We start from the raw sequence: 142,736 nt of genomic DNA, 5'->3' as shown, positions 1-142,736 counted from the left end.
ACCACACCAAAGTCAACAAGAGATACTACTTTGTAGACTCACTTAATGTCAGTTAGTGGGCTACGCTGTTGCAGTTCACAATTATTTCCATGTAACATTTCTCCTGGTAAAGAAATGGCTTCCAGGAATACAACTGCCACCCACTGTGCCAATTTACATTGTAATATTAAATCTATGGCTGGAGATCATGATATAAGAACTTGTCGGCATGTTAGAAATATGAGGCTAGTAGGAAAGAAAAAGATTTGAAATGTATGGAATCAGAAAATAGTCTATGGAATCCTACAACTCTTACAATTCAAAGAATGACAGAAATCTGAAAAGTTTTCCCAAATTGATTAACAATCCTAAAAAACTTTCACAAAAGTACTAATGAAGAGTTGTGCCAAGCATTTCGGTGGCTCATACCTATAATCCTAGCTTCTTAGGAGGCTGAGATCTGAGGATTGTGGTTCAAAGCTAGCCACATCAGACAAATTCTAAGACTCTTATCTCAAATCAACCAATAGAAAGCTGGAAGTGGTAGACACTGTGGAAAATGAGCTATGCAACTTGTGGGCAGTGATGGGAGGGTGACTGAAATCAAAGGGAAGAAGAGTTGTGAGATAGAAGGAGAGGAATGGAAATGCTTCTACACAATAAATAATATAAAGATAAACTGTAACCAAGGAAATGACAAGGCTAACCACCTCCTTATTCTTCCTATATAAAATGGTATAGGGGCTGGGAATATGCCCTAGTGGTAAAGTGCTCGCCTCCTACACATGAAACCCTGAGTTCAATTCCTCTGCACCATATATATTGAAAAAGCCGGAAGTGGCGCTGTGGCTCAAGTGGCAGAGTGCTAGCCTTTAGCAAAAAGAAGCCAGGGACAGTGCTCAGGCTCTGAGTTCAAAAAAAAAAATGTACCATCAGAGAATAGGAGAAATAAATCAGAGTTTCATCTAAGCTAATGAAAAGGAATACAAATGAATATTGATTAATAAGATTCTTGTTATTATTTGGATTTTGTGGTATGTATAGGTTTTATCATTCTTTTCGAAATCATTTGCTTTGAATCTAATTGGATATTCTTTTCCCTTCGGAGCGCCCAGGACTGTAGAGCCTGAGCCCCTCAGCCCATGACTCTGAGTGTTACACACAGTGTCCTCCCAATTGGCCAGCTGGCCCACCTGGTAGAGGCCTGCTCTCCCGGACTCCCCCCAGCAACTCCTCACTCTCCACACAAGCTGCTTGCTGTTCCTGGACCCAATGCAGCATTTTCCTACCACAGGTTTTCTGCACTGGCTCTTTCCTCTATGTAACGATCTCTCCCCTCCATACCACCAGAACACCACGACCTTTCTTGTATTCTCTTCAGATCTTTGCTAAAATCTACCCCGCAGGATGACCTTCCCTTATCACCTGTATCATAATCACCTCACTTGCATGGTTTCCTTAACAATTACCACTATTCAGTACTTGAAATCGTTCTTTGCTTACTATCAACTTTCCAAGTAGAACACAAGCTTCCACAATTTGGAAGAGACTCTGGTCCACTGAGGCACAGCCCTTACTCAAAAATTATTTGTTGAGTAAGTGAGTAAATGACAAAAGAATAAATGAGGGAGTGGAATGACTGACACCTAACTTATAAAGTGACTGGTAGCAAATAAGAGATACTGTAGATGTTATAGGTGTGCATAAAAATACATAAATACAGGGCTGGGAATGTGGCTTAGTGGCAGAGTTCTCATCAGTGACTGAACCCAGTGAGGATTCAACCTGTGGAGATGGAGAGAACCTAATGCTGTGGCTTTCAATAGCCAACTAATAGTACCTGCCAGAGCCCACAGCTTTGGTGACCTGACATCCACACACAGCCTTCTGCCTACACATGAGGGGCATCGTGCAAGTCATTTCTTCCTCAACAAAGGGAAAACACAAAGCTATACCCAACTACTACAAACAAGTCCTACTAACCTTGGAACTCTTGGTGATATTTAATCTTCTTTGTTTGGGCCAGAGATAATTTCTTACAAATCTAAAAGTTTCCTCAAAGAAATAAGTTATCTGTTTCCACTCTAATATACAAGAGTTGAAAAGGATAAAGCAAACAATTGCTGTTTGCTAGCACATTCTCCATCCTGTTAAAAAAGTAAGACTTTCAACAATCTGACAGTTTCTAGTTTTGTTTTTTTATGAAAATCTCCCCCATTATTCTTCCGTAGTCTCTAGTAAGAAATTCATTACTCATTATCTGAACATTATCAGACATACTGCCTGTATCCCAGATAAGCATTCAGAAGAAAGCTGTCTTCTAATTTTAGCAATCTCCTCATACTGATGCAAGTTTGACTATATGGGGATTGCCTTTGGATTCCATAACTGCTGAAGCTACTGGCAAGGCTTAGGGTATCTTTAGGGATAAAATTACTCTAAGAAACATCTTAGATTCAATGTAATTGCTTCTGGTGGATTCCTTGAATTAATAACCACAACTAAAGAACTTGTCTAAATGTAGTCTTTGAGGCTCAAAAATTCTTGTCACCCTGCTGCTGGAGCCTGCTCCGGTTCAAATCCTTGAGTATTCAATTTCACAATTAGGGACTTGTGCTGAGAATCTCTAGCTTTGTCTATCATCAGTCTTTTTTTTTTTTTCTTTTTTGCCAGTCCTGGGGCTTGGACTCAGGGCCTGAGCACTGTCCCTGGCTTCTTTTTGCTCAAGGCTTGCACTCTACCACGTGAGCCACAGCGCCACTTCTGGCCATTTTCTGTATATGTGGTGCTAGGGAATCAAACCCAGGGCTTCATGTATATGAGGCAAGCGCTCTTGCCACTGGGCCATATCCCCAGCCACTTCTATCATCAGTCTTAAGTGCCACTTTTCTACCTCTGCTGGTCCCAAACCTGCCAGACAACAGAAGGCCCTAAGCTTCTTTAAGTTTAAATAATTAAATGGATCTCCATAAAAAGTGTCTCTCTTTAAAAGTTATAAAAGAAAGCTGAAGAAAAAAATTCTGCAAAGTGGGAAATATTTTAAGATTTTTTAAAGCAAAACTTTTAAACAAACATTAAAAAGGACTTGGTAATTATGCCTAAGTCTGTGTCTGTTTTCCCAGTAGCTGGGATTATAGGCTTGTGGACCATACTGAGCCAATGAATCTTTATCCTGTAGGTATAATTTATACTACTTGGGTACAGAAAACACAAGACTCCCTCAAGTAAGAGTGTTGAAAGACATTCCTTTAAGGTTAAACAATCTCATGTGATTTGATTGACTGATCAATTGATTGACAACTTTTGGCAGCAGCAAACACCAGGTCTGTCTTAAGCCTTCCCAAGCCTCCCTGCAAGCTTACACCTATCTACAGAGACTCCAAACCTCAGAGAGACAAGCCACAAGCATAATGAAAATGCAACATATGATCCCCAGTTCCAGAGCTGTATTTCCAGAAGCATCTGGTGGCTGGCCACTCCCAGAATCTCTGAGGCTGGGGTGATGGGAAGCAGTAAAGAGAACTATGTGGCCAAGAAAAAATATATATATAGTTGTGGACCCGAACATCTTGCCCTTATTGAATTTCCCCAGTACATCAGCCTCTTCCAAGTTTGCCAGATTTTGCCTAAGCTCATCCACATTTAGAAGTCTGTGGAAAAGCAGGAGGGCCTTTCAGGGGGGAAATTCATTCATGTGTGGACTCAGGCAGACTTAGGAACCTTTAATAGCCCTGTCATTACCCTTCTGGGCACACCACAGAGCAGCCAGCAAACTCTCCTCAATGAGTACAAAATTTCCTCTGGAATTTACAGAGCAGAAACCTAAAACACATATCACCCTAAGAATCAGATTACATAATGTCTCCATCACCCTCCTGACAGCTACAATTATGAGTCAATCCTGGTTTAAATATGAAACCGGAAGCTCCATGTTTCCCCTCTGACTGACTATGTGGCAGGCTAAGTTGAGCTCTCCAGGCCTGTCCGTTTGGAGATGTGAGTTGCTCTCACAGTCACTAATTTAGCATGAGACCAAATGATGGGGTAATTAAAAGCAGCACTGCAGAGACCGGCTCCAGGACCAGATGTTCTTGTTTAACCACTGCCCACTTAAGGAACAGAAATAGCACATCCCCCTTCCCCTTTGATTTTTCCTTTTCTTTATCCTCTCCAGCTAATTTCCGGCTTCTGATCTTTCAATCCCACAAAATAAAATCAAAATAAAAGCCCCATTACAGCGAGATGACATGTTATTGAACACATGACTGTAAGTTGTAATGTGTTCTGGTAGTTTTCTCTTTGTACTCCTTGAAGCATTCCAGCTCAGAAGACATTAAGTTGCCCTGGCAAGATCACATGACTGACAGCTCCACAGAGCCCCGCCTAGCTGCGGGACTCGCTTCAGTCCACAAGGCCCACCCCAGCATGTGGTGGCCCAGAGACTGAATAGAGCATTGCCTTTTGGTTTTCAAGAGCCAAAGACTGGCAGCTGAATGAGGCAGCCCCTCCCCTTTTATTGCCCAAACACAGGACAAATAAAAATCTCCACCCTAACTTTTAGAGAACCCTGACTAAGAAGGCCATGGGTCACTTGGTAAATAAAAGAGAGGTCTTCCCAGCATTCTTTTGGAGAATGGACAAATCCATACCTTCTAAAAGCAGCAAAGCACTCCATGATATCGCTATTCTGATGACCTTAACCAGTCAGAAGTGGCTTTCATATGTCCCTTGGGGACCAGCTCCAGCTTCCCTGGAGCACGAGAGGCCAAAGACAGGGGGTCAAGAGACTGGAGACCAAGAACAAGCCCCGTGACCTGAGGAACGTGTACTCTACAATCCAGAGCTACAGTTCTGGCTTCCCCCTCTTCGGGCACAGTCTCTGCAAACTTTCCCATCACCAACCCACAGCCCTGTGGAGGTCCAGGACCTTGAGGCAGGGTGCACAAAATCACAATTTCTAGCTGCAGTTCTTCAAGACAGCAAACCTAAACTTAGAGAGCATGATTGTTACTTGGAATTTATTACTTTATAACTATGACTAGTGCATAGGATGTAACTCAGGCATAGTGCTCTGACCCGGTGTCTGCCAGGCCCGAAGTTCCATGCCCACTTATGCAAAAGACACAGTATAATTAGTTAATTAGTCAAGAGCCTTCCATCCCTCCCTGTAGTGATCCCAATCACTCACCATTTGCTCAAGTCAAATAATATATTAACCTGTCCATTAGTGACTAATCAGGAATGAAGGCAAAAGTGCCCCACAAAAACACAAGTCAGAAAGAAACAGAAATACCCACTGATTTCAAGGGGACTGGGTTAACACACTGGATCTGTCAGTGAGAGAAGCTGCTCTGCCCTGTTCCCACAGGGTCCACTAAGTTATTTCGCTAGAATGAAGCAAACTGAGAAGGAATTCCAGCCCTCATGATGTCTCTATTATGGGCAGTTTGCTGTTTATCAGGCTGCACTCTGACATAAGCCAGGACACATGGAGGTGCCATCTTTAACCTGGACTGTGTCACTCGCTGCCTGGTCAGGTTCGTGTGTGGGATGAGCAGGTAGAGTGAGAGAACAGGAGTGCGGCACACAGTCTCTCACTAGTGTTACTAAAGTGATTAGTCCTGCTGATGCCTAGACATCTTCTCTCTACCATCTCAGATTTAGGAGATTCCTGGTTGTTGGTTGTTTGTTTTTCAGTCACAGGGCTTGAACTTAGAGCCTTGGTGCTGTCCCAGAGCTTTTTCACTCAAGGCTAGCTCTCTACCACTTGGAGCCACAGCACCACTTATAATTTTATGGTGGTTAATTAGAGATGAGAGTCTCATAGCTTTCCTGCCCAGAACGTCCTTCAAACCTTTCAAACCACAATCCTCAGATCTTAGCCCCCTGAGTAGCTAGGGTTACAGGTGTGAGCCACTGGTGCCCAGACTGGCTGGGTTTTTTGAATGGGAAAAGGATTCAAATATTCCAATCCTCAGAGAAAAACAGCCAAACAGAAGTCTAATCCAAACACCCAAATACCAAGCACCACAGAGACACAGAGCAACACAGAAGAGACAATGATCCCCTCATGCAGAGCACCACCCTGCTTCCTTGGCATAACTGAAGAATAAATGCTGGGTGAGGCTTAGCCCTTACCAACTGGCCACACACTCTGAAATCAGATGGCTGCGCTGGTGTGGCTTCTCCTTGTCTCTTCTGGCTCACTTCAGGAGACATTTGAGGCACTCTTGAGAATGTTTCCCTATCCCTGCCAGCAAACTTCCCTAGCCAAGGATCCCAGGAGCTGTCTGGCACCCACTAGTTCTTGCTGGATCTATAAGGAACTGAACACAGTCATTTCTCAATCATTCACTCCCCATATTATGGAGCACTTATGACAGCGAAGGAGTGCTCTGGGCACATGGGACACGGGAACAAAAAGGGGACAGGAACACATCCTGAATGAAGTATTTATCTGTACTGGCAGAGAGAGAGAGCAATGTCAGGCAATTAGCCTTACTAAGAAGTGGCACCAAGTCAACAAAACAGAGAATGCAATAGGGCTTTTTTTATATGCAAGTTTACTGAGACTCCAGCCCAATGCACTCTCCACATGTTGACATATATCAAGTACCCCCTCCAGTGCAAATCATCCAGAGCTCAGGATGCCACTCTGTGGCCTATGACAGTCATCTTTCTCTTTTTCCTTTCTTTCTTATTGTGGGGTTTTTTGTTTGTTTTTAGTTTTTGTTTAGGCTGAGACTATGTAATCCAGGCTGACCTTAAACTACATCCGCCTGCCTACACTTGGCAGGTGCAGGCATTATGAGCATGTAACCACCACAAGGGCATGTATGGGCATGTACACTGGATTACAGGTATGTACCACACAGGCAATATTCATTAGACAGATTAAAAGCTATTCAACACAGAGAAACTTTGTTTCACATCCAGGGAGAACAGCTGTCTCAAGGGAGGAAGTTAAGGACATTAATTAGAGAGCCACTGAAGTCTCCAATACCCCATCCTAGTCTCTCTACAATGGCAGGCTACATCACTTTGCAGGTTTGGCTGTGACATCACTGTGGACCCAATCCACATCTGAGAAAATGGAAAATGCGGAGCGGCAACCTCAGAAACAACTTCCTCCTGCAAAGGCAACTTCGTGTCTGCCTACCCAGCATCAGGGCAGGTGGGTGGCTGTAAGAAGAACCAAAGAGCCTTTCAAAGCCGGCACTGGTCTGCAGGTCAGCCTGGCTCCTGGCTGGCTGGGGCTCCACCGTCCTGAGCAGTATGTTGATGGGTGGCTTTACCAGTGATGCAGCAAAGGGGAGTGTCCAGGTCACCCCCACCCGGCAGAGGTGCAGGTCCTGAGACAGGATGGCCAGCTTCCCGGGGCCAGCCAGGGGAGGAGGGCAGGGCTGGGTTCCTGGGGAGAGCCCTGGGCTCCTTTCCATGTCTCTGCACACTGCCTCTCTTGTGCAGCCTGCTGAGAGGGTCCCTGCGCTGGGCTGGTGAACAAAGCCCCATTCATCCCCGGGGACGGCTCCTCCCCACCGGCCTGGGTCTGCCAGCCTGCAGCCCGGGATCCTGGCCCAACTGGGCGCGGACAGGGCTCCTATTCAGGATGCCTGGCAGGGCCTGGACAACCCCGGCTGCATTTTGTACAATAGGGGCCTGCTGCACCTCACTGCCATTAATGGGCCTGACGGACAGATACTGAGTGTTCAGTGGAAGGAGCCTCCTGCCCACACTGAGAAGGTGGGTTTCCGCTGGCCTCCCGTGCGTGCCGCGGCCTCTCCCAGGTCCTAAGAGGGCTTGGTTCCCCTTCTGCGGCCCCCAGAAAGGGGTCATTTCCTGACTATTATCCCTTCATCCCAAGCTTTCAACTTCCTTCCCTTCTTGTTCTTAGTATATAACTGCATGTCTTAGCCACAGTGTTTTCCAGAACTTAAACATTCCTCCAGGTTAAATTCTAGGACTATGGCTTCACAACAAAGACCAGTTTTTCCTCCCCCACTTCACTCCTGGGGAAATGGAGGGAAAAGCAAAGAAAAGGCACTTGTTCTTCAGAAACTGTGTTCACAGACTTCTAGCACATTCCCCTGGCCCCATGGGTTAGAGCCCCAGCAGGCCAAAGAACTCTATCGTCAAACAGAAGGGCAGCCGTGTCTTTTCCTTCCCCCAGGGGCTGGATCCACAATCTAAAACGAGAACCAATTCCACATCCACATTCCTCCCCAAGAATTAAGCAGCACCATCAAAGAACACTAGACTAGGGGCTTAGCCCTAACCTATCATTTTTATAGATAAGACATAAGAGGGGAAATGACTTGTCCACTCTGATACAAGCTGCTTGTCTTTTTTTAAAAAACAACCACCAAAACTGCTCTCAAACAGAACATTTAAGCCTCCAAAGAAAATCACCAAGAGAAATCAGTGTTCGAACAGTGTTTTGTTCTCTCTCCATGATTCCAGTCAGGCCTCGCCTGGAGAGGGGGCAGGAAATGGACAGAAACCAGGTTTGAGGACATTAAGAAGTGAAGAGTCCTCAAGTGTCTTTCCAAAGAACGCTTCCTATGTTTCCTTCACTTCCTGTGTTCCAAACACTGCTGACGTGGCTCCTTAAAAGTGAAGTACCACATCCTCGATGAGGCTAAACTCAGAACAAAACACAACTGGCTACCCCTTACTTTAAGACTCCCTTCTTCTTACAGGAAAAAACTTCCTACTCTTGCAATGCACTGAGGGTAACCATGCTCTGGTTATTCAGAAGGGACAAATGAATGTGCTCACAGGGGAGGGGTGAGCCCTACCACACACTAGGTACTATTCTGAGCTCTTTGCAGGCCTGGCCTCATTTAATTCTCATGCTAGCTCTGAGCCAACTCCCGAGTAATTGTATCCAAAGCATCGCCACTGCCATTTGACACAAAAAGAAGCAAAGCTGAGAAAGGTTAGTGATGACTTGGTTAAGCGGCCAAGGCAGGCAGCCCGGCCAGGTCTGCACCAGGTGTTGCTGACGCTTTCCACAAATGCACAGCAGGGAACTGGGGAGCCTCCAGCCAGACACAGGCCTCTGTCTTCCAAAAGGAGTAGCCCCTCTGATGGCCAGGGCCTGATGGGCCTTCCTGCCCACCTGCAGAGAATGGAGCCGTCTGGGGCCTTACTAATTCAACCTGGAACCCTCCTTACACGGTGCAAACACAGTGAGTTAGTACTCACCACCAATTCTGAGCTGCCTACGGATTCTTAACTTCTAAACTCTGCTCTGTAAACAATAACATCATCTTGGTTTTATGTGTCAAAAAAAACTCGGGTTCAGACCTGCTGATGGAAGGAGAAGTATGGTTCCAGTGGTAGAATGCCAGCCTTGAGGGAAAAGGCCAAGCAAGAGTGTAAGGCCCTGAAATCAAACCCCAGTAGGAGACTTTGGAAGACTTATCCAGGTACTATAAATCTCAAGTGTCCTCAACCATTAGGGGAGAGAATTAATTGCTACCTCATTGGGTTCTGAGGATTAGACGAGATGTTCCATGTAAATGTTCACTAGAGTATTTGCTTAGTAATCATTTATATCAAGCTATGCAGACTAGGTTATGCTACCAGTTAAAAAAGCAAAAGCCTCGTGGTAGCAGCAAACATGACTGATTGCTCAATTCACTGCAACTGTCCATCCCCAGTGGGCTGGAGGTTCCTCTGTCTCACCGGTGCAGTGGTTATCAGCCTTGTCAGTTACCATGACAGAGGGACAAGAGAGCAGTGAAAGGAATTATACTGGTAAGGAAATACAGTACGTCCTATCCCAATCTGTACATTCCTGGTCAGGACATCACCTACAACAAAGCCAGGAAGTGCCATCCTTCTCTGGACCCAGGATGAGAGGCGCTAGAAGGGCTAGAACCGGGGCCAGTGTAGAACCTGTAATCCCAACTCTCCAGAAGAGGCACAGGTGGGAGGACTGCAGTCCAAGGCCAGCGGCCAGGCAAAGGACAAGACTTAGCCTGAAAAACAGATAAAGCAAAAGAGGGCTGGGGCAAGACTCAAGTGGTAGAGTGCCTAGAAAGCATGAAGCACTGGGTTTAAATCCCAGGACTGCTCCCAACTCCAGAAGAAGTCTGGAGTATTGATTCATGCAATCAATACTAATGAATATACACTTGATAAAACTATTCTTCTATGGAATAGAAAATGCCAGTCCTTCTTTTGTCACTTCTGAATTCACAGCTAGTCCTTGAGACTTGGGTTTAATGCAGAGGCTCTGTCACTTCAGGAGTCATGTGATGATAAAGTTTAATAATAGCTTCTGGCTATACCAACCTTTAAAACTGTTCTCCTGGGGCTGGGAATATAGCCTAGTGGCAAGAGTGCTTGCCTCCTACACATGAAGCCCTGAGTTCGATTCCCCAGCACCACATATGTAGAAAATGGCCAGAAGTGGTGCTGTGGCTCAAGTGTCAGAGTGCTAGCCTTGAGCAAAAAGAAGCCAGGGACAGTGCTCAGGCCCTGAGTCCAAGGCCCAGGACTGGCAAAATAAATAAATAAATGTTTGTGTTTTTTTTTAATGTTCTCCTGGAGCTGGGAATATGGCCTAGTGGTAGAGTGCTTACCTCATATCCATGAAGCCCTGGGTTTGATTCCTCAGCACCACATATATAGAAAAAGCCAGAAGTGGGGCTGTGGCTCAAGAGGTAGAGTGCTAGCTTTGAGCAAAAAGAAGCCACAGGCAGTGCTCAGACCCGGAGCTCAAGCCCCAGGCCTGGCAAAAACAAAGCAAAACAAAACTGTTCTCCTGCTTCTCAGGTATTGTACCTTCCCCCCAAAGGAAAATATTGAAGCAAAATTTCCCTTTTCTATACATGATGGTAAGAAACAGGGAGTGTGTACATCAGAGCAGAAGCAAGTCCGGATCATGGAATTAAGAAAGATGCTACAGGGAAAAAGCCCTGACATTCTCCTTTCCCACACCAAGTCACTTCAAATCAATTTTCCATTGTTCAGGTGTTTGCAGAACATCTCAGACTTCAGCTGCAGTTAACCTATTCATATATGACATGTGCTCTGCTTGATGAGCTTACACAGAAATACTGATTGGTCTCACTGGCTTCTGCTTCTCTCTATGCTCAAATCACCCTATCCTTATACTTGTCTATTCGCTTATGGCTGGCACCATGGTTCGCTTTCCCTAAAGATCCATGGGCTGACAGCTTGATCCTCAGGGTTGCAGTATTGAGGGGGTGGGGCCTTGTGAGAGGTAATTAGGCCATTTGGGCTTCTCATGAAAGGATTAACGCTGGCCTTCAGAAGTGAAGGAATCCTCAGGAGAGCAAACAGCTAGACAGCAAAGCCACCTTGCATGCTAGGTCTCACTTGCTCACCGTCCTACTTCCCCTTTTACCTTGTTGAGACACCGCAAATGGGAGCTTTGCCAGGACTAGTGCCATGATCTTTGGATCTGCTAGCCAATAAACTTCTTTTTTTAAATAAAATGCCTGACCTCAGGCAATACAAAATAAGATAGGTATTTCAGACTGTTACTATTTTAAAAATAAGTATTGTTACAGTACTAAAATCAACATCCTGAGACATAAAATCTCAACCTGAACAGGTAATTATCTCTTGAGGCACTCGGTAAAATTGTGTGAATTTTTGCTCCAGAGAAGCAAATTGGCCCATGTGGAAGGATTTCTTTTGTGGAAATATCACGTACAGAAGCCAGCTGCTACAGGGAAAAAGCCTAATTACCTGGTGCCCTAGAAGCTCCCTGGCCCATGTGTGTCAGGGACAAAAATTCTTTAAGAGCCTTTCTCAGGCCGGGTGCCCATGGCTCAAGTTTGTAACCCTAGCTACTCAAGAGGCTGAGCCATGGAGGATCACTGCTCAATGCTAGCCAGGAAAGAAAACTTCAAGAGATTCCATCTACAAAACAACCAATAAAGAGCAGGGTTGGAGGCATAGCGCACATGGTTGAGCACCATCCATGAGCAAGCCAGCCAAACAAAAGAGAACTTGAGTTTAAAAATGAGTATTAGAAATAAACAAACATAACCTTTCTCAGAATGACATAGATACCAAAATTTTCCCACTAGGCTAATTTCAAAATGATGACGGCTAGAGGTGTGGCTCAAGTGGTATAGCACTTGCCTAGCAAGTAGAGGGGTCTGGGTCCAAAACCCATACTGCCAAAACAAACAACTACAAGTTCTGTTGTAGAAAATAAGAAATAAAATAAAATGATGATTATAGGCCTACAAGGCAACAATGTAGGATCTGATAAATGTTAAAAAGCTGATACTGTAAGGAATTGCACCATTTCTTCTCCAGTGGGGCTAAGAAGACATGGACACCTTCTTAGGTTGTTCAGTCCAACAAAACCTGTTGGCTGGTGAGTTTCTTTCTGATCTTTTCTTTATTTATACTCCTGGTCCTCAAAATATTTCCTTATAGATGCTACGATGACAATCATATTTGTAAAAATTGCTCTCAAAATTGATTAGGAAGAACCACCTTAAAAGAATGGGTGGCTCACACCTGTAACCTAGATACTCAGGAGCCTGAGATCAAGGCTTGAAGCCAGAAGCTAGCCAGGGCAGAGTCATGAGACTTTTATCTCCAATTAATCACCTAAAATATGGAAGTGGAGGTGTGGCTCAAGTGGTAGAGTTCTAGCCTTGAGCAAAAAAAAAAAAAAAAAAAAAAAAAAAATCTCAGGAACAGTGCCCAGGTCCTAAGGTCCTTTCTTTCTTTCTTTTTTTTTTTTTTTTTTTTTTTTGCCAGTCCTGGGGCTTGGACTCAGGGCCTGAGCACTGTCCCTGGCTTCTTTTTGCTCAAGGCTAGCACTCTGCCACTTGAGCCACAGCGCCACTTCTGGCCATCTTCTGTATATGTGGTACTGGGGAATCGAACCCAGGGCCTCATGTATATGAGGCAGGCACTCTTGCCACTAGGCCATATCCCCAGCCCCCTAAGGTCCTAAGGATTGGTAGGCACATGCATGTGAGCATACACGCATATGCACGCACACACGCACACACAAGTGAGGAAATAGGAGATTTTTCCCCTTTAATCTTTGAACATCTTAGAATGCAGTTAGTTCTCCTGGCTCGCACTAAAGGCAGCACAGAGGCAGTGGCAAGGACGCAGCTGAGAGGATTCTGGCTGAGAGCGCGAGGGAGGGAGCAGCTGCCCTTGCAGAAGGCTGAGCCATACGGTGCGGGAGCCAGCCCGGCTGCCTGGATGTGGAGACCACACTCCCGCCCCCAGGGTTTTCTGGAGATGCTTCCTCTGCCTACAAGACAGTGAACCACCCAGGCAGCTAAGCAAACAATGCAAAGCCTTCTACCACCACCGGACCTGCCAGGGAGGCCCCCCTCAAGGTAGAGACCTCCTCTGGAGAGGGACAGAACTTGTAGCCTCCCCCCTCCCGCAAAGCAAAATGACTCCAGAGCAAGAAACTATTGAAAAGAAATAGGAAATGAGTCCCTGAGAGCCAAACCATGTGCAAAGGAAGGCCACATCATTTAAACAAAACAACAATAACACATTCTTGAAAATTACTGCAGTCCTATGGAGGATCAATCTACTTTTTTTAAACAAGTGTTTCTTAAGAACCTATGTAGGTCAGACACTGAAGTCATCTTAAGGTTTCAAATTAAATGTCATCTCAGCCCTTCTAGCATACTTCCCACTGAAACAGACAGGTATGCAAATAATGAACCAAGTCTGACAATGTGATAAAGTTAATATTAAAGGCAACACATGCCTCTATGCTAACAAAAGAGAAAACTAAAAGGATCCAGCAGATCCGGCCATTGCAGGAAAAAATCCCCAGGCTAGGGGAGGAAAGAAAATTGTAATGCACTGTGGAGATAAGGTCCTAGATACTAAGCAAAGACATTCTCTCCAGAAGCTTAGTTGAGAGAAGAAAACACAGATGGATAAGAGGACACAGGATTAAGGAAGCTATCTCAAGAGGGAGAGGACTGAGCCATCACTAGAGCAACACCACAAGTCATTTCATTTTACTTTTATTCTTGAGGCACAGTTTGTCTGCTTTATCTCCCTATGCTGGTCTGGCCAGCAGACTCATGATCTTCCTGCTTCTGTCTCCCAAGTAGCTGGCCTCGATCTGTCAGTTTGTTAAACAACAATAATCCTTTTAGAATATATAGATGCTGTCAGTTTATAGACTTGTCAATGTGAGCCATTTCAGATTTCCCTTTATTTTGCTTCTGTCCCCTGGGTCATGGTCCGGGTGTTGTGACCACACCTGGAATCTCAGCACTGGGGAGGATGAAGTAATAGAATCTGGATTTGGAAGGACAGCCTGGTCTACAGAGCCAGACCCTGTCTCAAGATAAACAAACAGATACAAACAATCTAAACAATATGATCTCAAAAGGGCAGGTTCCAGGAGAAAAAGATGGCCTGCAATCCATTGTGTTCAGGGAAACTCAGTTACCCATGAGCCAAAGGAAAAGCAGAAGCAGGTACCTGGAAAAACATTGAACTTATTTTTTTTTTCTTTCTGAAGTGTTTTAGTTTTTAGCTGGGCACATGGTTCGAGTGTTAGAGTACCTGCCTAGCAAACTCAAGTCCCTGAGTTTGAACCACAATACCACCAAGAAAAAGTCATTCCAGTGTTATACTTTTTGCTTACATTTCCTTTTAACCTATTTAAAATTATTTACTTTTTCAAAACTCATTGGTTTATCACTGATACACATCTAGACAACATGGATAAAATAAAAGGGATAAAAGTATTTTTAAAGGAAATAATATTTTTCCATTCATCTTTTTTTTCACTTAGTGAAAACTAATGCTGGCTTCTTAAAATTAAGTATTTGAGGGGGCTGGGAGTGTGGCTTAGCAGAAGAGTGCTTGCCTAGCATGCATGAAGCCCTAGGTTCAATTCCTCAGCACCACATAAACAGAAAAAGCCAGAAGTGGTGCTATGGCCCAAGTGGTAGAGAGCTAGCCTTGAGCAAAAGAAGCCAGGGGACTGTGCTCAGGCCCTGAGTCCAAACCCCAGGACTGGCAAAACAAACAAAATGTATTTGAGTAGGAAAGAGAAAAATGAAATGAAATAGTCCTTTGCAATAAAATTTCCAGTCTCCAAGTACAAAGCTTTCTACAGAATTCTAGCAGCCAAAGAAAATTAAAGGATTCAGGGTCTAATCTATTTGAATACCAAATCAGATTTTGTCCATCTTGTACAGATAATGTTAGGGTCTTAAAAGGAATGCTCCTTGCTTCTAAACAGCAGACTACCCAATACAGCTCACATAGGAAGATTTGTTTGCTTTCACATACAACAAGCAGCCAAACTGGCTTGGATATTCAGGGCTGTAGAAGTTGGACCAGAAAAACAGAGCTAGAAACACCAGTCTTTGGTCATACCATTACTTTGTTCCTGCAAGGTACAAGGAAAATAAATATTTTTCCTTTTAGTTGCCTTAATGCTTTACAGAGCCTTTATTAGGTTCATCTTCAATTAACAGATTTTTAGGATAACTTAACCAAATTTTCTCTACTCAGTGTCCTTTTCCATCATTTACTAACAAACTGTAGCAATGTATTTACTCAGGGCCCACACCTGAAACTCCAGCCACTCTGGAGGCAGAGACTGAGAAGATCACAATTCAAGGCCAGCTCAGCAAAAAGCTCATCAAACACCCCATCTCAACCAATGGAAAGCTGGGTGATGTGGTACGGGCCTGTCATCCCAGCTGCAGTAGGAAAAATGTAAATAGGAAGATCACTATGCGGACCAGCCCAGGAAAAAGACACAACAAAAGAACAAAAGGTAATAAGGAGACTAAAGGATGCGCAGTTCAAGAGTGGAGCACCTAGCTAGCAATCTTTGTAGCCTGTCACTTAAAGAACACTGATATGACCTGGTGGCTCACCCCTGTAATCCAAGCTGCTCAGGAAGCTGAAATCTGAGAATTGCACTTCAAAGCCAGCCCAGGCAGAAAAGTCCAGGAGACTCTTTACCACCTGAAAACCAGAAGTGGTGCTATGGCTCCAAGTGGTAGAGCACCAGCCTTAAGCAAAAACGCTCAGGAGCAGCACCCACGGCGAGTTCAAGCCCCACAAAGGACATACATACATACATACATACATACATACATACATACATACATACATACATAAATACTAATACCTTCCCTCCTCCACCCCCCAAAAAAGCAAGAGCCATTCAAGACTTAGTTAAATAAACATTTATTTCTAAAACTTTTAAACTGTCTGTTTGTGGCAGCTGTATAGAAGGAAGTGTGACTCTAAGATTTTTCTCCAGATCACTCTTTAAAAAGCATGTTGGCCTTCCCATACCACTTTAGAATTTTAAAAGCCTAATTTACTACTACATATGCATATTTTGATCCAAGCTGTTTCTTTTCCTTAGTGCTCAGTTCTATTTTTCAGCATTTCTCTTTCTATGTGCCGTTCTTCTCTGAACAAAAGACAATATCTCAGCCCACTTAGCTATTGTTTCTATCCTTGGGTTCCTTTCAGTACACTGGGGTTGGGGTTTTTCCTAGCATGTCTTTAGAAATGTGCTTTTCTAAATTTGTGCTACACGTGACAGTTCAGTGTGCTTCATTTTACTTCCTTCCTTAATAAACTATTTTGTTGGCAGTGTTTATTTTTTGCTCCCATCCCTTATCCTGTTGCAGTTATTTTTAAGGTGACACTGACTCCTTCACACTCAAAATGCAAGGCAGAACATGTCAGTTTTTCTCAAAGCATCGCACTAATCTCTGCTTCTTTTAAGATGATTCCCATAGCGGCTGTCATCTTCCCTGATAAACCTGTCATCTTGTTACAGGTCCTTTCTAACTGGACTCAAACCACAGGTTTTCCTGAACATCTATTTAGGTACACAAGTGTTATACAAGTATTGCTAGAGCAATAAAAATTCCTGTGGATGAAAGAAAAGCAGAAGCCCACTTTACACTAAATCACTTAACAGATGCCATTGATACAAAGTCAAAATAAAACTGCCATCTTTCTTTAAGATGGTGAATGTAGGCTGGATAATAATCCTCTCAAGTACATTCACAAGCAGTGAACAATTATGCCACAAGGATATCCATGTATTAGTTGATACTGACCTAAGGGTATCATTGCTACTGATAGATTGATTACAAGGTTCTAAATTAAAGTTGCCCCTGACTTAATGAAAATATCAGAGACCAGCTAGGAATACTGTATACTGATGATAAACTGACGAGTACCTAACATCATGCTGAAATAAACAAGGGGCCATTAGCAACAATCAGTACAAAATTCTATTTTTAAGTTAAAAAAAACCAAACAACTTTTTTGCATAGTCTGTCTTTTGTTTTTGTGTGTAGTACAGTATCTCACACCAAAAAAAGTCTTACCACAATGTAAATATATGAATCAAAATTTAACATGGTTTTAAAAGGTAATGAAATCTTAGACTACGTTCATAAAACTCAGATATTCATATTAAGATTAGATGTAATCTGTTTTAGAGATGGTCATAAAACCCCTACCCTCCAAAGAGAGGTGTTTTTCTGCCCTGTTGAATTCAGTCTTAGACATGTGATTTGACTAGGCACACAGTAGATGTAAGCAGAAGTAAGGTATGTCTTTCACTAATCCAAGGAGGACAAAGAGAAGGCAGAAGATCTAGGATAGCTTTGTCATGTATTTTTTTCTTTTGGGGGGCTGGGGCTTGAACTCAGGGTCTGTGCTCTATCATTGAGCTTTTTTGCTCAAGGCAGTGCTCTACCACTTGAGTCACAGCTCTCTACTTCTGGCTGTTTGGGCAGTTAGCTGGAGATAAAAGAGTCTCAGGGACTTTCCTGCCAAGGGTGTCTTCGAACCCCAATTCTCAGATCTCAGCCAATTGAGTATCTAGGATTACAGGTGTGAGTCACCAGTATATGGCCTGTGTGTTCTTTTTCTTCTACCACTGCAACCAGGGCAAGGCTCTCCTATTCACTTGAGTGCCAAAGTGAAGACAACAGTGGCAATGTGGAGTTCCTTAACAACCCATCATGACTGGATAGAATGAACCACAGAGATGCTTTATGTTTTTATACAAGAAATCCTAACCTTGGCTATTTCCTATAAGCACAATTTAAACCATTTCTACAGTATTGACATTCTTCTAAGCTATTACCTAAATAATTAGAAAAGTCCTTCAGGTAAAAGGAAATTAGGCTTATTACAAAATATCTCGGGTAGATGTGTGAGCACATGCCTGTAATACTTACTAGCACTTAGCACTGAGGAAAACTGAGCTTTGCACAAGGATTGAGAGTTCAAGGACCACCTGGGCTACAGTGCAAGTTAGAGGCCAGCCTAGGCTATAAAATGAGAATTTGTCTTAAACTCCTCCTCCCACAAAAAATAACACCAAAGAGCAGATGTAAGGGCTTAAATTTGTTAAGTAGACTAGATTTGCAACAACTAAGGCTGTCAGAAATATCCAGAATGGACCGTCTTATCAAGTGTTGACTTCCCTTTCAACGGAAGTGTTCAAAGAATGATGATCAGATATCTATGAAAGAAACTAAAGCCTGAGGAATGAGCGTTGGTGAGATAACTTCTACTGTTCTCCCAGCTCCGGAGAGTGAAAGTGAAACAGATCCAGCCGCACTCACGTCCCATGTCTCACGTCCTCACTTTTAAGGCTGTAAAAAGTGATCCCGTTATAACATACAGAGGATGGAAAGAATATATGATCATCTCTTCTCAATAACCACTGCCAAGGCCAATACTGCTCTCCCAGTGGGTTTCAGAAATTTTCCTTTCTCACACTTGGAAAAGACCCCAAATAGTGGTTTTCAAGACTAGATTGCTTCTATTGATCTACAAGTCCCTACAGGGGGATAGCTTTACACAGACTTCCATCTTCTCCACAGCTTTAGCAATGATGACTTCGGTTTTATCCCTCATAGCCTGGCATTTGAAATGAAATACTTCACGTATTTGCTAAAAATCTCTTAGGTAATGAAGTTCATATTTCAAAGATTAGTAATAATCTTAGAGAACAACTATGTGCCTGCCTGATAAGGAGGCCTATGAAATGTCCCCACACAGCCCTTGAAACAACGTCTTGGTTTTCAAAATAAAAATTCTTGTACTGATAGAATATCAACCCACCCCCAACGCATTTCAGAAAGATAAACAATCCCAGTTTCTCTACTTCCTCTAAAGTGCTGATAGTGAATAATGGTGCAGGAATGCATGCACTTTTTAGGCCATAATTTATGTTATAAAAAGGCACATTGGAAGCAATGACAGAAATATTTAATATTTTGCTCCACTGTGAGCTCTCATTTATATTAGCATAATTCCATTGACTTTATACTATTTGTCTATGATATTTAATAATACTCCCTAACAACAATAAAATACTGTAAACCTAAGAGACTAAGCTCTTTACACTCTTTCTGACAGCATCCTATAATCCAAGTGCTTTAAGGAAGCACGAGGTAAAAAACTTCACATGTGGTCACATGGAAAGGTTATCACAAAGGCAATATAGAATAATGGCTGAGAAGCAAACTCTAGAATCAGGCAGACTTGTTTTGCATCCTTGTTCACTCATTACCAGCTTGGCCAGCTTGAGCAGGTTATTTAATAATCTCAAGATAGAAATATTAAGAGTCATCTATGGCCATACCCACCCTGAATATGCTTAAACTTGTCTCATGTCAGAAGCTAATCAGATAGTACTTGGATGAGCGATAATAGCATATACCTTACAGAGTTTCCCTGTAAGTAAAGTAAGCTAATAAATACATTGATTATCTCAGTGTGTCATATTAACTGCAATTCATCTCTAAATGGCTGCAACAACCATTCATTCTGTAGACTGGCACTTTGGGTTGAGCTCATCTAGAAAGTATGTCTTCACGTGGGAACAGCTAGACATAGTGATGGACAGGATGGCTGGAGAGGCCAGTCTTGGACGGTTTCATTCACCCTTCTGGTGACTCAGGTGGGGTAGCTGACAAAAGCCCAAACGATGGGAATGACCGTCCACTTTCAAATGTTCTCCTTCTTTCCATTGCGATCTCATTCTAGAGAAGATTAGCCTGGACTTGTTCGCCAGAAATAGTTTCCAGAAAATAAGGCTCAATGCACAAAGTGGGGGGTTTTGTTTGTTTTTTGGTCAGTCGTGGGGCTTGAACTCAAGGCCTGTGCACTGTCCCTGAGCCCTCTTGCTCAAGGCTAGTAGTCTAGTCTCTGGAACTTTCCTGCCCAGGCTGGCTTTGAATCACGATTCTCAGATCTCAGACTCTTTAGTAGATAGGATTACAGACATGAGCCACCAGTGCCAGGCTCACAAAGTGTTTTATTGAGTATCTGTATGCATCATGTTTGCTGATGTCCTTTTGGACAAAGCAAGTCACACAGCCAAGCTCTGGTCTATTGGAATAGTATACTATACAAGGTCTAGATATCAAGGCTCACAACTTATAAAGAATTACTTCCTTTATGTTGGTGCCGGTGGCTCACACCTGTAATCCTAGCTACTCAAGAGGCTGAGACCTGTGGATTGTGGTTCAAAGCCAGCCTGGGCCGAAAAGTCCCTATGAGACTCTAATCTCCAATTAACCACACAAAAAGTGGTGCTGTGGCTCAAAGTGGTAGAGAACTAGCCTTGAGCAAAAGAGCTCAAAGACAGTGTCTAGACCCTGAGTTCAAGCCCCATGACTGACCAAAAAAACAACAACAAAAAACAACCCAAACTCCTTTTTTTTTTTTTTTTTTTTGCCAGTCCTGGGCCTTGAACTCAGGGCCTGGGCACTGTCCCTGGCTTCTTTTGCTCAAGGCTACCACTCTACCATTTGAGCCACAGCGCCACTTCTGGCTTTTTCTGTTTATGTGGTACTGAGGAATCAAACCCAGGGCTTCATGCATGCAAGGTGAGCACTCTGCTGCTAAGCCACATTCCCAGCCCAAAAGACTCCATTTTAACTGCTGTAATAAGTTTGCAAACTACGTTAACTAAAGAAATGCTATTTTATTATTGTTATCACCACCATCATGATCAACTATTTAGGACATCTGAATCTGAATTAAATTAAATTATCTTTGAAGGAACAAATGGTTTCAAATTTCCAAGTACAGCAATTTGGCGGGCAAGCACACTTGTGCTTATAGAACACCTGGGTGAATCCATTTCCTTCTAGATGTGGAACATGTTAGGTACATGTGAATCACACTCTGCTCTCAAGAAACTCACATTCCAGTGAACAAGGACAATAACTTCAAGCAGAATGATAGATAGATGAACCTTCTAGGAAGAACTGACAATCTTGGGAATTTTAAAGTGACCTTTTAGAACTAATGAGAAAATTTTATCAAACATGTCCTGGAAAAACCTGTCTTTATCAGTCAAGATTAAAGGGAATACGATTAGAAAACATAACATTGTATGACACATTATGTATATGCAGAAAGTGTTGAATATACAGGAGATTATTTGTTACTCATTTAAGTAGTTTTAGCCAGGCACAAGTAGCTCATGCCTATAATCCAGGTATTCAGGTGGCTGTGATCTGAAGATTGTGGTTCAAAGCCAGCCGAGGCAAGAAAGTCTGTGAGACACTTACCTCCAACTAACCACCAAAAATCTAGAAGTGGAGCTGTGGCACAAGTAACAGAACACTTGCCTTGAGCAAAGAACAAAAGATCAGGGACAGGACTTGGGCCCTGAGTTCAAGCCCCAGCACCAGCAAAAATAAAATAACATAAAAAGAAGAAGTTACATTCCTTTTACTCTGCCTGGGCCACCACCCTTCACATCAAGTAGATAGTCCCAGTTTAGAGAAGATTGAGGTACAGCAGGAAAACTTCCTGCTCTTGTTTGGAGTAATTTGAAGGGACTGGCTCTTAGAGTGATGTGACTGGTTTCAGCATTCCTTAAAACTGCATCTCAGCAATTGCTAACTACATAGGATTACAAGTACAAGGTCCTAGTTTAGGGTGCAAGAAGGTCCTAAAATATAGAGTGTCTTCTTTTACCATCCTGGTGAAGTAAATCAACAAATGATCTGACTCAGAAGTCATCTGAAGAGCCCTGAAGATGAAAGAATATTCTGAACTCTTTTGGCAGTTTAAGAGATAAACCCTCAAGCTCAGGGCAAAGAAGAGGATAACAGCCTCTGGCACTCAGGGTCATTGGTTACATACAAATCTAGCTAGAAATGGAGAGCCAACTCACTCTCCCCTCAAAAGAAAAAACAAATCTAATTTACTAATTTTCAGAGGACTAACAGACCAGAGGAAATGATCAGAAGCAGAAGTTGGGTCCAGGAAGCAAATGTAGGAAGCTGGATGGTGTCGCATCATCAAGTATTATGTTTTAACATGGCATAGAGTCAGCTCCTCTGGTCAAGCCTTCCTTGACCACAGGCAATTAGTCATGGCTTCCTCTATTTTTACGTCTCTCTGCTCTTTCCTCTGCTGTAGACCTTAGCCTACTCACCTCTTTTTGTCTACTTTTCCCAAGATTGTATCCCCATTCCTCGACACAAAGCCTGGAATATAGGTAGCACTTAATGGATGTCTCATAATAACAAGTTTGAGTCAGATATGGTGGCCCTTACCTTTAATACCATCACCCAGGAAATGGAGGCAGGAGGATCGTAAGTTCAAGGACAGCTTTGATAACACAAGAAATTCCAAGCCAGCCTAGAATACCCATACTCTGTTGCTCTCTTCTCTCTCTCTCTCTCTCTCGTGCACGTGCATGCATGCACACACACACATATACACACATACACATGAGAGCTTATCACAAAAGAAAAGAAAGAAAAAGAACCTGACCTGAATGCAAGAGGGAAGAAATCTGTCTTGTTTGAAGGTCTTTTCAGGGTCAAAAGCCTTGCTAACTCCTATGACAGGGAAAGTACAAGTCTGAGCTAGAATGAAACATACTCTACATTCTACTTAAAAACCTTCTTTCAAGCTCTTCAACAGGGAATAAAAGCAGAACTTTACAGTTATATTAGTGAATATTCCAATTTCACTAGTTTAATGATCAAGAAATGCTCATGAAATATAGCCTTTCCACTGCTGTAACCATTTGTTTATTGCATGCTTCCTAAGGGTAAAAATAAATCTTTTTAGCTAGGCGTGGGTGGCTCACACTTGTAATCCTAGCTACTCAGGAGGCTGAGATCTGAAGATTGCTGTTTAAAGCCAGCCTAAGCAGGAAAGTCTTTTTGAGACTCTTATCTCCAATTAACCACTAGCTCAAAGTGGTAAAGCACTAGCCTTGAGCTGAAGAGCTCAGTGACAGCGCCCAGGCCCAGAGTTCAAGCCCTATTATGGACCAAAAAAAAAAAGGAAATATTTATATTTAGCATAAAATAAGACATTTTAGAAAAACTGATGCACAGTAAACTTCATTTGTGTGATGTTTTGATATCCACTCCTAAGATGAGAGTTAGTTCTCACACATATGCTTTGTTTATTGAAGGCCTCATTAACAGGTGCCCGGGAGTGACTTCCTTTTTCTAAAAATGAGATGTGTTGACTCAGCAATTTGGCCAGAGGGAAATCTCTAAGCAATGGCTAGTAATAATGAAGACTTACCAGTGTTGGCCAAAACCATTTCCTCTTTAGAAGACAGAGCCAGCAAGCTACTGAAAGTTATAACTCATAAAGTCAAAGGCATGTAAGAAAAACTGCTGCTAGGCATCTTGGTTTAGTTAACTTTTGGACCTCTTATTGTAAGACATGTCCTAGAGTTCTTCTTTTTTTCCAAAGAAAAACTTTAACAAGGCATATCTGGACTCTCGCTTCTTAAAGGTCAAAGAAAAGCATCATATCTGTAAGTAAGGAAGAATACAAAGGAAACTGCATTTAAATGTTCTCTCAAAGGCCAGCTTGTGTGTATGTGTGTGTGTGCGCGCGCACCCGCACACGCCTGCTTGCACACCATACTGACTGGGGCTTGAACTCAGTACCTGGGCACTGTCCCTGAGCTTTTTTGATCAAGGCCAAGACTCTCTACCACAAACCCCAGTTCCATGTCCAGTTTTTTGGTGGTTAATTGGAGAGAAGATCTCATCACAGAGTTTCCTGCCCCACCTGGTTTCCAACCACGATTCTCAGCAGTCAGCCTCCACGCTCGCTGGGGTTGCAGGGGTGAACCCCCCAGCTAACTTCGGGGGGCTCCAGGCTCAGAGGCCTTGTGTCCCGAGGCCTCTGAATCCCCCAAAGGGGGCAGAGGCCCATCTCTATCCTCGCTGTCCTGGAGCCTTCTGTGTGGCCCCAAAGCCCCAAGACACTGCCTTCCTCCCCCTAATCCGCTTCCACATGGCATTCCACAGCCAGTGGAGGAAGAGGGCAGGCCTTGCCCACGACCGCCTTCTCCGGGGCTGTCCTGTCCCGAGGCCGCCGTCCCCTGAGGCCGCCCCGTCTGCAGGCCTCTCGTGCCGGGGACGACCGAGACAAGATGATGCCCTCCGAGGTCCTCCACCCCCGCTCGCCTAAACTGGTCGGCCTCCCCAGGCCTCCTCGGTTTCCTCCATGCCCCTTGGCCTCCTGCGGCCTTCCCCGGCCCCCTCGGCCTCCCCCGGCCCCCTCAGCCTCTCCCGGCCTGCCCCCGGCCTCCCCCTGCCTCCCCCGGCCCCCTCAGCCTCCCCCGGCCTCCCCCGGCCCCCTCGGCCTCCCCCGGCCCCCTCAGCCTCTCCCGGCCTCCCCCCGCCTCCCCCGGCCTCCCCCCGCCTCCCCCCCGCCTCCCCCGGCCTCCCCCGGCCCCCTCAGCCTCTCCCCGCCTCCCCCGGCCTCCCCCGGCCCCCTCAGACTCTCCCCGCCTCCCCCGGCTCCCTCAGCCTCTCCCGGCCTCCCCCCGCCTCCCCCGGCCTCCCCCCGCCTCCCCCAGGCCTCCCCCGGCCCCCTCAGACTCTCCCCGCCTCCCCCGGCTCCCTCAGCCTCTCCCGGCCTCCCCCCGCCTCCCCCCGCCTCCCCGGCCTCCCCCCACCTCCCCCGGCCCCCTCGGCCTCCCCCGGCCCCCTCAGCCTCTCCCCGCCTCCCCCGGCCTCCCCCGGCCCCCTCAGCCTCTCCCGGCCTCCCCCCGGCCTCCCCCCGCCTCCCCCCGGCCTCCCCCGGCCCCCTCAGCCTCTCCCCGCCTCCCCCGGCCTCCCCCCGCCTCCCCCGACCCCCTCGGCCTCCCCCGGCCCCCTCAGCCTCTCCCCGCCTCCCCCGGCCTCCCCCGGCCCCCTCGGCCTCCCCCGGCCCCCTCAGCCTCTCCCCGCCTCCCCCGGCCTCTCCCCGCCTCCCCCGGCCTCCCCCGGCCCCCTCAGCCTCTCCCGGCCTCCCCCCGGCCTCCCCCCGCCTCCCGCCGGCCTCCCCCGGCCCCCTCAGCCTCCCCCGGCCTCCCCCGGCCCCCTTCTGGAGCAGACGCTGCCAGCACCCCCAAACGGACCCTCATGTTTCCGAAGCGGTGAGCAGCCTGACACCTGGGCACCCAAGGCCTTCTTCGGGGCCTGAGCCCCCAGGAGAGCCCGCCGCTTCCGCCCCGCCCCTTCCGCTGAAGCCCCGCCCCTTCCGCTGAAGCCCCGCCCCTTCCGCTGCAGCCCCGCCCCTCCGCTTCCGCCCCTTCCGCTTCCGCCCCCGCCCGGGTGGCGGCCTCCTTAGCGTCCGCCTGCCCCAGGCCTCGGGGCTTCTCTGCCCCAGCCCCACGCCGGGTGCGGGGTGCGGGGTGCGGGGTGCGTGTGCCCGCGTGCACGGGCCGCGTGGCGGCGGGCGTGGACCGGCCACCCTGGGTGAGTTTCCCACCGCCTTCTGCTGGGCTGGGGCAGGACGCGCCCCGCGGCGGGTCCCCCGAGCCCAGGCTCCGGACCAGGCCTCCGGGGAAGACTGCAGCTGGTGGGGGGCGGGGGTCCACTTTTAGGGAGAAATGGGCTCAGTGGCCTTCAGGTGAAGAGAATTGCGGAGGATCCTAAATCAACTGTTAACAGAACTGGCTTTCTTTAGGAGGTGGAAACTGGAAAACCGGTAGGTCAACATCCCTACCTCCATTGCCTCTCTGTCTTTGCTCCCAGCTATGCTCTGTCCTGTCGCCTCGTAGCTACTTTGTAATCCAGGAAGGATCCCACTGACTGATAACATCTCCTAACAGCAGAGACACTAATTCCTCATCACCAGTGAACTTTCTTATTGTGACCTGACCCTACCGGGCCTAAAATAAAGACTCACCAGGCCATACCTGGGGCCATTAGACCACACTTTGTGACTAGACTGTTGCTTAATTGTATGTTTCCTTTTGTCCTGCCCCAGGGCGAAAGCTCCTGTCTGTACTTCAAAGGCTGGCTGAAATGCTTACTTTGCTGCTCCTACAAGTGTCCAGGCTGCCCATGCATTCTTCTCCATCCTTCATCACTATTGCTCTCTTTGTAGGTACTGAGGAGAGTGGCCAGACCTGACATGTGGAACCCCAGGAGCTGGGCCTCTGCCCTAGAACTCCACTCACCACTTCATGCTCTCTTCTGTCAAACTGTTTCCATGTGAAAGCTGGAACTGGGGAAATGTAGGTGAATTATGGATGCAGTCTCTGTTTGGAAGGTCTAGATTCCACAGAGTGCTTCTTGCAGGGGAGGGGTGGGGGAAATGAATCAATTTTCCCACATGTGCCAGAAATAGAATTCAGGATTTAGGACTGAATGTCAGACAACCTGCTATGTGTTTCCTGTTTCTGCTTACATTATAAGGTTCATCTCTGAACGACAGACATTTCAGCTATCTTGCTGACAACTTATTCTGACCCAAACGACCCCTCACATTCACTTGAAGTATCCACAGCGGCTCAGGGTGACCCAGTTCAGAGCAGTCCCACTTAAAGCTATTAAGTGTGGTTTCTTTCAGTGAGGTCATCTTGTTTAATCCCTCTGGACTGAAACAAACTATAAAACAGTCCTAATAGCCTCTCTCAGACCATTTCTTAGTGGACAGAAGGGCTCACTGAGGAAGAGGAGGAGGATCGGAGGAGGAGAGTGAAGAGGCAAACAGTGAAATGCTAATGTCGTGGAGAAACTCCTCAAGTGATTGCAAAACCTTACAGAAAGAGGTTGGAAACTCTGACCAGGGGGAAGTTGGGAGGATTCCCACCTACTTCCTCCCCTCTCAGTGGATCAAAGAGAAGATGACAGAAGTAACCCATTTCAGAGACCATGGTCCTCTGTTCCACCATGAGGAATGACCGGTCATGATTGCCCAACACAACTGCAACTTTTTATAGAGCATTAACAATGACTGCTTTCTGAAAATGTATTTTTTAAAAGTGTATATTCCTTATGAAAACCTCACCATTGAAGTTTCTAAATCAGAACCATTGTACTCAACAATCAAGGCCTCCAGGTAAAGTTAAAGAACCAATAGCTCATCCACCCTTAGTCTCTCCTAGCTTGAAATCACAGTCACAGCCAAGAAGCCTCCCTAATTCAGATTATGAGATAAAATGGATATATGTTCTGATAAATATAAGATAGAGAATAGTATGAATAGCATGCTATCACAGTAAAAATAAAAAAGTGCCTGTCTATACCATGTAGCATCAGGAAATTCCTAAAGGAAAGGTTAAGAGTCACCTCTGTGGATCAAGACAATTGATAGGAGAGAAGAGAGAGACTGACTTTTTATATTTACATCCTTTAATACGTTTGTGTGCCATAAACCTTCATCTTTGTAAAGCTCATGGTTGATTCTCATGATTAGCTAATTTAGAAATCACTGGAGAAAACTGGTTACATTTCCATTCATTCAGTCAAAATTTGTTCATTGAACCCGTGGATTCCCTCATGCTAACTGCTTTCTGTGGCCTCTTTGGAAGTCTTGTTCCTGAAAATATCTACATTCAAGATGGCACCATCCTTGCAGTAATGCCAGTCTTCCAAGAGCAATCATGGGATCTGTGTCCCAGGAGTTTCTCAGATGATTTCACTAATACACCCAAGAAGGAAGGAAGGAAAGAAGTCAGGAAGAAGATGCTGAGAAGTATAATATGGCTCACATGACTAAATCCAGTTAGTAGATCTTGAAACCAAGGATCAACATGCTCTATTAGTATCCAGGAAGGAAAACCACCTCCAATACTCGAGCAGGCAGCGCTTTCCTATTCATCTAGAAGCAGGAAGAGCCCCCAGGCAGAGTTCTTAAGTAGCCTACACTTATCTCCACATCTTTATAATATTCACTTTCTAAGCCTCTCCCTAGCTCCTGCTGCTGAATGTTATGCTGGAAACTGAACCCTCAGAAAACCACAAAAGGAACCCTCTACTCTGTCAAGGGCCTCAAGACTGGTAGTAATCAGCTCAGAGGAATTCTAGTGCAGTACCATTCACGCCTGCCCTTTTTGAACCACCTTCAGAACCGTTCCTTCAAAACTTCCTCTCAGTGTCAAGATTATCAGTCCTTTTCCCACCCTTAATGTTCTCACCTTATTTCACTCTTAACTGTAAAAAAGAATTCCAGGAAGTCATACTGTGGGTTACATCAGCAGCTGTCAACCTTACAACCCCTTCCCCATATACATGGAAGATAAAACACATGGAATAGTGGGGAAAGAGGACGTGGGAGAGGTACATCGGAGTTTTAAGGAGGAAGAAGCATGTGATTTGAAAAGGAACTCCAATTCTAATATTTAGACTTAGACTTCTTTTGACAGTGGCTGTGTTAGCTAGTTGTTAATTTTATAGTTAACTCCCAAGGGCTATTTATGTGTTAAGGGAGCAATTCTTTAAACCAAAATTGAATCACTAATTATGGAACTGCAGGTACATTGCTGGTAGGGAGGATATTTTGGGAAAAGGGAGTCTTCCTGGGTTTCCCCAAATACATGAAAGCAGTGAGTGACTAACTCACCTAAACTGAGTTTGCCCTCCTGCACAGGGCTTTGCTGAGGATTTGCAAAAGAGCTTGCAGCACCTCTGCAGTAGGTCACTTGGAATTCCACTAATTAGGTTGGTTTTGCCAGAGGAGGGCAAGACAGGAAAGCCATGCATTCCATCACCTCTTCATTCTTACTGGTATTGACTCTTGAATCCCAGAGGAATGTAGGCTTCCCTTCGTCTCTCTCCACAGACCGATATTTTAAGTTTGGAATGCTAAGAACTAACAACCTTCCTTTGCCCTGCGGACAGGATATTTGTGGCTGGTTTACCTGGCCTACAATAGGAAGCTCTGTTTTTCTCTTGGAAATTTTGTAAACTAATGTGGAAACTGTAATGACAGTAGCCTCTTAAAGAAATAAGCCACACACATTTTTTTTATTTATTATTTTAGCCCATAAGACAGCAAGTGCTTTACCTTCATTTTGAATCATCACTTTAGCTTCACTAGATCACTTTAAAAGTTCTCAATTTCTAGATCACCTGTAACTGAAAAATCTACTCAACACTCCACTCCCCACTACCAGGGGCCCCCTTCAAACATCTGGACCATCACAATTAGTTACAAAACCAAGCACCACTCCTGTAAATGAATTACAGCCAGGCTCAGTGGCCCACACTTGTGATCCTAGCTCCTCAGGAGGCTGACATTTGAGGATCAAAATACAAAGCCAACCAGAACAGTAAAGTCCATGAGACTCCAGTTAACAACCAAAAAGCCAAAAGTACTATAGCAGTATCAGTGACCTGAGAAGGTAACTCAAGCAAAGGAAACGCTCAGGCTCCATCACTAACAGCCATAACAACTTACCTGGCATGATTCTCCACTTTTCTTACTCTGAGTCAACCTCTAAGGCCCGTTCCATGTCTCATTGCAAGATTTTGACATCTATTCTTATAACCACTAGAGCAGAAAACAGGCCACTCTGATGTAGGGTGCCTTTGGAGAAGAACCCCCATGGAGTGAGACCAGTCATGTCTGCATCTTGTTTGGGTTTGCAACTTTGGAACTATAGAGATTCGGATTCATGGAAAAATTCCTTACATGTTGGTAGCTTTATTCATACTTACCCATTTGGGTACCAATTATGGAGATCTCTGAAGGAATTAAAATACCAAAAGGGAGTTGCCTTATATTTCCCCCACCCAACAAAATTAGCATTCACAGTCCTGATAAATTCAGCATTTTTAGTATCATTTAAGTTCTAACACACATTGAAAATAATAACTGGTATGACAAGGTCCTTGGCCTTATAATTCCCTGCACTGAGGATTCATGGGAGAGTGATAGTGAATGTTCATTAAGCATGGAAAGAGAGAACCTTGAAGCCTGTTAACCCATTTCCTCTGATGGAAATCAATAAGCTTGGGACCACCACTATTACTATCAAATAGCAGATGCTCAGCAGACCAGATCCATTAGAACTGCTTGAGGATGGCTTTTGAATCAGGCCGGATCAATCTGATATAATAGAAGGTATCTCTTGCCTTCTCTAGCACAAGTTTCTGCTGGGTTCCTATTCTGAAAGGTTTATAATCAGGGAAGTATTACATACACCATGCCAACCATACATTTCTTTTCTTGCATACATTTTACATTGCTATTGAAGACTCTTAAAAGAAGCAACTAAAGATTTTACCTAAGATGCTTTACAAATGGCCTCTCACCCACCGCCCCCCAAAAAAAATTAACTGTCAAGAAAAAGGAGTTTCAGTTCTATGCTCAGTTATAATGTATATAGCATACTGGGCACAAATGACCAAGGCAGGCAAGGTGAATAATGCATACACACACACACGTATAGATATACACATATATCTATACATATATTCCTTTAATTTCCTGAGCTGAATCCATTGTGTAAGAAAACATTTACATGTTCTTAGTTTTTGTTTTCATATTTCTCATTGTGGCAAGTGATTTTCTTTATCCTTTGTATATCTCATAGTATAATTCCTTTTGTCATTTTTCTGAGGCTAGTCCTTTCCTGAAATTTTCAACTTAACCCTGTTTCTTTGTTTGTTTCTCCTATGTGCGTTTAAGTAAGGAATCCACAAGCTGATGGAAAGTATTTTAGAAAACTCACACCTTGGGAAGGCTTTGATCGCTGGTGGTTCTACTGTATGATGAGGACTCCTTGCCAGTTTCCAAATAACAAAGCCTGTAGGTCTTTTACCCTAGGCCATTCACATTTATTATTCAGGAAATTAGCCTTCTATTCCTACCTGGAAGCAAGGGTTCTGTGTATCACACAAGAGAAGGAAACAGGTTCTCAGGATTCAGAGTCATCAACCCCCTGCTCTTAATGCTGCTGCTCGTACAGCCCCACATCTCCCGTGTGTGTCCTAATCTAAAGCTACATCACTGTCCTCTTTAAAGGATATGCTTTATTGGAACCTTCTGCCAGAGGAGACTGAAGAGCCACAACTAAACCAAGGTGAGCTGGAACCTAAGGATCCCACGCTTTTACAAGATTCAAGCTTGGGCTCCACTCAACCCCCTCCACAGCACCAAACCGCCAATTCCGGGCCCGCTTCCTTTTAGCCCGCCTCCTGCAGGCACACTTTCATGATTAGCATCCCTCCCCCTGGCCAAGCAATCATAGCCTAAGAGCTTTGGGTGCCATCCTTCTTTCACCCTCAGGTCTCTTTTGCTCAGAAGTAAACCTTTGTCATTCCTTTACTGTCATTCTCATGGAGTTTGGGGAGATGACTCCTTTGTTACAGCCACCACGTTGTCCATACTTAATCTTGCAACCACCATGCTTCAGGAATTTATTCAAGCAATATTCTACCAGCATGCAAATGCATATGTCCCTGTGAATAATAAGAGATACAGAATTAGGTGTTTGTATATACATACACATGCACACATAATACACATGTCCATCTAAATACATAGAGGCATGCATGTATATAATGTGTATATGCATAAAACCTATATAGGTATGCAAATGTATATATACATATATGTATATTCCATGTCTATTCCTAGGTCTATTGAAGCTTATATACAAGTTGAAAGTATAAGCATACATCATATTACTTTAAAATAAGTTCAATGAAGTTTTCTAAATACAAAATAGACTTAATTTGGTAATATGTGTGGTTAAGGTAATGGACGCTATCACAAGCCACAGTAGGCATCCAGACACGAGACCACCTCCTTGGCTTAGACTCTGATGCTGTTTGCATCAAGATAGTAACCTTTCAGTGGCATAGAACTTGGAAAACCTTTCTGACGGAGAGAATTCTAGCAAGAGAAACAGTACAACACAGAGAAGCCACAAAGGAATGGGGACTTAATTTGGTTAAGGACAAAACATTTAAACAAAGAAACTTAAAGCTTGATTATCATCAATCCCACCCTTTGATTGAAAAATATGATGAGTGAAATAGGAATAATCATACAAATCAGTTTCTGGGACTCAAGGCTGTGGCCACAGCTGTCCTTCCAACTTGACCTATCACCAGCACTCTAACGAACAGTAACCTCCAAGTTTCCCTTCCCAATCTGTGAGTACACCTAGTACAGCTGGCCTTTCTTTAGTAGAGGGTTCCCTGACATTACTGGCCTTTTCTAAAGGACTTAGCAGATAAGAAACAAACTCTGTATTACTTGCTCTCTGAGAACTTGATACCGAAGATTTCTAGATCTGAGTTAAAGGGTTTGTTTTTGCTTTTTACCATGAATAGGTGAACTACTAAAGAAGTAGTGGTGGACTTTGGGAGAGAAGGTGAATGTCAGCTAAGCAGTCACCTGGGGTGACATCCTGGAATCATTCCAGTTGCTAAATAGGATTATTTTTCTTTCTTCCTCCCTCCCTTTCTCTCTTCCTTCCTTCCCCTTCTCTGTGTTAGTCCTGGGGCTTGAACTCAGAGCCTGGACACTATCCTTAAGCTGTTTTTGCTCAAGACTAGTGCTCTACCACTTGAGCCACAGCCACACTTCTGGTTGACTGGAGATAAGAGACGTATGGACTTTTCCTGCCCAGGCTGGCTTCAAATCATGATCCTCCGATCTCAGTCTTCTGAATAGCTAGAATGAGTAGGCACTAGCCACCAGTGCCCAACTAAGAAATGGCTATTCTCTTTTTTTTTAACTTTCTTTTTTAATTGGGTTTAAGTTACTACCTATATTTCATAGGATACATTTTAACCTTCACAATGATGACAATTATCATTCTACTTTACATAGCTTACGAAGTCTATGAACTTTAACAGTAAAATCAGGAAATGGCTATTCTTAATACAAGATTTTAAAACTGGGTTCTTGGAGAGAGCTTAGATAGGGATCTGCTCCTCCTCCATCTTCTTCTGTCTCCCAAGATTTTAATCTAAGATATTTATACTTATAAATAGGTGGAGGCCAGGCACTGGTGGCTCACGCCTGTAATCCTAGCTACTCAGGAGGCTGAGATCTGAGGATCACAGTTCAAAGCCAGCCAAGGCAGAAAAGTCCATGAGACTTTTATCTCCAAAAAACTAAGAAAAAGCCAGAAGTGGTGCTGTGGCTCAAGTGGTAGTGATTGCCTTGAGCACAAACAGGCTCAAGGACAGTGCTCAGACCCTGAGTTCAAGCCCCAGCACCAGTAATAAAATAAGTAAACAGGTGGAAATAATGCCACAAGTGCTAACCCTATAGTCTTGAAGTCAGAGAAGAGTTTCAGCACGTTTTAGATCATTCTATCATACAGTTTACCGGCAAGGTCCTCAAACTTTCAGAGCCTCCAGTTTTTCACATTAAGGTGAAAGTTATGATGGTTTCTGCATCATACAATTGGTATAGTGAGCAAAAGAGGAAATTGTTAATGATATTAAGTGGATGAATAAAGCAAGGTCTCCATTCACAATAGCTAATAAGAGCATCAACAGCAACAATAATAATATGCCTTCTTAGCTAATGACTATTTTCCCAGAAGATGGAGTTGAATTATATCTTAAAGATTGGGTAGCTGAAAAGAACATCAGGTGTAGGGGTAGGACCTACAACAGATATACTTCTTCTCACAGGACCTAAGAGTTACTCTTCTGGGTTTCAGTCAGTACTCTATTCCAGCTGTCTAAAACCTCGAGGTTTTGCAAAGTGTCAGGATTAAAAGTTGTCAGATACAGTGACTGCTTTGCCCAGAAATCCTTTCCAGAATAGCCATATACAGGTACTGTCCCATAACTATTCAACAGCAAAAAAACAAGGCCACCATTCTCCCAACAGTGAATTCATCACTAGCTTTAATTAAGAGTCACATTGCAGAGGTTTCCCTAATTGGAGAATTAATTTAATGAGCGATTACAAATTATGTAATTTCCACTTCCTTGAATTTAACTGCCTTGAACTGAGTACTTTTGGGAAACCTCATTACTTGCCGGATCTTCCTGAGCCGTCCCAGACTCTCTCCCTGTGATCGCGTTTGACTGCGATCCATGAAGCAGATGTACTTTCTTTGTTCCAAGTTTATGTGTATGTTGATAGATTTAAGTTGGTCTACAAACCAAGTCAACTGCCATCTCTTGATTATTTATATAAATTAATTGTTGGCCGAACTTAATTTCTACCATGTGTGCCCCCTGCAACAATGGTTGCTAACAACGTCAGTTTTCTTTTCAAAAGACTGCAGAATGGGGACTGTCTGCTGCCACCCAGTCCCTAGCTCTGTTTGGTGAGGCATAGTTTATCTTGGAGGCTATAATGATCTAATCAAGTAAAACATGGATCTGATGTCACTTTCCTCTGCAGCTTCAGTACTTCCTTTAGAAAAGATAAACGACAAACCAACACATCAAACTATACAGGATTTCACCAGCCAGACACAGTCCCAAACCAAGGATCCTGACATTGTGTCCAGAATAGACAAAGCAGATGTGTCTTGGTTGACTGTAAATTATTGGGATAAAATGGCAGCAATGTCCTTTAACCTCCTACAACCAAAATCAGGTAATTGAGTGTCTCTGATGACTAGAAAGGGAAGTTCATGATTCTTTAAACAAAACAAATTTGAAAATAAACATCCTCACCAAACACTATAAAAAGCAATCTTTTCTAGTATCTTTTTGGTAAAGCATTTCCCATATAAGACCAAATGGGAAAAAAAAGGTAGAATATTTTTTAGCAGAATTCTTTTGAGTTTGAACTCAGGACCTTGTACTTCTTAGACTGACACAATACCACTATGACACACCTCCACCAAAGAATGCCTTTCATTAATCACATATATAGCTCTATCAAGGTTGGATTTCTATAAGAGTAAAGCCCTGGGCTAGGAATATGGCCTAGTGGCAAGAGTGTTTGCCTCGTATACACGAAGCCCTGGGTTCGATTCCTCAGCACCACATATGTAGAAAAGGCCAGAAGTGGCGCTGTGGCTCAAGTGCCAGAGTGCTAGCCTTGAGCAAAAAGAAGCCAGGGACAGTGCTCAGGGCCTGAGTGCAGGCCCCAGGACTGGCAAAAAAATAAAAAAGTAAAGCCCTAATATTTGCAGCCTGTGTCTTCCAACTCAGATATATTCTGAGACCAGTTAGTCTTTTTCTCTCTTCTAAGAGAAAGGGGAGACTGTGTTCATTGTAACCCTGTTTCAACATACAACTCACTTCGTACCTTAGTCAAGTGTTGAGTCCCAGGAGATAGTGCTTTTGTACATGAATTTTGGAAATTTTAAAATATTCTATAAGTTAGAGATAATGATTAAAAATGTACCTCTCTAGGGTCTGAGCACTGTCCTTTGGCTTTTTTGTTCACGGCTAGTGCTCTACCACTGGAGCCACAGCTCTACTTCCAGCTTTTTGGTGGTTAACTGGAGATGAGAGTGTCATAGACTTTCCTGGCTAGGCTGGCTTTGAACTTTGATCTTCAAATCTCAGCCTCCTGACTTGGCTAGGATGACAGGCACACCTTGGGAAAAGAAAAAATCTGTTACCAAGTAGCTATGGGGTGGGGGTGGGGTTCTGTTCTTACATGTCCATGCATGTTTACTATTTATTCCAATCAATCTCTCCCCCTTTATCGCTCTCCTTTCCCTCCCAAAAAAATTCCAGAAGGTTTCATCGCTTTGTTTTCATAGTAGCAAACAATCTGTTTTGACTGTGTTCATCCTCCTGTTTAGTTGAGCCCTTTCCTGCTCAGAGCCTGTCTCTCTTTCTCTGCCTTCTCATTCTCCTATTGAAAGGTAGAACAGTCATGATGAGTTGCGTTCTAGATGCCCAACGCCTCCCCCATACCAAAGTCTGAAAATAATTCCGATAAAAAGAGCAATTCTGCTTTGTGAGGCAACCAGATGGCTCCCCCCGTCGTCAAGTCTGTGAGCGCCCGCGTTGCCTCCCTGGAAGCGTCTCCCCAGGCAGACACATGGACACGGGCCTGTGGCAGAGTTAGGAATCTGTTTTGAAACAAGGCCCAGCCACACCAGCCCCCAGGGCTGCCCGGCATAATCGCCTGCTTCGTTTTCTGTGGGATGCTTTTCCCTGGCAGATTGACTGCCCTTCTGGATAACTAAATATATCACTTACGGTCACAAAGGAAAACACTGAGGCTTCTTTGTGAAGCAATCAGACGGAAACTCGGTGCTTACCCAGAGTCTCTGGATTTGTGCGGCAAAATGAGACTGGGTGTGTCCTGAGGGTTAGAGTATTCATTCGTATTTGGAAAATTTCCGTTTCTCCTTGCATGTTTGTGGAGCTGCTCGTTCACCCATGAGTAGAAGGAGCACTGGACATAACATGCTAAGGCAGGTTTCCCGGTTTAGCAGGAAGCGGTGATTTCATACTCTATAATTCCACACAATCCCACTTCCTGTAAGTAATTGGCACATCCCAAAGACACATGGTAATTAAAGTCCAAGCTTCAAGCTGACACAGTTGGTAGTTTAGGGTGAGTATTCATTGCCTAAGAATGAAAGCACCCTCTCGAAAAAGGTTAGCATCTCGTCAAATAATAACTGAGAGTGCTTTGAGTTGATGAAAATGGGAATTTGTACAGACACAACTCTTCTTCATGGAGACATGGGGTGTGGAGAGTCCATGGATGGGCTTCAAAGTGAATCTCTTAAAATTATGTGGAGGGCTGGGAATGTGGCTTAGCGGTAGAGTGCTTGCCTAACACATGAAGCCCTGAGTTCGATTCCTCAGTACCACATAAACAGAAAAGGCCAGAAGTGAGGCTGTTGCTCAAGTAGTAGAGCTCTAGCCTTGAGGACAGAGAGGTTCAGGGATGTGGGGCACCCCTGGAAGTCAACAAGCTGGCCTCGCCTGTTTCTCAGTCTTGGGGCCACGTGTGGCTAAGATGGCGGTGCCCAACAACAACGCGCAGCTGCTACAAGTGTCTTTGGTGATAACCCGGAGGCGGTTCTGTGGGCTGTGACGCCCCCGCTCTTCTGCCTTGATGGACAGCTCACCCCTCCCCTTCCTGCCGATCTTAGACCTGATTGGCTCCTGAGCCTTATATTAGTGGCATGAGCTTCCCCAATAGACGAGATCTTGCTGACTTGACTCCCAGGCCGTGTGCTTGTCCTCTGGTGAGGGAGGGCTGGGTGCGGGCAGCCTGCCGACCCTTCTCCTTTCTCGGCTCGTCCGGTTGGGGCGTGCCTTCCCTGTCTCTCCCGCGGGTCGGGGGAGTGGGAGGGGGGATCTAAAGACCCTGACACAGGAACAGAGCCCAGGCCCTGAGTTCAAACCCCAGGACTGTAAAAAAAAAATGTATTTGGAAACACACTAAAGTTATCTGCACATATCTGTTTAGAGAGAGGGCTTAGAGAGCTAGTTGGTAGGCTGAGACTGGAAGGATCAAGGGAGTTCAAGGCCAGTCTGGACAGAAGAGTCTGGAACATGCCCCCTCTTCATGAAGGGAAGCTGGACACAATGGTATGTAACTGTGATTCCAGCAACAAGAAGCCTAATGTAAGCAGAATGTGACTCAGACAGGAATTGACATCCCATGGCCAAAATAACAAGCAAAAAAGCAGGGCTGGAAGTGTTGCTCAAGTGCTAGGGCCCAGCCTCGGAAGCCTGAGACAGTGAGTTCAAAGTCTGAGGATCATTTTGTTTTCTAGCTTGCCACGTGTCTCAAGTGAAGGGGAAAACGAATCTCATTTAAGATTTCCATTGTATTTTTTTTCTGATGTGTGTTGCTCATCTTGTCATTAAAGTATATATTTTTTTATTTCGTGGGAGCTCATTTTGGCCTTTTTTTTAAACTGGTCTTGGGGCTTGAACTCAGGACTCAAGTCCTGGGTACTCTCCCTAAGTTTCTTTGTGCTCAAGGCTAGCACTCTACCACCTAATCCACAATGCCACTTCTGGGGCTGGGGATATGGCCTAGTGGCAAGAGTGCCTGCCTCATATACATGAGGCCCTGGGTTCGATTCCCCAGCACCACATATACAGAAAATGGCCAGAAGTGGCGCTGTGGCTCAAGTGGCAGAGTGCTAGCCTTGAGCAAAAAGAAGCCAGGGACAGTGCTCAGGCCCTGAGTCCAAGCCCCAGGACTGGCAAAAAAAAAAAAAAACACACACACACACACAATGCCACTTCTGGCTTTTCTGAGTAGTTTATTGAAGAGTCTCATGGGTTTTCCTGCCTGGGCTGGCTTCGAACCACAATCCTCAGATCTCAGCCTCCTGAGTAACTAGGATTGCAGGTGTGACCACCAGTGCCTGGCTACATTTTGGCCTTTTTATATAATATGCTTCATCCTGGTTTGCAGGCACACTAATAGACACAGACAAGCCAGAGATAACTGCTTTGTTAAACAGCAAAAAAAATAACTGTTCTTTAAAAAAGAAGAAGAAAATAAAAGGCTCCCACAGTGAGCCACACAGAGCATGTCTGAGGCAAAGTCCTGTTCCTCAGAAGCCCCGCGGTTACCATGGGAAAGGGGAAATGCTACCGTGTGGGTATAATTAGAAGCAAACGTGGGCTTCGTGGGACCTGTCGTGATGTTTCTAGGAAGGCTTTCTGCCTTGGCTTGGGAAAGCATCCTTTTCCTGCAATCATGACTGGCTCCTTCCCCTCCCTCACCCCCACTCGCTCTGGGGTGCAAGAGCGCCCAAGTGCCCACAGACACATGAGCGTGGGCGAAGTCTGGTCTGCAGAGGGGAACACCCTTGAGGAAGGACTTTGCTGGGCAGAGTCGGGGTGGACAGCAGGGTGGGGGTGATCACGCGTGGGAGACTCATTTCTTTGGCAACCAATTCTCCAGCCCACTCACTCATCCGACCAGGCCTCCCCCTCCCTCCCTCCCTCCCTCCCTCCTTCCCTCCAGGCTCCTCCTTTCTTCCTTTGAGGAAAGCATGTACAAGTTCCCCACAAAACAACGAACCTCTCTCTGCTCCTCAGGGGAATGCTCCAAGTCAGAAAAGCTTTTAAAAAGAAAAGAGGAGCCAAAGTCTTTACATAAGCAGGCCAGCTGCAAAGCCTCCAGAGAGGAGGGTGGGGGCCGATCTCCCAGCAGCTCCCGGGGCTGGCCCTGGAACCTTCCAGCCATTCCTGGTCTCTGCTCTCTCCACGCTCCAAGAAGGCCAGCCCACATGACAGTGACAGCGCCCCTGCCGTTTTCAGGAAGTAAGACTTGTGAGTCCATCCTGGCATTTCTGTGAATTGCACCAATAATTCACTGACTCACAGGACTGGAAGAGATGAGCTAGTCAGTTTTATTTTTAAAATGATTTTTTTTAATGCAATCAGTCAACTTTTGCCGACCTGTCTAGCTCACCCAGATCTGGATACATGAGCCACAACTGGAATAGCACTTCTTCTCCCCCAACACCTTTCATTTCCCCGGGAGTGCAGAGGCAAAGCTTAGGGGATCCGCGCTTCTAGTGGTTTCCACTAATGCTCTTTATCTGTGGGATGTCACATCCCACGGGAAAGTCAGCCCAGGCAAGAAAGTCCATGAGACTCTTATCTCCAATGAACCACCAAAAGCCTGGAAACGGAGCTATGGCTCAAGTGGTAGAATGTTATCCCTGAGCAAAAAGGCTCAAGGACAGTGCCCAGGCCCTGAGTTCAAGCCCCAGGACTCACACACACCAGAGAGAGCAGCCAGCAGCAGCAGCTCATACTTACAGGAGAGATTATGAGGATCCTGTCCCAGGCCAGCCTGGACAGGAACGTTTGAGAGACTTCTCAACCCACTGTGAATACACTGACACGAGTCTGCCATCTCAAGATACATGGGAGGCTGAGCCTGAGAGGATTGTGGCTCCCGCCCCCCCCCCCCCCCCCCCCAGTAACTAGATGGAGAGACTCCACCTAGAACAGCAAAAAGAAACTGGTATGGTGGTGCGCCCCTGTCATCCCAGCTACTACAGGAAGTCCACACGGGTGGGCCACAGTCCCCTGTATGGGGCAACAGCAGGGGCTGAGAGGTCATCTGGTATCCAACGGGACAGAGAGGAACTGCTTCTCTGTCAGCTGCCTGAAGCCCAGCTACTTGCACTGATAATTTTGTATGGCCTATAAATGATGTTACAAATATCCAAACGGCCCTTCACAGGAAAAAATAAAATACAAGGATGCCGACCCCTGCACACGGGGCAGAAGGAGAAACCCTGTCTCAAAAGTAATCAGTGCAGAGCTGGCAATGTGGCTTAGCGGTAGAGCGCTTGCCCGGCATGCACAAAGCCCTGGGTTCGATTCCTCAGCACCACATACACAGAAAAAGCCAGAAGTGGCGCTGTGGCTCAAGTGGCAGAGTGCTAGCCTTGAGCAAAAAGAAGTCGGGGACAGTGCTCAGGCCCTGAGTTCAAGGTCCAGGACTGACAAAAAAACCAAAGTAATCAGTGCAGCTGGGCACTGGTGGCTCACACCTGTATTTTCAGCTACTCAGGAGGCTGAGATCTGAGGATCACTGTTCAAAGCCAGCCGGGAGAAGGAAAGTCTGTGAGACTCTAACCACCAGAAAACCAGAAGTGGCGCTGTGGCTCAAGTGGTAGAGCAGTAGCCTTAAGCTGAAGAGCTCAGGGACAGCTCCCAGGCCCCGAGTTCAAACTCCGTCCCCCCAAAGTAATCAGTACAGAAAAGGGCTGAGGGCATGGCTCAACAGTGGAGCTTCTGCCTGTCTAGTAAGCATGAGGCCCTGAGTTCAAGCCCCAACACCTCCAAAGAAAAGTGGGAGGGTGGGGGGGAGAAAATGGAATATAACCTCTATTTCCCCTGGAAATGAGCAGGGTGTTCCAACAAGATTCAAATGGGGAGGGGATCCTGGACAGGAATTTTGTCTCCTCCCTGCTTTTTCTTTAGTGGGTTAACCACTAGCCCACACTTCCTCTCTAGGAGAGGAGAGGAATGACCAATCAAAGCTTTCCCGCAGATTCATGCTGCCTGCTAAAGCTGCCTCTTGCAACTTGCTGTGAGCTGGGGCTGGGTGTCTAGGAAACAGATGTGAGGGGCGGGGTGGGCCGCCTGAAGCTCAGGGGGAGGGGGGCAGCCCGGGAAGAGCGTCCTCTGCCCCTGCTGCATGGCAAGCAGGACTGGAAACCAAGCTAAATTGTTACCATGCAGATCTGGAATCTCTCTCTCTCTCTCTCTCTCTCTCTCTCTCTCTCTCTCTCTCTCTCTCTCTCTCTCTCTGTCTCTCTCTCTGTCTCTCTCTCTCCCTCTCTCTCTGTCTCTCCTGTCCATCATCAAGTCTCAGTAATTCAGAGAATCGGCCTCTTTCCATAGCCATGCGACCAACTCTGCTGATTGGTGTGATGCTTTCCAAGAGACCCCATCTGCCTTGCAGCCTCCACAACTTCCTACTGGTTTCTTTTTCCTCTAAGATATTTGCACACTGTGCCTGTGTTCTTTTTAATTCCCCTAATTGTGGTGACTCAGTCTGTTTTTCTACTGCCCACATCCTTTCTCCACAAATTTAGTATAGTGGAAAGAAAACTCAACTAGCCTTACATTTCTGCTTCCAGAACAGCTGTGGGGGGCTCGTTTCATTTTGCAGGACCTCTGTTTTCTCACTTTAAGATTACAGGGTTAATTTCTAAGGTGTACAGACTTACCATTGGTAATAGAGAAAATAACTATATTGTATATAAGCATGTATTTAAAACACATTAGGAAAATATAATTGTTGCATCCAATTGAAAATTAATATTTAGAATTTTACTTCAGATTTAAAGTGAAAAGGTAAAGCAGACTTAAGGAATAATGGGCCATGACTGTTAAAAAATGGGAAAAACATGTAACTATGACCTCCCCCGTCAAAGAAAACTACATTTCCCAGCATCCTCGACTTTGAGTCGGAGCTGTGTTCTAGTTTCTGGCCAGTAAGACCTTCACACAAGTCAGGAGGCCCAGTGCACACACACATACACACACACACACACACACGAGATTGTCAGTGTTTTTCTTGGGAGTGTACAAATAGGAAGCACTAGAAAGAACCACCAGATAACAGAGGAACTAGTAGCACAGAGTATGTACAATGACCAAGAAGTGAAGATAAATTCTTTTGTGGCCATTGGAGTGTAATTATGAGTCTTTCTTTTGCAGTTCATCGTGGTGAGAAGAAGCAGACAGAAGCCCAGCAGGCTGGAAAGACCTCCCTCCAGTTGGTTGACATTTAGTTCTAGGAAAAGTTGATGCCTGATGGATGCAACCAGAGGAACTGTCAAGGCTGACCACGGTAATTTCAGTGATCTGGTAAGAATCTTCACGGAAGAGGACAGAACTGATGGTCCCAGAGCAGGAGAAACTAAGCAGAGTCCGACTAACCGCAAAGAAAAGTGGCCAGCAGGGTCAGTTTTATTTTCTACCTCAAGGAATCTGGAAAACCCGAGCCACATCCCAGACAGTATCCTTGGCGGTAGAGGACTCCGCAGGACTCGCTCAGCAGCCGTGGCATGGAGCTCGAGAGGCCACACAGAGGCCCAAGGAGGTGAAGACAACAGCCGAAGCCCACTGGTCCTCAAAGGGGGTGGTTTTTCCTCTGCCATGAGCTATTTTAGTGAACATTATACCAGTCAAGTGTAGATCACCAAGAACTAGACTGGGTCAGGGGAGCGACTGGTACCTGTTACAGGCGAGAGAGACCAGAGAGGCACAGAGCTACCCCCCAACCACAGAAATTCCCAGCCCCAAACATGAATGGTTTTGGACGCTGAGAAGCAATGTAGGGGGTGGACAAGGCCAGGTACCAGCAAGGACCGGCAGAGGAAACGACCATTCCTTCTGTGAGCACCCAGCCCTTCCCACGGGCCAGACTGGGTGCTGGGCACGGAGGAGAGGGCCAAGAAGGGGGGCCTGGAGCACGCCACCATCCTGGAAGCCATCCCCGGGTCTCGGTGCTCTGCTTCTCCTCCACACCCTGTCTTCTCCACTGGGCTCCCCCGCTCCTTCCCCTCACCCTCACCCAGCATGGCTGGCGGTGGCCATCAACTCCGACGTCTTCTGTAGAACAGAGCCTGGCGAGCTACCACTCGCCCTTCCCCGCCTCCTGGACCGCGAGGTCTCCCGGGGCGAAGGAGGCTCCCCGTGGGTCAGGTGTGATGACCGAAAGAGCAGGGGGCGGGAGTGAGGAGGAAGCCCTGTCCGCGCCCGTGGACGGCACACAGAGCCCCCCGTGCGTGGGGCCGGGACCCCGGCGTTGCAGCCCGCTCGTCCCGGTTTCCGCAGCAGCAGAGCTTTCTGTTCCTGGCCTCCTGACTCCCAGGTCCCAGTCCCTGCACTGTGTTTGAAATTAGAAGGCCCAGCCAATCTCTTGGGTCCCGGGGCCTGAGCCTGACCACACGGGCAGTATTCTGTGACTTGTTCGTGGGAGCTGAGGCCCAGGCTTTCCAATGACATAAGCCCCTAGCCAGAATCCTTTCCCGCTCCAATCCCTCAGAATGCCTTAAGCCTCCTCAGTTCACCTGTCCAGTGCCGCGTCATTGCAGAGGCCTCGGGGTCAGGGAAGTATGTGGGGATCTGGGTGGTGCCTGCTTCAGCAAGGAACAGAGGTCGCGTACAGGACGCACTTGAGAACAGCCAAGCAGAAGCAGAAAGTGAAGACGCAAATGCGTGTTAGACGAGAGCTCACCTTCAGAACAATCCCAGCAGCACATTTGTTTGTGTTTCTCCAGCAGCACTCAGGCACCAGCACAGAGGGTCAGAGAGTGGAACGGCACAGAACAAAAGGAGACGCACGGAGGTGAAGCCATTAGCTGCTTGTGGCGCTGAGCTTCGTCGGATGAGTGGAATCAGAGCCCGGCAGAGAGACTAAGAGAATGCAAGAGGTAGAGAACACGTTAACTCAGAATACCCCACAGTGCCATTTCTAGAAATGTACCCTGAGGAAAACAATCAGTACTCTGTGAAGAGATTCATGTTCAAGGATGCCCAGAAATCATGCTTGGTCATCCAAAATTTAAAATAACAACCTACATATGCAAGAATTATTATGCATAGTACGTTCACACAATAGCCTAATGTATTGAACACACACACACACACACACACACACACACACACCAGTCAGCATCGTGTCTCACATCTGCATTCCTCTTTAGAGAGGAGGCTGAGAAGGGGAGGATTGTAATTTGAACCCATATGTGAACCCATATGTGGGTACAGTGCTGCACCCCTGTAGTCCCAAGCTGTGTGGAGGCTGAGACGTGACCAGCCTGGGCGGCAAAGCCCTCCAGCCTCTCCACTGGATTCATGAAGCCGGATACAGTGCTTCACGCCTGTAATCCCAGCAATAACAGGGAGCGTCAAAAGAGGCAGCCCGTGTCCCAGGCATTCATACGCCTGGGTAGGATGCCAGGCCCTGCCCTAGAAAGAAACAGCGAAAATCAAGCCTGGAGACGTGGCTCAGCAGGATGGGGCCAGCCTGGCGAAGGCGAGGCCCTGAGTTCACACCCCCAGGACCACCAGAAACAAACAACAACAGCACTTCTAGAAGGATGCGTGCTGGGAGCATCTCACCACCAGACATTAAGTTTTAAAAAGCATAAGAACAGTTTGACATATGTTTTCTAAAGGTAGATAAGGATAAATTGGAACTATGGACTAAAATTTGCTACCATCTTAATTATGTTCATCTCTGAATGGTGAGATAACAGGTAACCCTTTTTGCTTGCCTTTTCCATATTTTTCAAATTTTATTCAGTGACTAAGAATTGCTTATATAATCAGTTATTAAAAGAAAAACAAAACAGTGGATAATGCAAGGCAGGTCCACAAGTATAAAGAGTTTGACAGCTGGGTGCAGGTGGTTCAAGCCTATGATCTTAGCTGCTCAGGAGCCTGAGATCTAAGGATCACAGTTCAAAGCTATCCCAGGAAAATCCATGAGACCCTTTTCTCCAAATAACTACCAAAAAAAGAAAAAAGAAAGCTAGATGTGGAGCTGTGGTTAATGGTAGAGCACGAAGCAAAAAAGCTCAGGGACAGGGCCCTGATCCTGTGTTCAAGTCACACACAAACACACGCACACACCACACACAGACACACGTGCTCACACGCACGTGGAAATCCAAGCCGCCATGAAGGAAACAAAAAAGACGGAGCAAGTCCACATTCCGATGGCAGCCTTGACATTGGCATCGACAATGGTTCTTGCGGATTTGCTGTCAAAGACAACTGAGAAGGAAAAAGTCACTGTTATTTCAAAGCCATCGCCAGGACAGCAGAGGCAAACAGCGGGCTTCTCCGGGGAGGACATTGTCCACCACGCCCTGCTCCTCTCATCTAGTCCTTGTTCAACCCTCCTCAACAACGGTTGCCTCCTCTCTCCTCTCCTCTAAACCTTCCACCACGTTCGCGCTCGCTCCCTGAGAAAACAGAAAAGAGAGAAGAAAGCTTCCGCCAGTTCCCACCAACCTCGCCCGCCGCCCGCCAGCATCTGCGGCCAGCTCGGCAGCCTGCTCTCCCCACCCAGGAACCCACCCTCCGCCTCCCCAAGTCTAGATTCCACACGTGCTCACCGGATCCCCCTCCTCCCCCTTCCTCCTCCTCCCCCCTCCTCCTTCTCCCCCTTCCTCCCCCTCTCCTCCTCCCCTGCCCTCCTCCTTCTTTCTCCCTCCTCCTCCCCCCTCCTCCCCTCCTCCCCCCTCCTCTTCCTCCCCCTTCTCTTCCCCTCCTCCCCCTCCCCCTCCTCCTTCCCTCCCCTCCTCCCCCTCCCCCTCCTCCTTCCCTCCCCCTTCTCCTCCTCCCCCCTCCTCCCCCTCCTCCTTCCCTCCCCCTTCTCCTCCTCCCCCCTCCTCTTCCTCCCCCGTCTCTTCCCTCCTCCTCCTACCTCCTTCGCCCCCTCTCCTCCCCCTCTCTCCTCCTCCTCCTTCCCCTCCTCCTCCTTCCCCCTCCTTCCCCCCTCTCCCCTCCTCCTCTCCCTCCCCTCCTCCTCCCCCTCCTCCTCCTTCCCTCCCCTTCCTCCTCCTCCCCCTCCTCTTCCTCCCCCTTCTCTTCCCCTCCTCCTCCTCCCCCTCCCCCTCCTCCTTCCCTCCCCCTTCTCCTCCTCCCTCCTCCTCTTCCTCCCCCTTCTCTTCCCCTCCTCCTCCTCCCCCCTCCCCCTCCTCCTTCCCTCCCCCTCCTCCTCCTCCTCCTCCTTCCCTCCCCCTCCTCCTCCTCCCCTCCTCCTCTTCCTCCCCTCCTCCTCTTCCTCTCCTCCTCATCCCCCTCCTTCCCTCCCCCTTCTCCTCTTCCCCCCTTCTCTTCCCCTGCTCCTCCTCCCCCCTCCCCCTTCTTCCTGGAGTTTACGGTGTCAGGATTACTCCTGGGCAACCCCAGGGTGTACTTCCCGGCACCCCGTTTGTGGGGCGCGGGCGGCGTGGCCCCCGTCGGCCGCCGGGCTCGCTGTTCCCGAGGGGCGGCCGCCCTTCCTCCCCCGTGGATGTTCACGGGGCCCCTCGGGCCCCCCGGGGCCTCGGGCCCGCGGCTCTGGCGATCCTGCAGGGGGGCAGGCGCCGCGGGGGGGGGGTCGCAGGCCTGCCCTCGGCCCGGCGCCCGCCCGCCCCGCCCGGGCCTCCGCTCGGCCTCGGTCGGGGGTGGGGGGCCGAGGCGTCCCCGGCGGGCATGGGGGCCGGGAAAGGGGACCTCCGGGAGTCGGGCCGGGAAGAAGGCCAGGGTCCCGTTCCCCCGGGCGGGGCGGGGCGGGGCGGGAAGGCCCCCCTCTGACTCACGCAGCCGGGGGAGCCCTCGGCGGAGCCCGTCCCCGCCCGCCCGGCGCGGGCTGCCAGCACTTCCGGCCCGGAGACACCGGGGAGCCCCCCCCCGCCCCCCCGGACACCGGGGAGCCCCCCCGAGACACCGGGGAGCCCCCCCGCCCCCGACACCGGGGAGCCCCCCCCGCCCCCGACACCGGGGAGCCCCCCCCGAGACACCGGGGAGCCCCCCCGAGACACCGGGGAGCCCCCCCGCCCCCCCGGACACCGGGGAGCCCCCCCGCCCCCCCGGACACCGGGGAGCCCCCCCCGCCCCCGACACCGGGGAGCCCCCCCGAGACACCGGGGAGCCCCCCCCCCCCGCCCCCCCGGACACCGGCGAGCCCGGTGTGTGCCGCCCCGGCTCTCCCCGCGCACGGAGGAGGCGGCGAAGCGCCGGGCCGGGGCGGCCCGCGCGCTCTGACCCTGCAGGTGGCCACCATGTGCAGCTTGGCCGGGGAACAATGGCTGCATTCAGGGGCAGGAATTGGCGGAGCTGAAAACATGCCTCCGACTTCCCGTGCTGCTCCTGCTCCTGCGAGGCCGCCCCGGGCTCCGGGCTTTGAAATGCGTGGCCCTTTCCTATGGAAACCGCTAGAAACAACCGCGCTAGAGAACGCGGTGCGGGGATGGCTTACAGAGACGGGCCTGGACAGCCTGCCGTCCTGAGGACGTCCACAGATCTCCTCCCGTCACTCGGGGCCGATGGCAGTGTCACATTCTCCGGGCCGATGGCAGTGTCACATTCCCCGAGACTAGCCAGCCGGGTCACGCTAGCCCTGCTTCGTGGTTTGTGGCCGCGTCTCCGGCCTGCGGAGGAATGGTTCTATGGGTGGCTCAAGCTTTCCTCTCTGCGCCTCCTGCTCCTAAGAACAAAGACCAGGTCTGGAACTTGGTACTCAGCGTTTTCTTAATTACTGGCTGGCACTCTACCAAGGAGCCAACCCCCTTTTGGTTTTTCTTTTCTTGGTGCCAGTACTTGAACTCAGGACCTGGGTGCTGTCCCTGAGCTTTCTTGCTCAAAGTTGGTGCTCTACCACTTGAACCATTTCTGGCCTTTTGGTTATTAATTGGAGATAAGAGTCCCTCAGACATTCCTTCCCAGGCTGGTGTTGAACCGTGATCCTTGGATCTCAGCCTCCTGAGTAGCGAGAATTACAGCTGTGAGCCATTGGACCCAGCAGAATTTATTCTTAAAGCAATCCGGTCCACCAGAAACATCTCAAAAGCATACAACAAAAAAGGGCATGTGCTTAGCAGAGGAAAAGTAGAGCACCAGAGTACAAGAATCCCTCAGTACAAGGAGCAGTTTTACATCCAAAGGTTTGTCATGGTAGCCACACAGACAGCAAGTCTCCAAGCATTGTGGCTTTAAAAGCTGCTCCACTGCTAGACAAGATCGAGTGTGTGTTGGTGCCAAGGTAGCACACGCCTCTTAGGAACGGCCCTTCACACTCGGTGACAGAAAACAAGTGAAGGTCTCTAGATACAAAATATTTCTAAAACCAAATTTTCTATTTTGCATCCTAGTTCAGAGTTTATAAAACATTTCATCTGAAAGGGACCTTGAGATCATGCAGCAACCCGCGTCTCAAGGTGAAGGAGGGCAGACAGTGTGAAGCTAGCCACATGCCTAGACTGTTGCAAGACTGGGGCAGTTGGGTTTAATATCAGCAATGCTTCACTGACAGACACACAGAGACAGACAGACAGAATTTCACTCATCCTACCAACTAGAATTTTTTTTTGTCGGCCATGGGGCTTGAACTCAGGGCCTGGGTGCTGTACCTGGACTCTTTTGCTCAAGGCTAACGCTCTACCACTTTGAGCCACAGCAGTTTCCTGCTGGTTAATTGGAGATGAGAATCTCACGGACTTCCCTGCCCAGGCTAGCTTTGAACCACGATCTCAAACTCCAAACTAGCTAGAATTACAGGTATGAGCCACTGGTGCCCAGCCAACTGGAAATTCTTTGAGATTAACTTAACTTTTTTTTGGAAGTGCTAACACCATTGGTCATTTCCCGTATTAATGCCTCAGTGCTTTAGACAGGCAACACTTGGAGTTTCTCTGAAGAGGCCTGTTGGTAACTGTGTGACGGAAGTAGGGAGACTATTCATGGAAATGCAAGAGACTTGCTGAACTGGCCGTAGCATCATGAACATGTCTATCCCCCGTTCTAATGGACTCTCTGTGATCTGACTCCAGTTTCTTGCTGTCTCCTCCCTTTCATTATCCGTATAACCAGGATAACGCTGTTATCTCCAGGGTTGGTACAAAATTAAATGGCTGGACACTGAATAAACTGTGAAAATAACCCAGCAACATGTGTGGCCTCCTGTCCCTTTCCGTTTATTACACACACACACACACACACACACACACACACGTGCACACCCACAGCCTAAAGATTCTACCCAAGTGGATTCTAGGCCTCAATGGTTGGAGTCCATGTAATGTACTTTGTAGGATTGTTGTGAAGGTGAAATATGACAGTCTGTCTATGAAGTTCACTGTATCTGTTGTAGTTCTTCCCATAGGAATGAATGCTGCTGTCACCAACCACACCCCACTGTTAGGGATCCAGCAATCTGTTTTCCAGTCTGCAGGAAATATCTTCATCTCTTCTCTTCGAGTACCTGACACTACTTTAATCCTTACCTTGCATTTTTTAGGAATATTAATCCTTCCCCAATGTATGCTGCGTGCTAGAGAGCTGTGTTGACAAATGATAAAGCCCGTTCTCAAGTAGGCATGGTAGCGTAAGTCTGTAATCTGAGCACTCTAGGCAGGAGGACTTGGAGTTAGAGATGAGCCTGGGCTCTATCAGAGGACCCTGTGTCCTTTTGTTTTTTAAGTACAGAGGTTTAGATTTAGGGCCTTTTACTGCTTAGGCAGGAGCTTTCCACCTGAGCTACTCTACCAGCCCCTTTCTGTGTTGGTCGTTTTGAGATGGGGTCTCACCTTATGCATAGGTTGACTTGGACTGTGACTCTCCAATGTGTCATCCCACTTCAGTGGATGACAAGCGTGTGCCACTACATGCACCCATTCATTCGTCAAGATGGAGTGTCACCGACATTTTTTTGGCCCCAAATGGGGTTGGCCCTTCAAGGGTGTCCCTGTCACTCAGTGACTCAGAGAAGCCTAAAGCAGGTGGATCCATGTCCAGGTTCATGCCTACATATGAAGTGAGACCCTGTCCTAAAAGTAACCAGCAAAAGATAGGGGGCTGGGAATATGGCCTAGTGGTAGAGTGCTTGCCTTGCATACATGAAGCCCTGGGTTCGATTCCTCGGCACCACATATATAGAAAATGGCCAGAAGTGGCGCTGTGGCTCAAGTGGCAGAGTGCTAGCCTTGAGCAAAAAGAAGCCAGGGACAGTGCTCAGGCCCTGAGTCCAAGGCCCAGGACTGGAAAAAAAAATAATAATAAATAGGGCCACGTACTTGCTAGCAAATACGAAGCCCAAGTATTTCCAAAAAGGAAAGGAGAAGGAGAAGACAACTATACAGCAGAACAATGTACTCAAAAACACTATAAGCAAATCAAATAGATATTTTTAACATTGTTTAAACAATGTACAGGAGGAGAAGAGAAATAGAAAGCAGACAAAGAGAAAATCCATAATCACAAAACAAAGCAAAACCTAGAGACAACTCCAATGTCGTTTGTTGGGTGAACAGCGTTGGAGTGGACCCGGCTCAGGCCTGCAGGCCCAGCAGCGAGGAGGAGCAAACCTATACTAAAAGAGAAAAGGCAATCTCAAGTGATTACATGCTATTGATTCCACGTCTGTAATGGTCTTGAAGTGACAGTCGAGATGGACAAGAAATTAATGGTTACCACCACAGAACATGGCTTTGGACAGGGGGAGAGGGAGGAGGAGAAGGAGAGAGCGGGAAAGGGAGAGAGAGAGAGAGAGAGAGAGAGAGAGAGAGAGAGAGAGAGAGAGAGAGAGAGAGAGAGCACAGAGAGCTATGAAAAGACAGCAGAAGTGATTCCACCACAGGGTATACATCTTGTGTCTTTTGTAGGTCATACCGATGCTTGTGATAAAATAGCATGCACCTAAATACAAACATACATGTGAAGCTGGGAATCTGGACAGGGGCTGCAGACTGTACCCCGGTCAACTTCCTGCTCCTGATAGTGGGCTGTGGTTGAGCAAGATGGAGAAGCTAAGAAAAGAAAAGCATAAGAGATCTCTCTGTGTCTTTATTTCTCACTCCTCTATTCCTTCCAACTGCATATGGATCTACAATCATCTCAAAACATAAAACACACACACACACACATACACCCCCGCCCCCGCACGCTCTACCCAATATGCTAGCATTTCCCAGGATGCTCACTGCGATGGCACCAACTGGAGACAATGTCTCTCCAGCAGTCACTTCCGCCGCGGCCTTCCTTCCCGTGTCTGCACTAAATGGAAGGGAGATCTATTTCGGGGCAGGCCGGTTCCTTGCTAGTGTTCCCATCTCTCACACCGGCAGCTGTCTGCTCCACCTACATCCCCCACCCCCTCGGTGGACTGGAAATAAAAGTCCATTCTTACTCATGAAGAGGGGCAGTTGGCTTTGTCTGGCTTGGGGGGTGTTATACATGTCCCTGTGTTTTGTTGTGCTCTAAGAAAGAGTCTGTTTTTGAAATGTATGTTGAGGGCCCAAAGCATGAGAAATTAAAAAAAAAAAACCACCCCCCCCCCCAAAAAAAAAACCAACTCCACTGAAATGAAAGGAGTGGAAAAGCTTGGGACAAGTCTCTTTCTCTCTGAACAATCCATCAGCAGCATTGGCTGGCTCTCCACCCAGCGTTTGGAAGCATTACTCATCATTAGAGGGGACCTCAACGTCTTGGGCCTCTTAAAGCCTGGAGGGATTTAGCTGCAGAAAGACGAAACCGCACACCGTTAAGAGAGCTCGACGCGGCTCCCACGCGTCAGCCGCAGGTAGCTTTCAAGAATCAATTTGTGGTTCTGGACAAATGCTCTAGACTAGGCTGGGAATGCAGAAGCAAAGCAAGAAGAAAAGGAGACAGGCAATAGGAAACACGCTATTGTTAGACCACGGCTCAAGTACATTACACTTCTTTTGAAGACAGCAGTCCTGGGGTTTGAATACAGGGTCGGATGCTTGTTGCTAGGCAGGCCCCCTGCCACTTGAGCCTTGCCTCCAGGCCTTTTTGCTTTAGTTTTTGCTTTGGCATGGGCTAGCCTTGGACCGTGATCCTCGTAACTATAACTACCTCCTATCTGGGTTTACAGAACGAGCCGTGGTGCCCTGACTGTTTGTTGAGATGGGTGGGGCCCCCACTTCTTGCCTAGGTCAGCCTCAGACTATGATCTGCCCGATCTCTGTGTCTCTCAGAGCCTGGATGCCACACGTGGGTCCCTACGCCCAGCCCCATTAGGCCCCTTTCAAATGAAAACCAAACCAGTGATGAACTATAAAATAAACATTCTTCAGTATTTGTGCCTCTCATATGACTGAAAATTCCCTGCAATTGATGCATTTATAAGTCACTTTTATATATAACCAGTGGACCAAGATGACACTTGTCACCTCGGCCTCCCACGCAGTTAGGACTGTCCCTAGGCTCTCTTCTAAGGCATCTTGAATTCCCAGCCCGAGTCCTGGGAGTCAGACGGTGGAGAAGAGGGGCATACAAGAACTCTCCGCACTGTCTGTCCCGTGTTTCTGAACATGCCATCTGCTCATTACAAATCATAGCAGAAGAGACCCCGCAGGGAGCCGGAGTTGAAGCTGTGTACAGATCTCTTTACTTTGTGGGTTATGCCCTGGCTTCCTCTTCGTTCAAGCATGTCTCTCAAAAGCCCACCCCTTCTGTGAACCCATCCTATCCTCTCACAAAAGGTTGCGGGTTCTGTCTTGGAATAAATCTCGTGATGGAAGAGAGAGAGAGAGGCAATGTGTAGAAGAGGGGAATTGGAGACTGGAATGAAGGGAAATGAAAGAGAGGTGATCAGCCAAAGTGGTTGTCAGCGGCCTTGAACAAGCGGGGTCTGGCTGACACAGAACGATCCTGAAAGGAACCCCCAGATCGAGACCCCGGGGTCTGGATCCTTGTGCTGTCGGGAGTTAGACATGGTGTGTCTGCATTGGCGTAGAGAATATTTCACCTCAGAGAGAGCATGAGGGAGATGGGCGGATGGTTCTGTGGCCTGAGGCGGGGTCAGCAAACAGTACTAGGGGGCCGGTGGGAAGGAGCGGCTCCTAAGGTTTCCCCTGCCTGGAGAGAGCGGTTCCCACGGGCCACGGCCAAGGGGAACAGAACAATCCATTTGTTCCGGCACGGCACACCATCCTGGCTCTACCTCATGACTGGCATGGCCGGAGGGAATTCCCTGTGATGTCAGACCTCTGAAAGGACTTGCCAAGTCCTGTGCTGTTATGAAAACATTGCTTCCTTTCACATTAAAAAAAAAATCTCCACTCATTTTTTAAAAGAAAATTTACTTGGGGCTGGGAACATGGCCTAGTGGCAAGAATGCTTGCCTCGTATACATGAAGCCGTGGGTTCGACTCCCCAGCACCACATATATAGAAAAGGCCAGAAGTGGCGCTGTGGCTCAGGTGGCAGAGTGCTAGCCTTGAGCAGGAAGAAGAAGTCGGGGACAGTGCTCAGGCCCTGAGTCCAAGGCCCAGGACTGGGGAAAAAAAAAAAGAAAATTTACTTTCAGAAGGTCAAAGTGGTGAGTCTACCATGTTCTAGGTTCCTCACTGGCCAGCTGGGAAAGACTGAACCAGCCTTGAGGCGTCTGGCCCTCCCCGCCGCATGTCTTCCTGGCGCTGGGTGACAGCCCCAAGGCCCCTCTGAGTCCTGGGCACTGTCACCCCCTGGGTGGCCATGAGAGCTGTGGAAATGTGCACAGAGAACGCTCACCACACCAAGCGCAGCTTCAGGTCACCCCGGGACACCAGGCCAAGTCCGCAACCTCTGACTCCAAGACCGGGCCACACAGACCGGTGAGAAACCGTGCATTTCCCCAATCCCACACGGCCTCAGAAGGGCCCACTGGGGTCCTTTCCTCCCCTGGCTCAGCGCGGAGGAAGCAGCACCGGGGCCTTGCCATGGCTCTTCCACAGTTCAGGGGTGCAGCCAGGCTCCCCCTCTGCCCTCGGTAGCAGAACCCCAGGACTCAATCTGGCCAATTACCAGACTGCCAATAAACTCAACCCACACACCAAGCCGCCGGTGACCAGCGGTGTCTACGCTACTTCCACGAAATGCCTCAAATCACAGACCAACCTCCCAGCCCCGCCGGCTTTCAGCCCCGCTGCCCTGCAGAGCCGGGCTCCGGCTTCCGCCTTTCTCAGGTCGCCTTCTTTAAAGGCTGCTTGCTGCTCACCTCCGCAAAGGCTGGGAGCACAGGAAATGCCCGCAGGCCGTGCCACCGCCTCTGGAATCTGTCTAGACGATTTCCCTTAGAGAGATCGAGGGTCTGCCCAGCCAGGAGCTGGCAAACCCGGCATTCAGCCTGCGTGTGCATCACAGAGCTGTGCCCCCGGGGCCCAGGGCCCCTTTCACGGTGAAACACGGCTACCAGCGGTGTTGCTAAGACACCAGCGCTCAAGAGGCTACCTAGAAAATACACAAAAGCTGGGCACTGGTGGCTCACGCCTGTAATCCTGCTCCAGAGGCAGAGATCTGAGGATCACGGTTCAAAGTCAGGCTTGGCAGAAGTTTCCTAAGACTCTTATCCCCAGTGAAGCACCAAAGCCAGAAGTGAAGTGCCGCCTTCAGCAGAAAAAGCTTGGGAATAGCCCCCAGGCTCTGAGTTCAATCCCCAGTACCAGCACAAAAAGGAAACAAATTAATTAATAGAACTAAATAATAAAACAGCAACAATCATGTGTTTATTTGGTCCTGTGGCAAGTCAGGTCTGAGAGGCTGGGGTAGACCTGCAGATACAGATAGTAAAGCACAAAGACAAACACACGACGCTCTTCCACCTAGGATAAGATACTCCTCGTGATCAGAGCCCCAAGTTCAAGGGGAAACAGGTCATCTCCCAAACCCGGTGATGCGCGTTCCTCAAGCCAACCCAGACGCCACCAGTAACACGCAATCCGCGTCCCCGCAGCAGGGGCAGCCGGGCTGAAGCCTCCACTTGACGGTCCCTGAAACCTCTTCCTGGTAGTTTTGTGACAGACAAGCAAAACTCTCCTTGTTTTTCCTTTGCCGTTTTTTTTTTTTTTTTCCTCCCCTGAGCGTTTTTGAACATGTGAAGACTTCGTTCGAATCTTTGGAGAGCAGCATAATTGGCAGGAATGTGCTGAAGGGCCCTATTCACTAGGAGTGCACACAAGGTTTACACAGCCAAGCCATGCTGGTTTCGGGGGCGTGTGCTCAAGTCACTAGGAGCAGTTGGAAGATTCGTGCGTGCACACAAAAAAAAGTGGATTGTCTCTTTTTTCTTTTCTTTTTCAGATCAGAACAGCAATAGCGGGAGGCGATACTCTCTCCTGAGCGTGGGTCAGCACTTCTAATCTAACCTTGTGTTCCAAGGCTTTCGGATTCAGCTGCAAAATGGCCCTGTGGGCCGGCCAGACTGTTCTGATTCCATTCCTACCAAGTTTCCCTGTCTGTGCTCAATCTGCTCATTACCTGATACCCACAGAAGCTTGCACAATTCTTTTAACTGTTGTGCTTCTAAAATGAAATGGAATTAGCTGCTTGTCAACCGAGGCAGGATTTTAAGCCTTGCTATTTATGGATCAATTAAAAATCAGTTGGTTTGCTGCTTTATAATTATATCTAAAGCTCTTGAGTTGCATTAAAAACAGAAGACAGGAGACTTCAGCCTCCTTTTTCATAAAATGGGAAGCTGGTATATGTGGGGGGGTGCATGCACTGCATGTGTGAGTGTGTGTGTGTGTATTGTGTGTGGGTGTGTGTACACTTTTCCCCGTAACTTTCTGGAAGTTTAAATGACTTTCTAGAAATTCTCTTTCCAAGTGAACTCCAACAAGCCTAGTGTGTTCCACCTAGGGACAAGTTTGGCTTGAAGTGTTCCAGGATCTGTTGCATAGATGAACACGATTCAGAAAAAAAAAAAACAACTGCAAAATCTTCTGTTTCATCTTTAACCTGTGCCTTGATGCTTAGCTTGGTTTTCTCAGCCACTGGCGAGCGGTAGGACTTTGATCAGTGTCGTTTGGGAACGCGTCTCAAAGACGTTGACTCTGAGCTCCGAGGTCTAGTCAGCTTGCCTCCACCCTACGGGATTTGCACTCATGAGTCTTGTTGACATTAATAAGCAGTTTTGTATGCACAGCACTGAGGAGAAGAGAGATGGCTGAGAGGTCAGACTAGTGCATTCTTTGCGAGAGGCGAGGGCGATAAACTTTGTCCAGCAAGTAAACTCTGGAGTAGAAATGCATGTGGTTCCTTTTAGCCTTATTCTGTAGGGAGACACTGTAAGTTGTCTTAATGAACAGATTCCTTTGTGCGCCACATTCAGGAGAGTCTTTGCCTTTCAAGAAGGAATCTAACAGCAGAGCAAACACATGCATTTGGGGATGTATGTCAAGCCATTTTTATTAACGAAGTGCTAGGCTGGAGAGTCGTTTCTTGCCCCCAGGATTCATCCGATGCAGCCCTTGAAAGCACAGGGCTGAACCATCTGTAGGCAAGCATGACTATAGCCGTGACACCCAGTTCTCCGCTTCTGTCAGCACTGGCCACGTAGCGACCAACTTGGGCATCTGAGATGCACCGGGGTCTCCTGAGGGCGAGGGAGGGGGGAGGGGTGGGGCCTACCTGCAAGGGACGCTAGGCTTCAGAGAAAACAGCGTGCGGCCAGGTGGACATCACTTCCAACTTCCCCCCACCGGTCTGGAGAGAGGGATCTTTCTGGAGCTGAACTCTCATATCCTGTCGTCGGGAAAAATATATATATATCCTCTTTGCCAGCAGACTGACTTTATTCCACACACCCTTTGCAAAACAACATTTTGGGAAGAAATCCAATGACCTATGAAACCAATGCAAGGAATCTGCCAGGTAATTAAGACTCAGACAGGTTTTTGGGGGGTTGTTTTTGGTAGATCCCTCATGCCAGCTCGGGCTCCCCGAGCCCTGGCCTCTTCCACGCCCAAGGTCGCAGCCCTCGGTCTCCCCGTGGAGGCTGCGTCCCCCTCCCTGCCTGGCGCTCCCGGTCATCTGGGGTGATGAAGTTGGAAGACGGGGTTCATGGGAGGTGACAACACTGGCACATGCGAAACACTTAGCATTACACAGCCACCCCTTCAGCGTGTTCCAGATCCATCAGTCATCGTGGAAAAATTAGAAGCTTTATTGGATTCCTGCCTCTCCAAACAGATCTTCTAAACCCCTTAATGGACTCCATAATTCAGCCTGTGCGCGTCGAGCCTCACACCCACGAGACTGTCTGTGTAGCTCACGGCCAGGCAACTTGGAACAGGCCGAGAGGAGCAAGTCAAAACAACCCGCAACTCCGCGAAGGGGAGAAGACGAAGCTTGAATGAGACCCAAGTGTGACTCACACACTCAATGATTGTACGGGATCGCGGTGCGCGGCCCGGAGCAGCTGCGCCTCGCCAGGGGCCAGGCTTTTTCCTGCCCGCTGCCCTCTGGCTGTTTTTGTGGAGGATTATGTAATCGAGTGAGTGATAAGAACGCCTTCTCCTCGGGCCTGGTCAGTGATGGGGTCCATTGACGAGTGTGCAACAGGCAAAATGGCTCCGAACCTGGGATTTCAACACCCTCATGTGTTCCATGACCTTGGGCCTATTATTTACTTTCCTGTCCCGGCATCTGCTCCCAATAAATGCAGAAGCAGCACGTACGCCTGCCTCTCTCCTCCTTGCTGGGTCACCATATAAATAAGCCCTGGTCCTTGAGAGCGATGCCCAGGACACTTGAGCTAGGAATCCTGGAGAATGGGGGCTGGGCTCTGAGAGGCCGGGCGGGGCGAGGAAGAAGCGGGGGGGGGGGGGGGTCTGGAGAAGGGCCACCCCCTCCTGGGCTCTGTGGAGCCAAGTGCTAGAAGGGCGAGGAAAGCTTGCAGGAAGAAGCGGGACCTCAGTTCTCGCCAGTCTGCCCCAAGGCTGGGCTTGCTCTGTGGGCGCGGCGGGGGGGGGGGGTCTGAAGGGCAGCAGTGCCCAGCCTTCTCCCCGGGTCAAGCGATCACCCCGGGGAACTGGAAATGCGCCCTTGGGGGAGTGCCCTCAGAGGCTGGGCTGCCATCCCCGCAGGCCCAGGCCATGTGAGAAGCCCACAGAGCTTCCTTTCTTCCTTTCTTTCTTTCTTTCTGGTGCTGGTACTGGACTTGAACTCAGGGCCTCACTGTTTCCTGCGCCTTTTCCCACCCAAAGGACAATGCTCTACCCCTTGAGCCACAGCTCCACCGCTGGCTTTTGGCTGGTTAGTTGCAGATAAAAGTCTCTTGGTTTTGTTTGTCTGGGCTGGCTTTGAACCTTGATCCTCAGACCTGAGCCTGCGGAGTAGCTAAGTCTTATACAGTCTTCACATCAAGAAAATGACAGCACAGTCTACATTCCTAGAAACCCTCGGGACGGTGGTGCAGTTGTTTTCTTGCCTTCAGATCCAATGGTCTAGAGTGCAGCTCAGTCACTGGTTCTGACAGAGACAGAATAACAATGAATAATAATAACGATGATGATAATAAAGCCATGCTCTAAGGCTTCAATCCCAGCCAACCGCTTGATGCCTTTGAGGTAGAGTAACCAGAAAGATGACAGCCTGGACGTGCAGGTCTGCGCCCTCTCTTTATTTGTACCATTACGTCAACTTCTCCCAAAGAAAGGTGTGGTCAGAGAACCGGCTACACAGCCAGGCGGGAGCCCAGCAACGCCACACATCTGCTCCAGGGGGCCTGAGAATCACGGGAGCAGGGTGCCCAGCGCCAGGCTGCACGACGCCACCACAGGCCCACGCCCCGACAGGCCCTCACCTCCCAGGGTTATCCACTTATCCATTTTTTTACCCCAAACTGAGCCCTTTGTTCTGCTCAGTCATGGAACTAATAATAAGGCCCAATGCTGACAAGAACAGGAAAGGAAGCCTTTATTCTTGGCCAAGAATAGAAGTGGGAGATAGATTTGCAAATCAACTTCTGGCCTGCTGGAGGCTAGGAGGTTAGAGACCCATGGGGTAAGTGGACTGAGGGGAGGGATGGGATAGTGAAGAGAGAATTGAGGCTTATTCGTGTTTTCCTGGGAATGGGTGGCATTTCTAGTTGTCATGGTAACAGTCAATGGTCTGGGCGCTGGAGGGAGTGTCATTTAGCGAGCAGATGGCATTTTGATGAAGTTATAGGCTGTCACCTGGCCACTGACATCTATCTACTGCGTACCCAGGGTGGGGCTGGCAAGCATGGTTCACACCTATAATCCTCACTAGTCCAGAGGCTGAGGTCTCAGATTTGGAAGTTCAAAGCTACCCCAGGCAGAAAAGCTCAGGAGACTTTTATCTCCTATTAACTACCAAAAAAGCCAGATGGGAAGGTATAGCTCAAGTGGTACAGAACCAACCTTGAGTGGAAAAACAAATCCAAGGACAGCACTCGGACTCCGAATTCTCAAGCCTGTGTGGTGGGTCACAGAACAAAATCCCAGCAAGGAGGAAAGAGCCAGACTAGGGCTGCCGGGAGTGAACCATGTATAAAGACACAGTGTGTGTGGAGGGGGGGTATTAAACCTCAATTCTGGCAAAAGCCCAATGACAGCCCAAATAGTCAGCTGCCAAATGACCCAGGCACCTGGGGGGAGTGGGGGAAGAAGTAGCAGAAGAGACTAATAGTGAGAAGGAGAGGCAGAGACAAGAGTGGGTCAGGCCTTAGATGGTACAAAAAACAGACACAAAAGGGAACCGGAAGCCGGGCACGGGCGCTCACGCCTGTCACCCTAGCTACTCGGGAGGCTGAGAGCTGAGGAGGGCAGTTGAAAGCCAGCAGAGGCAGGAAAGTCCGTGAGACCCTCAACTCCAATGAACCACCTGAAAACTGTCGTCCTGTGGCCCAAAGTGGTAGAGCCCTAGCCTGGAGCGGAAAATCTCAGGGACAGCGCCCAGTCCCTGAGTTCAAGCCCCATGACTGACAAAAGAAAGAAAAGAAAAGAAGGAAGGGAGGAAGGGAGGGAGGAAAGGAGGGAGGGAGGGAGGAAGGGAGGGAGGGAGGGAGGGAGGGAGGAAGGAAGGAAGGAAGGAAGGAAGGAAGGAAGGAAGGAAGGAAGGAAGGAAGGAAGGAAGGAAACTGGAAACAAGCCAGTTCTATGTCAGGCCTGTAAACTAGCTCCTTTTTTGGCTGATGTCTCAGTATGTAAGGATCATGGCCTGCTCAGTTGTGCCACTGAGTAGAGGAATAACTGGAAGGAACATTGGTCACATTTTGGAATACACCTGTGACACTAACATAGCGCTCTCTAGCCAGCCTCAGAAGCCTGCCCGGAAAGACTGAAACGGAACAATTAATTAACAATGCAAAAGAACACGCTGAAAGGTAGTGACAGGAAGAGCTTCATAATCCTATAAATAATTCCTACTTATTGAGTGCTAAAAGCACAAGTTCTAGACATATATAAATAATATATTCATATAAATAATTGAAAGCACAAGGAAAATTACGTAAGCAGGAATCAGATCTAAATTTAGCCAGGCCTCTGGCTTTTAGAACCCCTATACATTAGACTCCTCATGAGGCCCCCGCACTTTATCCAGGAAAATAAAATCAAGATGAACTAACCATAGCATTTCCTTCCTAGGGTTTTCAGTTCCATACTAAAAAAAAAAAAAAAAATTATAGACTATTCATTCATTCCAATCCTATTTTTCCTTCTATTCTTCACCATAATGACTTGTTTCCAGGCTTGACTTTCTTTTCTTTCTATTCTGATAGCAAAAACTCTCTATATAAGTGTTGCTGTCGATGTCCCTGGTTGGCCGGGAGATCTCCCCATTTCCAGTCTGTCCTCTGCTGCTGAAGGGATTTTAGGATTCCAGTTCCCCAGCTGTAACTCAGGGAATCTTGGTTTGGTGGTGTAGGGCTAAGGGATGGCATCTTGGACCAAAAGAGGATACTGTGATCTAACCTTACTTGATCATGAATTACCCAATTGTTTCTCCCTCCTTGGGAAATTAGCGTGTTGTCTGTTTCCTTTCAGAGGAAGACTTCCCTTGGTGCCAAAAGCTCATGTGTAAATGGGCTCCTGAACTAAATGGGCTTTGTTTTTCCGAGTTGTGTGCAATGCAGAAGCCCACGACTCCATCATCTTCTTTCCTTTAGCACTGCTCAGACCTGACTAAAGGGGCAAGTTACCTAGCTGACACCCGTGGCTCTGGTTAATGAGGAAAGGAAACTTGAGGTAGAAGTCACAGCTTGGTGACGCTTTCTTTCTCTAAGACTCTGTTTAGACCCAGAGATAATGATTAAATCACAACAATTACCATATTGATTATGGGCCCTGAGACATTATCTCTGGTCTTGTGATCACCGGGCAAAGTAGACATTACTAGGAAACTGAGGCTCAAAGGCTAAGTAAGCAGCCTGGGACTACCTAAGAGACACAAATAAGATGTAACCAGGGTCTCAGCTGACTCCAAATCCCATGTTCTCACTTGTACTCTCCCACTTCTATACAGAGCTACACCCCAGCCTTTGTTGGTTTTTAAAAAAATATTATGCTCCCCCAGAAGCAGAATTCATTCAAATTCTGCAGTGAACTAGGAACCCTGGTCACACTCTCCATGGCATCACAAATGCTTGCCAATCACCTCCATGGGTTCTATAAAACGAGTTTCCTATCGGAGCAAAGGCTATGTGTGCTTTTTACCCAGAAGCCGTATTTACCAGATTGGAATGAGCGCCTCCCCTGCTCTCGCATAACTGGGCGTGGGGAGGTTGTACCTGTGCTCAAATATAGATGTTTATGTAGTCACACGCTATCGCCATTTGTTCTTATTGGTGCTGCTATGCCACAGATATGTTTTATTCCAAAGTTTCTCATAGTATTTCTGCCTTTGAAGTTGGTTATTAAATGTAGAGAAAATGGGTGTGCATGTGTGTATTTTTTCCCAGTCCTGGGTAGCTAGGATTGCAGGGGTAAGCTTTTCTGTTATCCTAAAAAGTAAGAACTTAATCCACCCCCCCCCCGTGGGTGTTCAATCAAAGGGACTTCCACAAGTGGAGCTAAGTCAAATGAGAGTAAGCATTTATGTCCCCGTTTTACCAAGCATGGGACTAGAATCACTGGAAATACTGAACGCTCGTTATCATATTTGGAACGCACTCTTAGAACAGAATGACGTTGTAGTACTGAACAGAGTTGTCTTAAGGACCAAACAGTAGTTTAAAATCTCATGCAAAAGTAACAGGACCAAATGCGTTTTTGGGATAACCTCTTTAAAGAAAAAGAAAACCTTTAAAAACGTCTCCCCATATCAAGCCCTCCAAGCCCCCCAGACCATCACTGATCTATGACCTCTTTGTCTTGAGTCCAGGCTCTGATGGCAACTGTCACTGAGTTACACAGGCTGCTGGAGGCACAGAGCCAATTTGATGACAACCACTGCTTGTGTGACAGAGAAAGGTAGCTTTCAGGGCCCCAGCAAATGGCTCACCCAAGCCCCGGCCTCGGGGGCATAAATTTTGGCTGCCATTCACAAGACGGAAAATAAATGTCCACCTAAGCGAACAAACCAACAGCCTGGGAAATAGATATGAACATAGAATTCTATAAGCAAGACAACGCAGGGAGTGATCTAACTGCTCATAATAAGGAGGCATTCCTCAAAAGCACAATTTCCACCTACTCAACACATTTGTAATCTTGGGTTTTATTTGCCAGGGTTACAATGTGACTTGCTCATTTCTGAGTCTCAGATAGCTAGACTATGGGGCTTGCATAAATGCAACTTATCTAGCTGAAGCAGCATGAGAGTAACGAAGGCATCTGGAAACAGCTACCTGTTAAGAGGCACCCCCTCTCCTCCAAAAGTTGTGGATCTGGTGAGTAGCGGAGGAATTTGGAGATCTAAATACTTTTCTCCCTCCCTCCCTTGGTTCTTTCTCTCTCTGTAGCGAGGACTGAACCCAGGGACTTGCACGAGCTAGATAGCCATTCTCCTTCTTGAGATACATCCTGCGTGTCTTTCACTAGTTAAAATGGAATGGAATTTTCAACTAGTGAGTTTAGTTTCACAGAAACGGAGCCTGTCATTTAAACAAGTCTCATCAAATAACAATGTATCCCATGAATCTAGTGTCTTAACACTAACAACAACAACAAAAAATGTGTGTAGGTGCCTGTCAGGATGCCATCACGGTCCCGCAGTACTTATTTTTATGTCTGTCACTTGCCTTTTGGGTTTGGATCTAAAACATAACCTAAGACATGAAAATTAAAGCCTCTGAGAAGAAGCATACCTTTGGTTTTGTCTATTGCCTCTGACTGACAGTATTTTTGTGTCACTCATGTAATTTCCCCCAAACATCCTTATTGTATTATGTCAGTATGCACTTTGGTTGAGCAAAAAGTGAACAAAAAATAATAAGATGTAGAGATGCTTGTATTTCTTTATCACAAGGACTCTAAGTTGGAATTATTCTTCCTTCCAGTTCACAGAAGGGGAAAGTTAAGAGGTTAAGCAATGTGGCCAAGGTTAGCAGTCCAATGAGCGGCACAACTGATCAGGGCTCTTAGCCCTAAGGCACAAGCCCCTGTTACTCACACACACAGACACCAATGAAGACGCAAGTTTTCATTCTCATTACTAATTTGGGAGGTAACTGAGGTTCTCCGACTGAAGCAACTCAAATGATTCTAAAGGAATACAGATGCAAGTGTGATGCAAAGTAAAGAAGTATAAAGCCCCTTTAAGAAGGAAATCAAGGGCTAGGAATGTGGCTTAGTGGTAGAGTGCTTGCCTAGCATGCATGAAGCCCTGGGTTCAATTCCTTAGTACCACATACACAGAAAAAGTCAGAAGTGGCACTGAGTGGTAGAGTGCTAGTTTTGAGCAAAAGAAGCTCAGAGCCAGGGCCCAGGCCTTGAATTCAAGTCCCAAGACTGGCAAAAATAAATAAAGAAAAATAAAGAAGGACACCAACTGCTGTGTGAGCCTAGTAGAGTTCTGTAAACCCCAGGAAGGAGCTATGGAGCCTCAAGTCTGTCTTTTGTGGATATCCCCACATTTTCTCCTTCTAGAACATTCATCTTCCATTCCACCAGTGTCTGTGCTCATGTCCTATAGCTGAGGGGAGGAGGGCTCAGGACATTCTGCTTTTCTGGCCCCAAATGGAAGCACCCTCTTAATAAGCCTAGTCAAAACTGGAATATTTTCATAAGTATTCTTCTTAAAAAAAAAAAGGAGAGTAAAATGAGCCAGTAGGAGGAAGAAAGAGTACAAGAGAAAGTAAAAAGATAAGCTAGCAGTAAGATAAAAACACAAGAAATTAAGGAAATGGGCGGTGCTGAATGTGACCTCCATCTGCTAGGCTGGAGGCCTCCCTACCCCACGAGCCGCATCTCCAGGCTTGCTTTTTGCTGGTTATCTCGGAGATGGAGTCTAGCCAACTTTTTGGCTTAGGCTGGCCTCAAATCTTGCTCCTCTGTATCTCGTCTCTTGAGTAATTAGGATTAGAGGGTGAGCCACCGGTACCCAGCACCGTGGTCACTTCTTAGGTTAACTCCTTGCTTTCCTGATGGAAAGCCCCCAGGTCTGCGTTGTGCTCTGGGCTCAGTCGGCATCCTCCAGCCACAGCACCATGCTCTGCCTCATGCATCAGAGCTTGGCTGCTTTTGTTGCTTTTTGTTGCTTGTTGCCAGGAATGTCCGCCCAGACTCCAGGCATGGGGACTGCATGCTGTTTCTGGGAAGTGGCACATTTTCACACGCTGTCTTCCAGGACCCATTCAGGCATGGCGGGCGCTGGTTGTCAAGGGAACTCTGGGCACTGCAGAAATGCTGGGCCTGATAGCAGAAGAAGATATGCATTAACCTGTAGTCCAGGCAGGAAAGAAATTAAAGCAGGCCTAGAAACATTAATCACATAGGTATATCGGAATTATCTGCTAAGTGAAACAAAATAAGGATGTGTCTTTTTTTTTTTCTCTCATCCCCGGTTAGATTTTCATGAAGTGAAATATGTGGAGACTCTGAATAATATGCACTGACTGTCAACAACAGACTTTAGCTTGTAATACGAGAAGGTGAGGAGAAGTTGTCTGAAAGAGTGGGGAGGTAAACTAAGATAAGTTCAGAGGGAGTATTTTTTTAATCACAGTGATTTACACAACAATAGCTAAAGGAGAGGCAGGGTCTGCGGGCTGGCACATCTGGGCACACCTGTAATCCTAGCCACTCTGGAGGCTGAGATCTGAGGGTCAGCCTTTAAAGCCAGCCCAGACAAGAGAAAGTCCATGAGACTTTTTATCTCCAATTAACTACCAAAAAGTTGGAAGTGGAGCTGTGGCTCAATAAGTAGAGTGCCAGACTTGAGTGAAAAAGGCAAGGAAGAGCACGAGGCTCTGAGTTCAAACCCCAATATCAGTACCAAAAACAACAACAACAACAAAAAAACCCCAAAAACTGAGGCAAAGAAATTAGTGAGGAGGAGACAAACTAGGGAATTTGTTGAAGAAAGAAACATGAATGACATTAAAGTTAGCAATTAGGGAAGGACAAAATAAAACAATAAGATGCCATTTTTGCAGGGTATCACATGAATAAGACAACTAAAAAGAGTATTGATATCCTCTCTGTAGAGCATAGAGAAAAAGGAAAGTGACAATCATATACTGCTGTGATAGAGAAACCGATTTAAAAAAAAACAAACAGCAGTGATTTTGGAGGGTTGTTGAGTATTACCTTGGATTATTTAAAATGCTTTTTCTTTAACTCACAATATCATTTATATAAATCTTCTCAAGAGAGATCTTTGCCATTAAGCTCAAAGAGAAATGTATGAAGATCTTCACTGATGCATTATTTCTAACAGAAAAAATAAAACCTAAAATCAATCAATAACTCATGTCTGTCCATTTGTAGACAGAAGCAGATAAACAGAACCAGATAATACCCACATCACAAAGCATCACTTTAGAGGATGAATTCTAATACAAAAAGTGCCTACAGCATGCTAAAAAAAAAAGGTATCGAGAGTATTATGCAAATTGTATGCTTATTATGTATGTTTAGATATATAGAAGAGGGTATGAAATTATGTGTGGGGGCAGTGCCTGTACTGAGGCTTAAACTCCAGGCCTTTTGCTCTCATTCTGCTTGTTAGCTCAAGGCCGGTGCTCTACCACTTGAGCCATGCCTCTAGTTGGCATTTTGTGAGCTAATTGGTGCGAAGAGTCTCTTCCTGGGCTGGCTTCAAACCTTGATCCTCCAGATCTCAGCCAACTAAGTAGGTATGATTACAGGCATTAGCCACCAGCACCTAGCTGAACTCTAACTTTTTACAAGAATCATTTAATTTTTTAAATGAACATTAACACTACTTTTTATACGTGTATGTGCATGCATATGTGTATGTATATTTTTCCTCTCTTTCTCTTGGGAATTTAGGGAGAATGTATGCAAATATCATGTGAACTATCAACTTTAGTAGATTCCCCAACTGATCTTATTTCTTTTAGGTTTCTTGCTTCGAATTGCACATGGTTATCTTCCTTTGAATTTCCGCCAGCCAATAGGCAACTTCTCCTTTGACATTGTTAAAGGTTCTCTCCATTAGACGACTTGGGAAGATGAAAAGATATCTTAGAAGGTAAGGCTCCTAGTTTCTTAATTCCATTTTCAGAACATATGCTAGGGGACACATCTGTAATCCCAGCTACAAGGATTGTGACCAAGGGCAACCCGGGCAAGTGCAGGAGATCCTTATCCGAAAAGAAAATCAGCCAAAGGGAAAAGAAGTGGGGCTGCAGCGCCAGCCGCAGAGGGCTTGGAAGGCCCTGAGTTCAAAAGAAAGAGCAGGGGGAGGGAGGGGGAGGGGGGAGGGAGGGAGGAAGGGAGGGAGGGAGGGAGGGAAGGAAGGAAGGAAGGAAGCTCAGGGAGGGAGAGAGAGCAGAAAAAAGTTACCTGACCCGTCTACTAAGAACTTTTTAAGATAAAATGAAGACAGAAAAACAAAAACTTAAGACTAAAACTTAGAGTCAAATTTTTATGTGCATTCAGAAGGAAAAGAGAGACGGGAGGTGGGGCGAAAAGGACTTGGGGATGGAGAAACTGCGGGCCAGGCAGGTGGCCCTGGGCATGTAGCGTGAACCCGCTGGGTATCAAACCAAAGGACATGATGCAAAATGTTGTTTTCTCAGAAGGGCATTTTGGTACTAGATTAGGGGACTGCTGAGCTAAGCCCCAAAAGGATCTGTGCAATAAATAACTGCCAGAAAATGTAATTGAAAACATCCATGCAGGCTACGCCACCATCCGCCCTCCCACAACGTGATAGCCAGCAAATACTGCCCACACCTGCACTCACGCCCCCCCCCCCATGCAGCAGCTGGGTGGGGGCGGGGTGCCCCAGAGCCTCGCTCTAATGGGGTTCCTTTTTTCTTTCTTTTTTACAAGAATTTACTTTATTGCTATTGTAGAGGTGATATACAGAGTGGTTACATTTACACGAGTCGGGTTTCATCCTCAGTGGTCTGAGGGTAAAAGTGTTGGATAGAAGTGTGTAAGAGAGGTAATCATTTGTCAGATCTCTCTTAGCTCCAACTGGCCCTTTGGAAGTTGAACTTATGCACATAAAGCCCTCAGCTTATTTCTAGCACATTCTCCTTCATTCATTTTAACGATTTTTTTTAACTTTCCGGCTCTTCTTTATGTTTTGTAATAATGCCCGACAATGACTGACTGCTCATTCTTTGTTATACATGAAGTGAAATCAGCCATCCCAGCGTTTACCCCGCAATGGAAAGTTACCAGTTCATGTCTTCCCTAGTCCTCAGGCTTCCCGAAGTCAACCGCTTCCATTTCATCTCCATGCCGAATCTAAAATTAAACAGCAAGATATCTCAATGAATCAATTCTCCTGCTACAGATAGCTTCTGCAAATGTATTGTTCCTGTGAGAGTTGAAACCAAATACTAGTCACTAATAAAATCTAGAACATTCCAAGTCCTTATACCATTTACTGAGTACTTTAGTTAAAAAAAAATAGCAGAACTAAAGGGGAGGAAAAGAATAAGAAAAGGCAAACCCATGAAATGATAACTGTCAAAAATTAATGAGGTACATTTCTAGGGATTGTCAAGGAAAGTGAAAAGTAAAAGGGGAGCTAGAGTTGTTGTGCCTTGCAAGTGCAAGGTCCTGAGTTCAAACCCCAGTACCATCAAACAAACAAAGGGCACAGAGGAATATAGTAGTTGTTGAGCTTGGATGAAAGCAAGCCCAAATCCCCAGCACTGTGTTTATATTGGAAGGAAATGTAGCTAAAGAGAAGTGCTATCTATGAACCCATCTTGTCCTGCTGAAGTGACGAATTACAACAATGACCATGGTAAGACCCCAGCCAGACATTGCACTTTTCAGGTTATTACACACAAAACAATTTGATGCTTATGATTGTTGAAATGTTATAGACTTGGAAAGGATGGGTAAATATAGATATTAAACAAACAAACACAGTTAGGAATAGTATCATGGAACACATTAAGAATCTACTAAGAATAGCTCCATTCTGTGTCTCATTCTGTGCTTAGAGCACTAGCCTTAAGCATAAAAGCTCAGGGACAGTGCCTAGGCCCTGAGTTCAAGGCCCAGGACCAGCACAAAAAGAAAGAGAGAGAAAAAGAACTGCTCTATTTCTAAGGTGAGACTGGATCAAAGAATGTAAGATTGCAGAGAGCAATTTGCTCTTAAAAGCTTCCTGGAGACAATCAGATGTATTTAAAATAGGCAAGTTCAGTAAGAAGGGCAAAGAGACTGTTCAAAAGGACGTGGCATTACTTGGCCAGGGACCCAGAAGGAAGTCTGTGACATTCAATAGAGGAAGGAAACTTGAAATAAACAAAGATTGGCTACAGCCCAGGAGGCAGCAAGAGTGTGAAGTGTTTGTGGGCCTTTTGATAAGGAGCTTTGGAGCTGAAGGTGGCTTCACTGTTTGCTGGTGTGAAGGAAAGCTAGTGTCTGCTTAGTTTCACACTTTAGGAGAACAAAGACCCCTCTTTCTAGTGAGGAAATCACTGGTCAGATTTCACTAGAAGTCAGAAGTCAGTGGAAGTAACATCTGAAGTTTGCAGTCTTAAACATGGAATATTTTTTTTTTCTTTTTGGTGGGCATTTTAAACTTTATTGCACAAATGTATATAATCATAAGGTAATGCTCCAGGATTCCAACATAGACATATTTGGAGATGCCAGTAAGATTCCTCCTTGCATCTAAAGTGGATGTTAAGCCAGGCACTGGTGGCTACTCAAGAGGCTGAAATCTGAGGATTACAGTTCAAAGCCAGCCCAGGCAGGAAAATGTGAGATTCTTATCTTTAGTTAACAACCAAAAGGCTGCAAATGGAGTTGTGGCTCACGTTGTGGCATTCCAGCCTTGAGAGAGAAAGCTCAGGGACAGCACCCTGGCTGTCCAAGCCCCAGTAGAGCAAGCGTGCTGCATGCAAACACATACTCTGACAATTCCTCCTACGCCTCCATCTTCCCTTCCCTGCCTCCCTTCCTTTCCCCAGCTCCCCGTCTCTTTCTCTTCGTGGTACTGGGGTTTGAACTCAGCACTTCACACTTGCTAGGCAGGCTCTACCAATGAGTAATACCTCTAGCCCAAGAGCCCACATTGCTGACAGGTATCTTCGGTGAGGCTTTGTCACACTGAGTAGTGAGGAGTTACAATAATGAGAGTTACTAAATGAGAGCACTTGAAGTATTTTTAAAATAAATCAATGACTGTGTGCTTCCCCATCTAGGTGTCTCCAGTGGGCTCATCAAAGGCTTTAATTATGAAATTATCCTCTTTTACCTTTGGTGGATGGCAGTGAATAATCAGAGAGCAAAAGCAGGAATCCAAAGTGCCCTAGCTCAAGCCAATAATAATAGATTTGAAAGTGTAATCATTGTTATATGGCCACATAGTAACAAGATAGCTACCTGAATTATTCATGGCAGCATATGTGCACATGGCGGAGTCCAGGAAGTGCTTCCTGTGATAACAGAGACATCCAGGGCCCCAACCACCAGCCATCTGCACTTCTCCAGCACGCATGGCCAGCCACACTGTGGGCGGCCATCGCCACGGGGGTCACCCGTGTCTGCTCGAAGCACCGGAAGACAGCCACCTGCTGTTTGCTTTCTGAAGGAGTCCTGCCATCAGGGCTCTAGATTTAGCTCCTGACTTAGGGAAGAGACCCAGACCTCTGCAGACTCCACTGTGAGAACTGATAACCTCAGATACTTGAGGCGCTTGGAAGACAGCAGATAGCAACCAAAAAACTCAAGCCAGTCTTTTAGATAAAGTAGGATGTTCCTGCCCATCCCCATCAGGAGTAATGACTCAAAATAGTCAGGCGCCTTTGGCTCATGCCTGTCATCCTAGCGACTCAGGAGGCTGAGAGCTGAGGATCAGTTGGTGAGACTCTTATCTCCAATTAACCACCAGGAAACTAGAAGAGGCATTGTGGCTCATAGTAATAAAGCACCATCCTTAGCAAAAAAGCTTAGGGACAGTGACAAGATGCCGAGTTCAAGGGAGGAGGAGGAGGAGGAGGAGGAGGAGGAGGAGGAGGAGGAGGAGGAGGAGGAGGAGGAGGAGGAGGAGGAGGAGGAGGAGGAGGAGGAGGAGGAGGAGGAGGAGGAGGAGGGGGGAGGAGGAGGAGGAGGAGGAGGAGGAGGAGGAGGAGGAGGAGGAGGAGGAGGAGGAGGAGGAGGAGGAGGAGGAGGAGGAGGAGGAGGAGACTGCCCATCTAGAATAATGTTTGAAATATAAAATACTGAAACACACACACAGAGGCTTTTGAAGATGATGCTTTGGGTTTCAGCTCTAGTTACACTGCACTACTGTGGAACCCCTAGCAATAATCTAACTTCTCTGATCTCTGCTTCCCAAGTCTGTCAATTGGGACTGGGTAATAACTACTGGGTAAGGGTGTAAGGGAGGAAGGTAAGCTCCTGACTGCATTAAAGCCTTATACTTGGTTAATTATTACTCACTAAAGGGAAGCAATGCCATAAAGCAAAATCCCAGAACTGCGGGACCTTTTGTTGTTCTGCATTTGTATCGAACGTACCTCACCTTTGAAATCTCCTGTGATGCGTCGTAGCTCAACCCTTCATGGGAAAGCCATTTGGGAGTCTGCCGGCAAGGGAGGGGTGCTTTATTTAGTATCGGGGCCTGATAAGCACTTTTCCAATGAAGATTACAGAGCATAGAGGAAATCACAGACTCATGGTAATCTTGTGGAAACTTCCTGTTGAAAGCAGTTATAGCCTTAAAAGTAAACGGATTTCACACTCACCGGATACTTACCAGAGTAACAATTGCAGTCCTTAGGGGGAAAAGGAAAATAGCATGCTTATCCTTTATACTTTGTATTAGTTTGGAAGAACATGGAAACTGAGGATGGAGAAGCAGATAGGTGCCAGCCGCCAGGAAACCATTTAGAAGCACAGTTACCTTTTAGAAATTCCACTCAGAGGCAGGCTCATTCACCAAGAAAGCGGTTTTACACACACACACACACAGAAAATGCATTAAACAAAGAGTACAGTACAGCATGAAAACAGAGTCCTTTAATAATTGGTTTCAAAAGACACAAACTTCATAGCATCTGCTAAAGAATAATGCTAAGGGTAATTTTTAAAACGGAAATGCACATTTGTGACTTACGTATTACAAGAAGCTTCACATGTTGGCCTGACTGCCTCCTGTCTGGCTTCCTAAGTGTACAATTATCTGCCGAGAGCTAGTGTAAGACACGGTGTGTGTGCAACGGGGGTCCACACACAGCGGGGCAGCGTCACCTGGGAGCCACAGGGACCGGGCTTCAGCAGCGCTTTGGCCAATGAAACTGGTGGTTTTGTGCATAGGAAAGGCGTTAATGTCCGACCTCACCTAAACGTGCGGTTACTTAAAAGTGCTGCTAAAGAGAACACCAAAAATACGACACAGCCTCTGCCCTCCGGTCTCGCCAACTATGGGAATAAACAAACTCACAAGACATTAACAAGCAAAGAAAATCTATGAAAGAAGTTGACATTTGAACATAAAAATAATGTTTATTGAAATGAACTCCAGGAAATGAAGAGTTGTGGGTTGGTTTTTCTTTCTTTTTGCTGTTTTCCTTTTCTTTTTGTTCTGTTTGTTTGTATGTCTTGGGGAGTGCAAGGGGAGGTGCAGGAATGGAGGAACAAAGGGTGAAAGAAATACAGCAATGGTACTCACCGGACACTGCTGGAAATGAAGTATCCATCCATTTAGTGGGTGGGCCTGGGAGGGGAAGACTGGGAGAGAAGGAGGGAAGGGTGACATTGTCCAAAATGATGTATGTAACTGTAACCTTCTGTACATCACCTTTATAATAGCAATTTAAAAATGAAGTTGAGAAGACAAATTCTGGGGCTGGGAATGTGGCCTAGTGGGAAAGCGCTTGCCTAGCATGCATGAAGCCCTGGGTTCGATTCCTCAGCACCATACGTACAGAAAAAGCCAGAAGTGGCACTGTGGCTAAAGTGGTAGACTGTCAGCCTTGAGCAAAAAGAAGCCAGGGACAGTGCCTAAGTTCAAAACGCAGAACTGGCAAAGAAAGAAGGAAGGAAGGGAGGGAGGGAGAGAAAGAAAGAGAAAAAGAGAAGATGAATCTGAGTTCCTAAGGAAGATGGTTAGCATAAAATGAGAAGTCTGGAGAGAGAAAGCCTTTCATGGTGATGTCCCAAGCCATAGGCCAGAGACTGGGTGAGGACAGGGTACCCGTTCCATCCTGTGAGCCTCGGGTGGGCTCCTACCTGGGGCTTTAGAAGCACTGTCCTGACTGGGTGACTGGGTGGGCAATCGTGCCCGGCCCCACCGCTGTCCTACTGATCACAATCTTTGGGCCAAAGCACAGGAAACTGCATCTCAAAAAAAGAAAACAGTACTCCCAGAAGCTGGGGCTGTAGTTCCGAGGTAGAGTGCTTGTCGGGCATGCTCCAAGTTCCATCCCCAGCACGAAATACAAAGAAAAACAGCAAAACAAGAAGGAAAGGAAAAGAGAAGCACATAAAGGATTACTCAAAGCATTGATGAAATTTTAAAATGATACAATATTAAAGAATGTGGGGCCATCGTCCATCTACAGCGACTCTCCTTTCGTTTATCCGCGCCACACCAGCTTGTTGGAAGCTGAACCCAGATACCCTATCTGTGATACTGTGCATTTTTCAGTGTGCATCTCTGAAGGTAAAGTTTTATTTTTAAATTGTCACAGACCGTAACTTTAAAAAGTTCTTTATTTTCATCAGATCTCCAGTGAAGAAGTAAAAATCCCACTTGCAGTTTTAAAATGTGTTCCAACTGGGGCCCAGGAGGGTCTTCTGTGTTGCCTCTGCTTATCACATTGCTCACACCTTAGAAGATGCAGACATTCTGATAGACCAGGTCAGGCCTCTGCGGATTCAAAAGCAGACTACAAGATTTCTGCAGAGACTCGGGTCCTAGGTTGTAGAATCATTTCAGATTCAGCGTTCTGTCCAGATGAGGGCAATTAAAAAAAATAAGTTAATAAGGTATGTTCGGGTGCCAGTGATCCTCATGCCTGTAATCCTAGCTACTCAGGAGGCAGATCTGAGGACCACTGTCCAATGCCAGCCTGGGAGCCAAGTCCTTGACACTCTTATCTCCAATAAATGACTCAAGATAAAAAAAAGAAAGAAAGAAAAAGGGCTGAAGTGGCACTGTGGCTTAAGTGGTAGAGCACTAGCCTTGAGTACAAGGAAGCTCAGGGACAGCGCCCAGGCCCAGAGTTCATGCCCCAAGAATGGGGGTAGGGGAGAGAGGGAGAGATCATCAGGAAGGGGGTAAGAGGCAGGAAGTACAAACATACTTCAAATGGGCAAAAAAAGTACCCTAAGAGATAAGGGGACCACCAGGGAGACTGAGGGGTTCAGTCACTGTGTCTCAGCCATGGGCTTTGGAATGATTTGTGAAGCTTTCATCTGGGCTGTTGGTAAGCTGTGTGTGAGAAAGTGGCCAGGCCACTGTCTGGCACACGATGACAAATGTTTTCCTACCTCCCAAAGCTGGAGCCCATCCTCATAGAGAAAGGAAGATGTCTTTGTATCCACTCCCAAGGGTGAGGATGTTCATCAGTGGGGAAGGGGTGGCACAGAAAATGAGACATGGTTATTTGTCAAACAAGTCAAGGCACTGCTGACTATTTTCTTCCTATTTCACCTTCACATGCCACTACTTGGCAGTGGATTTTATTGTAACTGTGTGAGAACTATAGATGAATACATAATTACTCCTTGGAAACAAATGAACTCCCAACTAAAAGCTTTGTGTCTATGGTCATTTACTTTAATTTCTTATTTTACTTTGTGCTGGTCCTGGGGTTGAACTCAGGGCCCTGGCCAATTGTCCCTTAACTTTTTCACTGTAGGTTGGCGCTCTACCGCTTGAACCACAGCTCCACTTTTGGCTTTTGGGGGACTGAGGATAAGAGTCTCACGGATCTTCCTGCCTGGGTTGGCTCTGAACCTGGTTCCTCAGATCTCAGCCTCCTGCGATGGAATGCCCTACTCGTTACCATCTTGTAACCGGTGCAACAGTTCTGAAGGGAAGGCGGTTAGCTCCGGTGCGCGCAGGCACAGTTCAGGGAACCCGGACCCCCTCCTCCCCACGCGGGACAGGCCTGCGCCCACATCCCAGGGGGTCTCCACGCCCTCCGGCTGGCCGAGGCGGCGCCGGGGCCTCGCCCGGCCCGGCCCTGGCTAGGCGGAGGAGGCCGGGAGCCGCCCCGGGGGCCCCTCCGCTCGGGCCTCCAGGCGCAGCCCCGCGGCCCGGCCGGCGCGAACGCGCGTCCCGGGCACGGCGAAGCCGAAGCTCCCCGGAGCCCGGGCGCACGGAGGGGCCGGAGGCGGCGGCGCCCGGGGCGGCTCAGGCACCTGCGAGCGCGCGGGAGACAGCCCGAGCCGCAGCGCCCGGAGCGGAGTCCTCGGCTCGGCCGGCCCCGAGCCCTCCGGAGCCGCCCGCGGGCCGTGCGCGTGCCGCCCGCCCGGCCCCGGCCCCGGCCCCCGCGTGCCGCCGGCGTCGGCGGCGTCCGCGGGAGTTATGCAACCGCACGCGCGGCGGGAGTGACTTCCTGTGCTCGGGCTGCGCCACATTCACGGAACACGCCCACCCGGGCTTCAAGGGAAGCCGCTCTCCATGAACGGGCGCCGCCGCGCTCCGCGAGGGAGGCCGGGCCGGGCAAAGCCTCGCGACCGGGGGAAGGAACTGGTCGGCCCGCCGGCCCCCTCCCCACCGCCCCGCCGCGCACGCCGCGGGCCCGGAGGAGGAGCTCGCCGCGAGGCCGCCCCGGCCCGGGCGAGCAACACACGCACGCACGCACGCGCGCGCGCGCGCACACGCGCAGGGCAGCGTTTCCCCGCGGCCCGCGGGTGCCGAAGGCCCGGACCCTCCACGCCGAGCGAGCGGCGCGCGGCAACAATGCGGCCCCGCGCGGCGCCCGCGGCCCCGCCCCCGCCCCGCCCCCTGGCGGCGAGCCCCGGCGGCTGCGCGCGCACGCACACACACACACGCGCGCGCGCGCGCCGCGTATCCCTCCGCCCGGGCCGCCGGCGGCCTGGGAAGCGGAGGAGGAGGAGGGGACTACTTTCCCGAAACTTGCGGTGCAGCCCACGACTTGGCCCGGCCGGGGTCTTCCGGGGGAGGGGGCGCCGCCGCTCCGAGCCCGCGCGCCCGCCCGCCCGCCACCTCTCCCCCCGCTCCGCCGCCCCGTCCGTGCCCACGCGCCCCCCACGGGCCCGGCCCGCGTCCCCGAGGCGGCGCGGGGACTACTTCGCGTCCCGCTCCCCGGCGCCCCCGGCTCGGGCGGCGGAAGGAGCGGGCGGCGCGAGCGCTTCCGCCGCCCCCCTCGCGGCTCCCCTCGGCGGCGGCAGGCGCTGCCCTCGGAGCTGCGGCTGGGCTCGGCTGGCGGGGCCTGCGGCCGCTCGCGACGCGCCGTCCCGCTCCTCCCCGCGGCTCCCGGGCCCCCCGCACGCCCCCTCCCCGGGGCCCGCCGGCCGCCGAGTCCCGCCCGGCCCGAGCGCGTCCGGAGGAATCCGCGGGGCCTCAGGGCCGAGCGACCCGGGGGATGGCGGGCTGCGCCCCCCGCCGCCCGCAGCCTGGGCTCGGCGCCCGCCCCGCGGCCCCCGCCGCGCGCAGCCCCGCCGCCGCCGCCCGCCCGCCGCGCCCCTGAGGCCGCGCCGCCCGACGACCCCCGCCGCCGGCCGTGCCAGCCCGGGACCCCGCGGCCGGGCGCTGCGCTGGGGGACGGGAGTGAGGGACGCCGCCGGGGTCGCCACGGCCGCGGTGGCCGCCGTCTCCCCCCTGCGGGGGTGGCCGGGGTCCCCGGCTCGGGGGGCGTCGCTGCGGGCGAGGCGTCCAACATGGTGAAGCCGCTGGGCCGCTGCCCCTGCGCCCCCCCGGCCGCCGCCGCCGCCTGCCGCCCCCCGGTGCCGCTGCTGCCGCCGCCCCGCCTGCCGTCGCCCGTCCACCGCCAGACCGGTCCACGGTGAGGGAAAGATGAGCGAGGAGACGGCGACTTCTGACCACGAGTAAGCCGGGGTCCGGGGCCCGGGGCCCTGCCGCGCCGGCCGGCCGGGGCTGGGCGCTGGGCTCCCGGCGCGTTTCGGGGGGCGGGGGGGGCACGTCCCCGGTCGCCCCTTCCCCCTGGCGAGGGCGTCGCCGCCGGCGGGGTGGCCGCGGAGGGGGCGGGGGGGGGAGCGGGCCGAGCCCCGCAGCCGCGCTCCGGGAGTGTGGGTCCCGCTCGCTTTGTACGCCGCCCACTCGGGCGCGGGGACGCGGGGAGGGGACGCGGGCTGGGGACCGAGCCTCCGTTCCCCCCCCCCACTTGTGACCCGTGGGATGCGCGGGAGACGGGAGCGGACGGGAGGGGACGGGGCCCCGGGGCTGGCGCCGGGGGAGGCCGCCCGGGCGTGGGGGCCGCGCCGCCCGACGGTTCCTGGGCGCGAGCGAGGCGTTTTCGGGGCTGGCTCCCCGGCCCGCCGTGGAGGCTGCTCGGGCGGCGGAGGTGGCGGGCGAGGCCGGCCCCTGCCCGGGCCTCCCCGGGCGCGGGGCCGGGGAAGCGCCTCGGCCGGGGCGCGGCCGCCCCCCGCGGACGGACGGACGGACGGTGCGCCCCCGCCGTCCCGGGCCCCAGCCCCGGTCCTCCGCGCCCGGCCCCCGCGCTCCCCGCGGCGCGGTGCGCTCCCCGGGGCGGACCCTCCTCCGGACGGCCCGGAGGTCCGGCGGCCGGGCCGGCTCCACGGGAGGCCGCCGGGGCAGCGCGCGCGGCGCCGCGTCCCCCCCTCCCCGCCCGGCTCCGGCTCCCGGCTCCCCGCGAGCGCCGCGCCGCCCCGGCGGCCGCCATGTTCTCTCTTTTTGTGAATCGCCCTCATTTGCATAGCTCGCCCTTCATTCATAAAAACATAATTAAACATCCATCACCTTGGACAGCTGGAAAGGGCCTTCCAGGGAACGCGGCCCCAGCCCGGCCGGCCGTCGGCGCGCAGGCTGCCGAGGCCCGGAGGCCCGGGGGCCGCGGGGCCGCGGGTTGCGCTCGGAAACGGGGGCACACGCTCGCAGCCACCCCAGTTCTCAGAATGTTGACACGGTTATGTGGGAAATATCGGCTCGGGGAGGTGCCGGGATCACGTGACCGCCTCCATTCATAAATACCTGGCTGTCCATTCACAGTGGCGTTCGCCGCCTCGCCGCCTTCCGCAGAGGCGACCTGCCTGGAGGGAGCCGGCGGGCCGCCGGGACCGCGGCCGCCCCGGCTCGCGGCCCCCCGGGGGCCGAGGGGTGAGGTCTAGTCTGTGCGCGGAGGAGGACTTCCTACCGGGTTAAGGTTTTACCAATTATTTATTTGCTACCTCCTCGTTATGGCCGCCTCTGGAAATACCGGCGGCGCTGGAAGCAGGTGGTGTTCTGTCCTTGACATGACTACATTGAAAGTGCAAGTTTCTGTGTGTCGTGGTACCCGTGGATGGGGGAGATCGCTCTTGCAGTAAAATGAGAAAAGATGCCCTCTGCTAGGAGGGTTGCCAGCTTTGTGCTTGTTTCTATAGTCCCAAACCCAAATGTGTGAGACTGCTTGGAAATTACCCTCCCCACTCAGACTTTTAAAAAGTCTGTTTTCACAAATGTATCATGCTTTAATAATAAGTTATCCCCTAGGAACCATGTAATACTATGGGCTTTGATAAGAAAAGAATAATACTCCAGTGAGTACTTTTGTATGAGATATTAACTCTGTAGGAATAAAATCTTGAGAGAGGTTTATTATTACTTATTTTTTATAAAACTGTTGTATTAGAAAGTGATGTGTTCATCTGGCAAACAATTTTCCTAGTGCTGACATTGTTTGTACATTAGCCAAACTGCCAAGAGTGAAGTTCTTTGGATTGTAGCTTTTACTCTGGTAAATTATAAGTCTCATCTGTAATATAGGAAAAGGAAATTTATTATTTATCGTCATATGCTTTGAGAATGAGATTTATCACTTCAAACCGCATACAAGAAATAAAAGTGTTACAAAGCCGAAGCCAGTGGTCCTTGGAATAGTTTATAACTACCAATGGTATGCATTTTTTTTTTTTTAGTCTTAGACTTTTTTTTAGCCACAGTTCATAGGAATCTGATTTCAAAGACCTCCTACCAGTGCATTGCTTCTTTTTCACTTAAAAGTGCAAATCATTAATCTGTTGGGAAAAAATGTTAATTTTTTTTCTAGATTGCATTTGAAAAATCCAGTAAGGCCCTTAGAAGCGTCAGTCTGAAATCTCTTATTTAAATTTACAGTTCTATGTTAGGGAAATAGATAACTCCTAGAGGTTGATGTTATGTTAGTGGAGTATGTGTAAAGCTTTATTTTAAACAATGGCAGACCACATGAGATAGAAGGGAGTTAGAATAGGATGAAATCCATTCGGCTTCCATTCCTGCTTAAGGCTTATTTTTCAATGGCAGCCAAGTAAATGCATTCTATCTAGCAAAATGCCTGTGTCATAAATAGAGGAACTGAGCTATGTGTGATTTTTTTTTGTAGGTAATTTTTATTTTACAGGAATTGTTTTATGCCCCAGTCAAAGGTTTCCATTAGATAAATTTCTACCATACTTAACACATGTTGAGTTAGCCTTATTTTAAATAGATATTTCAAAATTTATTTTAAGTAGGTGTTTGTACAAAGATGTTTTACTTCAAGTCAGAGTATGAGTACAATGTTAAATAGAATTTAAACTATTTAAAGGCATATTACGTAATGAGGAAATGTCTCTGTGCTTTGTTAGTGAATGAATATAGCAGTACACTCCCCAGCCAGTTTGACCAAAGCACTCGGAGAAAGGAAATAGTTGAAATAATAAGCATTTTACTTACTGGCTGACATTAGCCAGAAACACTTGCTATGTCAGTACTAGCCTTTCTAATAGCAAGTTGGGATTATATTAGGTTTTAGAACTAGATTAATTAAAGTTAGGTCAGCTGTGATAAACTTAGTATGGCATAATCTGGGTAAGAATTATAAATCAAAAGCAAATTTTTATCATTTAGTGCCTCATTGAAAGTGTAACCTATGGTTAGTCTAAGGATGTATGTGACTATATAGTTACTTCTGTATATCATGAATGTGTGTGTGTATGTAGTTGGAAAGTATTCTAGAAATTAATGGAAACTAGAAAGCTGTGTAATGTATTGCTTATGTAGATGTAGGTGCATAAAAATGGTTTAGAATTCAATCTGTAAATATGAGCTAAAGAACTGCTCACCTACTTCAGCTTCATTTCCATCGTCTTTCTTGCTTAAAATTTGACAGTCTTAAATTGTTTTTGAAACGCGATATGCCAGCCTGCCTGACACGATCTCCCAAAACAACTTCCTGCAAGTGACCATTTTCCCTCAGATCCCTTTCTTATTTACACTAGACTGTCTGTATTCCTCCTCATCCTTCCCTCCCTCCTGCATTATATTATCTCTTTTTAGATAGCTCATGTCAGGGACTTTTAAGCCATATATTATTGTAACAGTTTGCTCACTTCCAGTTTTCTAAATTCCCTATGTGACCTTGCACAGTGGTTGGTGATGGATGATTAGTAAATGTGGTTGAACTAATGTATTTAGACTGCCTCATTTTTTAAGGTTTTGTTTGTGTGTGAATTTGTAAATTGTCTTGATAAGCGTTTGAGATTATTAGCTGTGCTAAAAAGTAGATTGAGAAATTAAGGGGAAAAGTAAATTATTGTGCTTTCAAGACAGTTTACCTTATTTTTTAAGGCCAAAATTGGCCTCCTTTCCTGAGATGTTTTGCTTCTGTCAGTTAAAGAAATAACTTATTTCCAATCTAAAACTATCATAGAGGGGGCGACACTGTTCAAAAAGATACGTACTGAGTACCTGCTTATGTAACTGTAAACCCACTGTGCATCACCTTTACAAAAACAATAAAAATAAAACAACAACAACAAACCTGTGGTAGACAAGTGAAATATCCGGCAGGCTTTGATCTCTGAGCTGTACAGTAGAAGAACTCTGTTATCAAGAAGTCGTGTGTGTGTTGACATAGAAAGTTTAGGAATTGGCAGTTTGTATCTAGCTGTTTATTATTTTTAAGTCATTTTGGTCGCACAGATTTTCTGTGTGTAATGCCAGCTGTGAGGAACTGGCTAGGAGTAAAGAAGGTGAGACAGATCAGGAAAGGGTAAAAGGCACAGGATGCATTATTTCATGCTGCAGCTGGTGACTGAGAAGTGCCTGAATGGAAGGGGTGGCAATCTGGCCTGTCCTAAGGGTTAGGTTGACTTGACTTGACCAGGAAGATTTACCACGCATGGGGAAAGCTTTGTCAAAAAAAAAAGTCCAGGGCTGGGGATGTGGCCTAGTGGCAAGAGTGCTTGCCTCCTATACATGAGGCCCTGGGTTCAATTCCCCAGCACCACATATACAGAAAATGGCCAGAGGGGGCGCTGTGGCTCAAGTGGCAGAGTGCTAGCCTTGAGCAAAAAGAAGCCAGGGACAGTGCTCAGGCCCAGAGTCCAAGCCCCAGGACTGGCCAAAAAAAAAAAAAGTCCACTTTTCTTCTCCAGTTCTCAATAGGAATTGGAACTGCATTCAATTAAAGCTACTGATCTAAAAGTACTTTATCCTATGCAGGAGTAGTTTAGTTTGCATACAAAATGATCTCTAAAGTGAATGAGTAATAATTTATTTGCATTGCTACTTCTAGGTTACAAGAAAATGACATTTTGGTATCCAGTCATACCTGTCTTTTTTTATGTAGATGATACAGCATGTTTAGTTGTTAGATTTTCACTTTGTGCCAAGCATTGTGGTATATGTTTTACTCAAGTATTACATAGTTTAAGTATATATGCATTTTCATTGGAATAGAATTGCAGAAAGTACTATTGTGATACATTGTGAATATATTCCCATGTTATTAAAGATTCTTCTAAAACATAACTTGTAGAGACTACATTGTTTAGTGTATGATAAACCTTAATATTTTTTTTTATCAGTATACTCTTGTACTTCTATGACTTTTGAACATTTGATTCTGAGGTTGTGAACATTGAATCCTTCAACTGATCCTGTGGTTGCTTTAAAAAAAACAAACTTTTCCCTTGAGACAGTCTAGCAATGCAGTTTTAAAAATGATGAACATTAAGTTTCATTTGCCCTCTACAAGAGAAAAATTCAGTATATGGCAGTATTTGAGCTTTGAAATGCCTGTGCAGTGTGTGTGTGTGTGTGTGTGTGTGTGTGTGTGTGTGTAGCTTGAACTCTGGATCTGAGTGCTATCTCTGAGCTGCTTTTTGCCTAAGGCTAGCACTCTACCACTTGAATCACACACAGTTCCACTTTCAGCTTTTTAAATTTTATTTTATTTTATTTTATTGGAGATAAGAGTGTCAGGAACTTTCCTGCCTGGCCTGGCTTCAAACAGCCATTCTCAGATCTCAGCCTCTTGGGTAGCTAGGATTTTGGGCATGAGCCACCTGTGTCCAGCAGTCCATACAATTTATGGGCTTTTTTCTTCTTAGTTTTGAATGTGGAAAGTGAAATCTTGTTCCTATCTTTAAAAGTGCTGTATGACAAAATAATTTTTTTAAGCAAAACTTGTTTGGGGGTAAAATACCATTACAAATAGAATGAAAGTGAGTATTCAAAAGTCTTTTGTGTCTTATTTAATTCTGAACTATCTTTTATGCTGTATGGTACAGTGCAAGGAACATTGAACTTGCAATTTGGAAACACATTTTCTTCTTAATTATGGACAAGTCCTGGACAAGTGAAAGCCTCTGTGGGCCTTGGTCTCTAGGCCTTAATTTGCTTATTCCTGCATCAGAGCACTTGAGCTAAGCATCATATGGGTCCTTCTTGGGTGTTATTTCTTCTGAAGTAATGCATTGGTAGACATTGTACAAGCCAATACATTTTCTTAATTTTATTTATTTTTTTATTTTGTCTGTCGTGGGGCTTGATCTCAAGGCCTGAGTGCTGTCACTGAGCTTTTATGCTCCAAGCTAGTGCTCTACTGCTTGGAGTCACAGCCCCACTGCTAGTTTTCTCTCTGGTTGGAGAAAAAAGTCTGAAGCTGGGCACTGGTGGCTCACACTTGTAATCCTAGCTACTTGGGAGGCTGAGATCTGAGGATTGCAGTTCAAAGTCAGCCTGGGCATTAAAGTTCCTGTGTGATTCTTATCTCCAGTAAACCACGGAAAAACCCGAAGTGGAGCCCCCTGTTGTTTGTGTTTTGAGCTAGGACCTCACTATATTGGTCAAGCTGGTCTCAAATCCAGGACTTTTCTATGTTCCTGCCTTAGCTTCCCAGGTAGTTGGGACAGTTGTATGCTGCCATGCCCACCTGCTTGTAGCTGAGAGGATCGTTGAAAATGGACAACTTTGAGTATGGCCTCTATCCATGGATCAGATGAATCAGTGAACAAAAGGCTGCTGGGGTTAGCCACCATCCTGAGCAGTTCTTTAAGGAACATACTAACACCATGCCAGACTTCATGCTTTACTTAATGAATGACCAAGAATTAACACAGTAAGTCTCAGTCATTTGTCCAGATCACATTGATCTAACACATTTAATCCCTTTAAGACATTTACATAGTTTTATTATCCTTTAATAGTTAGAATTAGTTCACTATTGATGACAAGTTTGTCATAGTTGTATCTCAAGAGTATAGAACTAAAAATCTTTACAAATCTGTTTTTTTAATTCTTAGAATGAAAAAAAAGATTTTTTTTCTTAAAATAGTTCTTAAAGGATCTTCAGTCAATGTGTTAAATAACTGTAGATAGGTTTTTGGGAGCTTTTTTTTTTTTTTTTTTTTTTTTTTTTTTGCCAGTCGTAGAGCTTGGGACTCGGGGCCTGAGCACTGTCCCTGGCTTCTTTTTGCTAAGGCTAGCACTCTACCTCTTGAGCCACAGTGCCACTTGCCGCTCTTTCTGTGTATGTGGTGCTGAGGAATTGAACCTAGGGCTTCATGCATGCTAGGCAAGCGCTCTACCACTACGCCATATTCCCAGGCCTGTAGATAGTTTTTTGTTGACTTGAGAGGGAAGAAAATGAAGTTCTATTGGTACTGGTTTGTAAAGTGTGTGTCTGTGGTGGAAGGCGGTGCCCACAAGCCCCAGCTATTCAGATGTATCTATGGCTGCACCTGTGTCAGTTCCTTGGCATTGTAGCAGTGCGGTTCCACAGTGGCGTGTGATAACAGAAATGCGTTCTCACCATTCTGGAGTCAAGTGCTGGGCCGGTTTGCTAGGTAAGGTTACAGTGTAAGTACATTCTAAGATGCTAGGGATTGGGACTTCAAACTGTATTTTTAAGGGACACACAGTTCATCCCATAATACCAACAGAAAGAAAATATATCTTTTCTGTTGGCACAGTTGCTGTTCAGGTGTTACAGCAATAAAATAACATTTATAGTTATCATACCTTGAAATTTTAAGCCCATTAGTAGATAGTATGTGCTAAGAAAGAACCACACTGCTGGGCATGGTCGAGCAGGTCTGGAATCTCAGCACTTGAGAGACAGAGGGCAGGAAGGAGGATAATGAGTTCAAGGTCAGCCTGGACTATATAAGGAATTCCAGGACAGCCTGGGCCTGTCTCAAAAAACAAATCCCCACAAATACATACCAAAAGACTTGGACAAATTGTATAACCTGTCTTTGTATTTGATTGTCCATCTGTAAAGCTAGGATAATATGTCCCCCACTTCAGAGGGCTGTTAAATAAATGTGACCTCCTTCCTCAACAGTTTTTGGTTAGTGATAAGGGAATGTTAAAAAGAACATCTAGTTCTTCAGAAGAACAGGGGTATGTTCACGAAACAATCAGTGCTCATTTTCATTTACCCTAAAGATGGGTAACTTTTTTTTTTTTGATTATTAACCTGTCAGAAAACACATTTCAATTTAAATGTTACAAAGCACATTTTATTTCATTTTTTAGAGATAAAGCTTTGCTATTTAACCCAGATTGGTCTCAAACTTGCTATGTGGTTCATACTTACTAGCCTCTTGAGTGCTGGGTTTCCACACCTGTTTGGCCCTTACCTTTTTTTTTTTGTGCCAGTCCTGGGGCTTGAACCCAGGGCCTGAGCCTTGTCCCTGAGCTTTTCTCAAGGTTAGCACTCTTCCACTTTAGCTACAGCTCTACTTCTGGCTTCTTGGTGGCTAATTGAAGATAAGGGTCTCAAGGACTCTACCAACCAAGCAGGCTTCTAACCAAGATCCTCAGATCTCAGCCTTCTGAGTAGCTAGTATTAAAGGCATGAGCTACCAGCATCCAACTGGCCCATACATTTTTATTCTTACTCCTTCTCAGCGTATCCAATTCATTAAAACTTGGTGTCATTTATTTTTTATTTTTTTTGGCCAGTCCTGGGCCTTGAACTCAGGGCCTGAGCACTGTCCTTGGCTTCTTCCCGCTCAAGGCTAGCACTCTGCCACTTGAGCCACAGTGCCACTTCTGGCCGTTTTCTGTATATGTGGTGCTGGGGAATCGAACCTAGGGCCTCGTGTATCCGAGGCAGGCACTCTTGCCACTAGGCTATATCCCCAGCCCTGTGTCATTTATTTTTAAATAATCTTATCTCGGAGTCATTTTATCTTTTTTTTTTTTTGGCCAGTCCTGGGCCTTGGACTCAGGGCCTGAGCACTGTCCCTGGCTTCTTCCCGCTCAAGGCTAGCACTCTGCCACTTGAGCCACAGCGCCGCTTCTGGCCGTTTTCTGTATATGTGGTGCTGGGGAATCGAACCTAGGGCCTCGTGTATCCGAGGCAGGCACTCTTGCCACTAGGCTATATCCCCAGCCCATTTTATCTTTTTTTAATGAGACAATCTTCTGTGAATTCTTGTAGTGATCAGCATGTACAAATACAGAGAAAACCACGTTTTTATGCTTCCAATCCTTGTTGAGCACAGGTTTCTGTGATAGTTTGTAGTCTATCATGGATAATACTGTTCACAAGGTTTATAGTTATGCTTCTACATTTGAGTTTTTTTTTTTTTAACATGGTACTTGGGATTCTTCACACATGCTAGACAGGGGGTCTGCCACCAAAGTGATGAAGGGCTGGGGAATGCTTTGTATCTTGTGTTTGAGATGGAGTCTCATTTCTCATTGACTTTAACTTTGGGCTGGGCTGGAGTTCCCAGTCTTCCTGCTTTTACCTTCTGAATAGATGAATGACAGCTCTTGTGTTGTTTTAAGGGAATACCAAAGGCAAGATTATGGTACTATATCATAGATACTTTGTAGCAAATGTAAAAAGTGAAAACCTGTATGAAATGGAATAAGGTAGAAGAACTGTGTAGTCACTGGTAGTAATGAAAGCAGATCCGAAGACAAATTTTAGAACTCTTAGAAATTAGGACTACTTCCTGTGTTCATCAGCATTAGATTGGCATGCAGTTACATACAAAGTATGTTCGCTTTCCTTGTCATGGATAGTTCTATGTTGGTAAGAGATCAAGTATTCTGCCACCTCAAAAATTAAAATAAATTCTTGTACTTTAAGGGCAGATTTCTTTCTATATAGATCAAATTTCCAGTGCGTGACTGGAGGTCATGGTTGAGGTAGACTATCAGTTCTGGTTAACTAGAATTCTGTTTCAGGAGGAGATGCAGGACAGAACATTTCTTGTTTCCTAAGTGTGCTGTTAATAAGCTGTAAATTGTCATCTCAGTCCAAAGAGGATATATGTGCTTTTGTGTTAGACCTCACTTTGCTTTATATATATATACAGCCCAGGCTGCCCTTGCCCACACCCCACCCAGGCTGCCCTCACCACCACTACCCCTGCCCCCTGGACACCTGTGTGATTGCAGCCCTGTGCTCTTCACAGCTTGGAAGTACTCTTCCCAAGGAACGCTGTTCCTTCTGCCCAGTGTCAGGTTCCAGAGCTACTTACTTTTCTGTAATCCTTAGTTTCTTTGTCTTTAATAGGAAGATAATAATAGTGCCTGTTTTGGAAAGTTATTGTGATTACATAGATTATTAAGGATAATCTACATAATCATTGAACTGTGTCTGTATGTAGGAAGTACTAAAGGGTTAGATGGTTGATGTTACTTGTGGTAAGAGTAGAACTCATAATTCACTGAAAATGCTGTGGAATTAGCTCTAAGTAAGAGCAATAATACATGCCAGACAAGTTTGGGAGACTACTTAGGATAATTTTACTTGTCTTATATATTTTGTAGAACTAAAGAAAATGTAGATTTTTAAATAGTCTCTAATTATTTTTATAGATGAGGATACTACAAACTGGAATTATAAAATAATTTGCCCAAAATATTACAGTTGTATTGTGTCCAGAAGGGTCTTATGAGAAATAGATTAATTTGCTTTTAGATGAATTGCTTTTTTAATTTTGTAGAAATGTTTAATAAGAGAAAATACAATGACGATAACAGTGATTTGTGTCCTTATCCAAAATTAACCATTATTGCCATCTTTGTCCCACATAATCCTTAGCTTTTTAGGTGGCTGAGATTTGAGGATGGTGATTTGAAGCCAGCCCCAGCAGGAAAGTCCTTGAGACTCTTACCTTCAGTTAGCCACCAAAAAGCTGGAAGGAGAGCTGTGGCTCCAGCAAAAAACCCCAGGCCCCGGGCCCAGGCCCTGTGCTCCAGTCCCAAGATTGGTATGCACACATGCGTGTGCATGTGCACGTCACACATCTCTGGTTGTTTTTGTAGGGGTTACAAAGTTGCTTTATACGATTGAGTTAAGCTGTCAGATCTAGATTATGAACAATGATGTGATTTCAGCTTGAGGCTATTTAATAGGTAGGGCATTTGGTTAAGCAGTAGACCCATGTCAATGAGAGCGTGTGAACCCACAAGCTTCATTTTCTCTAATAATCAAACATATTTGTTTGCAAAGCCAAATGATAAAACATGAGTCAGTACTAATGAAGAGTTCCACGAGGAAAAGAACTCCTTAGACTGTGAACTTGTAACAGGAGTGGGCTCGCCTCACTGAGAGGTGAAGCTGGCAGTCGCAGCCCGGAGGGAGGAGCACCGGGAGGCCCGCACTCGCCTCCGCACACACGTGCAGGCCGCACAGTCCGGAGCCTGAGTGCTCGTGGTAGTGCCTCCTTTCACACGGCGTGTTCAAGTGTGACGACATGTTCAAACACAGTGTGTGGGAACGCCGCTGGGTAGTTTAGTAATACAATGACTAAATTTGCCTCCAGATTACCTAAGGGCAGGGCAAGATGGCTTGCAGGTTTGACGGCACAGAATTCACTTTTAGGTCACCTTGACTATTTCTCTGCCTGGGCCTTATCCAAAATAAAAAGTGTCTCTCCCCACCCCCCCACCCCCCCCAGCAAGCATAGGCAATGATCTCTGAAGGTTTGGTCTGGTGGCTAAGACTGACAACCCCTCTTGACTTTGGTAGTCATCCACAGGCAGTGGTTTAGTCTTTCCCAACACACAGGTGATCCCAGTGGGAGGAAACGTTTAGAGACAGTTAGATAAGGAGCGGCTGGAGGCACCGACCAGATGGAGCTTTGAGAGGAATTGATAATGAAAACTATGCCCTCAAAGAATGAAAACTTCACAGTTTTCTTCATGTGATGAGAACAAGCTTAGACTCTTGTTCCTGTAAGTAAAACTAGAAAAGTAGGTGGAAACGAAGGGGTCTCCCTCTGCAAGAGAACTTCTGAACGGATTTTATGTTGATGGTAGACCAGTCATCCTGGAATGCTGAGCTATTGTCCAACAAAATTGAGAAGGTTGGTTTTCACTGCACAGTGGGTCTCCTCCAGGTTCCTAGTGATTGAGTCTGGCTAAGCATTTTTAAAGTTTACCCTCTGAAGATGTACATTTTTGTTTAGAAATAAAGCAGAAATTATAACTGTAGAGAAATAAGCTAGTTTGTGATTTGAGGATAATCAAGAAAAATCCTGGTTACTCCCCACAGTCCTTTACTATCATGGAAAACACATGTTCAGTTTGTGCTCACTTATAGTTTCTGACAATCCTAAATATCAAATTGATTGCCATTTCAATGAGCTCTTCTAAGGGAGGGCTGATTGTACCATTACAGAAAGTGACTGTTGGGGTGCCAGGTGCAGTGGCTCATGCCTATAATCCCAGCCATGTAGAGGCAAAGAGAGGATCAGGGCAAAAAGTTAGTAGACCCCCATCTAAACCAGTAAAAACTTGACATGGTGGCAAGTGCACTTGGTCTGTAAGGTTATTGTCTAAAGTAGATAAAATGTGTTAAAACACCCACACATATTAATATTTAGGAAAAGTTTGCTGTTGTGTGATTACCTAAGTGTTCATTAGGGCTTGTGTTTCTGTTTAATTTTTGGCATTTTAAATTTCTTTCTTGTCTGCTTTTTTTTTTGTTTTCTTTCTTTCTTTGCCAGTCTTGCGGCGTGGGACTCAGGGCCTGGGCACTGTCTCTGACCGTCTTTTGCTCTTTTGCGTCTTTTGTACCACTTGAGCCACAGTACCATTTCTGGTTTTTTGTGTCTATGTCACCTTGAGAACTCAAAACCAGGGCTTCATGTATGCTAGGGAAGCGCTCTACCACTAAGCCACATTCCCAGCCCCCAGATTAATATTTTAAGTCATATTATATAGTTTAAAAATATTTCCCAGACTCCTGAGGTCATTCTGTTTCAGGGTTATTGGGTTTTTTGTTTGTTTGTTTAAATTAGTCATGGGGCTTGAACTCAAGGCATGGGCACTGTCCCTGAGTTTTTGTTGTTGTTTTCCTAAAGACTAGTGCTCTACCACTTTGAGCCACACAGCTCTACTTACAGTTTTCTGGTAGTTAATCGGAGATGAGTCTCGTAGACTTTGCTGCTTGAGCTGGCTTCCAGTCATGATCCTCACATCTCAGCCTCCTGACTAGCTAGAGTGACACAAGTTAGCCACCAGTACCTTCATGTTTTGAACTCTGCTTTGTTCTTCACTTTGTCAGGATTTCCATTCTGACACTTAATGAAAATTTACATTTAGTTTCCTTATTAATGAATCATTAACAGGTTCCTAGTGTAGGATTTTTTTAAACTATAATAACCATATATATTTGCAGGAGTTTAGTAGTACACTTTCTTGTCTCTCTTTATGTGTATATGCATGGGAACATGCGCCAGTCCCAGGGCTTGATCTCAAGGCCTGAGAGATGTCTCTGAGCTTGTTTTGCTTAAGGATAGCACTCTATGGGCCATACCCTCTCTTTCAGCTTTTTTTGGGTAGTTAATTGGAGATAAGAATCTCATGAACTTTTCTGCCTGGGCTGACTTTGAACTGCCCTCAGATTTCAGCCTCCTAAGTAGCTGGTATTATAAGCAGGATCCAGGAGACTCTTTCTTAATAAGAATTAAGGGGTTGGAAGTGTGGCTCAGGTGATAGACTGCTAGCCAGTGAGCAAAGGTGTTATGTTCTGAGTTAAAGCCTCCGGGTTGGATTTTTTTTTTAATGAATTAACTGTTACATGGATAGTTCCTTGCACCAAAGAAATTTAAATTTGCCATCCAGACACACTGCAGCAGTTCACATTTCCATCAGCACTGAGAAAGTCTGCACTATTCTACTACTAGATAGGAGAAAAGTATCTCATTATTGTAATTTGACTTCACAGATGACTAGTGAGGTTGGATAGCCTGTATCTCTTTCTGTAAATTACTTTTCACACTGTCCTGTTCACATCTATACCCCTTTTAACACTTAATTTATAAAATTTTATTTTGTATTACAAAATCTATTTTGTTATACCAGGTATGTTTTCCCCAGTTTATTGTTTGTCTCCTGATGTCCTCATGATTGTAGCTACCCAGATATTTTCTATCTTTGTGAAGTTAGATCTAGATCGATGGCTAGATCATCATTTCTGACATTGGTAGGAGTTTATTTTTTTGCCCCTGTTATAAATACTTCTCTTAATCATCAGGTAATTGTAATTTAACATAGAGATTGAAGATGTGATTTCTTTCTAGTAGATTTCCCATGAACACTCTTGTTCTGTGGAGATTGGACAGACCTTCCTGGTGTCACACACTAAATGTTTGTATATAGTTCAGCATTTTTTGCACTCATTCCTGTGGCTTTGAAGCTATATTCTACCTGTTTCACATTGTACAGGAATTTCTTTCTTAAACATCTTCTTGGTCTTTGCCTTTAGAAATGTGGCTCAAGACATTTGTGTGGGACTTAGGAATTCATTGTAATATAAACACATTTGATTGCTATGTGTTAAGATGCATGTGTCTTACTGCCCATACATAAAAAAAACCTGGGGCTGGGAATGTGCATTAGTGGTAGAGTGCTTGCCTAGCATTCATGAAGCCCTGAGTTCAAGTCCTTAGCACCACATAAACAGAAAAAGCCAGAAGTGGCGCTGTGGCTCAAGAGGTAGAGTGCTAGCCTTGAGCAAAAAGAAACTCAGTCCCTGAGTCCCAAGCCCCAGGACTGGCAGAAAGAAAGGAAAAAAGAAAAAAAAAAACCCGCCTGCCTGTTCTGTGGTATATAGTATACCGTCTTAAAGTCTGTCCTGATTTGCTCTGTGCTCTTGGCTTCCCTAGGCATCAGCCTGCTTCCCCCGCCCCAACCCCTGCTTCCCCCCCCCCACCCCCGCCTCCATCTTATACTATCTACCTTTGCCACACACTGTGGTAGCTACTAGGAAGAACACCCCCATTGAAATGTTTATCCATGGATGTTTCTTTAGTGCCTGTTTGCTGCCTTCACTCCTTTTGTTTGAAGATGTATTTAGAGAACAAAACAAAGATGTTTGAGTTTACATAGGGCTTGGTGTGGGAATTAGCACCAAAAACAGTGAAGGATAGCAAACTGTCTGCTATGGCAGCACTGGCTGGGAAGGGAAGGGGAGTGGAGGTGACCATCCATTGATTCTTTGTTTAAGATGTGTAATAAAGCCTTTATTCCAGCTGGGCATTGGTGGCTCATGTCTGTGATCTTAGCTACTCAGAAAGCTGAGATCTGAGGGGCGTAGTTTAAGCCTGGCCATGGAGACTCTCATTTCCAAATAACCACCAAAAATGTTGGAAGTAGATTTATGACTCAAGTGTAGTAGAGTGCTAGCCTTGAAGACAAACGCTGAGGAACAGCACCCAGACCCAGTCAAGTCCCAGGACTGGCACAGAAAACAAAAATAAAAACAACCTTTATTCCAGACGTTAGCATCCATTCAGAACAAGTTGTTATGGAGGAAAGATTGATCTTTTGCCTTAGGGTTTCAGAGGCTCCTGTTGCTTTGAGCTCTACTAAGGAAGAACAGCACGGTGGGGAGCAGTCCTGTAGCCAGAAGGTGAAGAGGGGGCAGGACTGTGGTCTCCAAGTCCCCTTCTAGGGCACATCTGCAGTGACCTGACTCCCCTCGCTTCCTGAGTGCTCCACCGTCTCCCAGGGATACCACAGGCTGACCACCACACCTTTAGTTACATGGCCTTGGGAGAACATTGGAGAGCGAAGCATACACCCAGGACTACAGACTGCTGCTTCTGTGGACAGCTGCTTTTCCACATCCTACCGGTCTACCTGGCCCATAGCAGATATCTTTAACTCCTGCCTTTTTCTGTATACCTTTACCTTTTGTGTTATTTGTCCTGCCTGAGTTTTGTTTTTGTTTTTTTTTTTAAAGATCGAGGATTCTATGTTCTTGCTCTGTCTGTGAAGATACTGCTTCATTATTAGGATAAGATGTGCCTTCAGATTGCCTTTTCCTAGCTAGCTGCCTTTCTGTCCTCTGCTGAGATCCCAAGCTTTCCTGATCCTATTTTTCAGTGTAAGTTGTTTTTTTTTTTGGCCAGTTCTTCACCTTGGACTCAGGGCCTGAGCACTGTCCCTGGCTTCTTTTTGCTCAAGGCTCTGCCACTTGAGCCACAGCGCCCCTTCTGGCCGTTTTCTATATATGTGGTGCTGGGGAATTGAACCCAGGGCCTCATGTATACGAGGCAAGCACTCTTGCCACTAGGCCATATCCCCAGCCCAGTGTAAGTGTTTTTAGGTGCCAACTTGATCATGTCTTTTGCACAGGAGTGTACATTGTTGCTTAGTCTAACTCATTTTTTTCTCATTATTGATCTTCCAGCTCATGCAAGAATGCCATATGTGTATTTTCCATCTTTTGTGATGTGCCATGTACTTAAAAGGAAGCATATATTTACAGTAATTAAAGTAATGACCATCTGTAGCTTGACTATCACACAAACTATGACTTTTCATTAAGGTCACCCTACTTTTCTTTGGAGAAACCAGCCCTTCTTCACTTTCAAGCCTTTTCATTGAGTAGCTTAACTCTTCAGGTTTGTTTGGCTCAGAGAATAGCAAGTAACTCACCAGACAAATCAGACTCCATTCCAGGAAGTTAGAGTCTGAGAGGAGGCCATCTTCTGGGACTGCAAGGATTTTATGAACCTGGAAGTACTGGGAGTTTCTGAGCCATGAGGAGCCCTTAGAGCCAATTTTAGAATGAGGTTGTTTTCGTTTTAACTGGACCTTTTGGCTTGTAGCCTTGTGAGCACAATTGAGGTAGTTGATACCCGGGATCACTGTTTGCCACACGGCACGTGGAAGCTGTCCACCTGTGGGCAGACATGTGTTTGTGCACACATACAGGAGTTGTGGAGAGCCAGAGAAATTGCTTTGCGGCTTACACTAGGGAAATCCTACAGCTTAGAATCCTGAAGCATGAGACACAAGAATTTACTTCTGACTGACTGATTGATACTTGAAGGTCAATGATTTTCATATATAAAGCTTATTACCAACGCATTTGTTTAATTATGCCAGTGATAAAGTTCAAAGAGCATGGCCTTTTTTGTTTTTGTTTTTATGTGGTGCTGAGAACGGAGTCCAGGGCCTTGTTCACATTAAGGGATTGCTTTACCCCTGAGCTGCACCCAGGCTGGCACAGGCTCTCCACCTCAGATCTTTATTTGAATCTTGACTCTGTGACTTAGTATCTGTGAAATTGAGTATGGAAACATTGAGAGGTTAAGAATATCTTGCCTTAAGAAAAACTAGCTCCAAAATGTAATCTTACTCTGTTATTTTAGGCTAACAGGAAAGATGTTATCAGGATGAAGTGTCTTTGTTTGCATTCCCAGAGGAATCACTGTGCTTTTGGCTCATTAGCCACTGCCAGACTGTCTTTTGCAAGGTTTAATTCAGGGTTCCCATTCTTAAAACCTGCTCTGTGCCATCACACATAGGCTGGCAGGTCTAGTATTCTTTCTGTCTGCCTTTTGTCTCCAAACCAATATGAATTTTCTGTTTTTTAGAGCATTCTACTATAATATGTTTTATTTAAAAAAGAATTTGCTAATCATATTTTTCTACCTGTCATCAATATTCTTTTTGCCTTTTTATTATTATAAAGGTACAGAGTAGTTACAGTTGCCTAAGTCAGGAAATAGGTATATTTCACATTTCTTTTTGGGAAACGTCACCCCTTCCCTCACTCTCCCAGTTTTTCCTTCCCATCTTTACACACAGATTGTATGCTTAATTTTCAGCATAGTGTCTAGTGAGTACCATTGCTACGTGTCAGTAACATTCTGAGGACATGTTATGGGGGACTGCCTTATTTATGAAGAATGGATTGCTTAGCTGGGTGCTGGCAGCTCACACCTGTAATCCTAGCTTCTCATCAGGCTAAGAGCTGAGGATCACGAGTCGAAGCTCACCCGGAGAGACAGCTCCGTGAGACTTTCATCTCCAGTTAACCACCAAAAACCCAGAAGTGGTGCTGTGGCTCAAGCCTTGAGGGCAAAGCTCTAGGATAATATCTAGGCGTTAGTCCAAGCCCAAGGACCCGTACACACACACACACACACACACACACGTACATACACGCATGCATGCAAAAGAGCAGCAGTGCCTTGTCTAAAAATCAGATAAGTGGAGCTATGCAAGTGGTGGCTCTCCTGTCTGTAGTCTCTACTTGGGAGAGTGAGCAGGCAAAAGTGTTGTTCAGGGTCAGCCTGGGCTGTGCAGAGCACTGTGCAAAGCACCCCCCCCCCCCCCAAAAAAAAAAACCTCCAAAGATCTAAAAGCAGCTTTACAATGATTAAAAGTTATTTTTCACATGTATCCTTACCTTCTGCAATGTTTGGTTGCTGAAACTTTGTGGTAGTTTAGAAATCCAGAAGCGTGAGTCCTGAAGTTGTTCTCTGTCTTAGCATGTGATTATACTGTGATTTTATAGTTGCTCCTTGAATATCAGGAACTTAAAAACAGATGAGGAAGAAAAACTGTCACAGCCTTTACAAATTGTCTCTTTACTACAGTGGCACTGCTTCAGCTTCTAGCTAGCTGCACCATTTACAGTTCTGCCATACGCCCTTTGCATCCTGCTTGTACTGAGTCTTGAGAGCAGGCAGAGATGAAAACAGGGAGGAGAGGGGGCCTCAGGTCTGTGTGAACAAACTTGCATTCGGTGCGGACATGTGGCCTTCCAGCCTCCCTAGTCTGTGCTGTTGGTTTGATCTTCCTAAGTCCTGAAGAAACCTTCCTCCCAGCTTTCCTCCCAGGCCTTTTGTGCTTACCTGCCAGTCCCTGCTTCAATCCCTGCACTGCAGCTGCTTTGTTTGCGGTATGTGTGTGTGAGAAACGTAAGTACCTTGTATTAGTACTTATAACTTCTCCTGGACAAGTAAGAACAGACCTGCTAGGTTTGGGGGTGTGTTCTGCTTCCTAAGAGTAGGACCCCTCATTGTACTGCAGAGGTCATCTTCAAGACAAAGACCCCAGAGAGCATATGCATTCAGGCCAGGGGCAAGGTGCCTTTTCTGGATCCAGCATTAGCTTGCTCACTGTAGACCTCTCCCCGGTTCTCTAGAGTTCTGAGGAAGTGGATTCTGACTGCACTCACTACTCCCGAGATCTTTTGAAGAGAATAGACCCTCAGAGCTGTCTGCTTCATACTTGCTCTGCTATCCTCTTTGTACTTCTTAATGTTGTTATTAAAACATTTTAAACTACTATATGTGGCCTGTGTTGTGTTTCTGTTGGACAGTAGTAAGGTAGGGCATTAAATTTTCAATGAAAATTGAATCAATTTATGTTGAAATTGCAAAGATTATTCATTTGCCTTCTAGTGTAGTCCTTGAGGATGGCTATAAACTGTCTTCTACAGGGTCAACGGTTGTTAACGGTGTGACTGTGTTGTGTAGACCCCTACCGAATCCTGAATGTTGGCTTAAGTTATTCTTGGTGGTTTACCGCTCTTCAAAGCCAGCCCTGTGATGGCATTTCTAAGAAGCGCTGAGCATATCATGCCTCTGTCTGAGTTACCTCGTTATTTTTGGGTTCACTGTGTTGTGTCAAGTGGTGACTGAAGACCTGTGTTGTGGAGGCACTGCTAAGATGCCTAAGAATTGGCTATATTCAGAACACTGATGTGTTGGTGAGTTTTATTTCTACCCGTGTGGTTGCTTGCCTTTTCTTGGGAGGTTATCCTATCCCTGAGGAATTGGCATCCTCCCCCTCCCCCTTGTTTCTCACCATTCTGCCAGTGTTGCCAGGATGTTATATACATTATAATACAAGTAAAGCCAAATATGTGTCTCTGAATGAGTTGAGAACATAGAAAAGTGCTGGCTTCCTTAGTGAAAACCATTTCCTAAGGCTGATACTGTATTATTACCTTCTCCGGAGAGTCATCAGCTTCCTCTGTCTGCCCTGGTGTAGCTAGGTAGACTTCTCCATCCAATCTGTAAATCCGCAGTTGTCATTCAGTAGTAGTGAAAAGAAGTCCAAGACCATAGAATTTTACTGAAGACACAGAGAAACAAGAAGCTCCTGTGCCTTCCTTGTTGCTGCTACAGAGGAATTTCCAATATAATTGTATATCAACATGCATGAAGATAGCATGTATTTAACCTAAATCAGAAAAATAGCTGTCCACTCTTGGCTTCAATCAGAATTACTAACCAACTGTAGCTAACCATGAAGTATCTATTACCCGAGTCCTCCACTCATGCCTTACACAGTGGAAACGTCTGAATTACCCAGTCTAGTCACAGGGCTTCCTAAAGAGGTATACTGAATTTCAAATACAGATCATTCGTTTTCACCCTGGAGTCTGTAGGAATCTCTCTGATAAGCTGTGCCTCCCGTAAAAGGATGAAAGTTATACTTCTTTGTACCATCAGGGGACTCTTCTCAAGGATATCCTCGAAATCCAGGAAGCACTGTAAGACCCTGCCCTCCCCTCTCTTGTCTGCCTACTCAGGAGTTCACATCTCTCCAAGGACATGCCTGCTTTTAGTTATCCAACATGAGAATATCCATCCTTTCTTGGGGCAAAACCTTATTTGCTTTGTGCTCTTATAATTTTCACAGTGCTCAACATCTTTAGATGCATATGATGTGATTTGTGGGCTATTCTGTAGAAGAACATGGAAAGGATTGGACTTGTCATGCTACATTTAGCTAGTGGGTATGCTACTTGGGATACTTGGTATTAAGAAGTAGGTGGGGACAGGAGTACCGTTGGTTCTTTCAAGTTGAAAAGGAGTGCATTGTGTATGGCACAGTGGGTTTTAACAGCAAGGGAAGGAGACTGGCCTTCTGTATACCCCGAAGAGTCTCTTGTGCCTTCCAAATGGCGTGTATACCGAACTGCTAATTCCTGTTAAGACTCCATAGTGTTTTGTTGAGTGGAGGGTTCATAATTTTAACTCGTGTCCTATTTATTCTTACTTAGGCTGCTTTTACTCTGTTTTCCTACTTAAATAGTACTTCCCTTTAAACTATGACCATAGAGGAATTCCATATGTGGAACAGAAAATGAATAGAAGTTGACGTTGCCAGGTCAGAATACATGCCTTGTAAGTTGCTTACAGGTATTTCCAACTGATCTTAATCTATGCATCCTCACTCTCACTGGCTCCCATGCTAATAAATACCCCACTGTGTGCTCATCTCTAAATTGTGTTTGTCTTATTGTAAATAAATTTATGCTGCTTTATGTATTTTTGTTTTGGTTTTTTTTTTTTTGGCCAGTCCTGGGGCTTGGACTCAGGGCCTGAGCACTGTCCCTGGCTTCTTCTTGCTCAAGGCTAGCAGTCTGCCACTTGAGCCACAGCGCCACTTCTGGCCATTTTCTGTATATGTGGTGCTGGGGAATCGAACCTAGGGCCTCATGTATACGAGGCAAGCACTCTTGCCACTAGGCCATATCCCCAGCCCTGGTTTGGTTTTTTTGCCAGTCCTGGGCCTTGGACTCAGGGCCTGAGCACTGTCCCTGGCTTCTTTTTGCTCAAGGCTAGCACTCTGTCACTTGAGCCACAGCGCCACTTCTGGCTTTTTTCTTTCTTTTTTTTATTTATAAAATTTTTTTATTGTCATAGAGGTTACAGTTTCATACGTTAGGCATTGGATACATTTCTCTCTATGTGGTGCTGAAGAATCAAACCCAGGGCTTCATGTATACGAGGCGAGCACTTTACCACTAGGCCACATTCCCAGCCCTGCTTTATGTATTTTTATAGCATTTATATTTGTCTTTGAATTTTGTGCATTATCTTTGCCAATGTTTGCTCTGGGTTCTTTATCTCCCTACTCACCCCTCACCCCTTTCCTGATTTTTGGAATTAAAAGAATATCCATTTTTGTTGTTGCTTTGGGGGCGGGGGAGGTGATGAGGGTGTGTGTGTGTGTGTGTGTTAGAATATTCTTCCCAAAGATGCCCATGCCCCCGTCTCAGAACTTGTAAATGTTGGAGGGTTTTTAGGAGTGTGATTATAGTCACAGGCTTTGATGTGGAGAAGTGATCCATACCTAATTACAGGACTGTTTTCAAAGTGGTTGAGTGAACCCTTCCTGACCGTGGAGCTGTGGCCCCAGAGAAGTGACTCCATCCAGAAGGCTCAGGAGGCAGCTGCTCAGAGGCTGTGTCGCACAGGGGCTCCTCAAAGCCACTTGAAAAGAGCAGCATCACCACCGATACCTTTGATAGTGAGCTAGGGAAATTCTTTGGACCTCCGTTCACAGAGCTTTTATGTATAAAGCTACTAAGTAGTGGCTATTTGTTCTAGCAGTAATAGAAAACCAAGATGTGCTCTACCTATGGGGTACTCCTACCCCATTTGCTGCTTGTCTGGACTTCGTTGTTCATGGTGTTTGTGGGCGTAAGGGTATTTAGGGTGGAGTTGCATTTAGATTTCACCACAGCTCTCGGGCTCCTCTCGCCCTTAGGGGTTTCCTTCTGTAAGGCTGTTTTTTTGACTTTCATATTTTATCCTGTTGTTTTGATGACGTTCTCCTGTGTTTTGTTCTCTCGTTGACAGTGAATACCCTTTTCTTTCTGCCTGTGCTGGAGCCTGAGCTCTCAGGGCCTCTCACCCTTGCTCAGCCGGCTGGCTCCAGGCTCCCTGCTGTTAGTCTACCACTTGAGCCATTCCTCCAGTCTGGCCTTTTTGCTGCTTTATAGGAGATATAGTCTCACTGACTTTATGCTTGGGCTGACTTTGAACTGTAATTCTCCCTGTCTTAGCCTCCTAAGGAGAGCAGTATTACAAGTCAGGCACCCAGCTGACAGTGGACACTCTCTTATAAGCTGTTTCCTGACCTAGATCCAGAGAGCCTCACTATGAAACCATAGTGTCACTGTTGACAGGGGTCATGAGGAAGAGACAGTTCCTGGCGCCAGAAGGCAAGGGGTCCATACCAGATTCGTCTCAGACTGATAGTACTATCTGTTAGAATGACATCTTGGAAAAGGATGGTTTGCAGACGCCATTTTCATCCTTTTTAGGTTTAGTTCTCCTCCTCCTTCTGGGAGACCATACAGACGCTGTGCCTTAGCTGGATTTGAATGCTTCCGCCGTGTGAGCAGTGTGTGGGAGACTTAGCTGATGACTTGATTTCTTAGCCATGGTTAATCATTTGTAAAGTTCTGTAAGGGTGGTTGCCACTTGAGTTTGCTACACAAATGATTTAGCGTCAAAGTCATAATAACATTTATTGGGCACCTAACTAAGTCATTCACAGTGCTAACCACTTTACATGTGTATCCACATTTCCTTTTTATGACACTGATATAGCGTATCATACCCATTTTGTAGACCAGCAAAATTAGGTAGAGAGGGTTTAATCATAGCTTAATTAGAGGGATTGCCTTAGGAATCTTGGAGATCTGCCTTGTTAATATACAGAATATTGTGTATTGCTTTGCATTGATGATTACTATATGGAAAATATTTATGCCAGTGTTTAAAGTTATTAATGGTTAGCAAAGTGACTTAAATGTGCGTGCACTGGGGCTTGAACTGAGGACTTTGTTCCATCGCTTGGCTTTTTGTCCTCTCCTAAGGCTGTGCTCCGCCACTGGAGCCACGCTTCCATTTCCAGCTTCTTGCTGGTTAATTGGAGATAAGAACCACAGATTGGTCTCTGCTCACTGATTTCTAACCTCGATCCTCAGATCTCAGCCTCTCAGCAATGATTACAGGCATGGGCTGATGTTATAGGCATGAACCACTGGTTCTGGCTAGACTTTTGTCTTTGTAATTAGATTCAGTCCTTCGTTTCCTTGCCCATAAGATAAAGAAATGCCTATTTTACTGGGGTTGATCCAGCAAAATTTTCTCCTTGAGAAAAACATTGTCCACTTCCTCATCTATTGAAGTAGTTATTTAGCGTGCTGATGTTAAGGCCTGATTGGGAAGCCCCCTGTTGCCTTGTTTCTTCCCCCCTTCTTCCTGCACTGTCACCTTTGGGACCTGGTGTTGTTCCCTAGATATGACATCCTTGGATCATGCTTCCTCCAGGGGGTGTATTCTGTTAAAACTTACATCGCACAAGAATATTAAGCCAAGTGTGCCAGCTCATGCTTACAATCCCAGCACTCAGGAAGCTGAAACAGAAGGATCTCAGCTCCCTGGTCAACCTGGGCTGCATAGCAAGACTGTCTCAAAACAAGTGCACGGTAGTGATCTTCCAAATCCTTCTTATGAGTTATTTATATCTTTGTCCACAATATGATGAGTCTTTACAAAAAGGAGATCATAACCTTTCCATTTTAAGTAGCCATGTGGTATACCTTCTGGGTGTCTGCATTAGCATTTGGATGATCACTGTTTGCTTCAAATATCCTGTGGATACAAGAGAATATTTTGCTGTTGTGAACAGCCCTCAGTGAAATGAAATAGTATGAATTCTTACAGTACTGAGCTTCCCTTACAGGATTTAAGGATCTGTTTTGTGTGAGGGAAGGGAGCATTTTAACTGTTTTAACTAGAACTGGAGAGCAGGTAGTTGTTGCCTTTGCCATCTGTTTTGTAGATGGCTTTCATAGCCTCAACGTTTTCTGTTGTTGTTGTTTTTTTTATTAGTTTTCTGTTATTGTTGGAATAAATCAGTACCAACCTCGTGCCTTAGAACAGTAGAAATTTGTATCATTATAGTTTTGAGGCCACAAATCTAAATTAGTCTCCTGAACAAAATCAGAGTGTTAGCTAAGATATATTATAGAAAGGAGAAAAGGGTAAAGGAAATAATTTAGTTAGAAATGTTAAACTTATCAATTCAGCCAAAGTGTTGTAGATGGATAGCAGTGAACTAGAAATATATCCAGATCTAGGAAACCCATCTGAGGAAGAACCAACCAGGGAAGTCAGCTTGTCTGTTTCATGTAAGTTGATAGCTCAGGGAAATAAATCACTGATGGCATTAAATTGTGATTAAAGCTATGCTCTATCCTCACAGAAGACAATACATGTAAACCTTAAAAATTCACATTTGAATGTAACTTTGGGGATTCACAACCCCTTCCACCTGAGGTTAGGAATGTTTGGTCTTTAACAGTTTGCTTTGTAATCATGGGTAGATAGAGCCTGTGGTTAGATTTGTCAGGACAACGTTCCCTCTGTAGTGTTCCCCGTGGAGGTGATGAACTGGGGTTGGCTTCTGTCATCTCCTATGACGAGGTCATCTTGAACAGGAGGGCTGACCTAGGAAGGCCCTCTCGTGGACTGCTGTGGGGGAGGGGCTGGTTTTTGTGGAAAAGCTAATTGTGATCTTTGCGTCTGTCTGTCGTAGTAATAGTTACGCGCGAGTGCGAGCCGTGGTGATGACCCGAGATGACTCAAGTGGCGGGTGGCTTCCGCTCGGAGGGAGTGGACTGAGCAGCGTCACCGTCTTCAGAGCCCCTGGCCCGGAGGAGAACGGCTGCGCCGACCTCTTCATCCGCGGGGAGAGGCTCAGGGACAAGATGGTAAGGAACCCAGGGTGCAAGTTACACTCACTGAATTATTTGTGAGGATCGTGCTTGCAGGTGATTCCGTCAGAGACAGTGAACGAGGAGAGTTACCCTGTGTACACTTGCGAGGAGTGCTGCTTTTTAATTTACACTAAATGAAGTGTGTGTGGCGTGTGGATACTCCCAAGTTACTGGACCTGTTGCATCCCTTTCCCTCGATTTTCCTAGAGGACCAGAGATTGTCAGACTGGGCTGTGGTCACATTTAGTCTGTCTCTATTCTCATTATCATTCTCATTCTCTCTCTCTCCCTCCCTCCCACCCCCCTCCCCCCCTCCCCCCTTCCCCCCCTCCCTCTCCCTCTCTTCCCTTTCTCGCCAGTTCTGGGGCTTGAACTGAATATATCCCTGACTTTTTCCACTCAGTGCTGGCACTCCTGGCACTCTACCACTTGAGCCGCATCTGCATTTCTGGTGTTTTACTGGTTAATTGGAGATGAGACTCATGGACTTTCCTGCCTTGGCTTGTTTGAACCACAATCCTCAGATCTCAGGCACAAGTAGATGGGATTAAAGGCATGAGCCACCACTGCCCAACAGTTTCTTTAGTTTTTATAAAACTACTCAAATTATTTTTCATTTTTGTTGAGTTTGAGTGGCTTTTCAAATTGTTGCGTCATTTCTTTGAAATTATCTAATTTATGAACATGAGTTATTCTTAATACTTAGCTATTATTTTAAGTGCTATGGGAATTTCAGTAATTTCTCTTGCTTAATTCTTGGTTTATGTTAGCTTTGCTTTTTTGCCTTTTTTTTTTTTTTTAAACAGTATTCAGGTTTGAATGCAGGGTCCCCAAAGCATGAACAAGTATGAGGCCTTGAATTCAGACTCTGTCCTGGAAAAAGAAAAAAGAAAAAGATAACATGTAAAATATAGGAAAATAATCTAAAAGTGATATTTTTGAGTATTTATTACTTGTTTTTAGTGTTATTTTATTTTATTACAATTACATAATTTAGCTCTTAATAAATTGCATACAAAAATTCCTAGAAATAAAATATCTGGGTCTCCAGAACTAGTACTGCAGACCATTTTTAAGTATTTGGGCTGAGCTGGAGCCAATCCAGAGGTGTATAGGTAACGCAAGGGTTTCCAGCCCATGATCCATGCACAGGCTGTGTGATTGCCCTCTGCTGTGAGGCTTGTGACGCAGTCCGGTGTATCACTCTGTCCTTGCCCTTGTCCTTGTCCTAGACTAATAATGGCAGGTAGACAGTAGTCAGGCAACTCAATCCTTACTACTCAGGAAGCTGAGATCTGAGGATCTCACTGTGAAGCCAGCCCACGCAGGAAAAAGTGAAGCTTCCATCTCCAGTCACCACAAGAAGTGGAGCTGGTTCAAGTGCTAGAGCACCAGCCTGGAAGGGGCAGTGCTAGCCTTGAGCAAAAGAGCTCAGGGACAGGGCACAGACCCTGAGTTGAAGACTCATGACCAACCAACCCCCTTCCCCCCCCCCCCCCAAAAAAAAAAAGTATGCTCAGGAGGCTGAGATCTGAAAATTGCAGTTCAAAACCAACTTGGGCAGGAAAGTCCTTGAGATTCCTGTGTCCAGTTAACTACCCAGAGAAGAATTGTGGTTCAAAATCAGCCTGGCCAGGAAAGTCTGTGAGATTTTGATCTCTAATTAACTACTGATAAAAAGACAGAAGTGGGACTGTGGCTCAAGTGTTGGAGTGCCATCCTTGAGGAAAAGAAGCTTGGGGACAGCATCCAGACCAACCCCCCTCCCCCCCACACACGTATGTGTGCTCAGAATGTCATGTAAGATAGACTAAGAACGAGAAGGACTGAAGAGACATTATATAAGCAAAATGGATTCTAATAGATTCAAGATGATACTGAAGCCATAAAAGTTAGATAATCTAGTTAATATGTCTTCTGAGAAAGTGGCACACAGATATTTGTTTAGGAAATTGGAGGCTGGGTATGTAGCTCTGTAGTGGAAGGGTTTTGGGGAAGCAAAGAAATAAGATGTCTATTACCTGATACCCGCCCCCATTTTTCTTTGCAATTGTGATGGAAAATTTGTGTGGAGTAGAAGTGTGCATTCTTGAAATGACAATGTGATAAACATTATGCACACAACTTGCATGTGACCACATCTTAAATTATTTTATTGTGTGGCGTTTTGAAGTAGATTAAGACCTTTGTATATAATAGATTTATTTTCAAAGTACTCATTACTATTTTTAATGAGATTATTTTGATTTATGTGTATTAACTTTGCCATTTGACTTGGCAGGTGGTTTTGGAATGCATGCTTAAAAAAGACCTCGTTTATAATAAGGTCACTCCCACATTTCACCACTGGAAGATGGATGACAAGAAGTTCGGCCTTACCTTTCAGAGCCCTGCAGACGCTAGGGCTTTCGATAGAGGCATTCGAAGAGCCATAGAGGACATTTCTCAAGGTAGGAGGTTTTAAAAACACTTTGAATAAGATTTCTATATGTAAATATATATGATACATTAATATTCATATTAAATAAAAAGCTACCTTACTTAAATGTTGACCCAAAGCACTTTAAACATATCAGCTTTTGTGTTAGTGACCAGACACAGTAGTTAATGACCAGCTCACAGTAAGTAAAGATAAAGTTGTGGGCTCTTAGACTGTTTTATATTTGTCAAATCAGTCTGTGCCACTTGCGTGTGTTATCATGAAGCATCTGTCAGCAACCGCAGCTAAAGGTCTCAGAGTTTGAAGCAGAGCGATCATGAAGGCAGAGCTGTGAGTCCCAGTGAAGTGTGTGCTATTACGTCAGTCACACCCCCTCCTCAGTGACTAGATAGAAACTTAATGTGCAGATGCATACACACTAGCTATTCACTGAAAAAACTACTTGGTTTCATCTATTCCTTTATATACTGGCCAGTCCTAAAGTGTCTGGAGTCTGAATGGAGGAGGTTATTTTCATGTAAGACTGGCTTAATGCTTATTTAAGCAAAAAGAAATCACATTATTTCTGTAAAGGGGGAAACAGCTGAGCTTTCATTTCTTTCTAATGAAGAAAGTATCTTTATAAATAGTACTGACTTTCTGTATAAAGTAACTGAGTCAAGATTTGTTAGTCAGGCATAGTAGTGCTCATCAGTAATCCCAGTATTTGGGAGACTAAGGCAGATGAGTTGTGAGTTTGAGGTCCACCCTGGCTACATATGAGACCCTGTGAAGAAAAAAGAATAAGGGAAAGGAAACAAAGTTGAGTGAGATACATTATGCTTTATTTTTTCAGATCACATTTTATAGGAAAATTAAGAAATGAATGACTTGTGAAATAAATCATAGTCAAGAATGTGGAAATGCTTAGTACAAATATATTTTGATATATGAAGCTGTGCTGAATAATTTATTTGAGCTACTTCCTAAGAGCAGCATTTGGTAAATAAGCAGTCTTTGGTTTTTTACTTGGGAGATTCATCATGAAATGATACGAGAAGGAACACAATCTCTCTAGATGAGTGTTCTCAGCCAGGCTCCTCATCTGGGTCACCTGGGGGGCTTCGGAAGGTGGAGAGACTGCCCCCACTCCACACCCAGGCATCCTATGCTTTCCAAAAGCTTCAACACAGTTCAGAAGTGGTGGAGTTGAGTCATATTCAAATAATAATAACTTGAATTTGAAAAAAAATAATTGAAAGGTGAATGAACATGAATTAATTCTATGGGGTGTGTGTGTGTGCGTGTGCATGCACATGCACGTATACACTAATACTGGGGCTTGAACTCCAGGCCTTGTGCTCTTGCTTGACTTTTACTCGAGACTGGTACTCTACCACTTACACAGCTACACTTGAGCCTTTTTGCTGGTTAATTGGGATTGTCTCTTGACCTGTCTGCGTTGAACCTCAGTCCTCACATCTCAGCCCCCTGTGTGGGATATAGGTGTAAGCTCCCAGCTCCTGGCTTGAATCCTAGGATTCTTGAGCAGTGGTCGTGGTACCAGAAACTCGGCTGAAGCCCTGTGCCTCGCGATGTTCACCAGATGGTGATGAATGTTAAAATCTAAGGCCTAAAAGTTGTGTGCTTAACTTCGATCTGTTTCCTAGGGTGCCCACCATCAAAAAATGAAACTGAAGGATCAGAAGATGACTTACAAGTAAGTAGTGTGGCTTGAAAGGAATTTCCAAACAGGACGAATCACGGGAAGTCATTAGGATTCATAAATGAACAACTTGTATGTAAACTAAGGAATTAGGTTTTGCGCTGTGGAGCTGAAATCTGCAGGACAGGCAGAGAGGATGTTGCAGTCGGATCCCAGCAGAATTCTTGCTCTAAAGGCCTGAGTGAAGCCCTGCACTCAGTGTCTGCTGCAGTAAATGTGAGTCACATCTAGAACACAGCTCCAGATGCTTCTGGAGGGGCACTTGAGGGTGCAGGGCACCACACTCCCAAGGCAGAATGAGACAAAGTTAATCCCAGAAACACCCCATCCCCCAGGGGGCTACAAGGGGAAAGTTCACAGAAGAGGAATCGCAACATCCAGCTCACTAATGATCCACAGGCAGGATAAATTAAGGTAATTAGTAGTTTTAGTTACCACATGATCAAAGGTTTTAAAAATGCTTCTTGTCCATGCTGTGTCTCTCTGAAAATGACAGCTTGATGCCTTGCTGAGAAAGTAGAGATTAGTGTATTTTTCTCTACAATGCAGTTGTAATCGCGTATTAAAAAAAAAACCTGGGGAGGGTGGGTGGAGAGGAAAAAAAAACTAAATGGAAACATTCACTGTCTGTTGAACTAGTGAATTTGTAGAATATATCAAAGAAAGAGATATTGAAAATATTTATGTGTGGATTTAGCATATGTTTTATGTGTGCATACATTATTGGATTAAAGATAAGGAACTACATAAAATAGCTAAGAGCAGGATAACAGTGCTGGTTTTAAACATATCCCTGTTAGGAAACCATTGAAAAATACATTGTTTACAAACCTGCTTGTAATATACTGAACAATGCTTGTAAAACAAATTTAATTTGGTTATATCCTCATCTGTCCCCCCCCCCATGTAAATACATAGCTATATTTTCTGTACCCTTAAGTACTTTTCACATTTGCACAGTTTTTTTGTTTTAAATTTGGTACTTCTCAATTTCTAATAGGCTGGGATTCTACCATTTCTGCCAGCCCTCTCTAGCCCTGCTGCTTGCTGGTTGTTTGGAGATGGAGTCTAGGAACTTAACTTGCCTAGGGCTCACCTCACATCACAGTCCTATAGACCTCAGCCTCTTGAGTAGCTAGGATTACAGGTGTGAGCCACCAGGGCTGGGTCACATTAGCAGTTTGGACCATTGTTCTTTGAAGGATTCAATTTGTAAAGAGTTTTCATATACTATGACTGTACTCCTTGCTTAGTAGTGTTTCATTTTGATAGTCTTTTGGTTTGGTTTTATTTAACGTTCATAAATAACACTAGGGCAGAGCTATCGGATATAATTGTTTGCAAGACTTTTCATAGTATCCTGCCTTTGTAAAATCAGGGAGGGTAGCGAAGAGAAGTAAAAAGGCTAAGGCCAGATTTGGTGGTGAATAACCATCCTTCCAACTTAACAAGAGGATTTTGAGTTCAAGGTCCCGAGCTTCATACGCAGACTGGGGTTACATAGCTGGACTCTGTCTCCAAAAAACAAAGCAGGAAGAAAAACAACAAGCAAACACAATGCAAGGATGTAACCCAATGTTTTATCATAATGTCTTGGGTTATTCTAGTTATAGTAGGTAAGTTCAACAGTAACATTTTTTACTTTAAGAATCAATAATACTAAAAGCAGTCTTAGTAAAATGCATCAAAACTTTTAAAAACATTCACATTATTGTTAACCATTTTAAACATTTAAAAGCAGCATCTTGGGGGAGCCATCTCTGGGATTTGAATGAGTGCTCACACACCCTAGGCAGGTGCTACACTGCTTGAGCTTTATATCCCATCTCTTTCTGTCTTAGTTATCTTTCAGAAAGGGTCTTGTTTTCTTGTTGTTGAGATGGCCCTGTACTGAGATCCCCCTTTCTCCATCTCTTTGTTGCTAGGATTACAGGTACATACCAACACTCCTGAATTATTTGTTGAGATATTTACATGTCATGGTGGCCTTCCATTTCTTCCTAAGTTATCTTCAATGTGGAAGTCAGTTCTGCTCATAAAGTTGTTTTTCTATCTTACCTGCTGTTTCCTGTTGGCCTGGTTCCCTAGTTAGTGCATTTGAGTTTAGGGACTGCTATATATACAGTGTCACTAGTGGTGTTAAATATTCAAGTAGCTTTGGGGGTGGGGGGGTTGTTACGAATTGGTCCTGAGGCTTGAACTCAGGGCCAGGGCACTGTCTCTGAGCTTTTTGCTCAAGGCTAGTGCTTTGCCACTTGAGCCATAGCTCCATTTCTAATTTTTTTGAGATAAGAGACTCACAGACTTTGCTGCCCAGATTAGCTTTGTGCCATAATCTTCAGATCTCAGCCTCCAAAGTACTTAGGATTATAGGCGCGAGCCATTGATGCCCATTTAAGTAGCTTATTTTGTTGGGCTTTTGTCTGACAAGTAGTAAGTTGATGGTTGTTTCCATTAGGCAACTGAAGAAGACACTTCTAATTCTCCGGTGAAAGATCACCTTTTCCCGCAAGAGACAGTTGTTACCAGTGACTCCTACAGAAGCTCCATCGTGAGACCGTCTCCCCTTGAAGATCTGAGCGCCAGAAGAGTGTACTTGCAAAGCCAAGCCAGTCAGGTGAGAAGATGGTGTTTTCCATCTGTAGCATGTGTGTGATATTGGTTATGTTAGAGAAGGACATCAAACTCTCTCCTCTTTGCCAGGTCAAATAAATGGCCACAGAAGGCGAAGAAACTGGAAGAATGTGGTTGTCAGGGAATTGAATACAGAGTGTGACAACAAAGGGAGACCATGAGCTGCAGCTGCTCCGGTGTGGCTGCAGGTCATAGGCCTTAAGTTTGACATGAAATTTTATGGTGGCAAAGCCACAAATGGGACATGTATTTAACACACTTTTCATTATCTGAGAGGAAAACTCATGTGAGCCCGTTGAGACCTGTAGTAAGGTTGGGTGTTGAGCCTGGGCTTGGGTGTGTGTGGTCTTCCCACTCTCCACTCTCATCTCCCAGCAGTTCCACCAGTGAGTCCTGTGACCAGAAGTTTCTTTGCCTCATGGCCTGGTGGTGAGGTGAGTCAGGAAGAGGGCCCTGACCAGGCCCCCGCCAGCCTCTCCCTGGCGTGCAGACTGCTCTGTCTGTCCTTAGTAGGAAAAGACAGAAGGCTGACTGACCACTCTGGTGCATCTTCTTATAGGGACACTGTTCCACCCACCAGCTTGTCATGGAGGAGCCTTTACTCTGGGCTGTCGGACCTCTGACATTTGAGTTGGAAGAGGAGACACATCCATTCCCTCACAGGGAGCACCAAGAGCCAAGTAGAGGGCTGGGGATATGGCCTAGTGGCAAGAGCGCTGGCCTCGTATACATGAGGCCCTGGGTTCAATTCCCCAGCACCACATATACAGAAAACGGCCAGAAGTGACGCTGTGGCTCAAGTGGCAGAGTGCTAGCCTTGAGCAAAAAGAAGCCAGGGACAGTGCTCAGGCCCTGAGTCCAAGGCCCAGGACTGGCCAAAAAAAAAAAAAAAGAGCCAAGTAGAAGTGGGTGGGATCTCATAGGAAGACAAACAGGATTAGAGAGAGGACAAGGCCGTAGTGGTTGGATTTTATGTTGTGCAAAAACACCTGATTTTATCTAATTTTCATGTCAGATGACACAAGAAACAGCAGCCACAGGCTAAAAACAGCAATGACAGAGAAAGTCCAAGTAATCTTCCACTTTGCATTTCCGCAAGTGGTGGAAATTTTCCTGGACACTCAACATTACCACCTCTCTCCCTACTTGTTTCTCCTTGATTTAGTCAGGGGACGAAAGTAACATAATAGTGGACTGTGAGTTATATTTCCCTGATGGTTAACGTGTGGAGCAAGCCTTTTCATACTTAACCACTTAGGAATTCTTATGTAAGATATTTGAGATGCTCAACTTTTTCTTATTGATCAGGATTCCTCTCTGTCTTATTTTGGTTCTAAGCTCTTTGTTGGATATATACATTTAAAGTCTTTAAAGGTGTATGAAGGATAACTAGACTTGGGAAAAAAACAAAAGAAAAACATTTCATTACCAAACTGAGACGTATTTAGGTAAAGGTGCTAAAACCTTCATGCCTCTTAAAGAATACAGGTAATATTCCACATTCTACTCAATAGGCTCAATCAAGATAGTAAATGTCTTTGCGATGTTTTTTAAAGGTACAGTTCATATATCCCCACACATGTATACGGTAGTCCAGTCTAGTGTCAAATTTATGACCCTTTGCCTCATATACTGGCGTACTGGGGTTATAAGTGGGTGCTACCACGTGGCTCCGGAATCACCTTCTTAAAACTAAGTTGGGGATTGTGCAACTGTCATCACTATGGCATTCCAGAGCATTTTCATCATGCCTGTGAACTGCCAAGTAGGCCCAGTGCCCCTACACCCACCTGTGACCTGCCAAGTAGGCCCAGTGCCCCTACACCCACCTGTGACCTGCCAAGTAGGCCCAGTGCCCCTACACCCACCTGTGACCTGCCAAGTAGGCCCAGTGCCCCACTACCAGCCACCTGTGAACTGCCAAGCAGCCCCAGTGCCCTCACTACCACCACCCTGTAAACTGCCAAGTAGCCCCAGTGCCTCTCCACCCATCCGCCTGGGAACTGCCAAGCAGCCCCAGTGCCCCTCCACCCATCCGCCTGGGAACTGCCAAGCAGCCCCAGTGCCCCTCCATCCACCCGCCTGTAAACTGCCAAGTAGCTCCAGTGCCCCTCCACCCACCCGCCTGTAAACTGCCAAGCAGCCCAGTGCCCCTCCACCCATCCGCCTCAGAACTGCCAAGTAGCCCCAGTGCCCCTCCACCCATCCGCCTGGGAACTGCCAAGTAGCCCCAGTGCCCCTCCACCCATCCGCCTGGGAACTGCCAAGTAGCCCCAGTGCCCCTCCACCCACCCGCCTGGGCACTGCCAAGTAGCCCCAGTGCCCCTCCACCCACCCACCTGGGAACTGCCAAGTAGCCCCAGTGCCCCTCCACCCACCCACCTGTAAACTGCCAAGTAGCCCCAGTGCCCCTCCACCCATCCGCCTGGGAACTGCCAAGCAGCCCCAGTGCCCCTCCACCCATCCGCCTGGGAACTGCCAAGTAGCCCCAGTGCCCCTCCACCCACCCACCTGTAAACTGCCAAGCAGCCCCAGTGCCCCTCCACCCATCCGCCTGGGAACTGCCAAGCAGCCCCAGTGCCCCTCCACCCATCCGCCTGGGAACTGCCAAGCAGCCCCAGTGCCCCTCCACCTGCCTGTGGCCCTGCAGCCCCTAAGTCACATGTTCATGTGCACTCCTCTTTGTGGTTGAATATCCTAGTATCCGTGCATGGAAGGTTTTTCTTCTCGATTACTCTATTTCATTTATAAAATCATAGATATTTGGATTGTGTCTAGTGTCTTGGCTGCATAATACTTGGCAAAATCTTACATGCTCAAGGCAAAACATAAATCAGCCAGGCGCCAGTGGCTCACACCTGTCATCCTCACTGCTCAGGAGGCTGAGAGCTAAGGATTGCGGTTCAAAGCCAGCCCAGGCAGGAGAGTCTAGAAGACTCTGATCTCCAATTCACAACCTGAACACCAGAAATGACTCTGTGGCTCAAGTGTTAGAGCACTAGCCTTGAGCTGAAGAGCTCAGGGACAGTGCTCAGGCCCAGAGATCAAGCCCCACGGCTGAGGCTGAAGGGACATAAATGATTTTTTTCCAAAAAAAGAAAAATGAAGAAGGAAATAACTCAGTGCTTCTTATAAAAACCATTTTTGAAAAACCTTCACAATCAGTAAATAGGTAGTGAAGTTTTGGAATGTGGACTTTGTCTGATTTCATTAAAAATAGGAAATTTATTATGTGTCACTTAGCATAGACATTGTTTACATTTTAGATAACATTTGGCCAACCAGGCCTAGACATTCAGAGCAGAAGTATGGAATATGCACAACGGCAAATATCTAAGGAATGTGGAAGCCTAAAGTCCCAGAATAGGGTAAGTAAAATTAATTTGTCTTCTGATATGGAATGTAGCTTATCAACACAGAGGTGAAAATTTCCAGAATATCTTAATTGTCCATATAGTTGTACAGTACTAGAACATATATATGCATATACATACACATATAAAAATATATTTGCTGCGTATGATATTTTTAAGCCCTGTTACTTAAACTCCATTTAACTTTTTTTTTTGCCAGTCCCGGTGCTTGAACTCTGGGCCTGGGTGCTGTCCCTGCCTGAGCTTCTTTTACTCAAGGCACTTTTGCTCTACCGCTTGAGCCATAGTACCACTTCCTACTTTTACTATGATTAATTGGAGATAAGAGTTTCAGGAAGTTTCCTGCCCAGGCTGGCTTTGAACCATAATCCTCTGGTAGCTAGGATTACAGACATGAGCCAGGATTACAAGTGTGAGCGACCAGCACCTGGCTCCATGTAACTTCTTTTGAGTCTATATCACTAGGTATAATCCACAGGAAATGTCTATTGTTCATTTAGCCCAGACTTTGCATTTATGCCCCATTCCAATGCCGCATCCACATATTCAAGGCATAAATTATAGTGGCATTCTTCTTCTTGGTACCAAGCTGTGTATTTGTTTGAATTCTCCGAGAAACAGAACCCGTAAATTTTATTTGTAGATGAGAGTTCTTCTATACATATATATTTTGTTAATGTTCATTTTTTCTGCCAGTCGTAGAGCTTGAACTCAACAGCCTGGATGGTGCTATACCTATACTTTTCTGCTCCAGGCTAGTGCTCTACCACTTTGAGCCACCACACCACTTCCAGTTTTTTGGTGGTTAATTGGAGATAAAGAGTCTTACTGAGTTATCCGTTGGCTGGCTTTGAACCTCTATCCCCAGATCGTAGCCTCCTGAGTGGCTAGGATGACTGGATGACAGGCGTGAGCCACCAGCACCTGTCTTACTTTAATTCTTTTTTTTGTTTTTTTGGCCAGTCTTGGGGCTTGAACTCAGGGCCTGAGCACTGTCCCTGGCTTCTTTTTGCTCAAGGCTAGCACTCTGCCACTTGAGCCACAGCGCCGCTTCTGGCCATTTTCTGTATATGTGGAGCTGGGGAATTGAACCCAGGGCCTCATGTATACGAGACAAGCACTCTTGCCACTAGGCCATATCCCCAGCCCCATCTTACTTTAATTCTTAAGAACAGGACTTATGGACCAAAAAGTATAGTAGGCTAAAAATAAAACTGATCCTCCAAAGGTATTTAGACTAGAATCCTTGAAGTCTGTAAATGTGCTAACAAAGTAAACATGAAAGAGACTTGGATGACAGAATTACGGGTCTTCAGGTAGAGTTACCTTGGAGCATCCTGTTGTGTAGCATGTAACCCCTCTGGTGAGAGCGAGGGGGGCAGGGTGACAGTATTAGTGTGACCACAGAGACAAGGGATTGGTTTGTGCGAGGAAGGACATGTGAGCCAACGTGCACAGTCCTGTCTGGAGACTGGAAAAGTCAGGCAAAAGGGCTTCTCCCTGCACATAGCAGCTCTCCCCACCTGGGCTGGAGTCTTCTCAGGAGCTGGCTCGTGCCATAGTGGAGGTATGAGTCCAAATCTGCAGGGTAAGCCATGAGTCTGGAGACCCAAGACAAGTTGGAGGCTGCTGGACGGAGCTCCACCTTGATCTGGAGAGATCGCTTGGATTGGGTCCACAGGGAAAGGTTCTGTGCTTTTTGCTCCTACTCCACTAGCTGAAGTGTTAGTCTCACCCCCAAATACAAAATCATCCCAAAGACTCTGAATCAAAAACCTGTGCTCGGTCGTTGCACCAGATTTTCACGTAAAACTCACCATCATAGCTGTGGTGTGTGAGTGTTTACTCGAGTTTCATTGCTTTACTGCTTAGGTGCCTTTGAAATCAATCAGACACGTCAGCTTTCAAGATGAGGATGAGATTGTCAGAATAAACCCTCGCGATATCCTAATCCGTCGGTATGCGGACTACAGGCACCCTGACATGTGGAAAAGTGACCTGGAGAGAGAGGATGTGGATGCCAACATGCAGTTTTCTAAACCAGACAGTAAAAAACCAGACTATCTCTACTCTTGTGGCGATGAGACTAAGTTAAATTCACTCAAGGACTCTGTGGTATTCAAGACACAGCCTTCCTCATTAAAATTTAAGAAGTCAAAGCGCAGGAAAGAGGATGGCGAGCGTTCTCGCTGCGTCTACTGCCAGGAAAGGTTCAACCATGAGGAGAACGGCAGGGGCGCGTGTCTGGACGCCCCGGACCCCGTGAAGAGGTGCATCTACCAAGTCAGCTGCATGCTCTGCGCAGAGAGCATGCTCTACCACTGCATGTCGGACTCGGAGGGCGACTTCTCCGACCCCTGCTCCTGTGACACCAGCGACGACAAGTTCTGCTTGCGGTGGCTGGCCCTGGTGGCGCTGTCGTTCCTCGTCCCGTGCATGTGCTGCTATGTCCCCCTGAGAACGTGCCATCGCTGTGGCGAGGCCAGCGGCTGCTGCGGCGGGAAGCACAAGGCCGCCGGGTGAGGCGCGCGCCGGGGCCGGGCTGAGCTTCACCTCTTTGTTTCCAGGAATTGGCTTGCTTGGATTTGCGGGAGCTTCCGGCAAGCAAGCGCCGTGCAGACTGGCCTGGTGTCCTCGGGTCACTCACGGAGGAAGCGGAGCTTGTCGGTGCTCGCCCCCGCGAGCGCCCGCCACGCCTGACTTCTCCCTCGGGCGCGTGGCTTGTGTCGTCACAGGCGGAGGGTGTTTGCCGAAGGAGAACATTTCTGGTCATTGCCTACTAAACGGTCAGCATACAATAGGATCCAACTAAAAGGGATTGCTTTTTGGCATTTTTGTATATTTATGCATTAGGTGACAGGACTTCTTAAGGTTTGAACTCGGTAGGACGCAAACTAAACAGTGCACTAGGGACAGTGGATTTCAATCTGAGAAAAGTTAACACGTGGGAATTACAAAAAGTAAACAAGTGCAACTAAATCCTTTGTTAGTTGTTTTTTGAGAGCAGTTTTATGTATAAATAACAAATGTTTATATTTAACTAAATGTAAGGTACGAATTATTACATATTAAACCTTTCTTGCCCTTCCTAGTTCTGGAGTAGATAGAGATCTACTGTTACATTCCATATATTTTAAATATTTAGCTCATTTAGTTAATAACACTTTTATTCCATGTGAAGGATCGGATATTTCCATCATTTCTCTTTGGCTACAATTTCTATTGAGTTATATCTGTACGTTCTGGTAATCTGAAATCCTTAAAAATAGTCTAATTGCCTTGAGTGACCAACTTTTTTCTTTTAAAGCACAGATATAATCGCCTAATGTTCTGATGGGACGTAACACTTATTTTTATATAAAGAGACTGAATAAACATAGAAACAGGTGAGGTTCTGGGATTTGGTTTTGGTTTTAGTTGTCTGGGTTTTGAGTTTGGTTTTGGTTTGTGGTATTCAACCAGCAAGTTGTTTTCTCAGCTTCCTCCTTCGGGAGGTGCCGCTGCGTTTACACGTGTTAGGCAAGGTGATGCGGTGACCGCCCCACGGCCCGCACCGGGCTGCTCCGCACACATCCCGTCCTCACGGCTTACTGTAAGAAGTGTTCTCAGTGATATACGTTACATTTTATTTTTACTCAAACTGTCCAAAAGCAAGTTTAATCTGCGTTAAAATGTGTGCTAAACTATCCCAGGAAAGTATTTAACCCAGCATTGTAAGTGGAATCACCTGTACGTATAAATTTCTTTGACAGCATTTGTGTTACTGGATATTTAATTTGCAGGTAGATAGAATACCATTTCAAGTACCTTGAGGTCGAATTGCCTGTTGTGTTGTTTGGTTTTTTTCTTTTTCAAACTGTTACATTAAAACTCTATCCAAGTCCCAAGTAAGGGATTCTTTCAGATATCGCCTTAGAGAAAGTTGAGAGGTGTGCCTTTTTTTTTTAATGGCTTAAAGTTTCAGAGGTGATAAAAATAAAAATCACACTACCAATTGGAAGCTCATTTTCTATGCAGCATTTTAAATGTCATTTAGATACCATTCAGTGTCCATACCACACTTAGGCTTGTGTTTGCATCCTTCTTTTGCCCTGATCAAGAAGAACAATGTATATAACACTATCTGTCTGTAAAATACTTTTTTTTTAAAGAAAGCGTTTATATTTATATGACAGCTTGAACTGACAACATTGTGTATATAGATCATCTTGGAGTATTATTTCACATTGAAAAGAAGAAAAATATATTGATAACTATAGATGTTATGAAGAAGAGGTTATTTCTAGTTTTGTACTAAAAATCAATTGGATGAACTAAATCCCAAACAGGACACACTGTAGCAGCAGTTTTATGTCTTATTTTTACTGTTTATATATTTGAACGCTGCTACACCCAAGTGAAGTTTTCAACTAAACTTGGTGTCCTAGAATAGACTGTAAACTTTGAAAAATTCCTCTTCATTGGTGAGACAGAAATCCTGGTTTTCCTTACAAATGAATATCCGCAGCTGCAAGCGGAGGTTTCGGATCCAGATTTGAACAAGGTGTGAATCACTGATGAGGAAAGCTGGCAGGTGGCGGGGGAGGTGGGCACGGACCTGCGCAGACACTTTGAGGAGAACAAAGCTAATCGTTTCTTCTGTCAAGCACTAATCAGTATAGTGCACTCCCGGTTCTGTACTGTACTTTATATGCAACATATATGCTTTAATATTTTAATGTTTGTGCATTAATATTTTCGATTTGTTTAACCACTGTGCTGCTAAGATTTCTGCTGTCCCATTCCCATTCTTTCCCTTTACAATTTAAAACGAGTTTCTTCATTAAAAACTATGGTGATGAAAGTTGTTTTTATTTCACCTTGGATCTTGATCATTAACATACCTACCCGATTTTCACATCAGCCTAGAAAACTAACTGATGACATAACGTTCTATGAATCTGCCCATGGAACTTTTCTCCTGAGTAAATGAGGATTCCTAAGGGAAAACACATGGAAAGCCGAAATCTCTGCGTCTCGAACGTGTGTCTACTCCATTCAGGAACATTTTCTCCTTTGTACAGATTTGGCACTGCCATTCGGCATTTCCTCCAAGACTTTTTCTCTTCCTTTCTGAACACTTGTAAACAAAAGGATGGAAGAAGAAAGCAGGGAGCGTACAAGTGGATGTGGAGAAGGAAGTCATCTGAAGGACAAGACCCACAAGAGTTTGCTGGAGGGCTTTCCCTGGCTTTCCCCGGGGCACCACTCCACCCGGGGAGGAAACGCCCGCGAGGCCCCAGCGCCACCTACTGGCCTGGCTGGTGAGGGGCGGGAGGTGGCCTGGGACCCGCTGGCCTCGCCGGGGCCCCTCCGCCCAGAGAAGCTCAAAGCAAATGCAAAACCACGCGCTCCTCCTAGGCGCCTAGTCGGTGGCTGAAAAAGATTTTAAGCACTTTTTTTTCTTACATATCCTGTTGCAAAACATTTATTGATACTTGGAACTGGCAATCAAACCTCATGAGTGTATTGAGACATTTTTTTTTAATAGAGCAAAAGCCATTACCAAAATGGTATACTTACTTTTCCTCCCGTTGCCAGTCAGGGAGATTTTAAAAAATAAACACACAGACACTCGTGTCTTAGCATGCAAACATTGCAGTTGTGTGTGTTTCTGAGATGGTGGGATAGGACTTGAGACTTCAAGGGGAAAACTTGAAACTACCTATTTTCATTGGTTGTTAAGCAGTGCCTAAAATGAGCTTTTAAAGTAATGCAAATGCACTTTGGGTTATGTACTCAGTGCCATCTTGGGTAAGTCTTGCGTTTTCTTCCTCTCTCCCTCATGTGATACGGAGACATCGGAGTCTCCAGAGTGCAGGACAAGACCATGGGAGTAGTTCTAAGGATGGGGTTTTCTTGTTGAAATTTAGGTTTTCTGATTACACTTGGAGTGTGTAACTTGAAAGATGGAGTGTGTAACTTAATATTGAGTTTTTTAATTGTTGCAAAGGTATGTCCTGCACCTGATGAACGTTTTCTACGTAAAAAATTGTGGAAATTTTAGTTGCCTGAAAAGAACGGATTCTTATTTCTTCTAAATATAAGGGAAAACACTAGAAATTTGCATTCTTGCTGTACTTTAAAAGTCTGTAAATCACCAGAAGGTGATTTTTGTGGTGAATCATTTTTAAAGTTTTTTTTTTTAAAGAAACACTATGGGAAGTGATTTATATCAACCAAAAGGGGAAAAAAAAAGCTTTAACATACTGTTCGCCTAGCAGCCAGGTGGTTATAAAAACTCGCGTATGCTTTGGTACACTGAACCCATGAGCCATTTTCCTGGGAGCTTACATTGCATAAGTGGTGAGTTTGGAGGTTCGTGTCGCGGGTGTGCACACGGAACCGTGTGCGGCCTCGCCCGCCTTCCGTCCCCTCCACCTCGAAAGTGCCTCGTTTGTACCCGGCCCGCGCCCCGCCTGACGCTCGCTCGCTCGTGAGCGGTGGGAAGCCGTGTCATCCTGCCCTGTACCCCGCAGTTCACCAGCGCGGTGGTGCCGAGGAGATGGTGTACATACGCGCGTGGACGGCTGTCACTGTGTCCCGAGGGGGGCGGGGAGGAGCCCGGGGCTCCCTGATTAAACTATCCTGGACCGAGCACGGCCTGCCTGCGCTTCCTCTTTGCGGGGTGGGGGGGTGGGGGGTGGGGGCCGCCCTCGCGGCGGGGACCTGCGTGGTGACGTCACCGGCGCGGGCGTCCAGACCGCTCCGGCGCGGGGGTGACTTAGTAGCAAGTGCGGGTTTGTCCGGCGGAGCCGGGATTCGCGGCCCGCGGAGACCCGGGGTGGGCGCCGCTCCCACGGCTGCTGCGGGCGTCCGCGTGTGCGTGTGCCCGTGTGTATGTGTGTGCATGCGCGTGTGCCCGCGTGTCCGTGTGTATGCGCGTGCCCGCGTGTGCGTGCGTCCGTGTGCCCGTGTGTATGCGTACGCCCGCGTGTGTGTGCCCGCGTGTGCCTGTGTATGCGTGTGCCGGTGTGTATACGTGCGCCCGCGTGTGCGTGTTTATGCGTGTACCGGTGTGTATACGTGCGCCCGCGTGTGCGTGTTTATGCGTGTACCGGTGTATACGTGCGCCCGCGTGTGCGTGTTTATGCGTGTACCGGTGTATACGTGCGCCCGCGTGTGCGTGCTCCCGTATGCGTGTGCCCGTGTATATGTGCGCCCGCGTGTGCCCGTGTGTCTGCGTGTATACGGGTGCCCATGTATGCGTGCGCCCGTGTGTATGCGTGTGCCCGCGTGCATGCGTGCTCCCACGTGTATGCATGTGCCCGCGTGTGCGTGTGCCCACGTGTATGTGTGTGCCCGCGTGTGCGTGTGCCCACGTGTATGCGCGTGCCCACGTGTATGCGTGTGCCCGCGTGCATGCGTGTGTATTACAAATCAACTATGAAAAGCAACAGCACCGGGGTAGAGCAGTGACTGAGGTGTGAGGTCGCCTCACGCTGCTCCGTGACCGGGGAGGCGTGGCCCGGTGCGCCCCGGGGGATCCCGGCGTGGGGGGGGTCCCGGGCGGCGTGGGGAGGGGATCCCGGCCGGCGTGGGGGGGGGTCCCGGGCGGCGTGGGGAGGATCCCGGGCGGCGTGGGGGGATCCCGGCCGGCGTGGGGGGGGATCCCGGGCGGCGTGGGGGGGATCCCGGCCGGCGTGGGGGGGGGTCCCGGGCGGCGTGGGGGGGGGATCCCGGGCGGCGTGGGGGGGGATCCCGGGCGGCGTGGGGGGGGGGTCCCGGGCGGCGTGGGGGGGGGATCCCGGGCGGCGTGGGGGGGGGATCCCGGGCGGCGTGGGGGGGGATCCCGGGCGGCGTGGGGGGGATCCCGGCCGGCGTGGGGGGGGGGTCCCGGGCGGCGTGGGGGGAGGATCCCGGGCGGCGTGGGGGGGGATCCCGGGCGGCGTGGGGGGGGGATCCCGGGCGGCGTGGGGGGGGGTCCCGGGCGGCGTGGGGGGAGGATCCCGGGCGGCGTGGGGGGGGATCCCGGCCGGCGTGGGGGGGGTCCCGGGCGGCGTGGGGGGGTCCCGGCCGGCGTGGGGGGGGAGGATCCCGGGCGGCGTGGGGAGGATCCCGGGCGGCGTGGGGAGGATCCCGGGCGGCGTGGGGAGGATCCCGGGCGGCGTGGGGAGGATCCCGGGCGGCGTGGGGGGGGGTCCCGGGTGGCGTGGGGGGGGGTCCCGGGTGGCGTGGGGGGGTCCCGGGTGGCGTGGGGGGGGGATCCCGGGCGGCGTGGGGGGGGATCCCGGGCGGCGTGGGGGGGGGGTCCCGGGTGGCGTGGGGGGATCCCGGGCGGCGTGGGGGGGGGATCCCGGCCGGCGTGGGGGGGGTCCCGGGCGGCGTGGGGGGGTCCCGGGCGGCGTGGGGGGGATCCCGGGCGGCGTGGGGGGGGATCCCGGGCGGCGTGGGGGGGTCCCGGGCGGCGCCCAGGCCGCACCCTCAAGCCTGGGATGGCCACGGGACTTGGGGCGGCTGAAGGAGACTCACGGGGCGGGGGGGGCGGCAAACGCCAGCGCGGCCCCTTCGCGGCCCCTTCCCGCCCTTTTCCGCGGAGCGGTGCCGTTAACGTCGCCGGAGTGAGGCAGAGAGGCGGGGCGCGTGGGGATCCTAGCGAGGCCAGCTGGGGCCGAGGACTCCGGGAGGAGCCGGGCCTGGCTCAGGCCTGTCCGCCCCCCGCGCGGGCACGTCGCGAGTTCAAGCCCCGAGCCGCCGCGCACGGGGGCGCCGGGCCCCGGGCCCAGCGAGCCGCCGCCGCCGCCGCCCTTCCGCCGCGTCCTCCTCCTCCTGGGCCTGGGCGCCGCCCCCCCGCGAGCCCCCCCGGCCCTGCCCGGGTCCCCCACGGCCCCCGCGAGCCCCCCCGGCCCTGCCCGGGTCCCCCACGGCCCCCCGCGAGCCCCCCCGGCCCTGCCCGGGTCCCCCACGGCCCCCGCGAGCCCCCCCCGGCCCTGCCCGGGTCCCCCACGGCCCCCGCGAGCCCCCCCCGGCCCTGCCCGGGTCCCCCCCGACCCCCCGCGAGCCCCCGCCCTGCCCGGGTCCCCCGCGAGCCCCCGCCCTGCCCGGGTCCCCCACGGCCCCCGCCCTGCCCGGGTCCCCCACGGCCCCCGCGAGCCCCCCCGGCCCTGCCCGGGTCCCCCACGGCCCCCCGCGAGCCCCCCCGGCCCTGCCCGGGTCCCCCACGGCCCCCGCGAGCCCCCCCCGGCCCTGCCCGGGTCCCCCACGGCCCCCGCGAGCCCCCCCCCGGCCCTGCCCGGGTCCCCCCCGACCCCCCGCGAGCCCCCGCCCTGCCCGGGTCCCCCGCGAGCCCCCGCCCTGCCCGGGTCCCCCACGGCCCCCGCCCTGCCCGGGTCCCCCACGGCCCCCGCGAGCCCCCCCGGCCCTGCCCGGGTCCCCCACGGCCCCCGCCCTGCCCGGGTCCCCCCCGACCCCCCGCGAGCCCCCCCCCCCCGCGCCGTCCCCGTCTCCTCCCGCGCAGCAGCCCCCATGGGGTCGGGCGGCCGCCTTCCTCCGCGGCTGCCCGGAGGCCGGGTTCCCCGGTGAGACCCGCGGGGGGCTGCGCCTCCCCCGCCGCGCTCGCCCCTCGCCCGCCCGCTGCCCTGCAGGGCGCCGGGGACGTGGGGCTTTCGCCTAGGGTTGGAGTAGAATGAATTTGGCGGGACTGCGGGGTGCGGGGGAGAGGGAGGGGGAGAGGGAGGGGAGGCCGCCCCCCAACCCCCACCGCGGTGCGGACATGATACTAGCAGATGGGGGTCCCCTCGCTGTCCCCCCCTCCCGCCCTTCCTCCATTCCGGAGCAGGCCAGCCCTGGCGGCATCTGCGGCCGGGGCGGCCCTCTGGAGGAAGGGGCGTCGGGCAGGGCCAGCCTCGGGGTGAAGGACGCCCCCCGCCCCGCTCCCCGGGGGCTGGCTGCAGAGCGGGGTCCACCCGGCTCCCCGGCCAGGCCGCCCTCGAGCCGCCCCGGCGCCGGCTCCCGTGTCGGGTCTGCTTCCGACCTCGGCTCCCAGGCGCTCACGTCCATCCCCGTCCACCCGCCCTCCCCCCACGCCGCGGGCGCGGGCGCGGCGGGGAGCCCGGGGGCCCTGCCGGGGGGGGGCCCAGCTGGTCCGTCAGCCCCCCGCATCACAGCGGCCCTGCTCCCGCCTGCCCGCCCGGACGCCGGCGAGGTCCGGGCGAGGTCCGGGCGAGGTCCGGGCGAGGTCCGCCAGCCCAGCGGCAGCGCTGCCCGGCCGCCACCAGAGGGCGCCGGCGCCGCCCCCGCCCGCCGCCCCCGAGCTGGGGCCTCAGCGCTCAGCACCAGGGGTTTCCAGATTTTTCTCAAGACCTCACGCTTCCTAGGGGGCCCCCAACCCGTCCTGCCTCGTCTTTTCAGATAGACTCTCATCTGCATGCCCCGAGGGCCTCCAGCTGCAGTCCTCCCACCTCTGCCTCCGGAGGAGTTGGGATTGCAGGTGCACAGCGCCGTGCCTGGTCAAATGTCTTCTTCTTTTCCCCTAGCAGTACTTTACTTTAGTTGTGGTTGGTTGTGCTTGAACTCAGGGACTGGGCGCTGTCCCCGAGCTTTTGTGCGCCAGGCTAGTGCTCTACTACGTTGAGCCATAGACCCACTTCTGGTTTTGAGGGTGGTTAATTGCGGATCAGAGTCCCACAGACTTTCCTGCTGGGCTGACTCGGAACTACAGTCCTCAGATCGCAGCCTTCGGTGTAGCTAGGATTACAGGCGTGTGCCGCTAGCACCCTGCTGGGCGGTAGTTTCATAAAACGAGCACCGTTCAGATCCATGTTGGTGAACACACACACACTGCATGTGCTACACTTGACTCCACCATGTGGAGTGTGTACCGCGGCTGCTGCCGTGGCCGGCCCTGATCTACCAGGTGTACGCTGGAAGAAAACAGAAGCAGGTGCTGCCTCCCGGCTCCCCTCCTGGTGCTCAGAACAGAGAGAGTTCCTAGAGCACGGTTGGCCCCCTTTCCCGGTGCCTCTCCAGCCTCCAGGACAAAATTTCGTCCTCCCGTCCTTCCTGCCCAGGTGCTTCCTGAAGGCATCTGGTTCTGCTGAAAGGAGGGAAAAGGTCCAGATGGCAACCAGGGACAGCACCGCCGCAGGAAGGGACCCCGCCTGCTGGTGTTTAGCCCCAGGCGCGTGCATTCTGAGGCACACGTGAAGGGCGGGCCACGAGCCTTTGCTCGAAGGTACCCCACAGAGCAGGCAGCTTCACCTCCCAGGCCAGCTTCTCGGGCATGATCATTGTAGCGTTCTTCCGCGTTCTGGCACTGGGCTCAGTAGCGAGCCACAAGTGATCTCATTGTGGTTTTTTGAAACCGGGCAGGGCCTATGGGCTCTCGCCTGTAATCCCAGCTACTGTGGGAAGTGGGGACGCTCAAGGCCGGCGTTCCAGAAGCTTGCAGGACCCCATTTCAACCAACAAGCTGGGCGTGGCAGACTGCACCTGTCACCCGCCTCGGTGAGAGCCGTGCGTAGGTGAATCACAGCCTAGGATGGCCCGGTTTGTGTTTTGAGTTTTCTGAAAGGGAGGCCCCACGTGTACCACGCTAAGATCCCATTCTCGGCAGACTCCAGTCTCATTCTCCCAACAACGAGTCACACAGCTCCCCTGCCTCCCCCCGGCCCCGAACGCCTCCCTGCCCCCAGCCCGTGGGCAGTGGCTTGCTGACCCGTGCGCGGGGCCTTTGCGGGTGGTGACGGGCTGGGGTGGATTTCAACTCTGCCCGGCATTTACGGCGGCGCTCCTCACTCCGCTCCAACGTCTCCACTCCCTAAGGACGCACCCATGTTGGATTCCTTGCGTCCCTGAGAACATTTTCGACGGGATTTAAAAGGAGGGATCCAAACAAGACCCTCAACTCCTTGCTCCTGCCTGGAGACTTTCAGGGCCGCCTTCGCGGGTGGGGGGTGGGGCTCGTCTTCGCGGCGCGGGCTGCCTGCGGCCGAGGGGGTGACCCCGCTGTCCGGGGGCTGCGGGGCCGGGCGGCCTCGGGCCCTCGTCAGCGGGAGAGCCCGGCTCGGGGGCCTCCAAGGGCTGAGAAGCGTGGCCTCAGTTTCCCCTGGCATCTCACTCCAAGGACTCGGCCTCTGCTCCCGCTCCCGCAGCGCCCCCCCCCCGCTCCAGCGCCCTCCCCGCTGCGGCCTGGCCCACGCCACCGGGGACGGAGCCGGGCGCGGAGCCCCGGCCCCCGGAGGGCGACCGGAGTGACGCGGGCCACGCGCTGCCACGTCTTCCCCGACGCGGCCAGAAGGCGCGCTCGGGACACGCGAGGCCCCGCTCGAGGGGGCGGGGACGGCGGCGGCGGCGGACCGAGGCCCTCGCGGCCCGGGCGGGCGAGCGGCCGCCGCGCCGGCTCCGCCACGCACCCGGGAGCGGACGCGGAACCGCGAGCGAGCCGCACGGGCCGCGGCGCCGAGGCGGGACGGCCAGGAGCCCGCGCCGCCCCGCCCCGCGCCGCCCCGCCCCGCGTCGCCCCGCCCCGTCCTGCGTCGCCCCGCCCCCGTCCTGCGTCGCCCCGCCCCGCGTCGCCACGCCCCGCCCCGTCCTGCGTCGCCTCGCCAGGCCCCGCCCCGCCAGGCCCCGCCCCGCGCCCGCCAGCCCGCCACTCGGAGGCGGAGGCCTGGGGGTCGCGGCCGGGGTCAGCCGGGCCGGAAGTCCCGCGACGCGCGGCTCCAGCCCACCACCGGGAGACCGGAAGTGCCCGGTGCTTCCAGCGGTGGAGCGCATCCCCACAAAGAAGCGGCCGAGGGGAGGAGTCAGGGCGACCCCGCCCCGCCCCGGAACCTCGGCGCGGTGGTGTCGCTGGTTTCCGGCGGGCTCTTTGTGGCGACGAACCTCCCGGGCCGCGCAGCATGAGAGGCCCGGAGCCGGAGCCGGGTCCCGAGGCGGAGGCGGGCATGGAGGGGGACGTGCTGGACACGCTGGAGGCCCTGGGGTGAGCGCCGCGGCCCCTCCCTCCGCCCGCCCGCCCGCGCCGGGCCGGGGAGCCGCGGGGCGGCGGGGCCGGGGAGGAGCGGGGAGAAGCGGGCCGGGGAGGAGCGGGCCGGGCCGGGGAGCCGCGGGGGCGGCGGGGCCGGGGAGGAGCGGGGAGAAGCGGGCCGGGGAGGAGCGGGGCCGGGCCGGGGAGCCGCGGGGCGGCGGGGCCGGGGAGGAGCGGGGAGAAGCGGGCCGGGGAGGAGCGGGCCGGGCCGGGGAGCCGGGGAGGAGCGGGCCGGGCCGGGGGGCCGGGGAGGAGCGGGCCCGGCCGGGGAGGAGCGGGGCGGCGGGGCCGGGGAGGAGCGGGCCCGGCCGGGGAGGAGCGGGGAGGAGCGGGCCGGGGAGCCGGGGAGGAGCGGGCCCGGCCGGGGAGGAGCGGGGCGGCGGGGCCGGGGAGGAGCGGGCCCGGCCGGGGAGGAGCGGGGAGGAGCGGGCCGGGGAGCCGGGGAGGAGCGGGCCGGGCCGGGGAGCCGGGGAGGAGCGGGCCGGGGAGCCGGGGAGGAGCGGGCCGGGCCGGGGAGGAGCGGGCCGGGCCGGGGAGCCGGGGAGGAGCGGGCCGGGCCGGGGAGCCGGGGAGGAGCGGGCCGGGCCGGGGAGGAGCGGGGAGGAGCGGGGCCGGGGAGCCGGGGAGGAGCGGGCCGGGCCGGGGAGCCGGGGAGGAGCGGGCCGGGCCGGGGAGCCGGGGAGGAGCGGGCCGGGGAGCCGGGGAGGAGCGGGCCGGGCCGGGGAGGAGCGGGCCGGGCCGGGGAGCCGGGGAGGAGCGGGCCGGGCCGGGGAGCCGGGGAGGAGCGGGCCGGGGAGCCGGGGAGGAGCGGGCCGGGCCGGGGAGCGGGGAGGAGCGGGCCGGGAGCCGGGGAGGAGCGGGCCGGGCCGGGGAGCCGGGGAGGAGCGGGCCGGGCCGGGGAGCCGGGGGAGGAGCGGGCCGGGCCGGGGAGCCGGGGAGGAGCGGGCCGGCCGGGGAGCCGGGAGGAGCGGGCCGGGCCGGGAGCCGGGGAGGAGCGGGCCGGGCCGGGGAGGAGCGGGCCGGGCCGGGGAGGAGCGGGGAGGAGCGGGCCGGGGAGCCGGGGAGGAGCGGGCCGGGCCGGGAGCCGGGGAGGAGCGGGGCGGCGGGGCCGGGGAGGAGCGGCCCGGCCGGGGAGGAGCGGGGAGGAGCGGGCCGGGGAGCCGGGGAGGAGCGGGCCGGGCCGGGGAGCCGGGGAGGAGCGGGCCGGGGAGCCGGGGAGGAGCGGGCCGGGCCGGGGAGGAGCGGGCCGGGCCGGGGAGCCGGGGAGGAGCGGGCCGGGCCGGGGAGCCGGGGAGGAGCGGGCCGGGCCGGGGGGCCGCGGGGCCGCGGGGCCGCGCGCGGCCAGACATCCCAGACTCGGCCTGGCCGCCCCCGTCCGCGCGCCGGGGTCGCTCCGAGGGCCCCGCGGGGTGCGGCCGGAGGCCCCGGGGCTCGGGGCGGGCGGGCGGCGCGGCGTTGGTCGGCTGCGAGGCCGTGCGTGGTGGCCTTCGGCCGGGCCTTCGGGGCGCGCTCACCGGGCGACGCGGGCTTGCAGGGCCCCGGAGAGAGAGGCCGCTGCCCCGTGCTGCTGGCGACTGGACTCGGGGTGCCGCGGGAACTCCGGGCTCGGGGCTGTCGGCACCGCCGGGGTGGACACCTGCCTGCCTCCCCCGCCCGGCCCCGCGGACCCCCGGCTTCCGAATAAACGGTGGCCAGTCGAAGCGGTAACGAAGGGAGTTGCGAGGGGACGACACACAAAGCAAGCACGCGGCCTGGTAGCTGCGAGTGGTCTGTTCTTTAAAGCCCAAGAGCGTGGAACCCTCTGCACCGCCGTTGATCCTTCGAGGTGCTAGTGTTTCCTTCCCGGGGTACAGGTGCCTTTGCAGTGCCGGTGCCGAGTTTGAAGCTCTCATGCTTCCTCCCCCTGCCCCCCCGGAACTACAGTTGCTCCTGTCCTCTTCTTTCTTATTGTCAGCGGTGCAGGGTACAGACCCTTGCAGACTGAATAGGTCCAGAATAAATGCTTGCTAAGCAAGGAAAGAGCCAGGGAGTAAGGAGCATTTTTACCTCAGTGCAAGTGAGGCTCAAATGGTACAGTGCCCACCTAGTTTATGTGGGAAAAAAAAAGATCTTACACTTACTGTCCGTATTACAGTAATATTTTAGAAAATGGAAGTTGTAGTTATCTCGACTTTTGAAAAGGAAAGTTAGGTTCACACGATTCAGTATGAAAGGTAAAGCAGTTTATGGAATTTAAAGTTGGTTTTCCCTGGCATAAGGGATATGATTTTGAAGTTTTGCTTTTTCCCTTGATAATGGAATAGGGAAGAAGTTATTCACAGTCTGTATATGTTTGTGAAGAACGTTATGGGTTTGTTTCTTCCGGATGTACATGTAGGTAGTGACTACTGTTTCTTGTGCTCACGGCGTTCTGGTTGGCATGATGGTGTTTCAGTTTGTTGTGTGAGGTTGAGATGGAGGGAGGGACTAAGGGAAAAGCCCGGAAAGCGTTGGGGCAGCAGTGGATGGACGGGAGCACTCAGCGCCTGTGCAAGGCCGACTGCGTGGCTGCCCGCGCCAGAGTCGCATCCTGTGGACTGTAGCGCTCCACCAGTAAGTAGATCTGCCTGTCGTCACCCCCATGGAGGTTACCGGCGGAGGCGCTTCTGCACAGGTGTGCGTCATACACTGGATCAGCATCTTCACACGGGTACTGTAGGCAGGAATATTTTAAAAACAACTCAAGAGCCATTGTTTTGGAAGGAGGTTTATTTCAAACATTTGCTCAGCACCGGTGTTTGTATCAGACAGGGTCCAAGGAGGTAGTGATGATTAGACATGGCCCCTGCCCTGTGGTGCGCAGTGCTTCTAGGGAAAAAGAAGGGGTGAGGCTAGAGCAGGGAAGGGTAGGGATTCGTAAGACATTGAGTTAACTGAAGTTAACCGTGGGGCTGGGGAGGAAGGAGGACCAGGTTTCCTTCTGGTGAGAAAAAACTGTGCAGGCTGAAGGGTAGGAAGGAAGGCCCTGTGCAAGGGGCGGCCGGGTGGAGAATGGAGCCCGTGTCTTAAGTCTTATTCTTTACATCTCACAGCAGCCAGACATACGGAGTGTGTGCTGATGGGAAGAAGTTGACGGGACGGGAGCTAGTAAACCGAATGCGGAGGGATGGGTGGGAGGGATGCCCTGTGCAGTCAGGGTAGTCGGCGCTGAGTGGCCAGAGAACCAAGCAGGGCACTGGTAGGTTGTGGACGATGGGGAGTGGCTTGGGAAATGGAGTGGTTTTGGATGGCCGGGTGCAGCAGGTGCTGGCTGAGGAGAGCTTGGGTGTTAGACAGGTAACCCATCCGGACTTTGAGAAAACAAGCGACAGGTGCACTGATTGAAGGGAATGCTGGGAGTACTGAAGAGGTCCGTAGCTGAAGTCCCGAATCTGACAGGATGCGGGCAGGACATACTGGGGAGGTCCTGCTGGAGCGATGGCTTGACGCTGAGCCAGAAGGCAGGCGAAGGCCTGGCCCGTGGGCCTTGAGCAGTGTACGGCAGAACAGCCAAAGCTGGAGGCGGCGGCGGGCAGCCTTCCTGAGCAGAGCTGGGCTCCACAGGAGAGTGGTTGGTGGGTGGACAGGGCGGGTGAGGGCAAGGAGCTCCCAGGAGCAGTGGGCTGGGTAATCGGGGGTGGGGGAAGGGCTGTGCTGGGTAAACGCTGCCTGCTGAACATAGAGCGCAGATCAGCCCGTGTGTGTGAGGAAGCTTGCCTGCTACCTGCTGGACTAAAGAAGTCAAGTCATGCAACAGCCGCTGTGCTTCCAGTAACAGGCGGGGGGAGCACTTCCTAATTCAGTTAGAAAGTATAATGTGAGCCGGAGCCGCACTATTCTCAGTTCCTGCGTCACTTCATTGGAAATCAAAGCAGGCATGAAATGAAGGCGATGGGCCCTGAACGCTTGTTACAGGAAGCACAGGTGGACTCTGAGTGCTAGCTGCTTCTCGGGGAGATGGCGGAGGGAGGATGGGAAGTGAGGGGGCGCGGTGCCCTGCGGTGCTGCTCTGTGCGAGGGTCTGGGCCAGCAGTCCGGGACGCTGTGGGGACTGGGGATGGAGAGTTGGCACGCATTTTAACAAGCCCTCAGGAGATTCGTGCGCTCGTGCATACTTCAGGCGCCCTGCGTGGGTCAGATGTACCGCCTCATGCTGTGGTAAATGATTACTAGCGGAATATTTGTCAGTACGTCTGTTTGTACAGCTGTTCGTGGTGATAGCCCAGTGAGGTTAGGATCATCATGTTGGACCGGTCAGCTCCTAGCCAATTGTTGACCAAGATCGTGGCAATCCGGGGCCAGTTATTTCTCTCTATTCTTTGGTTTCTTCATCTACAAAGCAAGCTAACATTCGTATTTACTGGCTAGGGTAGTTTTGCATTTGGTACATACAGCACTTAAGCACTGACCTAGCCGGCAGTGAACACTTAGCTTATGTTGGTCACTGTTAAGATTAAGAATTGGTGCTGATTGCTTTGTTGCAGACATGACAGCAGATGGGGGAAATGAGTTGTTTGCGATTCAGTCCCGTGAGGGGCGCAGCAAAGGCCTGGAGGAAGGGAGACTGCCTGGGCTGAGGTCCAGCCGGGACCCTTCTGTGCTCGGGTCATTTGGACAGGCTTGCTGCTCAGTCTCAACAGCGGTACTGACCCAGGTTTAAGCACCGAGTATCTGGAGTCGGAGGAGTTCTGCGGACCATTGGGGTTGTGGGTTTACATCTTGAGGCCATCACTTAGTCACGTAGCTTCCATTCTACAGGTGTAGGATCATACCAACTTTGGGTGATTTTTCTTTTAATGAATTGTGAATTTATTTTCCTGCTACTGGGAATTTGTGAATACTCTTCATGAGATAACTTAGAAGATTCAGAGAAAAATAAATGCAAATGGCCTTTAAACATGTGCCATTGTACGGAAGAGAAGTATCAAACCTATCCATCCATTCATCCAATCTGTCCCCTAAAAAATTTTGCCAACGAGCAAAACACTGCTTAGGTATTTGAATATGACACCACTGTAAAAAATGAATCATCATATCTCTAAATACTGATCTCTAGTATATGCAGATGTGCAGATGTATAATCTTGTATATGTTTCAGCAGGAAATAATATATATTAGAGCATTTATCATAGTGAAGAGAAATATATGTGGGGTTTTGTTTGTTTGTTTTTTGCTACTCCTGGGGCTTGGACTCAGGGCCTGAGCACTGTCCTGATTTCTCAAGGCTAACACTCTACCACTTGAGCCACAGTACCACCTCTGGCTTTTTCTGTTTATGTGGTGCTGAGGAATCGAACCCAGGGCTTCATGCATGCAAGGCAAGCTCTCTGCTGCTAAATCATATTCCCAGCCGTATATGTGGTTATTTATGTTAAATATAATTGTGGAAAAATAGCTCCAAGTATCCAAGTATGGTTACCTATAGGGCAGAGACAGACTACAGGAAGATAAATTTAAGACCACAAACTAACTGTATGTGAATGAAGCTTGTTCTGTAAATTAGACTATAAAGCCATATAAATGTTTTACATAATTACGAGGCAAAATTAAATATATATATAATTATACATACATATTATACCTGTCTATTTTATATATGCATCATTCCTGGGGCTTGAACTCAGGGCCTGGGCACCGTCCTTGAGCTTTCTTGTTCAGAGCTAGTATTCTACCACTTGAGCCACATTTCTGCTTCCAGCTTTTGGTGGTTAATTGGACTTTCCTGCTCTGACTGGTTTTGAACCTCAATTCTCAGATCTCAGCCTTCTGAGTGGCTAGGATTACAGGTGTGAGCCACCCACACCCTGCTGGTTGCTAGTATCTTTGATAGCTGGGCCCCACAATCGTAGTGTATCTTGCACTAAATACCTGTCCTGTTGAGAGAGTTGAGATGAAAATGTTGTCTGCCGCCAGCGAAGCCTCGGGTCCTGTGCTCCTGGGGACGTGGTGCGGGCTGGCGGCAGGCAGCAGCCTCTGGTCGTGTTCGCAGCCTGCTGCTGGTATGGTGGCCCTAAGGGACCTTGGAGACAGTTTTCGGTGTGTTTCCGTGCCTCTGATCTCATACTGCCCCAGGTATGTGGGCCTTGGGCAGCCCCAGGGCTCCAGGGCCGAGGTTCCCGTGTCCCTCCACACCAGCCAAGCTGCAGAGCAAACTTGTGACCCAGGCCTTACGCTGGGCCAAGTCCAAGTTTCCTGGTCATTGGAGAAGTGGGGTTGCACACCTTCATGTGCATGAGATTGAAGACAGGGTAGCTGAGCAGTGCCTGGGCCCCTGATGGCTATCGAGGCAGACATGCTGAATTGTGGTCCTCTGTGCTGTATCACACACACCTGCTCTGCTAGAGCCATGCTCACCAATGAAGCAGTGGTGTGCAAGTGTGTGCCGATGTAGGTTACGGAAGCACAAGAGGGAGATCACAAATAGTGCAGTTCCTTAGCATCAGCAGAATGAAACACCAAGGAGCGGGCACTCGAAGGGGGGTGGGGTGGGACCAAGAGGAGAAGGGTAGACATGAAGAGGAGAAGAAGGGAGATGCAGTCAAGAGCCCAGTGCATACCCTACGACATGAGAGGGGGGGGGAAGAGGGGGGGGAAGAGGGGGGGAGGGGGAGAGGGGGCGGGGCCACACTGACCAAGGTGTACTGCAGTCATAAACCGCTTTGCTAAATGACAGCTCCTTTGTACAGCTACTTAATCTGAATTTGATCCACAGACATTGATCACAGTCGAGAAGTTTGACCCATAGGGATGAGCTGTTTAATCGATCCAAACATTAGCCATGTTCAGTAATTTTGTTATTAGTGATTGTGCTGGATTTCTAATTCCAAAGCTGGGTAATTTACATCTGTGTTTTTCTGTAATCGGATTGTGCAGATGGCATTAGAATTTTCATTTTAAAATAAAATAGCTATTTCTTTCTCTAAATTAAAGTTGAAGTCACAATATGGATTCTTTTTTTTTTCATGGTCACTTATTTATTTTTTATACAAATGTACAATATGGATTCTTGATGTAGTTTAGCAAACTGTAAAGGGCTGTGGGCATGGCACAGTTGTAGCCTTTTTGGAGAAACGTCTGCTTACAGAAATATCTAGAAACTTCTCTATAGAACCTTTCATTTCCTTTCTAGGTACAAGGGACCGCTGCTGGAAGAACAAGCCCTCCGCCAGGCAGCCGAGGGGGGCCTGTCCTCCCCTGAGTTCTCAGAGCTCTGTGTGTGGCTAGGCTCTCAGATCAAATCCTTGTGCAACTTGGAAGAAAGCATCACATCCGCTGGTACTGTCACTGTTTTATCTTCCTAATGTTCAGAGGTTAGCTGATAGTTCTTAATTTGTAGCTTTATCAACAATATGACTACTGCACAGAAGGAAAGCTCTGAGATGAAGAGCTTCACTCTGGGATATTGAATACTTCCTTCCATTTTACACGAAGCCAGCATGGATCCCTAGATTTGCCATAAAATTCTGAGCAATTGCAATTTTATCTGCTATCTTTTAAAAAAATTTATTAATTAAAATTTTTTGACAAGGTGTTGTGCAAAAGGGGTACAGTTACAGTGTGTACATATCCTGTGATATCTTACACCATGTTTTTCTTTCCCTCCCTAGATCAGGTTTATCTGCTATCTTTTTTTTTTTTTTTTTTTTTTTTTGGCCAGTCCTGGGCCTTGGGCTCAGGGCCTGAGCACTGTCCCTGGCTTCTTCCCGCTCAAGGCTAGCACTCTGCCACTTGAGCCACATCGCCGCTTCTGGCTGTTTTCTGTATATGTGGTGCTGGGGAATCGAACCTAGGGCCTCGTGTATCCGAGGCAGGCACTCTTGCCACTAGGCTATATCCCCAGCCCCTTTATCTGCTATCTTAATCGTAGTTTTATTCTTTGAAAAAGAGTGAATTGGTTTTTTTTATGTTTAATGTTTCGTTGCTAGCTCCCCCTGCACCTCCATGCTGGAGATCAGACTCAGGGCTTGCACCTGCTGGCATGCTAGGTACTTTAGGTACTTGCTCTAGCCTGAGCTGAATCTCCAGTCCTGAAGGTGACTCATTTAGATTTTTTTTTAAACATACCTATGATCCTTAATTTAGACTATATTCCCAAGCCTTTAATTCAGGACATGTATATTCTCTCTCTCTCTCTCTCTCTCTCTCTCTCTCTCTCTTCTCTCTCTCTCTCTCTTTCTCTCTCTTTCTCTCTCTCTCTCTCCTCTCTCTCTCTCTCTCTCTCACACACACACACAAAACCCAAAATAATACTTTTATAAAATTTCTTGTTAGCTCTTAACACTTTGTTGATTCATTACCTACCAACTGGGAAGCAAGTGGATCTTTGATAGAATTTTAGATAGCATAATAAAATGAAAACTAAACTGTTTAGTGCTTGCTCGGGAACAAAATAGCCTTCCTTTCCAAAGCTGTTCATTTAGATTTCTTTTTCCTTGCTGGTTATAACAGAATTCGCTTGAAGTACAGTATAGGAGTTCAAACATGACAGAAGTGTCTAATATAACTACATTATGAATTAAGCATTGAGGCCTAATTAGATGATTGCACTTATTGTCTGAATACATAGAAATGCAGTAGAAATGGATCATTTACTCTGAAGCTAATTAATAGCTGAAGCCTAATAATACTTGTAATATTTCAGTTGCTGATATTGAATAAAGTACTTCAAGTGCCTGTGGCTCACTCCTGAGATCCTGGTAACTCAGGAGGCTGAGACCTGGAGGAGCAGAGTTCTGAGCCACCCAGGTGTGGGTATGAGGCCCTGAGCTCTGTCCCTGGACTAGCACCAAAAAAAGGAAATTACAATCTCATGATTGCTTGTGATCTCAAGTTGGTGCTTGTGTTCTAACAAGGTGATACTTTCTACGTGTAGAAAGTACTCGGCTGCGTTTGCCTAAGCTTTTGCGGTCATACAGATAAGAGCGAAATGTGAAAACGAAAACCTGTAGTTGAATGTAGCATTGCAGTCAGCCATTGCTAGACTTGACAGCATTGGATTATATGGGCAGTAGTCACTAAATGTTGTACGCTTTCTCCCTTTTAAAGGGAGAGATGACCCCGAGAGCTTCCAGCTTGAGATAAGTGGTTTCTTAAAAGAAATGGCCTGTCCGTATTCCTGTGCTTGTATCTGGAGACATTAAAGACCGCTTAAAGAAGAAGGATGACTGTTTGAAACTTCTGTGTGAGTTTTCTTCACTTCCTCCTGTAAATGTATGGTTTTCTTATCTTCAGGCTGAGATGTATGCTGTTTATTTTAATGTTTCATTATGCATTTTGTGTACATAAAGGCTTAATATTTTGAGCTGAGAATATCAAGCTGCCTTAGAAATGTTTGTGTAAGAGTCCTTTAGATTCTACCAGTGAACCCTTTACACTTGTATGTAGGATGAGGCTCTGTGATTGTGTCATATTTTAATAATTTTTCCTTCACCTAATTCATCTCTTCACATTTATGACCGTGGAATAAAGTTGGTGACCTCCAAAGTCCTGACTGACTTTCAAGTTCTCTGAGAAGTGGGCTGCTGAGCAGATGATTAGGTCTTGTTTGTAGTGACAGGCGTTGAATGGTGGTTTTCTCAAGTGTCTTCTGATCACCTGCTCTTGTGTGATGAAAACTGCTCTAGGTACTAGGGGGAGTTTGTAAAAGGTAAAATTCCTGCTTCAGGGCTCCTAAGTACCCAATTTTCGTTGTGTAATCCGGCCGATATGTCCATGAGTCATGGCAAATACTTGATTTGCTTGCTGGCATTGATTTCTTTCAGAATGTTGTTTCTTTAATTTTATGCTCTTTTTTAAGAAGTTCTACAGTGGTCATTTGAAATTTTTTCTTTTTTTTGAGGGGGGGAAGGTGGGTCGTGGGGCTTGAACTCAGGGCCTGGGCTCTGTCCCAGACTAGCACTCTACCACGTAGAGCCACAGCACCATTTCCAGTTTTCTGGTGGTTAATTGGAGATGAAGAGTCTCACAGACTTTCCTACTTGGGCTAGGTTTGAACCACAATCCTCAGATCTTAACCACCTGAGTAGCTAGGGTTACAGGCAAGAGCCAGCCGTGCCTGGCCTTCATGTTTGCCTTGTAATTCTCCTTTCCTCACTCACCTGTTTGAGACTCACGTTTAGACCAGCCTGTGCAGGTAGAGGAAAGCAGCGCCGGGCTGCTGCGTCGCGGCCCGAGCCTGCCGAGCCCCAGCCGGCCTCCGCTTCTCCGGTGCGAGACACCAGCCATTCCCAGGGCCGGGTGGCTGGGGCAGTCTTCCCCTCGCCTCATTTCAGATTTACTGTCTTCTGCAGCCGTTGTTATTGTTGACATTTTAAGTAAATTATTTCAGCAAAATGTTTTAAATTGTCAAACCTATGACAATATTCTTTCTTTTTTTTTTTTTAACATTTCTCTAGTATTTTTGAGTACAGAGCTTCAGGCTTTACAGATCCTGCAGAACAAGAAAGCCAAGGCCTCCCAGCCGGATGGGAGTAGTGCGGTTTACCAGGAGGTTGAGGCCCTGTGCGGCGCCCTGGGCATGCCCTCGTCCAGCCCCGACCTTCCCCATCTGCTGAGCCAGGTGGAGTCAAAGGTAGCACGTGGTTCTGCCTCCTCTTCCTCGACATTCAGCTGAACAGTAAGATGTCGGTGTGGTAGTGAACGTGGAAAATTTCCCTGCAGATGCAGTGTGGGCACAGTGTTTTAAGACGACAAGTTTGTCCTTCTGGGAGTCTAATGCAGGGGTAGCGCCGCGTTCGCGTAACTTGTGCCAGCCCCTGGCACCATACCCAGAGCACCAGTTCCTCTTCACGGGAACTGTATTCTGGACTGGGATGTCCTGTGCAAGGGGTGGGACTTGCCTGTGGCCAATATTCAGGAGTCAGATCGTAAGAAGCACGTGAGTCCCTGTGTCTTTGGGCTTTGCCATGGCAGACATGGCTCTGCAGCTTTATGATGGCTCTTGTAACCAGACTTGCAGTGCAGCCTATCGAATGACGTGGAGTTTGCAGAGTCAGAAGCGAGGTAACCCTTTATCCTCAGATGCCGTGTGTGGTTCCTGCGGCAGTGGGCAGACACGGTTTGTTGGTGGGTGTTGAGTGACGGTGTGTCGTGTAGAGAATGAGTAGTAGAACCACCAAGAGTCTAGTCCGTGAAGGTTTCCCTTCACTGCTTTGCTTTAACAGTTTATTGTCTAGTATTTCAAACAAGAATAAGATTGCTTTAGTGGGGCTGGGGATATAGCCTAGCGGCAAGAGTGCCTGCCTCGGATACACGAGGCCCTAGGTTCGATTCCCCAGCACCACATATACAGAAAACGGCCAGAAGCGGCGCTGTGGCTCAAGTGGCAGAGTGCTAGCCTTGAGCAAAAGGAAGCCAGGGACAGTGTTCAGGCCCTGAGTCCAAGGCCCAGGACTGGCAAAAAAAAAAAAAAAAAAAAAAGATTGCTTTAAATCCAGTATGTACATTTTCACAGCTTTTTATATTTACTTTCAGGTGAAGGATGTTCTTTCTAAAGTGCAGAAAAATCACGTGGGGAAACCTCTTCTGAAAATGGACTTAAGTCCAGAACAAGCGGTAAGCCCCCTTCCTAGTGGTTTATAAGGTGGAGCATAGACCGCACGTGTCTGCAGCCACGGTAACGAGGCCAGAGGCAGGCCGGCTTTCCCAGGGACAGGTGCAGACGGCGCGGTGCTGGAGTAGTGGGCGGCCAGCTGTAGTTGTGGGGATGGCCTTGCGATGGAAGGTGCGCGAGGGCGGGCACTATCACGTGGCCACGCGGAGGTGAGAAGGTCGCTGGCCCACCGCCCTCCCCAGAGGTCCTCACCTGAGTGACCTGCCTCCCTGCGGACCTCCGCACCCATGCCCATGCTTCCGTCAAATGATTACTAAATGCGCAGGTGCTCGGTGGGTCTGCAGAGCTGCCTTGGAAAGGTCAGCACGATGAGAACTTACTGGCACTTTCTTTCTGCACTAGTGCAGGCTATTCAGCAAGTAGTAGACTTAAGCTAATGGGTATGATTGAAGATAAGACTCGTTTAATACCTTCTGGATAGCAGATTTTATCCAGTAGTCTGTTATGTAAATAGTTTATCATCCAGTGTCATGGGCCGAGAAAATGGATATTAAGCGCAGTGCCTTTTCAGTCAGTCGGAAGGCCTTGCTGTAATTTTCAAGTTCTGTGCACAGGGAGCCAGTGGGACTAACATTTGTGGGTTTGTCCACTTCTTTTTTTTTTGGCCAGTCCTGGGCCTTGGACTCAGGGCCTGAGCACTGTCCCTGGCTTCTTCCCGCTCAAGGCTAGCACTCTGCCACTTGAGCCACAGCGCCGCTTCTGGCCGTTTTCTGTATATGTGGTGCTGGGGAATCGAACCTAGGGCCTCGTGTATCCGAGGCAGGCACTCTTGCCACTAGGCCATATCCCCAGCCCAATTGTCCCACTTCTTTAGGAAAAGCTGGAGAGAATTAACCAGGCCCTTTCCTGTGAGTACGAATGCCGTCGGCGGATGCTGGTGAAGCGACTGGATGTGACGGTGCAGTCCTTCGGGTGGTCAGAGCGCGCCAAGGTGAGGCCACTCGCCACCATGCCCTGCCCCGCGCCGCCCGCGAGCTCCCCGCCCCCTGCCCCGGGCTGCCCCGTGCATCTGACACTCCTCCACGGATCCGTGTACGTCAGGATGTCTTAGAGGACGGGGCTGGCCGGGAGGCCGCGGGTAGAGAGCGCAAAGCACACACGGGAGCACGCACAGGTGTGTGTGGACTGCTGCAAGGTTCTCCATGTGTTGGTAGTTTGGGGGACTGGACCGAGGACCGTGCACTTGCTGGCAGAAAGCCCTCTACCACGTGGGCTGTGTCCTCCTGCCCCTTTTGTTTTTTATTTTTTAGATAGGATCTTGGTAACTTTGCCAGGCCTGGCTTTGAACTAGAGATCTGTCTCCGCCTCCCTTGTAGCTGAAATTGCACCTATCTATCACCATACCTGGCTCTGAACGTAATTTCTTACAGTTCTTTTTTCCCTGTGCTACTGGGGAATTGAACCTCAGGGCCTCCTGCTTGCTAGGCAATTCCTACTGTGCCTGGTGTGAGTGTGTGTGAGTGTGTGTGAACTTTCTCAGATGGCAGGCAGGTGGCGAGGTGAGGCCTCGGCACCTCTGTAGATCTGAGGATCAGGAGAGCTGCGGCCCCTCTCCCTGGCTCAGTCTGCGTCCTCCCTGCCCCCTGCACTGCAGCCTGGCCGAGCCAGGAGCCCCCCCCCCCCCGGCCCTCCACCGGGGGCACCATCCTGGGCCTCACTGGAAAGGGGACACTTGAAGATCACCCCTAAGTCCGCAGCTTCCTGCAGCAGTCAGCCCCAGCCTCACGCCGCTCCTCCGGGCTGGAGGACCCTGCTGTCTCAGTCACCCAACGAAGCTCCCTGCTGGATTCACTGTACATTTCCCACCCTCCCCCAGCCAGCCCAGCAGGGCTGCAGTGGGGGACACTCCCCGGGTCCCCCTGGGAGCCCCGTGCCCTCACCATTCCTTCCAGCCAGGCATTCCTTTAAACGCCCGTGCCTGCTCTTGGTGACTGTTTTGGGTGTTTTTGTGTTTTGTTAATATGAACGGAATCTCTGTGTTCGTTTGTTTTTTCTTCCTTGACTTCCTGGTGGTGGTTATCTATTCCTTTCGCCTCTCTGGGCCTGTTTCTTCTTTCGGCATGCAAATTGCCAGCAGATATTTGGCTGCTTTTGCTCTTTTTCTGTCTTTTAATCTCTCTGCTTGTGCATTACATGGTGTTTTCTTCTTCCTGAAGGTTAGGACTGCTATTGCTCTTTAAGTTCCCTTTGTTCATTTTTTCTCCCTCTCCTTTGTCTCGTAGGTAAAGACAGATAGCATAGCGAGAATTTACCAGCCTAAGCGGTATGCCTTGTCACCCAAGACAAGCGTGACGGTGGCGCATCTGCTCGCGGCGCGCGAGGATCTGTCCAAGATCATCCGGACCAGCAGCGGCCGCAGCCGGGAGAAGACGGCCTGCGCCATCAACAAGGTCGGTGCCCCTCCTGCCTTCTGCTCAGCGCGGGTGCAGGTTTTTGTCTGTTTTTCTGGTGGCCTGGTGAGCGCCTGCAAAAATGAGGCAGAGGCTTAAGTCTGTCCAGGCTGAGGTCCTCTGTGTGTGGGCATGTGAGCTTCTGTCTTCGTGAATTAAACCTAAGTCCTGTCTCTGTTATGTCAGGGTTCAGGACTGTCTTTACCAGTAGCTTCAGCAGAGAATGGTTGGCTCATTTGCACCGTGAAGTCATTTTGGCCTGTGAGAACGCAAGGCATGGTGGCAGAGCGGTTGTGAGGGGGCGGTCCCAGGTGTCCGAGCTTCTGGTCGGGTGTGGCCACGCCTCCGGCAGTGGTCAGCAGCCACAGTGATGTTGCCGCACACAAAGTGAGGCCCTAAAAGTCAAAAGTCAGGGAGACAGCTCATTTGAAGCATTTCTTTCTCTCTCTGTCTACTTCATCTCTTGCCTCTGGAATGGTGGGGCCTTTTATTTTTGGTTTGTTTTAAGTTGCTTTTTGTAATTGTTGCTTTTTCATTTTTAAGTGTACATGTTTAAGTTTTAAGAAATTATCCTTAAATAGTTACACAGAGGGGTTTCAGTTCAACATGTCAGTTTCAGTGTGCCTTGCTTGACCTGTGATTTGTTTTTGTTGCTTAGCCAGACAGCCCCGCTTCGTGCTGGCTCAGCCTCGCTCTCCGTGTGTTCTTTCTTCCCTGGAGTTACTCGGTGTCTTGCACTGGATTAGAAGCTAAATATCACCTTGCTGGATCAGGTTCTGTCCTCCAATTTGCGTTCACTGTCTGATGTGGAGGCAATCTTAGCTCAGACCTCGGAGCCTCTGTGGGCCCCACGTAGACAACGGCGGGGTCAGCCAAGAAGCCCAGCCTGTGTGCCTTGTCACCGGGGCTCTGAGACCCTGGCCTGCCGCGAGCCCGGGGTCTAAGCCGTGTGGCGGGAGGACCCATGGAGGGCTCCGGCGGCTTCTAGAAGCTTAGCAGAGGTCTAGGAAGCACGGGGAGGCTCTGACGCCCCTCCCGAGCCCTGCGCGCTCTTTCCTTCTTCATCCCTCGCGGTGTTGTGTGTGTGAGGTCGCTCTCTGTTTAGCTTTGTAGGACTGAGGGTTGAACTCAGGGCTTCACATCTGCCAGACAGGCCCTCTGCCCCCTGAGCCGCGCCCCTGACCCTCTGCCCCGCGAGCCGGGCCCTCTGCCCCGTGAGCCGGGCCCCTGACCCTCTGCCCCGTGAGCCGCGCCCCTGACCCTCTGCCCCGTGAGCCGCGCCCCTGACCCTCTGCCCCGTGAGCCGCGCCCCTGACCCTCTGCCCCGTGAGCCGCGCCCCTGACCCTTTACCCCGTGAGCCGCGCCCCTGACCCTCTGCCCCGCGAGCCGGGCCCTCTGCCCCGTGAGCCGCGCCCCTGACCCTTTACCCCGTGAGCCGCGCCCCTGACCCTCTGCCCCGCGAGCCGGGGCCCTCTGCCCCGTGAGCCGCGCCCCTGACCCTTTACCCCGTGAGCCGCGCCCTCTGCCCCGTGAGCCATGCTCCAGAGCCATGAGCCACGCCCTCTGCCCCGTGAGCCGCGCCCCTCTGCCCAGTGAGCCACGCCCTCTGCCCCATGAGCCACGCCCTCTGCCCTGTGAGCCACGCTCCAGAGCCATGAGCCACGCCCTCTGCCCCGTGAGCCACGCTCCAGAGCCATGAGCCACGCCCTCTGCCCCGTGAGCCGCGCCCCGGGCCCTCAGCACTTGGGTTATTTGGGGGCAGAGGTTTGCTTTTTGCCCAGGCTGTGGTAGAGCACTGCCTTCCTGTTGTGTGGTTGGGACTGTCGTGGTGACTCAGTGTAGCAGCAGTGAGGATGAGGCCTTGCCTGTCCGGAGCGCCCTCTGACCCTCAGGGGTGTGGCTTCCTCCCACGAGCTCAGTGCCCCCTGCCGGAGATGCTCAGGGCCGTCGTCCTTCCGATCTCGCCTGGCTTCCCATGAGCCCACCTGTGAAAGGGAGTGTGCTGGGGTGGGGCCCACGTGGGGGCCCGCAGTTGGCCTCCTGTCCGAATAGCACACCTCACGCCGGGGTGCCCGGTGCCCTGCTCCCAGCGCCCGGCGCCGCCCAGGCCGGCGGTGGAAGCCCCCACTTGGGAGCCGGCCACTGAGGGCGTTTTGGGTTTGGGGGCATTTTCCATCTTGGATTTTGGGACTCAGGGGGTTTGCCCTGCACTATGGCCACCACCATGATTTCACCCAGTGTATCTCAGCCTAAGTTCAGTTCTCAGGAGGAAAGAGTAGTTGGCGCTACGGGGGTTCTGGTCAGCTGCACCCCACAGTGGGCACAGCCGGTCATGAGCACGGAAAACGTCCCGGCCAAAGCGTTCTTTAGTGCCGTGGACACGGTCTTGGTTACAGATTTTGCTAAATTGAGGGAGAGGAAACAGTGCTTAGGTTTCAGGTAGCCTCCCAGATTGCGTAAGATAACGTTCCGCTGGGGCTCTGCCTCGTACTCAGTCTCTGTTCACGTGATGTCTGATACTCTAATGGTAATTAGCTGGCTTCTGTTTCTTTATGGGAACCATAGCTTCAATGTCCATTGACATCTTGGCATCGATTTTAACTTTCAAAATGTTGGAAGCTGAGAGCAATCGTTTCTTCCCGCAGGTGCTGATGGGGAGGGTGCCTGACCGGGGCGGACGACCCAACGAGATCGAGCCACCGCCCCCTGAGATGCCCCCTTGGCAAAAGAGACAAGAAGGCGGCGGCGGCGGCGGCCGGGGGGGCTGGGGAGGGGGTGGGGGTGGGAGAGGGGGCTGGGGAGGGGGCGGGGGAGGAGGGCGGGGTGGGGGAGGGGGCTGGGGAGGGGGCGGCGGGGGGAGAGGAGGCTTCCAGGGCAGGGGAGAGTATGGAGGAAGAGGGGGCTACGGGGGAAGAGGCTACGGGGACCCCTACGGGGGTGGCGGGTATCGGAGGTACTGAGAGTCCTGTGTCCCCCGTCCCTGTGCCCGTCCCCCTCCCCCCCCCCCCCCCCCCGCGCTGGAACGCCCTCCCCAGGCGGCCCACACCGCCCCTGCCCGCAGCGCCCTCCCGCCTGGGGCTTGTGCTGGCAGCTCCTGCCCTGCACGCTGGCGCATGCCCTGCCTTTTTAAAAGACAAACAAAAAATCCCACAAAAATTATTTTTTTAAAATGTAGATATTTATTACCATCAGACTTGGAACATGGAAAAGTATTTTATTGTCATGGATGAGTCGGGCTGTGGGCCTGTGTTCTGTTCAGGGTTAACACATAAAGGACGCAGCTGGGACCGAGTGCGTGGCCTTTTGTGCTCCTGCGGGCTCGTGTGAAGTGGGGAGGGGACTGGAGGGATGGGACGGCGCGTTCCGGGGCCACCACTGGGGGCTCTCCCGCGTCTCCCTGCCGCGCCTGCGGACGCCGAGCTCACCCGGCCGCTCACCCTTGTGCTCGGAGTATTTGGTTCATTGTTCCAGTGGACTGGAGGCCTGTGTGGAACGGGCTCCGGGCCTCCTCGTGCTGTGTGAAGAGGCGGGCCGAGCTGCGTCCTGCAGCGCTCCTGTGTCTGCAGTCAGGCTGCCTTGCAAGCCTCCGCCGGCGACAGGCTCTCAGAGCCTCAGACCCTGAGGGAGTTGGTGGCTGACTGTGTATGGGGGGCGGGGAGGAG

General features: G+C 48.7%; 2 protein-coding genes and 1 pseudogene across 3 annotated transcripts; all 3 read left to right on the top strand.

Moving 5' to 3' along the window:
- Positions 1-76,426: 76,426 nt before the first annotated feature.
- On the top strand, positions 76,427-118,346 carry Spred1 (sprouty related EVH1 domain containing 1). 2 transcript variants are annotated; one of them, XM_048331994.1, is made up of 7 exons: positions 76,427-76,708; positions 101,715-101,889; positions 104,177-104,345; positions 105,985-106,034; positions 108,499-108,657; positions 111,941-112,042; positions 113,921-118,346. In XM_048331994.1, exons 1-7 carry the CDS (start codon positions 76,677-76,679, stop codon positions 114,569-114,571), a joined length of 1,338 nt encoding a protein of 445 aa, XP_048187951.1. In that variant the 5' UTR covers positions 76,427-76,676; the 3' UTR covers positions 114,572-118,346. The 2 variants fall into 2 exon arrangements, with proteins under 2 accessions (XP_048187951.1, XP_048187952.1); XM_048331995.1 differs by lacking the exon at positions 76,427-76,708 and adding an exon at positions 98,353-98,630.
- A 6,520-nt stretch (positions 118,347-124,866) lies between these two features.
- On the top strand, positions 124,867-142,039 carry Fam98b (family with sequence similarity 98 member B). The gene is given in 9 exon segments (XM_048332784.1): positions 124,867-125,009; positions 132,202-132,347; positions 134,118-134,188; positions 134,190-134,253; positions 135,467-135,642; positions 136,545-136,625; positions 137,498-137,614; positions 138,906-139,073; positions 141,720-142,039. Coding segments are annotated over 9 exon segments (1,221 nt in total). The 5' UTR covers positions 124,867-124,926; the 3' UTR covers positions 142,035-142,039.
- Positions 130,976-131,104, top strand: LOC125341258 (annotated as a pseudogene).
- Positions 142,040-142,736: the final 697 nt, after the last annotated feature.

The sequence above is a fragment of the Perognathus longimembris genome, chromosome 23 (genome assembly GCF_023159225.1).
Source record: "Perognathus longimembris pacificus isolate PPM17 chromosome 23, ASM2315922v1, whole genome shotgun sequence".
Lineage (NCBI taxonomy): Eukaryota > Metazoa > Chordata > Mammalia > Rodentia > Heteromyidae > Perognathus > Perognathus longimembris.
The sequence above is the reverse complement of the archived record's forward strand: the minus strand, read 5'-3'. Positions and strand labels throughout refer to the sequence as shown.

Excerpts from the sequence above, each read along its gene's own strand:
- Spred1 (XM_048331994.1), top strand. The coding sequence starts at position 76,677 with ATGAGCGAGGAGACGGCGACTTCTGACCACGA. Across the intron at positions 76,709-101,714 it reads ACGGCGACTTCTGACCACGA|TAATAGTTACGCGCGAGTGC; the intron begins GTAAGCCGGGGT and ends TGTCTGTCGTAG. Across the intron at positions 106,035-108,498 it reads GATCAGAAGATGACTTACAA|GCAACTGAAGAAGACACTTC; the intron begins GTAAGTAGTGTG and ends TGTTTCCATTAG.